Source organism: Diorhabda sublineata, chromosome 3, assembly GCF_026230105.1.
Source record: "Diorhabda sublineata isolate icDioSubl1.1 chromosome 3, icDioSubl1.1, whole genome shotgun sequence".
Classification (NCBI taxonomy): domain Eukaryota; kingdom Metazoa; phylum Arthropoda; class Insecta; order Coleoptera; family Chrysomelidae; genus Diorhabda; species Diorhabda sublineata.
Genome location: NC_079476.1, coordinates 37,155,594 through 37,291,355, shown reverse-complemented (window position 1 = coordinate 37,291,355; position 135,762 = coordinate 37,155,594). Strand labels below are relative to the sequence as shown.

Below are 135,762 nucleotides of genomic sequence, written 5' to 3'. Positions count from 1 at the left end.
ATTGTCTCTTGAACTCAATATATTTTTTAAAATTGACCACACTCAATATAGTTGACGGTTTTAATTTTTTACTTGGAATTAAAAGATCTACAGCTTTGATTTTCTAGTTTGTTTCGACTTTTACCAATTTCCAAAACGCAAAAATTCTTAACAGATCTATTTCGACAATTTTAAAGTAACTTATATTCAAAAGTTTAGAACTTCACACTAGAATTCGCATTCGAAAATCAATTATCTTGGACTGTGAACTATTTTTTATGATTATTTTTCTTTTTAATATTTCTGCTTGGCAATAATTGGTTTTCATATTATTATACCTCATGTGTAGTAGTATATTTCTCCGAAAGTTGTTATTTTAAAACTATCTTGCATGTTTTTGTCTGAGATTTAACCATGTGAAAAAATCTTCTTATGTTTGTCACGTTGAAATCCATCTAGCTACCGAAATTCAATATCGAAACAATTCTTCGGAAAACGATCAAAATCGGAGCTCTTATGAAATTCGAGATCATCTTAAAATTGCCAGAAAAATTATAACGCACTTCCAAATAATAATATCTTGCCAACGCGATGCCAAATGTTGCCAATTCAGTATCGAGTTACCTGCTGTTTGATTTAGACAGTGGCGTTTCTAATGAAAAATTCGTCGAAATATTTACTAAAACATTTATTAAAATACACCCGTGTTTTATACACACTTTTTATTGCGCAAAACTTTACGCACTAGTGTGTGAAGACACATACTTTGAGCAGTAGTGCGTAAAGAAAATTATTATTAATGTCTCCGTAGCGTTGTGGCTATAGTACGAAGCTCATATGCGGAAGGTGCCAGGTTCAAGTCACACTCATTATATTTTCATGTAGTTAAAATTATTTTTAGGTGGCAATCACGCATTCCGAAAAGAATTTAATAACTGCACCTTTAATAATAGTATTGTTAATAATTGACTCGGTGATCTCGGTGGCCAATTGTGATCACCTCTTCGAGAGATAACACGGTTCGGAAATTTTTCCCGTAAAAGATCGATGGCTTCGTTGCTTGTGTGGCACGTAGCGCTGTCTTGTTGAAAGTAAACGTTGTCCAAATCAATACCATCCAATTCCAGCCATAAAAAATCATTAATCATCTCTCGATACGCAATCCATTCACCATAACTGTTGCTCCAGCCTCATTTTCGAAAAAATAAGGTCCAATGACACCGCCAGACCATAAACGGCACCAAACAGTCATGCGTTGAGGATGGAGAGGATTTTCAACAATAACTCTTGGGTTTTCCGAGCCCTAGATTCCACAATTTTGTTTATTGACGTAACCACCAAGGTGGAAATGGGCCTCATCGGTTAAAATGATTTTTCGATGAAATTCCGGATCATTTTCATGCATTTCAAGGACCCAATCAGCAAAGACACGACGTTGTTGATGATCGGTTCTTGGGTTAACTGAACTTTATAAGCCTTAAGACCCAAGTCTTTATGCAAAATACGGCGAAATGACGTTTGTGGAATGGATAATTCCAAAGAACGACGAGGAATGGTCAAACCTGGGTTTTCTTCAACACATTGGGCTACAGCAGCAATATTCTCAGTTTTTCTTGAGCGACGTGCACGGGTTTTATTCTTCACATCACTAACTTGTCCCAACAGCTCAAATTTTTCCACCAATTTCTGTATTACGGTCCTAGAAGGTCGACCCAAAAATGTTTTAGTTTTACGAACCGTCTCTGCTAAACTTTATAGTGAATTTTAATAATTTCAATGCGTTGTTGAAGCGTGTATCGTTCCATTTTCATTAATGGCGTAGTTTCTACTTGTCAAATGTCAAAAAATGACAGCTTCAAAAGTGACATTTACTGAAATAGCGGGCTGTTCAAAATAACACCTCTTATTGGAAAATCCTGTATAACAAAATATCTTATAAATAAAATTATTCACAAAAAGAAGTTGGTAGTTTTATATCGTTGTTTTATTACTGATTCAGTTGTTTCTTCTTCTATCCTACCGAGAATTCCCTTCATGATTTGACAGCAGTATGTAATGAGAGAAGAATCATATATTTGTTAGGTTAGGTTAGACTTTGATAGATATATGATAGGTTTCTGAATGAGAAAAATGTTTGCAATTGATATTTACCGGGAAATATATTCTGTTTTTCTTATTGTGTGATATATTAGAAGTTGAATTATCTTATTTCTACGCTCCTGCCATTGACGTATAATTTGGTAACAAAAGAGAATCAGCAAAGGGCTGAATGTGCTCAGACAGGCGCGCCTGATATCAGAATACACTGTGGAAAACGAGCCGTCTGCTAATAAGGTGGCCGATTACAGACTAAATTTGATCTTCGATGCGAAATACCGTGTTGGTAATATCGATTTTATACACCGTTGCACGTCTGTTTCGCGTATCACAGCTTCTCAAATCTCAGTAGTTGCTCGTAATTTCTATTACAGGATTGTGGGTCAGTTGGTATACATGCACTATTCAAAATTATCACAATGATATTCACAATGTCGAAAATATTAGTTTTTAAAAATCCCTATTGTTTTGATCTAAAATATTCCATTTGTTATAATAAATATTTTCAATGGAACGTTGCCACAATTAACGGCTTAGTAACTAACAAAGTTTATATGAGAAAATTTTTTCACGTCATCTACTCAGTCTCGGAACACCCTGTATATTACAAAAGTCCAAGTAGATAACTTTAGAATAGATAATTTTAGACGTTTTTCTTCATATTATACTAGGTAAATTCAGCAAATATGATCAGTAGATCGTTGTTTGAAAATTTAGCAAAATCATAATTCTGAAAGAAGTTATTTTTCAAATATCCAATATCGATAGTTTGGTACGTTCTGCCTCCCTAATAAAAGCGTAAAAATCAAAACGAAATTCAACACTCTCTATCTAGTAAACTACACAAACCAGAGGATAATCCTTTGCAAGCACCCAAAAACGCATTAAAACATGCAAGCTTAAATTAACCACTTTTTAAAGCAATAGCTACACACGCAACTCCCCTCACGCATCCAAAAACTAAATCTGTAATCTCCTTGTATGACTAAACAATCAGGATACGAAATCAGCGGCGTATGATTTGTGAAACAAATAAGGATATCAAATAATTGATTGTTCAAGATGATCTGGGCCACTTTCAATCAAATTGGAAAATGTACCAAATTCAAAATTGAATTATAAATAACTGTTATCAACTTAGTAGTTCGAGGAGAATTTGGCGATTTCTTGAGATTGAGATCTTTGATTTCTTTCAGGACTTGTTCGCACAATATTTTTGTTAGTGGTAGTTCTAACTGATACGAGAATCCGATTTATTGTCTTAGTTCTTCTTGGTGACCATTTATTGTTGAAGAATTTGGTTGGAAGACCTTTTCCAGTGGTCAGCAAACGCATTAATTTTTGTTATGTCGTCTCTTCTCCAGTGGTCTTCCGAAGAGCGGAAGGGGTGGTTTATTTATTGCGAGCGGTCGAACTTTTTCGTTGCTTTCTGAAGAAAAAAAAAGAAACGAAGCTGGAAAATCAACATATTGGCAACTGATTGATAGCAGCATCGACAATAGCTCCCAAGAACAAGATGGTATAATAGAGATCATCGAAAATGTTTTTCAAGCCTTTGTGTATTGAAACCTCTGAAGGATTATAATGGTGGAGCTTGGAGCTGCTGGTAGTGCCCCATAAATGTACGTCGTAGTTCCATACAGGCTTTAGGATGATTTTGTGAAACATCATTATGATTTTTGGATTTACGATTAATAAGCCAATGAATTTCAAGTGGACGAATTTAATATCACTTTAATACACAATATTTTTGAGCCAAACTTGTGAATAGATATAGTGTCTGTCAAAGAGTACTCCCCTGGGGAGCCCCAGAGAGAGTGGTGCACTTAATATGATCTAAGCCACTAATAGTAGGAACGAGAATGAAACTTCTCTATTTTAACTTGTAAACCGCTGTGCCATACCTCATGAAAGGCTTGGAATGTTTAGAAACATTGTCATTTCGCTGGTTAATTTCTTTAGAAACTGAAATATATCAATTAAAACAAACTTATTTCGTATTATTTTAAGTGAAAAAATGTTGAGAGATGAGAAAACACAAAATGGAAGCTTGCAGCAATGGTAGATTTACTTGAAAGATGATTCTTCATATATTATACAGGGTGTCCCACGCCGAGTTAAAACTATCTGTATATGGCAAAATACTTATAGTAAAATCATGAAAATTTCTACGTTTGGGTTTTCGAATACGATCTTTATAACTAAAATATTCCGGTAGTCGACTGTAACTTTGTTATTTTAGATAAAACACCCTGTATATTAACACATTTTTGAAATCTACGTAAAATTTTAATATTTGTCTGAAAACTTTTTTCTAAAAATGCATACTTTTCGAGTTATTAATTTTTTTGTAAAAAATTTGACCCTTATAAATTATTTTTTTACGAGGATACCATTAAAGATATAAAAATGGTTTCTATTCGGTTACTTAAACCAAGGTCAGACGTATTTGAATCTATGTTGAAAAATTTTTCGTTTTATACAGGGTGTGTATAAAAAGTGTTCAAAATTTAACTTCATAAATATCAAATTTCTTTATTTTTTTAAATAGAACCTCCCAGTTTTTTATATTTTAATGCTTTCAGGGGTAGAAAATAAAGCAAATTCATATATACTTTTCTATATCTAAACCTTACCATTATCCAGATATTAAATGTTTTCTCTAAATTTTTAGAGATGCAGGTGTGGTCTAAATTTGATTTTGACCTGTTGATATAAGCACTAAGAAAATAAAACTACTAAAAGTTCGAATAAGACCTTGACAAGATAAAAAAAATTACTTTTGAATTTCTTAGTGGTTGTATCAACGGCTCAAAACAAAATTTAGACCACACCTGCATCTCTAAAAATTTAGAGAAAACATTTAATTTGATATTTATGAAGTTAAAGTTTGAACACTTTTTATATGCACTCTGTATAAAATGAAAAATTTTTCAACATATATTCAAATACGTGTAATCTTGATAAAAGCAATCGAACAGAAACTATTTTCATATCTATAAGGGTATCATGGTAAAAAAATAATTTATAAGGGTCTGCAACGATCAAATTTTTTACAAAAAAATTAATAACTCAAAAGTTATGCATTTTTTGAAAAAAGTTTTTAGACAAAAGTATACTGAAATTTTACGTAGATTACAAAGATGTATTAATATACAGAGTGTTACATGCAAAATAACAAAGTTACAGTCGATCATAGAAATTTTCGGGATTTTACTATAAGTATTTTGCCATATATACAAATAGTTTTAACTCGTCGTGGGACACCCTGTATAAAATCAGAACTGGAAAACTGATTTTAGAATTAAGACTAATATTCATTTCGTTAACTGTTTTTTCAATATATTTCTCAATGTGCCATTCCCAATGGACGCTACTGTTTCGCCCCTTCTATTCACTTAGTTTTTTCGAAATACAAATCTGACGAATAATAGGATTGCGTAGTGTATGTTTTGTTACAATTAGCGATGTAGCGGCAGATGTAAATAGAATACAACTAACAGGATTACTAATGTAATCCTTGCGTAGATATCGAAGCTATTCGCTTAGCTGAATGTGTAAAAATGTATGAAATGACATTCGTAAATTAATCGATGTCACTCAACAGTTTGAAAAACAAAATTAGTATAAGGGTGTAGCAAATGAAGACATTAAAAATTATAATTGATGAAATTTTTTTCCAAGAACGAGATGTTTGTCTTATTAAAGACAATATATATGTAGAGTGCGATTTGTGAGGATTGATGGAACGCCGAAGATCAATTGTAAGCTCTGGAAAATAGAATGGATCTATTCATAGGTCTACAAAAAAAGTTTTATTTGGTGCCGCTAATTCTATGTTATAATTTGGTTAATTAGTCCGCAAGACGTCGTGGTAAGCTGTCAAAACCGCGAAGCTACGTCCAGGTTTGTATCGATCGATCACAACCTAAAAAATGTATTTTATTATACTTAATATCATTGTAGTTAATTAATTTCTCTTTTTAAATGATAATATCGATATGCCGTCGTCGAGAAGGTGTTGTGTAAATAATCCGAATAAATTTTGTTAAATTTGTGCTGAATATGTAGTAAAAAAGTTTAGAAAACCTATAACAGATGCAGTGAAGAAGACATACGTTGATTACTTTAATATAGAGTTGAAAGCTCTGGATAAACCGTGAGTTCCAAACATTGTGTGCAAGTTGTATCCATCCACTGGAGAAAATCTAAAAAGAGGTGCTTCTAATCTGTAAAATTTAATGTATTTAAATGTTTTTGATTTATTTTTTTTGATTTATTTACCCTTGCGAAATATCGAAAACTACACGTAGCATTAAAAACGTACTTGAAATCTGTTTTCCTTTTAGCGGCACCAAAATCATTGTAGGAATGTGTTAGTATTGAACTTCTCCATATTATATTCTCTTCATACTAGTTTAGCCGTAAAATTCTCCATCGTTTTAACCAAGTTTTTCCTTTACAAAACTAAAGAAATTGTTTACATACAAACTTTTTGGTTTTCACCCTCATAATGAAGTGTAACGTTTTCAATGCTCACAGCTTGCGTTACTTTTATTGTTATAAACATTATACGATATAAACCTACCAACTTCTTTTTGTAAATAATATTTTTTATAAGATATTTTGTTATACAGGGTTTTCCAATAAGAGGTGTTATTTTGAACAGCCCGCTATTTCGGCAAATGTCATTTTTTGACATTTGACAAGTAAAAACTACGCCATTAATGAAAATGGGACGATACACTCTTCAACAACGCATTGAAATTATTAAATTTCACTATAAAAATGGTAAAAGTTTGGCAGAGACGGTTCGTAAAACTAAAACATTTTTGGGTCGACGTGAAGCACCTTCTCGGACCGCAATACAGAAATTGGTGGAAAAATTTGAGCTGTTGGGACAAGTTTGTGATGTGAAGAATAAAACCCGTGCACGTCGCTCAAGAACAACTGAGAATATTCCTGCTGTAGCCCAAAGGGTTGAAGAAAACCCAGGATTGTCCATTCCTCGTCGTTCTTTGGAATTAGCTATTCCACAAACGTCATTACACCTTATTTTGCATAAAGACTTGGGTCTTAAGGCATATAAAGTTCAAACTCAAGCCGGCCGATCATCAACAACGTCGTGTCTTTGCTGATTGGGTCCTTGAAATGCATGAAACTGACGAGGCCCATTTCCACCTTGGCGGTTACGGAGTGTTAGGAATGTGTTACTATTGAACTTCTCCATATTATATTCTCCTCATACTAGTTTTGCCGTAAAATTCTCCATCGTTTTAACCAAGTTTCCAAGTTATTTTAATGGAAATTGTTTAGTTCAGTACATACTTTTTTCCTTTACAATATATTATATTTTATACCTCTTTTGTAGTTTTGTATGTACTTGTTGGTGACATACTGGGTTCCTGGAATTTAAGTTTAATTTGTCCTTTTGTTGAACAATTTTTATATAAACAAATTGAATGTTTGGTTTATTTGCTTTTGAGGTTAAGTCTTGACCTAAAGGAGGCAAGCATTATTCGAACTATGCCAGACGTGGTTTAACTGGTTGCACAATTATGTTGCTTGTAAAAGTCAAGTTACTTGAGTCCGTTGAAAGGTTGTTTTGGCTAGATTGTCGTCATGACGTGTGACCCGATTTCGCCCAAGAAGTCTGCTGCTAACTTCATTCATATTTTACTTTTGACTGTCAACCGATGTGGAATTTAATTGACATCCAAGAAGAAGTAGATATAAGGAAGGGACCTAGTTTTGGCCTTTATTGGGGCTTAAAACTTAAACGACCTTAATTTGGATTTAACGTCAAACTTTGACTCGTGGAGCTACGTAGTCCGGGACGATTGACTGAATGAACTTCTTTGGTTCCTAACCGCATTCCACGGATGTGGTCCTGTTTGTATTCTCCAGACAAGTAGGGAGCCTCATGTGTTGCTAATTTATTTCATTATTTTCTATAAACCAAAGTTTTGCGGGTAATTTTTTTCAAACTGGTTTTTTATATAACTTCGAATTCCTAATATAGATCATTGTATTTCATTTTCAACAAGCAGCTTTCTAAAGATACCTCAACCTATACCTTTCTTAGTTTAGGTTAAAAAATTGAGTGGCGCCCAATTTGGAAATTGAAAGCATACAAAATTTTTGTACATATTAAACACAGAAAAATCCTGCAACGCACCCTGACAACATACATTAACATGATGAGTTCAGTCGGAGCTCAAAAATTGACCTTTCAGCTTACAAAAACTTCGTTTTAACTATTATCAGGGCCGGATTAAGCTAGTGGCTTTGGGGGGCTATAGCCCCGGGCCCCAGGTCCAAGAGGGCCCCATCATTTGGAAATTATTCTGTATTTTTTGATGTGTTGATACCACAAATCTAACGTATTGATATTATTTTGTGAATTTTTCCGAGTTTCCGAATTCCTTAAGGGGGCCCCGTCATTATTTTAGCCCCGGGCCTTATAAATCTTAATCCGGCCCTGACTATTATGAATAATTATTGTTGTTGTATGTAGGATGTGGTTACTGTTGTGAAAGCCTTTGATTAGTTTTTATAAATCACATATTTATTTGAACACTCTGTGGAGGCACAATTATGAACAAACAAGTAGGAAATGGGTCAAATATGATAAAACAGAGCACGGACTGTATGATATTTGTTTACAGCTGGTCTGTTAAACCCACTCCTTTTAGAATTTGACGTGGCTGTAGCTGTCAGAGATCTTCGTCTTCTATTTGATACGCTTCCAGGTGTAGTACTCTGGAGTTCCTTAATGGTTCACACTTCGGGAGAGTTTGGATAGAGGTTTCGTCTTCTGTTCAACAGAATATGCACGTGCCTATTTCCTCGATAGGTCTTCTGTTGGTATTCTTAGATTCTTGTCCCAATAATTGGTTTTGCCCCCTGTAATGGTACAACAGAAGGGTTTAGTTCCAATGAAGGGCTGGTCTACCTCGAATTTAGCAAGCTTATCAGCTGTTTCATTTCTTGTTTCTCCCGTGTGTTCCGGAATCCATTGTAGGGAACTTCATTTCTCTTGTCTAGCTCGTTTAATTTTTCTAGGCAACCAGAAGATTCTTTATTTAGATAAGACCTTACAACTCCTAGAGCAACCCTCTAACAAAGATTTTCCAATAGATTTAAACATGCTTTTTAGGTAAAATTGTACATTTTATTACCTTATTTTCTATACATTACGGAATTCGTTTGATTTTAAGTTTTTTTATAGGAAACGATTTATTTATATTTTTTCTTTTAAATAATTTCTAGGAAGATCAATTTACTATTTGTTTTGTATCTTTATGTTTTAGACGTTTGTAGAATTCTTTTGGGATATTCTTTATTCATATACGGAGTTTTGTAGCGCAATTTAGTTCAGTTTATAATAAGTAGTCGTAGTTAACAAAACGAATTAACAAAATAATCGAAGAATTTGAATAAAGTTAGTTAAGTGATAGTGAATTAAAAGTTAGTAAAGTGTATAGTGTTTAGATAAATTAAGAATGTGAGAGACAGTGTTTATTAATTAACCCCACGAATTGAAATCGCTATTGGTTCGAAAAAGGCTTCTATTGTGATAAACAATGCATCTTAAGATAGAAGGCGATTGAATTAATGTCTCGGTGGCTGAAAAAAGGCTGTATGTCAATAATGGCTCCTCCTGTTAATATATATGGTGTTTCAAAAAAGGTGACTTGTATCTAGGATAGAAAATTGTATACGAATATGTTATGGAAGTTGATACATCCCATGAATTATTTGTTTTTTCTATCTGACTCTCATAGAGTGCGCTAGTTACATAGATCCTACAAAGTAGTACCGAACATAACTTCTTTTAGGTTAGATTTATTCAAGCTCACGGGTATGAAGCCAGTTATAAACGAATTATTTAAATGGTTCATAATTGTTTATTTTCACTAACATTGCTAATGAAATTAAGTGTTATCACCATTGAGCTACGTTTTTGAAAATATTTTAAGCAAATAGAGCTATAAATATAGTAACATAACCAATATATTATTCTCATAAAACTGAAGGATGCATTGAAATTCAATGAAACCTTTTTTTTTTACAAATTCTGTCAAGTCCAAATAAATATATATATCTCATTACTCCATCCGCCACTGAAGACACAATATCGAACATATACACACACACATTCGTGTTCAAGATAGCAAATAATCGCCCTATACAAACTTAATATCCCGCATGGTAGACAGGAACATATATACAGGACAATAAAGCAATAAACGAAGCGTAGGAGTAGATTGTAGTTGGCTTGGCCTCCGGTGATTATATCGGCTGTCAAGTGTTGACAGTTGAAGCTCGGTTGGAGTCCCGGATTAAAGTCGAAGGACCATAAACGGTTCGAGTTTCATATCCATCAACACATATGCCCCTAATAGGGCTTTTAATGTTTAATGTTGGGGCATATATCTTTTTTTTTTAGAGTTTTAGTTTTAACAACATAATTATTAAGTAATAACTAAACCAGCGATTAAAGAATAGATTATGTATATCGATTTACTAGAACCTTGATCCTCGTAATAATAGTCCAGTGAATAACTTACGAGGTTTGTCCATAAAACAAGGTTACAAACGAATTTGATTAATGCAGAGACCTTCCTCTATTCGACATAATCGTCGTAGAAGTCTGTCGCCGCGCTGTGGAGGATAGCTGAAACAATCAGCTCTTTGTCAGTTGTCAAATGCTTCAATTCCAAAAAGGCCGCTTCCACACGTTGCCGTTTGTTGTCATTTGTCACCTTACACAAATTTTGGCTGGAATATCCTAAACGATATCTCAAAATGTTGTGAACCTGGGACTTGTTACTATCAGAGATCAGAGTGTAATTCGCACCTGGCGTGAGAATCAAATCAAGTCCCATCTTCCACGTCTACTAAGACAATAATGAAAGAGCCACGCTATACGCCAAATCCCGTCTAACAGCGTTTCTAGCGTCCACAGCTTCTGGAGAACCTTATTTTATGGACATACCTCGTACATAATAATGATACAGAAAATGTGGATAATATTATTGATGGGGAAGACGATAGAGAGCTAGAATAGACCTGATATTACTATTAACTATAATTTTATTATTGAAATTTAATTTTATTTATATCTGTATTTAGTTATTTTTAGTTTTTAGAAGCTTTTGTCTACAGATTGTAACTGCTCGCATGAAATGACAAAATTTTCCCATCCCATCTTTCTCCGAAATATCACCCTTAAAGGTGGTGACTAAAATTTAATTTTCATTTTTTTGTTGTCTGTTTCGATATTAGAACGTTTTCCTTGCACGCATTCTTAAGGGATTTTTGGTAATTTTCTGTTGTGGGTTGGTATCCCTGAATAACAGTTTTATTTGACCGTTGACTGGACGATGCGTTATTCGGTCATGTGCGAGGGTGGCGTAAGGTTTTTATACAAAGTAAATGTAGTCATATGAAATATAGACTAAACATACAAATCTACACTGAAGGAATTTCTTGAAAAGCCCTAACCTTAAAATGAATGACTTGAACAAACTTTTAAATTCAAATAATCTTTCCAAAGTCAACTGTCAAACATGAATCAGTGCTACCAACCGATCACCTACGTTATAGTGTAATTATCCTAATGTATATTTTCAAAAAATTTAACATTATCAAAAGACTTAATTAAAAATAATTGAAAAATATTAAAATTCCTTAAAATATGAAATAAAGTTTTTGTTGAAAAATGATATCTCAGAAAGAGTTGGACTGAGGAAATTTTGTTATAGGAAAGATCCATCGTAATGTTACGACCATGTTCGCGAAATGAATCCTTAAGCCGGTTCTGCTTGACTAGAATGGAATTTTAAATTTCGGCGAAGATGCATATTTTTTAAACATTACGGAATTCGTTTGATTCGTTTTTTTTTTATAGCAAACGGTTTATTTACATTGTTTCTTTTAAATAATTTCTAGGAAGATCGATTTACTCATTTGTTTTGTATCTTTTATGTTTTAGACGTTTGGAGAATTCTTTTGTGATATTCTTTATTCATATACAAAGAGTTTTGTAGCGCAATTTAGTTCAGTTTATAATAAATAGTCGTAGTTAACAAAACGAATTAACAAAATAATCGAAGAATTTAAATAAAGTTAGTTAAGTGATAGTGAATTATAAGTTAGTAAAGTGTATAGTGCTTAGATACATTAAGAATGTAAGAGACAGTGAATTTAGTCGCATGAACACTCTATATTATTATATTTATTGGAATTATTTCTATAGGTTTATACGTTTTTGTTGATAAATTGTCTTGATTGAAAATATCGTCAGTTTTTATCATTGTTTTTTCCGTTTTATTGTAAAACTCAATGCCGATATTTATTGTTTTCATAATATTGTAATATTTCCTTTCATTATCAAACATTTTTATAAGAAATCATCTACTTTTAAGTAAAAGAAAAAAAAACTGATCGCGCTATTACTGATTTATTTCAGTTGTACGTTCTGATGGTTGTGCCGGAATATAAAATTGCAAATGAAACAATATGAATAGTTGTCGATTATTTTTCACTCTGTTGGGTTTTGCTGGTTGCATAGTCAGAGTGTATTCGTGCAGAAAAAACACAATGGGGAAGGGTGGATGGTAATTGCTATTGTCCCATCTACATTCAAAGCGATTGACCCGAGCTTTGATACTTGACTGAAATTACATTATTATCAAATACATGTTTTACATTTTTGATCTTGTAGTTAGTTCAATGAGTGAGCGATAGGGAGAAAAGGAAAAAAACGATAAACGTTACTTACAAATTTATTAATTTATTCGGATGCTATTTTGAGAAAAATAAAGTGGAAAATTTAATGTTTCAATCATTATTCTGGAATTTTTTCACGCAATTGCTACGTCTCAAGGTCGTCAATTTTATTATTTATTAGAATTAAAACATATTTTTCAATTAATTCTAGTTTTAATTAGGAAAAACTAGTTTTCACGAGCCCCTTCCTTTACTAATCAAAAAGGGAGTTAATTAACCTGCACCTAGAATGGCCTGTTTATAATTTGGTCCAATTTCAAAATTGTTCACATTTATAAGTTCGAACGAGTTCAAATTTCGCGCGAATATTCGGTTACTGCCATAGACAAAACTGCAACATCAGTTCGATGCTAGGGAGCGTCCAATTTTGTAGTGTAGGTCGTGTTTATGAAATTAGCTCTAATAATTGTGACGGCAAATATATTGGACAGACAAAGAGATCCGTTAATGTCTGGTTTAAGGAGCACATAGCTCATTTAATATATGGACGGGCTTAAGAATCGGGTATAACCGGGCATGATGCAAGTCATAAACATAAAATAAATGTGTTAGAACATTTTTAATTGGATCATAAGTACAAACTATTCATTACAGCCCACTTTATAGTTTAGAAGTTAAATCTTCCGTCGAAGAGGTTCTCTCGCTGGAATTATTTTGACGGAATGTACTTAATTGGTGGTAGAATTTAAGTATAATATAAAATTGGTGGGTTTTAGCGTACCTTCAGTTTCTGAAAACGATAATTTGTTTATCTAAATGTGCACCAGACAGTGTAATTGTGAGTATTGATGTAGTTGCAGTCTAAACAGTATGGTTAGTAAAATAAAGTTCACTATTAATTTATTTAATTATTCTAAAGTCTCAACTTAAGCTAAACCGTCTTGGTGACCAAAGTTGCAATAGATTATTTCATGTGCGCATTTTGAAGATTTAAAATTAAAAATAAATTAATTTTTTGTTACATTTTCGTTTATTCACAACAAATAGATACATTAAATCATTCCAAAAGAGTGAAAGTTCAAACAATAAATGACAAAATTTCATATCAACCATAATATTTGACATTTGACAAACAACTATATGTAGATTGACGAAAAGTTTTGTCACAAATTAAATTTCTGAACGCAACCATAATATTTGACATTTGACAACCAACTATATGTAGATCGATAAATCTCAAGTTTTGTCACAAATGAAATTTCTGAACGCAACCATAATATTTGACATTTGACAACCAACTATATGTAGATCGATGAATCTCAAGTTTTGTCACAAATGAAATTTCTGAACGCAACCATAATATTTGACATTTGACAACCAACTATATGTAGATTGATGAATCGTAAGCTTTGTCACAAATGAAATTTCAGAACGCAACCATGATATTTGACATTTGACAACCAACTATATGTAGATTGATGAATCATAAGCTTTGTCATAAATGAAATTTCAGAACGCAACCATGATATTTGACATTTGACAACCAACTATATGTAGATTGATGAATCGTAAGCTTTGTCACAAATGAAATTTCTGAACGCAACTATAATATTTGACATTTGACAACCAACTATATGTAGATCGATGAATCTCAAGTTTTGTCACAAATGAAATTTCTGAACGCAACCATAATATTTGACATTTGACAACCAATTAATATGTGTATCTATCCTTATGTCGATCGATTTGTGACAGTGACATTTCAAGTTATGTGGTCTTTTTTTGTTGGTCTTTTGTGATGATGTTAAAGTGTTTTACCGTTCAAAATATCGGGAATTTTATTGAGAGTCACGAAAATATATTGCCCAACTACCCAACTAACATCTTTGGATTGACGTCGGGAACTTTTCAGACATCTCTCGTATACCTATAATGTAATGACGTCGAATGTCTCGTGATAATTTGTAGCCGCAACCACTTAAAAATTCCGACAATGAGAAAGAGCAAGCAATTAACGACCAACAAAAATCTCGTTGACTTCACTAAAAATAAACACGTCAAAACGGCTTTAATGAAGTCACGACGCCGACGTCGACAACCGACAGAAAAGAGGGGAACTGTGACAGAAGACACTTGTCTAGTGTTAGATGTTACTTCAACCTCCTCATGCATTCATCTTGTTTTCCAGAATCGGTTTCCAGGAAACTTTAAAAATATCTGAAAGACAATATTAAGTACTCAATATTTAATCCTGTATTTGTTTTTGTGGTATAAGTATTAATATCAGAAGTTGATGGAAATAATGTCTTTTTTATTATAGAATAAGAACCATGCATGATAAGTCGGAGGTTTGTAATAATACAAGGGCTGTTTGAAAAGATTGCGATCTAACAAAGAAGCAAGACTTTGTTTTCAATAATTATTTCTATTATTCACCATAGCCTCCTTTTAAGTCTACACAATCAATTTGAAGCACAATTGGTGAGTTTTAGCCATGGCAATCACCGAAGTGAGTTGTCCTACTGAAAAATCACTTTTTTATCTACAAATGCAGTCATTTCTTTGCAATTTATTCCTGTATCTTATCAAATAATGATTCGTAATACTCTCGTGCCATTTTTTTACCTTTTTGAAAAAAGTTGATGAAAACAATCTCTTTTATGGCCGATGGAATCGTCTTTGTCATTTTTGGAGCAGGTTCACCGTTTGAAATCCACTCTTGAGTTTTTTTTAATTCAGAAATGTAGTGGTGTTATGAATCTTCGCAGAAAATCTCAACCATTTTGCTTAAATTGCGTCAATAAGGTCTGAATTCAAATGTCTTTTGGTTCCAAAATGAGCAAACGTAGCACACAATTCATCAGTTAGTATATGGCGAATGATACACCGATAGTCTTCTGTCTCTTTAACCTTCCGCCAGGCGTTTAGGCTGTTGCAACACCACCAGGTGCTAGCCGTATTCTGGTCGGCAAATTTTGTTTAATTTCACTTCCTAATTCATTCTTAATGATGATTTGATTTGCTTTAAAAAAATAAACGCCTTCGTAAACACCTTCCATGGCATTCAAACAACATTCGCATATAATTTTGGAATTTTTCTTTACACAATTTTATAGTGTTTGATTTTCTCTATTCAGTCTTCAACTGCTCTTTTCTGATAATGAAGGCTTCACATCTATGGAAAGGTTTTTTATGTCTGATCTGGTCCTTTCATTAAATCTTTAGCCAGTTTGAAATCGATCAGGAGCTTCTACTGGTAATCCTGAATTGAACAATATCTGTTTTTTAATCCCAGCTACGTTCATTATATGATAAAAATTACCATATTCTTGTTACTCTTTTCGCCGAGTAACCGACGCATAATTTGTTGACAGTGTCAATTCCTTCGGTTGTATTTTAAGACATAATCATTTTTAGCTTCTTAGTGCCTGTCGATTTCATCATTATTATGCATATTCTAAAACAAAACTACACATTTAGTTTCCTTCATTGCGTATCAAACCATTTTGGAAGCCGACCTGGGAACTGGCAAAAATTCTTGATCAATAGCCGATGCATTTTTCCTCAGGGTGCCCAGGAAAGGAATTTTCTTTGCTAAAAGAATCTGAGCCGAGTCGACACTTGATTACCATTTGTCAGTAGGTACTTCAGACGGTATTTGACGACGGCGTAGCACCGGGCGATTGGTTAAGTTTGATTTTGACCACGCCATGTGCCGTCGAATTTGAAAATACATGATTCAGGTACTCTTCCATACACGACATTTTTAATCCTTCGACCGTTTCCCTCAGGGAACTTTGATTATCACGCTACCTCTTCGCTTTCCTCGCCATAGTGCCCATATCTGGTGACCCCGATGTTAGACGTATACGTCGGTATTTCTACCTCCTACGAACAACATATAATCCAGATCTGGTCACAACAAGACTTATTTTTCCAGGCATGCATAACGACAAAAAAACTGTAGTTTAGACGCTGAGCAAGACTAATTATGGGTGCTAGGACGGGGATAGTTTTTCGGGGGAATGGTTGATATTTTATATTTTTAAATGTATGGTCGCCATTCGTCCAGTACCATTTGGTGAATTTTTTCGTGGATATCGTTGTTGGCCGTTGCAAATTCTCTTCGCCAGTGATACGGCTACGTTTAGTTGCCAAAAATTTTACATAATATTGCTACAGTGTAGGCATATTGTCTTTAAAAAGTTACGATTTAATAACTGCTCGTCAAGCAGAAGCTAAGCGTCCACGCAGTTTGAGGTCGGAAACTTCTAAAGATACTTAACCCTCAGATTAGATGCATTATAAATATTGTGGATACTTGCATCGTGTGCAATTTTATGAATAAAACACAAAAACTTGATGGGAAGTAAAAACAATTATCATGATTTCTATAGTTAAAAAAGCTCCACATTTCCTAATACGGTTCTGTCCATATCTGATTTTTCAGTTAACATTGGCGCCACAACTTCGTCTATCTAAACAACACCGATAACATCCCTGTCCCAATCTTGTCAAAGATTTTCGTTGTTTTTTTTTTATTTGTTTAATATTTCCAGTTAAGACTATTAGATGAGATTAAAGGGACGTGGAGGTAGGGGGAGTGTTTACGATACTCAATTACCAACCTCTTTTTTTCGTTCCGAATTTTAAAATGTCAGTTTGTTTTTGAGAGTTTTACAAGTATTTATTGAAAAATACAATGAACTGGGCAATTGATCGCTTCTTTGAAAATCTATTTAATGATCATATAATTAGAGATATGTTTAGTTGAGGATTCCCCAATATTTTGAAGATCGTGAATGATGTCACGAGTAGACCAGTGCTGAAATATTTTGAAATGAAAACATGAAAATGAAAACAAATATAATAGCAGGATAGAACTCAATGGAGAAGTGTAACAAAAATGAAAGGAAAAATAATTTACGGGCGATCTGAAGTCGGAAAGAGGAAACAGTGTCTCTTGATGTGCAGTGGCAAAGTTGAAGGTAGTAAAAACTTCTGTAACTTTTGTTTGTTTTAAACCTCATGTGAAAAATTCAAATGACCCAGTTTTTGGTAAAAAAATTAGTCTCACTAAAATTCGGGAACGTCTGGACGATTTCGCTAATTTTGATCTTGAATTATTTGTGAAAGTCCAGAGAAAGTTTAAAAGGTGAATAAATATGAAAATGCTCGAAAATGAATAAAAACAATATTGTTTTTCTTTGAAGTTATGACACATATTAAATTTCTAAAAGCAACCATAATATTGGACATTTGACAACCAACTATATGTAGATCGATGAATCTCAAGTTTTGTCACAAATGAAATTTCTGAACGTAACTATAATATTTGACATTTGACAACCAACTATATGTAGATTGATGAATCGTAAACTTTGTCACAAATGAAATTTCTGAACGCAACTATAATATTTGACATTTGACAACCAACTATATGTAGATTGATGAATCGTAAACTTTGTCACAAATGAAATTTCCGAACGCAACTATAATATTTGACATTTGACAACCAACTATATGTAGATCGATGAATCTCAAGCTTTGTCACAAATAAAATTTCCGAACGCAACTATAATATTCGACATTTGACAATCAACTATATGTAAATCGATGAATCTCAAGTTTTGTCACATATGAAATTTCTGAACGCAACCATAACATTTGACATTTGACAACCAGCTATATGTAGATTGATGAATCTTGAGTTTTGTCGCAAATTAAATGTCTAATGCCTTGTATTTTTTTGCTTTTCTTTAAAATTAGCCTTTGCAGTCGTGTACTTTCTATAAGTAATAATTTGGATACCAAATTCATTACGTCCTTTTGGTTTGAAAGCTAGAAAATAACTAAAACGACGCTTAACCAATATGAACAGGATGATGACATCGCAAAAGCGTCGCCAATGTGAACGCCCACTAACACTTCCATGCTATGACCTTTGAATCTTTGCAAAACGATTGTTTTTATTCAAGACAATTTCTTAAATTTTTCTTCAATATATTAATTCGATTTACCCGATATATATTATTGGTTAATTCTTAGTGCTTGCTTATTTAAGTACATGTTATATTGTTTTGGAGGTTATTCGATATTTTGTATATAGAACTTGCGTTAAAAATTGAGGCATCATATAATTTGAAATAAACTTTATTATGAGTTACCCTATTGATTTTTTGTAAACCAACTTGTCAACTACTTACTTACATTAATAATTGTGTCAAAATACTACCAAAGAAAACACCCTGAATTTTCTAATTAATCAACCTCACTACATTCCCTTAATCTTGATAAAACTTCCTTATTAATAATTATGATATTAACAACGCCGCATCGATTTTAAGGTACAAGAAAAAAGTTAATTTACTTTTTTATCAATATAATGTCGAGGCGTATTTTCGCGACCACCTCCCGCCAGTAACAAATAATGAAGATATCGACCCAGAAACAAGACTTAAAAGGCGTATCTTGAAAGTTATCATGGTGACAGAGGTACGTAGAATAGACGACCACTTTAAGTATCACCTCTAGTTAGGTATATGGTACAAAAGGCTTTCAGTTATACGTCATGTATCAAACTGACACTGACTCCACCTTCCGATGCGCGTCAACCCCTCCACTCGGTAGCGTATTGGCGATCGCCCGGCCCAGTCTCCGTGGTAACAGCCTAACAGGGGCCAATAGCCGATGTAGGTCTGCACACAAACTCAGTCTGATTGTAACATCTATGCAAACAGTTTCTGAAGTCTTTTGTTGATGGTTACCTGAGTTTATTGTATGAACACGTTTTTTCGTTCCTATTCCGATAGTGATGATTAGTGTGTGAAGCTGGCAACCCATATGGCATTGGGGTTGAGTGCCGGGCTCAGCGGGCCTGGATCGGGAGGTCATTCAGAAACTTCTTCTTCTCCAGGTATTAGTGTTCCCATACCGGTTGTACCCGCTCCTATAATACCCAATCCGATGTTCGCTTTACCTACTTTAAATTTTACGGTATCTCAAGTAGCCGCCGTATGTGAAACTTTGGAAGAAAGTGGTGATATAGAAAGACTCGCGAGATTTTTGTGGTCGCTTCCAGTAGCCCACCCCAATATTAGTGAACTAAATAAAAACGAAGCTGTGTTACGGGCCAGAGCCATCGTGTCCTTTCACAGTGGAAATTTTCGAGAACTTTATACCATTTTAGAATCCCATAAATTTACCAAAGGCTCTCATATGAAACTACAAGCCATGTGGTTGGAGGCACATTACCAAGAAGCGGAAAAATTGCGTGGTAGAGCTTTAGGACCGGTTGATAAATATCGTGTGCGTAAAAAATTTCCGTTGCCGCGTACTATTTGGGACGGAGAACAAAAAACTCATTGTTTCAAAGAACGGACTAGAAGTTTGTTGCGCGAATGGTATTTACAGGATCCTTATCCTAATCCTACGAAAAAGAGAGAACTGGCTCAAGCTACCGGTCTCACACCCACTCAAGTTGGTAATTGGTTTAAAAATAGGAGACAAAGAGATAGAGCTGCAGCGGCTAAAAACAGGTCAGGAAAATTCTTCAAAAAAATATTTTTCCCAATAAAGCATGATAAATACTTTTATCTTTAGTCAATTATTTTATAAAAATTTCTGAAGTATAAAAATAGCTACAAGATAATGTCAGAATTGGAAATAATGAAAAAAATAACTTTAGAATTACTAGGTCATATGCAAAACTCTTTGGGTATATTTGCAACAATACTTTTTACATGAAAAATAAAGTTTTTCGCGTTTTGCGATTTTCTCCGTATTCGTACACATTCGTCATAGTTTCAACTTTTATGAACATTTTTTTCACCCACTAATTGACCCTAATTTTGTCAAAAGTAATGTTTAATTGACGATTTTGTTCTTGAAAAAACTGGTTTAACCTAATGGTGAATTTAAAAAACAGAACAAGTAGATTAAAATGGAAAGCGACGGATTTTAGTGGGAGCAAAAATCAAAAATTATTTTCAGTTTTATCTTTCTCTTACCAAATTTCCTTCTACTAAATAGTAATTACCTCCCAAGGTAGTAAGTTGAGGTATTACTACACTGTTTTCCGCGACTTTTATAGCATTTTATTTTTCAAACAAAGAGTTTTCAAACTCTAAATAACATAAAATGAAATGCGTATTTCAAGTTTCACCTTCTCAGCTTGGGGGGTCACGAATTAAAATAAATAAATAAAAAATAAAAGAAAAGAAAAAGTAAAACTGTGATCAGAATTTTCTATAAGCGACTTCTTAGTTGTGTTTCTTTAATTTCGTCATTAAACTCAAACTGCTCTGTGGTTTCCCAAAAATTTTTACTGAAAGTAAGACAATTTGTGGGGCCATGATCCCTTCGTGAAATCGCGCCTTGTTTGTCAAATGTAAAACATAATGTTTGTAATCCCTTGCTGGTGGTTGAGTTTGAAACTATTTTCTAGGTCTACATTCCATAGAAAAAATGTTCGTCGTGAAATGTTTACTTTCAAGAAATAGCTTGAACGAATAAAACTTCAACTTTGTGATCTGAATCTTTGATTTTTTTCCAATATTTCTGCTCTCTGTTTCCCATACAGCTTTAACTGATCCCTAGTGAAAAATCGGCTAAATAAATTTTATACGCCATCAGTTTTTTGTGATTTCGCTAATGCCTTCGATTGTGTTGATAATGAAATTCTGATTAAAAAACTAGATGTTCGAGGTGTTCCTTCAAAATGGTTTGTATCTTACCTTGAATGTAGGAAACGACAGGTACGAAATATTTCGAGTAATTTACCAATTAGCAGTGGTGTACCTCAGGGTTTAGTTTTAGGTCCGATTATTTTTTTGGTATTCATCAATTATATCACATATTTACGAATTAATGGTAAATTTACTTTTGGGGATGATGCCAGGGTAACTTGGAGAGGTCCAGATATACAATTTTTACACTCTACCATGGACAAAGATCTCATTGCTGTCAAGTCCTGGTCTGACGCGAACGAACTCTGTTTAAACTCTGAGTGTTTTCCTAAAAAGGAGTCTTAAAATCTCTAAAACTCAACAACAACGATCTTCAAATTCGATCAAATTTTTTGCTCTAGGTACATATTGACGGTGCTGCTCAATGGTCTGTAAATGTAGGGACTTTTTCGAAAAAATTATTCTTTGCTTGCTCTGCCATTAAAATTGTATCTAAACAACTTACTAGGTACTCGTTCGCGATGGTTTGGTTTGATCTAGTGGTCTTGTAGTTTGGACTTCTTTGAATCTATCTTCAAATTACAAATTCATTCTATTTAGGGTTTAAGTAGTAGGACGCATTCCGAATTCTGGTATGCCCTGGGCGAAATTTCTTTGGAGCTCCTTAACTGCTATCCAAATTTATACGGGAAAATGCAAAAGATATAATGAAGTGACACTTTTTTAAAATAATCAACTCTTCTATTCTTCTATTAAGTTATCAAAGTCGATGTTTTCAGCAATTTCAACAAAGTTGCCCAACGCGAGTTACATAATTTTATATTCCAAAAGAATCTTGTTTCAATTTCATTCAAATGGAAAAATGGAAATTTGCGATTCGGCATCTTTTAAGATTGATTTTTTCAATTCTAATTTACACGATAATTTTTTGTAATGTCCAATAACAATTTCGTTATAATACTGAAAATAAAAATTCATCGATTTTTTGAAACAATTTTGTGTTTATCTGTAGTCGTGGATTGACAAAGTTGTCCAACGCGAGTTACATAATTTTATATTCCAAAAGAATCTTGTTTCAATTTCATTCAAATGGAAAAATGGAAATTTGCGATTCGGCATCTTTTAAGATTGATTTTTTCAATTCTAATTTACACGATAATTTTTTGTAATGTCCAATAACATTTTCGGTATATCGAAAAAAAAAAAATTCATCGATTTTTTGAAACAATTTTGTGTTTATCTGTAGTCGTGGATTGACAAAGTTGTCCAACGCGAGTTACATAATTTTATATTCCAAAAGAATCTTGTTTCAATTTCATTCAAATGGAAAAATGGAAATTTGCGATTCGGCATCTTTTAAGATTGATTTTTACAGTTCTAATTTACACGATAATTTTTTGTAATGTCCAATAACATTTTCGGTATATCGAAGAAAACAAAAATTCATCGATTTTTTGAAACAATTTTGTGTTTATCTGTAGTCGTCGATTGACAAAGTTGCCCAACGCGAGTTACATAATTTTATATTCCAAAAGAATCTTGTTTCAATTTCATTCAAATGGAAAAATGGAAATTTGCGATTCGGCATCTTTTAAGATTGATTTTTACAGTTCTAATTTACACGATAATTTTTTGTAATGTCCAATAACATTTTCGGTATATCGAAGAAAACAAAAATTCATCGATTTTTTGAAACAATTTTGTGTTTATCTGTAGTCGTCGATTGACAAAGTTGTCCAACGCGAGTTACATAATTTTATATTCCAAAAGAATCTTGTTTCAATTTCATTCAAATGGAAAAATGGAAATTTGCGATTCGGCATCTTTTAAGATTGATTTTTACAGTTCTAATTTACACGATAATTTTTTGTAATATCCAACAACATTTTCGGTATATCGAAGAAAACAAAAATTCATCGATTTTTTGAAACAATTTTGTGTTTATCTGTAGTCGTCGATTGACAAAGTTGCCCAACGCGAGTTACATAATTTTATATTCCAAAAGAATCTTGTTTCAATTTCATTCAAATGGAAAAATGGAAATTTGCGATTCGGCATCTTTTAAGATTGATTTTTACAGTTCTAATTTACACGATAATTTTTTGTAATATCCAACAACATTTTCGGTATATCGAAGAAAACAAAAATTCATCGATTTTTTGAAACAATTTTGTGTTTATCTGTAGTCGTCGATTGACAAAGTTGCCCAACGCGAGTTACATAATTTTATATTCCAAAAGAATCTTGTTTCAATTTCATTCAAATGGAAAAATGGAAATTTGCGATTCGGCATCTTTTAAGATTGATTTTTACAGTTCTAATTTACACGATAATTTTTTGTAATGTCCAATAACATTTTCGGTATATCGAAGAAAACAAAAATTCATCGATTTTTTGAAACAATTTTGTGTTTTTCTGTAGTCGTCGATTGACAAAGTTGCCCAACGCGAGTTACATAATTTTATATTCCAAAAGAATCTTGTTTTAATTTCATTCAAATGGAAAAATGGAAATTTGCGATTCAGTATCTTTTAAGATTGATTTTTTCAATTCTAATTTACACGATAATTTTTTGTAATGTCCAATAACAATTTCGTTATAATACTGAAAACAAAAATTCATCGATTTTTTGAAACAATTTTGTGTTTATCTGTAGTCACGTTTAATTTCCAGATATATTCAAATTCACGTGAACTTTCTATTTTAATATCTATACAAAACGTTCTAAAATAGGGACCTTCTTTATAGTACTATCTAATCGAATGAATTTTATTCCAGTTAACGTTTTAGATGGAATTGTATTACTTTATCGCTTCAAAAATTTTCCCTTCATATTTGGAGACTTGGAAACTATACTCCGAATAGTACAGTTGAAATCAACATTTTCATTAAGAATTATAATTGAAAATACAATTCTTTGTATTATTAAAAGCTAGGTTATGATTTTCAAAAAACATCATAGTTCAATTTTTGGTTGAAATTTAGAAACAGGCCAAAAGCTTGGTAACAGCAACCGAAGAAACCATTTTTCCTTATGATTTGAGACAAACCTGGATGCGGTGTTTTTCCAGCACATCTAACTGTGTTTCGCAAACAAAAACATAGAATATCCTGTTAGTTTTAGGTAATTCTTCTTCATCTTGTCTTTTACCGATATATAACACAGTTATAAAAGTTAGACAGATGATCCATATAATTAAGTTCTTCTTTTTTACTTTATTTTGACTATTACCTTTATGAATACGCAACCATTCAATATTCTGAAAGTATCTATGTTGTATTACCTATTGAAGAAAATATTAAAGCAGTTAGTGAACTTGGCAGTGATTAGTCTCTATTTCTGAGAAGAAACAATTGAAACCCTGTATGTTTATACCGAATATTTTTTATATTCATTTGGAATATCTACCGGAAATAGGCCATTAATGAATAAATTATTTAAATATATTGATGGTATTAATGAATTTACTCCCAGAAGCAACATAAATTAAAAACCTATTAATCTACTCATTTCGATCCAATTATTCGAAAAATTTTGTCCATGAAGTGAAAAATTCATTATGTTTTAACCGAGAACGATTTTTTAATTGGATGTTGCATACTGAACACACCGTTCACAATTACACTGTCTGAAGCGCGTTTCGATAACCAAGCTATCGTCTTCAGAGTCTCAGATAAACTCAGTTTACCGCCAGACAGTGTACTTGTGAGCGTTGGTGTAGTGCTATAAATAAATAGTGTGTTCAGAATGAATGTCACCAACGATTACAGAAATACCCATTTAGTTTTATACTTAGAAAGAATAATATATAGATTTCGATTTTGTTATTTGTTCGACAACTAAATATAATACTCCTGTAGACGCCTAGGCATCGACAAATAGAATGTCTGCTAGTAGCACTTAGTAACTACGCTAGAATCTGTGCAGGGTGCAGCAACTTGAACAGTCTTCTTCCCATCCTCCACGTGTTCGACGAGAACCAAAGTTTTTGGAAGAAATTTCATTGTTCAATGTAAAATATATGGACCAGTGATTCTTTGGTATTTCGATTAGTATTTTTCATGTAGCCACGGTACAACCCGAATCCTAATGGCCAAGAAAACATTTTGATACGAACGTGACATCATTTGCGAGGCATGTCAAATTTGAGCCGAAGATTCAGCTCTATTATGAGATATTCTAATCAAGTATCTACTGATTTTATTTGTTTTATATATCTTTGGATCGATATGTATCTTATCAATAATTCCTGTAGACCAGTAGTCGATTTACCTGACACGAGATGTAGGTACGTACCTCTTCTGTCATTTCGACAACAAATATCAAGAACATTAATAACCCAAGGTTTGATATACGGTCCACGATCGAAACTACCGGGGTTTTCTTAATAATAGTTAACGCCTATAGTTGTTATTATATCTTGATAGTCAATTGATCAATGGTATAATTTTTGTACCGACTCGAGAAACTACTTGATTTAGTACCGTTGTTAGTATTAATTATATCTTTACCGTCGTGTTTACAGTTAGAAATACATAAGATCGCATATCTCGAAGTTGAGAAGATGAATGCTTGAAAATGATTGGGTTTTGTATCTTTAACGGGAACAATGATAGGAGAAACTATGTTTTACTGTCATTCACACAAAGCCTATCTTATTTTAAGAGGTTTGTTTATTATCTAAAACTGCCGTATACTACTTAGAAATTAAATAAATCATGTAAAACTTATACTGTCATTACCTAAGTTGATACTTCTTGTATAAAAAATCTGTAGACGAAATCACCTATTATTTTCATACATGATGGTAATATTAAGATACTTATGCACTTCTATTAATTTATAAATTAATTATTCAATTTTCAGCAGTTAATAGTATTGGGGGACTAGGAAGTAATGTCGTTTCTGCGCATGTATGTGTTTGATTGTCATTTGTCATCTCATTGTGTACTTCAAAGTCGTGTCAAAGACATTTTGAGGTTATCCACGTTTGAATATATAATTATTAGACATTTTTTTGAAATAGCTAACCAAATACCAGAAGAGCGTTAATTTTATCCAGATGCTTTAGACCAACAACATAAAGGTAGAAATGGAAGAAAATTCATGTCAGATAATCGAGTCCAGTCCAGATTAGACCCTCAACTAAGACAATTTGTAGCAGCTTAGTCAACCGATCCATCACATGAAACGTATTTGCTTCAACGCCACCATACAAAATCGTTTTCGATCGCTTGATCACTGGAGACGAAAAAAGGGTTCTACAAACAGCAATTACTCTTTCCATTCATTAATCAATCTTACCACAACTTCGAGCTATTCTCCTTAATGAATTAAACAGTCTTAGGGTTGTTTTCTACCCAAAAAACCTCATAAAGGCTGCAATATTTGATACGGGTAATTTTGGCGACCAATGCAAATCATTAAAACAAAAATTAAGCAACCAAAAAATGTTTCCTTCAGAAAATCGATTATGGTTTGAGGAATGTGCGCTGTTGCATCTTCTTGTTGTATCCATATGTTATCCAGTCTTCCGATGATTTCTTCGGCGTAATCAGCAAAGCACGTGATGACTTTGAGCGGTTTCCTCATTGAAAAATCATCCACCTTTTCGTTGAGATTCAGGATGGATTGAAGGTTGCTTGCAAACGTTGGGCGGTAAACAGCTTACAGCTGATGTACTGTTTTTACTTTGTGAGGTAATATCTCCAAATCTTCCACTAAAATGCTGCGTTAAGCTAATGCTCAATTGCGTGACACGTCGTCTGGTCAATAATGAGAGCTTATCTTCGATATTTTGTGCAATAGCAGCGATTTTCTCAGCCAAACGCCGCAGTGCTTCTCCAGTTGGTGTCGGAATTAGGTAAATTCGCGCTGATACAACCTTTAAAATTATTTCGCGTTCTTCTGAAGCAAAGTGACTTACGAATTGTTGAAATGTATTCTGCGTTTATTTACTTCACAAATGTCAAGACCGAATTGACATTTGAGGCCATCTTCAAGAGTGTAGGCCGTTTCATAAACTTGACTTTCCGTTTGCTGTTACACAAAATTAAAAACATTGAAATGCATAAGATCATTCGTAGTTGCCGTTTGCAGATCGGTCTACTATTGGTGACTTTCAATATAAACGAATTTTATCTTTGTCTCATCGTAGAAACTTTCGTAGCAATAGAAAAGAGCCAATCACATTTGCCGTTTGCTTTACCACGTGATTTTGACGTATGACGTTAGAACGTGATGTTGGAGATATTTCTCTTTCGGTTTGTTTGTCTATGGTGGTATTTTGGCTTTACTTGTTTTCTCTTATTTTTCGTAATATCGACCATAAATTCCGGATTATAAACAAAAATAACAAGTAAACAATAAACAGTATATAGGTAAAAAACAAAATTGTTAACGGCAGTTTATGCAGAGGGGGAGGAATTTGCTATGAACGTCAAACGGCAAACGTCACCCGCGAACGGCAACGGCAAACGGAAAGTCAAATTATGAATCGGCCTTTATAGAGTTTTCAAATTTGCCAGAATAGTTGATAGCTTTACATAAATGTTCCTTTTTCCGTTAGTTATCAGAATTAAAAGTTGAATTCTATTGAAGCAGAATGGAAATTTCCTATAATTAATTATAGACTTCTAGCCTAAGGTTTCGAATAAGAATTTTTTGTATAACCTCATGCACTGGGGTCGTGTAGATAATAAAATGTGTAAAAACGATTTTTTGAGGCAAAAATATTGATTTATGGGTGACTTTTATAATAATAAGAGAACCTATCGATATATGGAAATATCATTTACTATTTTATCGGTTAATAATTTATTTTTTTAATGTCTATTGAAAAGTATACTACGGAAAATTTAGACTATGACGGGCGATATTATAAGTAATAATTTAATGTAAACTACGATGACTTTAAAATTCAGATTGTTTTAACATTGGACGCAGCTAATCTATATATGGAAATATTTATTTTTAATAATAATAATGGAAATATAAATTTAATGACCAGTTATACGATATTCAATTTTGAGAATTTTCCTAAATGTGACAAACTATTAGAAGTTGAAACATTTTATCATTGGAAAAACGTCAAGAATAAAATGATCCTTTGAATTTTTTCGCGCATACGAATGTAAAAAGAATTCTATTATATTTTCTCTGGTTAATGTTGTTGATTTTTTTGCAGTGCACCCTTTGTTTTCTTTCTTCAGTAAATTGATATTTGTTGATGTGAAGATCTTGTTTTATTGCGAGAGTACTTTTGATTATCGGGAATGTAGACCCTAAAGTAGAACTTTTCCAATTTTGGATTTTTCTGAAAAATAAGCGAGTATTACATTTTCCGTTGAGTTTTTCGCCTTTTTCTGGTGACACCACTTCATAAAAAGCTGCACGAGATTTATCCGGCAACGAATTAAGAACGGCCACGTTGCTTTCTTCGGTGAGATCAGGTGGCGTGGATTCTTTCTCATCATCATTCATTGTTATTCATTTAGACAAAACTTCGGATGAAAAAAATAATTTCAGAAAATTTAAAATTTGAGGTTATGCAAAATCATCGAAGTGAAACTGTCAACTGTCAATGTTGAAGTGGCTAGAGTCACTCCAGAACGCCCCGGAAGTGTTTTGCAGTCACTTTCACTACATGGAACACTCAAAACGCAACTATCGGTATGTAAATGAATACAGAACGAACAACTTTTAGATGGCGCCGTATTAAAAAGAAGTTTACAGAGGACATGACATATACGAAGTGTAATAAAAATGTAATGAACCATTCTATAAAACATAAAATAGAAAAGTAACATAAAGTTTGTACAGTACTATACTTATCTCGACGTTTCATCTATAACTGGAAGCAAACTTCTTTCGGATGGATTCTGCTCTGTCGTGGCTTTCTCAATATCAAGAGTTGAAAGTCGCATGATGCTTATTCTGTTAACTCAGATCTGGATAGACATGAAAGCCATAAACTAAACGATTAAAAAGCATCTTGTGGCAAGGCCCGTCGTCATAATTAAGAATAAACCCGTTGCCTATTATTTTTGTGTATTTTTTCGAACATTGTTTTGGTCTACTTTTGGCACATTTTCATCTACTTTTGAAGTTCCTCGTACTTAATTTGTAAATTTGTGAACAAAATTTGATATCTATCTATTTATTATATTCAAAATCTGCCCCATGTCAATATTATGTAAATTATTGTAAGGAGTGAAAACAGCCCCTAATTGTCAAAATTCAATAAAACAAAAGTTAAAACATTTAGAAAGTTAAAAAAACATTTGTAGGATAAAAATGGAAACACGAGTACGATTTCTGGATTTGCCATTTTATAAATTGATCCAAAATTAATCGAAAATGAAGAATAAAATTTTTGGATATTTCGCTTCGTTTTCGAGATATCGATACTAGAAACTAGAAAAATTTGTTTTTATTTAATATTTGTTTATATCAATTCAATTTAACCTAACCTAACCTAACCTAACCTAACCTAACCTAATCCTAACCTAACCTAACTTAACCTAACCTAACTTAACCTAACCTGACCTAACCTAACCTAACCTAATCTTCTCGTGGTACACTTTGAGTGTAAAAACTTTAAAAATCGTGAATTTTTTACAGCCAAAACAACAAAAATTTTCTTCGCGTGAGGTTATTTTAGTTTAATTTTATTATAATTTTATTTTCTTATGGGGGGCTTCGCCCTTCGCCTTTCGCCCATCGCCCCCTTTTTTATTTTATAAATAATGAAAAACAAACGACAATTCTTTATGAAAAACATCAAATTATTCATGTATGTATTTATCGTATGTTAAGTTATATTCATCACAGAGTGATGAAAGTTATTAAAAATGGCTCATTTTGGAATATTAGGGTAAATAATATAAAAATTAAACAAAAAATCTTGTGTTTATTGATTTACCAGATTCATAGTGAATTTGAAGTGATAAAATATTCATTTGAAACGAAGTATTGAACGCCATCTGTTCAATAAAGCGAATTTTGAACTAACGTTTGATTATAACTTTAAGTATCGATATCTCCAAAACGAAGCGAGATATCAAAAAATTTCATTCCTCATTTTCTATTTATTTTGGCCTAATTAAGCCAAATCGCAGCGCCACGCAAACCGTACTCTCCCCAAAATAAAGATCTCATGTTGGTTAAAGATACTATTTATGTTTTCCAACCCCTAAGTTGCTAGTGCCATACCGGTATTCAGCTTCGCTTCGGAACGAAAATTCAACTTTCGTCCCTTGTAGTGTATACGATTATTTTTCATAGCCGGTTAATTTTATTTTATTTTTTTCAAGTTTAAATGTTGATAAGCATGTTTTTGATGCTTACTCCGACCTGCTATGAAGAAAAATCGTATACACTACAAGGGACGAAAGCTGAAATCTTCTTCCGACTCACAGAGTCCTTGCTACTAGGAATGAAAGTACGTAGTTTCGACTGAAGTATGAAGAAAATATATTTTGTCGACTGTTTTTTCCTGCATTTACTTTTATTACTTTCATAACTTAAACACAAAAAGTTATCGATATACAGCAGACGATTCTGAATCTCCTCCTGCATTGGTTAACAAGTAAAATTTTCTAAGTAAATCCGAACGAGCGAATCTGTTGTCTTTTAGTATACATATTTTAATACTTAATTTAATTCTTTTTTCGCAAATACGCGTTTGAATTCAAACAAATTTCTCAACAAAAACTTCAGTGCTAACCTACTTTTGTCTACTTCAATCATTGTCGCTCAAAAAAAGTTGCTTAGGTAGTTTATGGTAATTATAATATAATTATTTACTATTTTAATTGGTAAATTAAGGCATAAATAAATATAATTATCAATTATTGAAGGTATCTATATTATTTTGAAGCCAATTTAAACAATTAATATAATTAAACATGATACTGACGTGAATAAACTTTTTTTTATAAAAACATACGTATTTTGTGCTTAATGCTAAATATTTTTTTTTGGCTTTTGCACTATAACTTTATTGATATTTAAAAGGTGTATATGCCTAGCTGTTTCTCTTTCGAAAAACTAGAAATAGAAGACTGTAAAAAATCAACAAACTGCATCTTCAGTAGTCCGAACAAGCATTTTCAAATCCGAATTTCATAGTTATCGATAATCCGAACCTATACTTAACTATATTCAACTACCAATATCTTTTTTTCTGTTAAAGCAAGGGACTTTGAAAAAAATTTGAAATAAGAATCTACAGATACAAATTTTGAGAATTTTGTACAAGAAACATTCTATATTCTCAATCCGGCCAATTTAGACAGTCGAAGTTATACATAAATTCCCATCAAGCTAAAAATCAGTAAAATTGTTTAAAATACAATTGAACATGAATTTGCATGTTCCCCATCATTTCCGTGTATAGAAAAAATTTTATTCAAGGTCAAAGGTCAAAAAAATAATGAGCTTTTCGCAATTTCCAGCAAAACGGTGAGTTTTATCATAATAATACCTTAGACAAAAATTGTAGATCAGAAAATTATCTACCAAAAACGTACCAATATTTTTTTCTTACAAGCTACTAATTCTGAGATATAATGATTCAAAAAGTTGTATTAAATGGTTTCACCAATATATTTTCAGCAGTAAACTTTTCTTACAACATTGAAATGAACCGCGACTTGTTGCGAGTATTTGGAAGAAATTTCTGTTGACTGGTTGGAACTGTCACAAGTTCATCAAATAAATTATCAATTGACGAAGATGTTGCTAAAGTTCGACGATGTTATTTGGTATTTCTCGTACAATCATTGTAGCCATTAAATACGACAGTAAATCCTTTTACAACAACTTTTTGAATCGTTATATCTCAGAAACGGTAGCTCGTAGGAAAAAAGTATTCATACGTTTTTTGTAGATAATTTTATGATCTACAATTTTTGTTAAAAGTATTTTTATGATAAAACTTATGATTTTGAAGATAATCGCGAAAAACTCTTAAGAACTTTGAATAAAATTTTTTCCATACACGGAAATGATGGGGAACATTCAAATTTTATTTTCAATTGTATTTTAAACAATTTCACTGATTTTCAGCTTGATGATAATTGCATGTAGCTCCACTCTTATTTTTTGGTCTAATTTGACCGGACTATCTCTCGAGTTAGTTTTAAATTATACAAAGTTACTGAATCCGTGTTATGTTTAGTTGCTTTTGGGTTAAATTTGCTCTAGTCCGTATCTGTGTTAATAATGGTATTTACCTTTTATTTTACAAACTACTGAGTAGAAAATGTATTTAGAAGAGAGGATAAACAACGTAAAAATAACAATGCAAAAGTTACCTCCCACTATTGAAAGTCATTGCACCTAAGCACTTATTCTTGAAACTTGTCACCACGAAACCCATTCACATTAGGAACAATACAATCTAACCATAAGTCTTACCTTTTACTTTCCAAGCGGAAATAGAAAGTTGCGAAGAACTTTCAAAATATTTCCGAAACTATGAGATGGTGAAGGTGCTGTACATGACAAAAAATATTTTTACCAGTTGGTAATTCCTTCAGCAGATTTTAGAATTTTTTTTTTAAATTGTAGTTTGCTTCATATGGAACCGTCGCTTCCTTTTGTTATATACAGGAGTGAATAAAAACTTTTATACATTTTGTGGGGCAATAATTTCTTCATTTTCTTATATAGTATCGTTAGTTTCATACATATGTAAATTATTTTCCATGACATACGCTTAAGTAACAACTAAAAAAATCAAGAATCCACCGCAATATGGTTTTAAAAAGAGAGGTCAAAGTTGTAAATCATCTAACACAGTTAGAGACAACTGATATATTCACGGAACAGGCGCTAACTTCCTGGAAGAAGTTTGAATTTGAATTGGAAGAAGCTTTCAACCAGCAATACACTAATACAAATGCTACAGAGCTTTGTAAACTACTGAGACTAAATTTTGGGTCGATTCATTTGCAGAAAGGGAGAAAGATCCAGCAATCCAGGATTTTTTTCATAGTCTCTTTTGGTGGCGATTCAGTTTGCTGGTGTGAGATTTGTTTGAGGTATAGACCAGATTTGTTAGTGCATTGAATATGCGTTGATGCATTGAAGGTCGTGTAATTTGCTTATGAAGGAAAAGATTTCCTTATAAATGCAATGTATTGGTCAATATTTTAACCATAATCCAATTGAGCATGTTTGGGACTATTTAGATAGCTAAGAAGCAGAGAAAATTGTTGTAACCGATTATCTATAATATTATTTTGAACACGAGAAGATAATTGACCTTGGTCATAAAACCAAGTAGAGAACATACAAGATCCTGAACGGAATTAAATATATTACTGTGATTCATTGTTATTGCGTATTAAACATATTTTGTTTATCCAAGAAATCACGTTTTGATGCGCAAACTTTTTACATTGATTTCAATTTACACTGAAATCAAATAGTACTGTAATTGTTTCCAAATTTAAGATATCGCGATGAATGTAGAAAGGGAATGTTAAACAGATTAGATAAAATTATGAGTGTATATATACAGTTTGTCCACGTAAGTTAGCGGCAGATGGGAAACTTTTTTATTATTGATTTTACGAAAAAAAGTTATTCTTTATAAAAAATTCTGCATGGTCCAAAACCTTGAACTCAATCATCAGATGTTGAATTTTTTCAGTCGTATACGAGGTTTGTCAAAAAATGTGATTAGTACCTTTCTTTTTGACAATATCGAAAATTATTATAAAGAAAAGATGTTTAGAATTAAAAATAGCTTTCAAATATTCAACATTATTTATTTACATTGAAAAAATATTTTTTTCCACATTTTCTCTGCGATTACGTTGGAAATTTAAGTTTGCAACACTCGAAAAAACGTCAACAATCGTATTTCAAAAAGAACCACGGTATAAACACTTTTTTTGAGCAGTTTAACAGTGTTTTTCATAGTTTTTAAAGATCCGTATTGTACAGTTTCATGTTTGACAAACGTATTTGTTTATGACATGCCACACCAACATTAAGGAAATTGAGATAATAGTGGGTGCTAAGTATAAAAAATATTCACTGAAACTGAAAAACGCCAAAACATGGTAAAAATTAATGACGTTGCGTTGCAACTAAGCATCCTAAATATCCTTTGCGAAAAAGGACATCTTCATTGCTAATGGATATAAAAAAAAGTGCAGTTTCAAAGATTCTAAATAAATGCAAATATAACCCTTAGATACCTCAAAAAATTCATACTTTAAGACCAGCAAATAATGATAGACGATTTGAATTCTTTTTTTCGAAAAATTAATAATAAAAGAGTTTCCCATATGTCGCCAATATACGTGGACAAACTGTATACTTTCGTCTATCAATGATTCACTTTACAGAGTGTTCTAAATGAAAAATAACCAGCCAAAATGAACTATAAATTTGGTAGAATTTTTTTTCCATTCTCCTCATTTTCACTACGTGGTTGGTTGCATAGAACTGAATCAGTACTCATAGAAATATGTCTGAATACACCCGAGATAATCCTTAAGCTATATTTCAACGCATCAAATCATCAAACGAAACAATCGAAGATTTTGGCGAAAAAATTGAGAAATGATGATCTCCACTATCAAAACGATTAAACCAACGCTTTCTGCTTCGAACTTCATATTTATCGCACTCTACAGAGATAGAAAGGGAAAGCAATTCACATAATTAGAGACAAACGCCAACGATCGTGGTCGAAGTAACAAAAAACTGCGAGGGTCTTACTGACTATCCATAGTATGGACCTGGTCCAATGGTCAATTGGTTACTATACTGACTAAATCTCCCGGAGTTTGTTCGTGGAACGAACGTTGTGTTTTACTACAATAACGCGACTCCAAACACAATAACCAAAAAATATTGTAGGACTATTTTAACGTTTATGTCGACGACAACTAAAAGAGGGTGGAATGAGGTATGGGGCACTCAAAATTAAGTGGCATAACGAGACAGTGTTGTGCTACCAGCGTTAAAGTGTTTGAACAAACCTAAATGAATGTTGGCAAAACAAAAAGCTTTTTCTATAGATATTTAACAGCCCTTATAGTTTGGAGAGTTTTCATAATTTATTAAGTTGCATTTGGACGATCAAATAAACAGGGAATTGCTTCAAATTAGATTATGGAAAAAAGACATTTATATAATTTATAAGTTTGATTTTGTTCAACGATTTTTAACTGGGAAAAAAAACTTTATCGAATAAGATGAAACCGAAGCGTCGATCTACATAAGAAATATCTTTTTCATGATCGAGAGGTCGGTAAATACAAATATGGTTTCAGCGAAATATAATAAAAATTTGATCCGTTTCCGTTTCAAAAGTTTGAGAAAGTTGTTACTAGAAGAAAGAAGAAGACCATGAAAACGGTTTTCAGGAATCAGAGGAAAGAATATTGTTTTATTTTTAAGACAAATCGTGAGAAAAGTATTTTCAACATCAGAAACAATATCATCAACTAAATTAGCAAAGTTATAGAGATTGTATTGGAATGGGATGGAAATCAGAGTTACAATGAAAGAAAAATTGAACAAGAATAAGTTATCATACGATGAATTTATCGTGAAACTAGTAAATACAGATGGTTAGTTCAAAAATAGACAACTAGATACGAAGAGCAAATGAATTCAAACTTAAAAGTCCTAAGCAAAGAAAATAACTATATAATATTGTCTAGTTCGGTCTTAAACCAAAATATTGTTTGGCAAATGGAAATATTGGGTTGCAAAAAGAGTTTTCTCATGTTATTTTAGACATGAGAAACCAGTGCGCAAGATGGGTGACACGTTTGGTCGTGAAGATGTTTCCATCGAGTGCTTAGCAATGTTTCACTGAAATAAAACCAAATTTCGCGACGTTTCATAACCATGGTTGAAACGTGGGTCAATCTCTTCGTACCCTAAACAAAAGAACAATTAAAACAATGGACTGAAAAGGCAGAACCGGCTCCAAAGAAGGTAAAGACCGTTCCATCTGCAGGAAAAGTCATAGCGTCGTGGGATAATTTTCTTTGACTATTTTGAAACAGGGAAACCGGATCCAAAGGAGGCAAAGACTGTTCCGTATCAGGCAAGGTCATGGCGTCGGTTTTTTGAGATGCGCGTGGGATAATTTCTTGAAAAAGGAAAAAGGATGAAATCAAGTAAAACCGGCCGAATTTGGCTAGGGAGAAAGTGTTGTTTCATCAAGACAATGCACCAGCTCATACATTATTGAATTAAAGTTTGAGTTGCTACCCTATTCGCCAGATGCAGCCCCCTCAGATTATTTTCTGTTCCCAGATCCCTATTTCGAGGAGCTTAACGATTCTTATTATAAAAAAAGTATCGAAGTCATTGAACATCAATGGAAAGAGTGTTTGAGCAAATTTTTAAGTATTCTTTATTGAGCTAGGTACTTCTGGGACCATCCTCGTATATCATGTATTATTGAGTATAAAGAAAAATGCGATTAAAGAAAACAAATTTCGCACAAATATGTACGTGGTAAACATCGATAAGCAAACACAATTAATTTAATTAACGTTAGGCAATCTTTAAAGTATCGTTTTCAATATCAATTACACGTTCAATGAGTTCATGTTAACTTGTCGTTATAAATTACATCACTTCCTATCTTCGATGTAAAACAGGTTGAAAAATCAGAGATACGGGCTCAATTTCTTTGTTTTTCAAAAAAAAAAAAAAAATCACAGTTTTACTTGTTTTTCAGATTTTATTACTAAATTACTTGATTTAACTTAGTGTAAAAAACAAATCGTCATCATTTTATTGAGTTTTTAATATATGGAGTGATTAGATATCAGGTATGACAACCACGTAATAAAATATCAATATCAAGCAAACGATTATTGGTATCGTGTGAATGTGACTTGTCACTAGCGACTCAACAATATGAGCAAATTATGTAATGAAATATTAAAATCAAAGTTTCGTTTTGCACGGAGCAACATCAATTTGAATCCATCTAACAAACCCGATACAATTTGAAACGAAAGTTTTACAATACCTTCCTCAAGATCTACCCGACAAATTTTTTCGGGAGCCCAAGAAGAAATTGTCTTTTCCTTCCTTTGGTTGTTACGATAATGGCTGACCAAGATCCTAACCTTACCATGTCAGTTTCCCTATCGGTGACAGATAATCAATCACTTTACCTACCAATGGTGGATTTACCAGCAGGCTGAGTAGGTTCTAGTCCAGAGTGGTAGATTTTCATTTTTCACACGAAGAAGATAAGCTTTGATAAGAGTTAATGCTGATCTTTATAAATCCTGAAAAAAAGATTTTCAAGTACCTATGTCAAAGAAAAATTGAGCATGTAGAAAGAATATACTAGAGAAAAGGAAAAAAGACAAATAAAAAGAAAAAGTGAAGTCATACTTCAGTGTTGACACGTCTGCCGTTATCATAGACTTATACCCGATTTGTTACTATGAGTCCTAATGGCTATGGGCTAATTTAACCGTAATTATATAAAAATAGAGTCAGTATCCAAAGTATTTGTTCCTAACCTCAAAATTTTCACTTTAAAATGGGTTTACTCAGTCAAAAATATTTGGAATCGCGATTAACTCGAAAACTACGAGGAATTTCCGAACAAAAATGTACAGCACAAAATTCTCTACAGGTTAGTCTTGAAGTATTTTTTCTAACCTCAAAATTTTCAACGTAAAGTGGGCTCATGTAGTCAAAACCATTTTGAATTGTGAATAACTTGGAAACTATGAAGATTTCGATACAAACTGCTGGGACAAAAAATGTAGAACACAACATTGTTTACAATAAAGGTTTCAATTTTACCCTAACCTCAAAATTTTCATTATAAGATGGGTTTGAACGCTCAAAAATATTTGGAATCGCGATTAACTCGAAAACTACGAGGAATTCGGAAAAAACCTATCGAACAAAAATGTACAGCACAAAATTCTGTACAGGTTAGTCTTGAAGTATTTTTTCTAACCTCAAAATTTTCAACGTAAAGTGGGTTCATGTAGTCAAAACCATTTTGAATTGTGAATAACTTGGAAACTATGAAGATTTCGATAATAACTGCTGGGACAAAAAATGTGGACCAAAACATTCTGTACAAAAAAAGGTTTCAATTTTCCCCAACCTCAAAATTTACATTATAAAATGAGTTTGAACGCTCAAAAATATTTGGAATAGCGAATAACTCGAAAACTACGAGGAATTCGGAAAAAAGTACTCAAACAAAAATGTACAGCACAAAATTCTGTACAGGTTAGTCTTGAAGTATTTTTTCTAACCTCAAAATTTTCAACGTAAAGTGGGTTCATGATAGTCAAAACCATTTTGAATTGTGAATAACTTGGAAACTATGAAGATTTCGATACAAACTGCTGGGACAAAAAATGTAGAACACAACATTGTTTACAATAAAGGTTTCAATTTTACCCTAACCTCAAAATTTTCATTATAAAATGGGTTTGAACGCTCAAAAATATTTGGAATCGCGATTAACTCGAAAACTACGAGGAATTCGGAAAAAACCTCTCGAATAAAAATGTACAGCACAAAATTCTGTACAGGTTAGTCTTGAAGTATTTTTTCTAACCTCAAAATTTTCAACGTAAAGTGGGTTCATGTAGTCAAAACCATTTTGAATTGTGAATAACTTGGAAACTATGAAGATTTCGATAATAACTGCTGGGACAAAAAATGTGGAGCACAACATTCTGTACAAAAAAAAAGTTTCAATTTTACCCTAATCTCAAAATATTCATTATAAGGTGGGTTTGAACGCTCAAAAATAACTCACAAACTACGATAAATTCGAAAAGATGTGTCGGATCCAAAACTGTAGAGCACAATATGAGTACTCACATTTTTGTGAAAGAGAAACTATTAAGAAGTCTGTGAATTTGTAATAAGAACGAAGATAGTGTTCATGATCGCGTTTTTTAAAAGTTAGTTCATTTGAAACCAAGAAGTAGTTCATGTGTGTTATATACATGAAAATATTGATAATACTACGAATGACAAATCTCTAGTTGAATTTGCTTGTGTTTATATTGCAACTGATGAATTATATCCATTGAATCTTCAAGTGTTTATGTGGCCAATAAACCTCTTCATCTTGCAAGTCGAAAATTATGTAAGTTCAGCCGAGTAGAAGATAGGAATCTTAACCATTTTGATTTTTCGAAAACCAAGTAGTTTTCCAATAGTTAGAGCAGTTTCCATGTGCGTCTGGATCGTAAAGTGGCTTTCGGTGTTGAGGAAGATTTACTAAAAAATAGTGGTTCCAACGAAAAAATGACTAGAGATCTTTTTAGTAGAAAATTTCGTGCTCTACATTTTTTGACGGGTAGATTTTTTTGAATTCCTTTTATTTTTCGAGTTATTCACATTTCAAAATTGTTTTGTATATTTTACCTGTACTAATGAAAGAATTTCGAGAAAACCAAGTCCTACGTCATTAAAAAGTTTGTATTCGTTCTTACGAAAACATTTTTGGATAAAATTTATATACTGGGTACACCAGAGACAAATTATTCAATGAGAGAAGCTTTACTCGTTCGAAAAGAAAATAGACTTCAAGTCAAAAAAGGCTGAAAGATCTTTTATGTAAAGAGTTAGACCTAATGTCCAATTGTCTAATTTCATACGACAATATAATTAATTATTTTGTAAATTAAAAAGGCCTCCAAAATATATTGTAGCGTTTTTATAATTTAACTTGAATATCAACTGATAATTAATGAAAAATGTGCGATAAAAAAATATGTATGACGTGTTGATTAATGAATAACATAAATTACATTAATTTGAAAGTTCTAAATGAAATTTTCTTTTCTTAAAATAATGTCTATTAACAATTCTTTGCTGTGAAAATAACCTAGGATATATTACATAGAATCGTGGTTTTCAAATTAAGAAGTTGAAATTTTTTTTTGATAAAAAATGTAATTTAAATAATTGCTAAAGGTTTTGAATTTCATAGTTGAAAAGTGGCAAAAGATAAATAGCCTACAGATGGTAAATCTGTAAATCTGCCACTGTTAACTACAGATTTACCTAGTGGAAAAAAATACAATATCCAGAAATTTCAAAATTAAAAAATTTCGACACTGCGTAGCATATTTTCACAAATTATTTAAACGGACTTTCTGAAAATCAGGTTTGTTATTTATTATTATTTATTATATATTTAAACACATTGCCAATACCACGTGTGTTATTTACTTGAAAGAATGATCTAGAACACACAATGCTTTATGAATAAATTCAGGTAACTAAGGCATTAGTTAACAACTTGTAATTAAAATGATTCTTTTCAGTTGTGATGGTTTCCATTACCGTAAAAAAATGATATATTGCTTGTCTATGTTCATCCTTTGGAAAATCCCAACTATTCTTTTTATTTTCAATTTATAGCAATAGACAAAAAAATCTACCGCTATTTGCTCAATGATACACCTTTTTTATCTCTACAAACTAGATGATCGCGATAGCAAAATATTACTTAAGAAACCCACTTATATACTGCCTTAATGGCAGTTTTAACATCAGGATGTGACGTTGGGAGATATTATCTCGCTTTCCGGTCGTATAACCATTGGGCCACTGTGCTGTGCTACCTTTTACATTAATATTTATGGACTCGTGGATTTTTACGAGCTACATGCGTTTTTTATGGGTTTACACTTAATGCAATAGTTGGGAGATGTAATGAAGAAATTGGCTATTCTTGAACTGTTATGGCGAATTTTTTTGTTGTATAATTACTTCTTCGCCTTCTCCAAGTTTCCTATATTAGGAGAATCAGCTTGATTTTGATCCGATACAACACTAACAGAAAATCATAAAGAAGTTTTAACTTCTGTTACAACGTACCAACTCGTGATCGTGGTTGTTTTTAAGATTAGACAACTCGTGACGGAATATTATGCAGCTCGGGATTATAATTATGAAATGAAAAATAAAAATAAAATATATATTTACTAGGTGTTTCATTGAAAAATATTTTGGAATATAAACAAACAGCTAAACACAGAAAAAAATATTATATTTTATATCTGTTTTATAAATTCATATACTGTTATTTTATTTCACAAATTTAACATGATCTAACCTAACCTAATTGCAAGTGTGCATTATTATGTTATTTGGAATTTCACAAATTACGGTTTCCCCAAATTTGAAAAATTCAATTCTATACGTCCCACGAGGAGTTAAAACTATCAAAATACTTATAGTAAAATATTTTCGGTTCTATCGGAAGTCGACTGTAACAGTTATTTTGAATGGAACACCCTGTATATTAATTCATTTTTGAAATCTACGTAAAACTTTAGTAAACTTTTGTCTAAAAACTTTTTTCGAAAAATGCATACTTTTTGAATTATTATTTATTTTGTGAAAAATTTGACCTTAAAAATTATTTTTTTACGAAGAAACCCTTAAAAATATGAAAATGGTTTCCATTCGGTTGCTTTTAGCAAAGTCCGATATATTTGAATCTATGTTGAAAAATTTTCCATTTTATATAGGGTATGTATAAAAAATGTTCAAAGTTTAACTTCATAAATATCAAATTTCTTTAGTTTTTAAATAGAACCATTCGGTTTTTTCCATTTTAATGCATTCCCAATCTAACCTAACCTAACCTAACCCAACCTAATCTAACCATTCTTAAATTAAAAGGCTTTTTCGAGAAAAATTTTAAAAGATTTTGGAAATTCTTAGATGTTGCTGATGGTTTTTCGTTTTGTCTTGATGATAATAATTATTCAAAAGTTCGTGTGTTTGTTCATCTTCAGGACACACTTCGGTAGATCAAATTTTCTTGTACGATCTTTCTCCTTCTTGTTAACCATCTTCTTCTTATTTTTCTCAACATAGTATTTGGTTGTATAACAACAATAAAACTGAAGACTGGTGCTGGATTCACATAATTTGTAAAGTGCTGCATAAAATAAAATAAAAAATCAGTTACTTTATTACTTCCACCCATCCTATACTTTCAGGTGATGAAGAACTCTTCGAATTTCTGCCGAGGACATGTAAACATATAGTTAATCTTGAAATTGACGGGAGTCGATTCAAAAGAAAATCTATAACTTTGTACTATACGTATAAACATTGTCTGAGAAAAATAAGGTCGCAATACTGATGTTGACTTGTGTAATAAATTGAATTCTGTATAATATTCATAACAATTGAATAAACACTTAGCAGATATTCTTGAAGACTGATTAATTATTATTACTCGAATCATTATATAATCGTAACGAATACCGAATAATCGAAATTAATCTATTCGTATCCAGCGCTACGTCTACGTCGATTACGAATCAAGAAATAACTGTCATATTTCATATATGTCATCATCTGTCATTCATAAATCTACAGATAAGATTCAATTTGAAACAATTAAATAATATTTTTTGAGTTGAAAACCAATAAAAAAAACAAGAAAAATCTACGTAAATTCATCCTGAAAATACTACAGTCCATGGAATGATTTATAGGTGCGTCTCTATCATCTCATCAAGGAACGTACTCCCAAGAAAAAATTGGAAACTACCTGAACTGTGTGTATATAGTTAAATTCTGATGTATAAGATTTCATTCGCAGTAAAGTAAGTTTTTTATTAGAAAATCTACTTTTATAAAACCGCCTTTAGAAGTAACATTTATTTTGACAGTTCATTCAAAAATAACCATTGAAATATCGATTCATCGTCAATCACCATCTCTACAATAGTGAACTTCATCGAAAATCATTCATAATCTCTCATACGAGAAACAAAATATGCCCTAAAGGTTTATTGTATGTTAAGAGTCGAAATTGTATCAACCAAATGTGGATTTAGCCCCCGGCAGAACTTTCCCCGCTTTGTACAACCCTATAATATATACGATTATAAATGATCGAGTTAGAGGTTTGGGTTCCTATATGTTTCAACTATCTTATTCCGTTATTGCGTCAGAATGAATCGTTCAGATATACTTTCTATTATATCACAAAATATACAAAATATACCGAATATATTCCAGTCAATTTTGCTAAATTAATGACGCCTTATTTTACGAGATTGTCTAAATTCTGTTTATCGTTGAATTTTATTCATTTGAGTATAGCTAGCTGTTTGAACTAGTTTCGACGCTTTTGTTTCTCATCAGAACGGCGTAACAACCTCTCGTTATGAGTCTCTAATTCGAACTGAAGACAACACAAGTTAGTGCAGTCTCTTGGTTCGTGTAGTTTGTTCATTACGAACGATCAGTCAGGTAAATCGTAGTCGCCGATAATGTAGATTTCGAATTTATACAAGGTGTGCCCAATATATCAAAATATACAGAGCAGAGGCATATAGGGTAGTCCAAATTATGGCGATCGAGATTTGAATATTGGTTTATTCATGATAGAGCACCATCTCAATGCAGTCTCAATACAATAGACTTTCTAAACCGCCAATATCCAAATACGTGGATTGAACGAGAAATAATTGTCCTTAAGATTAACCTCACGGCTCAAAAAACTTCAATAAATATAATTATTTCCTTTGGGGAACGTTTAGGAGTCTTCCCGAGTTGACAAAAATTGTGGAAAGGAGTTACAGACAAATGAGTTCATCTCGCACATTCATTTGAACGAGATGTTCTAGATTAACAATATAAAACTTTCCTGTTTCTCCAGCCCATGTTTTAACATTAGAAAATGTTTCTCTATGAAGGAACACGTGATTAGAGAACCTTCTTCAATATTCTCCCACGCTACTTCTACGGTTTTTTTCACAAAAACCTATCGCCAATAACATATCCACTTGTTCGCTAAATATGTTTGGTTTTTCGACTTTTCCATGGAAATGACAAAGTTTAAAGTTAATTCACCCCTATTTAACTCCTCATATTGGTTCAATCGCTTTCTACTCAACATTACCTTACGCCCTTAATAGTCTACTAAATTTGGTATCTTTAGACTAAAGAATTCTAAAGAAATTAACTTCTTAGACATATTTTGGGTTCTCCTTTATGTTCTGTATTCTTATGCGAGACACCCTGTATATGCTTCTATTGTTCACCTCTGAAAAAAAAACATTTTTTTATCTAAAAACTAATAAATGAAATTTATTTGTATCAAATATTGTATTCGAAATCAGTTTTATTTCTACATCCACTTTACTATATCTTTTGATCAAAAATTAAAGCAAAATTCGAAATGAACATCGTACGAACTCATTGAAAGGATAATAGGACCTCTTGTTTATACAGGACACCCTCATTTGTTTTGAAAATCGCCCTGCAACCTCATAACAAAGGATTATAAAGGACAGCCAGGTTTATATGCCACGCTAGAATTTCAAGCTAATACTACTCAATGTATTTAATGTCTTATGAAAATATTTGATTAAGCTTGAATGCTCTTTTGATAAGATATGTCAGGTGAGAGAGTGTGAGGTTACTTTTTTTATTGAAATTATTTTGAAAACAATAAGGAATTTATCAATAAATCGATTATTTTGATTGTATGAATGACTATTTTATATTAAACCTCTTCATTGTTAGAAAGTATTTGACCACCGACGATTTTTTTAAGTATGGGAATAGAAAATAATCCGAAGAGGTTAAATCTGGCGGATAGGGTGCATTCAAACTTAAATTCATTAATTTTGGCCATTGCAATAACGGATATGTGAGCTAGTGCATTATCTTGATGAAACAACACTTTTTTCTTATCCAAATGCTGCCGTTTTTGCTCAAACGTTGCAATAAGTTTTCAAGATAGCCAATGAAAATTATCCTATGCGCATCCCAAAAAATCGACGCCATGAACTTGGCTGCAGATGGAACGCTAGCTCGCGCACTTTAAGTCGACGCTTTGTTGATTTTCTTCTCATTTCTGGAGTCGTCACCTCATTTGGTGGAAAACTGTGATGCTGGTCTTCCAAGGTCGCACGGCATCGTTTAAACTCTGTTAGCCAATATTTTACTGTCCTTGCTTACGAAGAAGCAGTCTCACTCAAAGTAGAATATAGTTCAGCTTTTATATTGGTTGAGATAAGTCCTTTCAGATAATTTATTCCATATTTATCAAACTTTCTAATACAGTGGTATTAGAAAGTACCATCTCGAGGTCAGGCCAGGTACTTATTACTCTATAATTTTGGGAGATTATAAAAAACATAAATGTGGACAAAACTGCGATAAAAGGAGTCAAAGGACCGTGTATAAGAATGCAACAAATCCTATAAGAACCAGAAACGAAATATCAATAAGCATGAAAGTACAAGGTGGGATATTGGAACATGGAAGAAGTCAAAGTATTGGAAACAGTTTATTCAAATGATTTATTACTGATTACTAAAGACCAAAGAACTATGATTAAAAACTTAAAAATTCAAGCTTTAAAAATAACAACCAGAAGATTATTAAGATGAAAAAGTATACAATAAATAATGAGGAAAACTCTTTATACAAAAAATATCATCCTTGCAAGAAGGAGATACCCAAAAAAAATCAAAACACAAATTTTTAAAAGCTTAAACATTCCTATATTCATTTCGAAGCAGACATCCAATGGAATGAGTGATTTGATGGGATGCAAGGTGTCGTTGATGTTTTATCATGACAATTCTGGTCACTAGACTTAAATCCTACCGGATATGTACGAAATGTAACAATAAGAAAATTGTCCAAGAAGCTGGATGTACACCCAGTAGACTAGACTTAAATCCTAACGAATAAATGGGTGCCATGATGGAGAAGAAATTGTCCAATTTTCATAATCCTTCATAGACTCAATTATTCCACTATAAAAGTTGTATTGAACGATATGCCTCAAGCAGACGTCGATCGTTTTTTTTTGTAGATGTCTAAACTACAGTATTCAACAACCGGCTTCAGACTACCAAAACAGAGTACAGTATATACAGGAGAGACACACGCCATTCTACAAGCGGTTTTGTACAATGATAGGCAAGGTCTAACTAAAACCTTGATTCTTAGTGACTCTTTGAGCGCAATCAACAGTCTACGATCGATATATTTAGATAATCCACTCAGTATAATTCTAAAAGAAAAAATACATCGACCAAGACAGGAGGACCGATTGCTGAAACTATTGGGGATACCTTCACACATTGGAAGACCGGGTAATGAAAGCGCTGACAAGATAGCTCGAGAGGCCCTCAATAACCAAAATTCAGAAAGCAGTCCATGAAAATAGGCAAACTGTTTGGTGACGGAGCAGATCCAAATTAGCAGAGGTTAAGATGTCAGTTACTCCTTGGAAGAACAACCCGAAACAACGGAGAGACCAGGTGATCCGAATGGGACATACCAAGTATACCCATGAAAACTTTTTGACAGGACAGGAAATCGGTAAAACATGTGCTAGTGGAGTGTCCTAAGTTCGCAGAAAAAAGACGGTAACATGGTCTATGTCAGTTTTTTGTACAATCACACCGTTACGTTGCTAATAACCCTACGTGGTTGATATAACTATAATCTGAAATAAAAAAAAACTACCGGGTAGTTAAAAACGTTAATCATTTCTTTCTGAATATATATGTTAATGAAATTTCTTGCAAAAAACAGTTGTCACTGAATGTCGTAATACACCCCATCATTAATAAAAAAAGGTTTGTAAGAGTTGACGGTATCTTTTTGATATGTATTAACATCTCAAGAATATTATTAAAGTTAGTTATAATCGTCAAGACTAATATTAAATTAAAATTTGAATGTATTGACCCTCTATAACTATGTTATAACACTTTTTGTACACATTAAGACACAATTAAAGTTTGATTCATTATGTCTCTAAGCATTATGAAGCGGACGCATCTGTTTGTCAGAAAACTACCGCGTTTTGAGACTTTTGTTTGTGTCACCTTGATTCTATCCATCGCCTTTTGTTTTCAGCAGATGTTTTGACCGCTACGGCGGGGTGTTAGTTGTTTGCTCAACGTCAGCGCTTCCTTTTCTATTATTTCGTGTTTGCTAGGCTGTTGTCGATTGTTTCCTGGATTTTCACATTTCCGGATTTCCTCGACAAGTGGATTTTCCCCTCAAGTACTTCTCCAAGATAAGAGATGCGTTTAATAATATTTTAGCGATGATAACGGGCTCTTTATATAAATATATAGACATAATTTAACATGTAATATTTAAGTAGTTTGATATTTCTGAAATAGATCGAAACTTTTTCTTCTTTGAAATCCCCGTTCTTTATATTTAACTAAAGTAGTAACTAGTACTATTTCTAACAATTCTGTTGAAAAAAAAAACACTTTATTCGGTTTCTGTAAGTACTTCGTGTCACTCCGTCTTAAATCAGTTTATTGTTAGAAATATTTTCTCATGATACTCCTAAGTAATTAAACCCCTTGACTTTTGGGTAATATAACAAACCTTCGTCCTTTCTAAAAGTTCTTCCCACCGATTTTCGACGTGCCTATACAAAATGTTCAACAGTTGCTGTTGTTAATATCAAAAAACAAAAGCTGTCAAGTCGAAATCAAGAAGGGCCACTTATTTAAAATATCCTTTATTGTATTTATGAAGGACCTCTCAGACTATATCGTGTAAACGTATTGAAGTGAGCTTGGTTAGGTTAGGAAACGGTTAAATCCATGCGAATGTTACTGTGAAGAGTTTCATTTGATTTTTACACGACGGCCTTAGAGAATGTTACCCAACAAATCTGAATAAAGTTATAAAAAAGAATCTGAAGAATGTTTGAACATTATAATACGAGGGGGTACCCAAAAATAACCGGAATTATTTTTAAAATGCTATATATTTACGTATATTTAGACAACAACTTTATCCCCTTCAAAATACTATCCATTACAAGTAATACATTTGTCCCAGCGGTGCTTCCACTGTTCGAAACATTGTTTGAACTCATCTTTAGAGATGGCTGCAAGCTTCTATCTCGTTCTTTTCTTGATGTCTTCTACGTTTTCAAATCCCCGTCCTTTCATGCCCCTTTTCATACGTGGAAACAAGAAAAAGTCGCACGGAGCCAGGTCAGGCGAGTAAGGTGCGTGGGGCATTGAAACCTTGTTATTTTAAACCATAAACTGGCTAACAGTGATGGCTGAGTGTGCAGGTGCGTTGTCATGGTGGAAGAAACAGTCACAGAGCTCCAAGATATTCCACTGATTTCAGACAGTTGATCAATTGTCTGTCGACGGTCTTTGCGCACAAGCTCTCGAATTCTTTCAATATTTTCATCGACTCGGGCAGTTGATGGACATCCAGAGCGAGGTTTGTCATCAATCGACATATCGCCTTTTTAAATCGAGAAAACCACTCATATACTTGAATTTTCCCCATAGCATCATCTTTGTAAGCAGTTTTCTACATTAAAACAGTTTCAGCAGCGTTTTTACCGAGTAGAAAACAAAATTTCACGGCGGCAAGTTGTTTACTTAAATTTGCCATCATAAAAAAAAACGAAGCAGCAGTGAAACACCACTAGCAAAAACGGTCACTAGTGACGAACAGAACGTGGCAGGTCAACGGTCCGCGCGGCACTGAACTGGCGACGAGTTGCGCTAGACAGACCCTAGCGGCAGAAATCAGTACCATCTATGGCAATGCTATTCCGATTACTTTTGAGTACCGCCTCGTACATATTCTTTTTTCTATATCTTTAATATATATAACAATTTCTTCTGTAACTTGTTCAAATCTGTAAACAAATGCTGACAATGATACGATACTCAAATCAACAGCTACTTATACAGTCAGCCATTTGCATTCGACTCGTTTTGTTAAGATGAAGTATTGAGTAAACAATCATCACTTTTCATAAAACCATTTATGTCTTCAAATGGACTTGAGAGAGAAAACCCAAACATTGATTTTGGAAAAAATAATTTCGATTTAATGAATAACTTATGAATTTCTTCCTACTGATTCAAAGTACGATCGTTTAAATTCAATATACTGTTGATGAAAATCAAATGAATCATCTGAGGAAACGAGAACATAGAAGAAGAACGAGTAGGTAGAACAGATATGAATAAAAAGTAGCTTATGCTCTAATATGGAAATTATTAGGTATATAAAAAATGAGCAAAGTTAAAAAGATATAAGAAAATTTATCAGCGATTATAAATGTCTGGCATACCTGTATATGATGAGGGCTAAAATTTCTCGATCATGGCGGAAACTTTTTTTTATTTTATTTATTTTTATGTAAATTTCAAAAATATCTTGGTATGCGCGCTCAAAAACTGCCGGAAAAATCCCGCATACCATCTTGAAGTGCATAAACTAGATTAGCATCTACTCCAAAATGTACGATGTTTGATAAATTTATTTTGGAGTAAATGCTTTTTGTCGAATTACCGTTATTACAAAATTCTAGTAACCAACAAGTTTAAACCTTTTTATAATTAAATATTTGAGGCAATCCCAAATAAAACGCATTTGTGTTTCCCAGAAGATGAATTGGAAGTCGAGGTTTTACCAAATGGCCCCCGCGATTTCCCGACATGAATCCTTTAGACTATTTCCTGTGGGGTCACTTAAAAAACATCGTTTATAAAACAAAACCTGCTAAAATTCATAGAGATAAGAAGAATTGAGCAAAATGTATTGCATAGTTTTAAAAATCGCATGGTTTGTTGTATCGAAGTTAATTGAAAATATTTTGAGCATCTGCTGTAAACTGTACGATGTTTGATAAATTTATTTTGGAGTAAATGCTTTTTGTCGAATTACCGTTATTACAAAATTCTAGTAACCAACAAGTTTAAACCTTTTTATAATTAAATATTTGAGGCAATCCCAAATAAAACGCATTTGTGTTTCCCAGAAGATGAATTGGAAGTCGAGGTTTTACCAAATGGCCCCCGCGATTTCCCGACATGAATCCTTTAGACTATTTCCTGTGGGGTCACTTAAAAAACATCGTTTATAAAACAAAACCTGCTAAAATTCATAGAGATAAGAAGAATTGAGCAAAATGTATTGCATAGTTTTAAAAATCGCATGGTTTGTTGTATCGAAGTTAATTGAAAATATTTTGAGCATCTGCTGTAAACTGTACGATGTTTGATAAATTTATTTTGGAGTAAATGCTTTTTGTCGAATTACCGTTATTACAAAATTCTAGTAACCAACAAGTTTAAACCTTTTTATAATTAAATATTTGAGGCAATCCCAAATAAAACGCATTTGTGTTTCCCAGAAGATGAATTGGAAGTCGAGGTTTTACCAAATGGCCCCCGCGATTTCCCGACATGAATCCTTTAGACTATTTCCTGTGGGGTCACTTAAAAAACATCGTTTATAAAACAAAACCTGCTAAAATTCATAGAGATAAGAAGAATTGAGCAAAATGTATTGCATAGTTTTAAAAATCGCATGGTTTGTTGTATCGAAGTTAATTGAAAATATTTTGAGCATCTGCTGTAAACTGTACGATGTTTGATAAATTTATTTTGGAGTAAATGCTTTTTGTCGAATTACCGTTGTTACAAAATTCTAGTAACTAACAAGTTTAAACCTTTTTATAATTAAATATTTGAAGCAATCCCAAATAAAACGCATTTGTGTTTCCCAGAAGATGAATTGGAAGTCGAGGTTTTACCAAATGGCCCCCGCGATTTCCCGACATGAATCCTTTAGACTATTTCCTGTGGGGTCACTTAAAAAACATCGTTTATAAAACAAAACCTGCTAAAATTCATAGAGATAAGAAGAATTGAGCAAAATGTATTGCATAGTTTTAAAAATCGCATGGTTTGTTGTATCGAAGTTAATTGAAAATATTTTGAGCATCTGCTGTAAACTGTACGATGTTTGATAAATTTATTTTGGAGTAAATGCTTTTTGTCGAATTACCGTTATTACAAAATTCTAGTAACCAACAAGTTTAAACCTTTTTATAATTAAATATTTGAGGCAATCCCAATCAAAACGCTTTTGTGTTTCCCAGAAGATGAATTGGAAGTCGAGGTTTTACCAAATGGCCCCCGCGATTTCCCGACATGAATCCTTTAGACTATTTCCTGTGAGGTCAATTAAAAAACATCGTTTATAAAACAAAACCTGCTAAAATTCATAAAGATAAGAAGAATTGAGCAAAATGTATTGCATAGTTTTAAAAATCGCATGGTTTGTTGTATCGAAGTTGATTGAAAATATTTTGAGCATCTGCTGTAAACTGTACGATGTTTGATAAATTTATTTTGGAGTAAATGCTTTTTGTCGAATTACCGTTGTTACAAAATTCTAGTAACTAACAAGTTTAAACCTTTTTATAATTAAATATTTGAAGCAATCCCAATCAAAACGCTTTTGTGTTTCCCAGAAGATGGATTGGAAGTCGAGGTTTTACCCAATGGCCCCCGCGATCTCCCGACATGAATCCTTTAGACTATTTCCTGTGAGGTCAATTAAAAAACATCGTTTATAAAACAAAACCTGCTAAAATTCATAGAGATAAGAAGAATTGAGCAAAATGTATTGCATAGTTTTAAAAATCGCATGGTTTGTTGTATCGAAGTTAATTGAAAATATTTTGAGCATCTGCTGTAAACTGTACGATGTTTGATAAATTTATTTTGGAGTAAATGCTTTTTGTCGAATTACCGTTGTTACAAAATTCTAGTAACTAACAAGTTTAAACCTTTTTATAATTAAATATTTGAAGCAATCCCAATCAAAACGCTTTTGTGTTTCCCAGAAAATGGATTGGAAGTCGTGGTTTTACCCAATGGCCCCCGCGATCTCCCGACATGAATCCTTTAGACTATTTCCTGTGAGGTCAATTAAAAAACATCGTTTATAAAACAAAACCTGCTAAAATTCATAGAGATAAGAAGAATTGAGTTTAAACCTTTTTATAATTAAATATTTGGAGCAATCCCAATCAATAAGCTTTTATGAATCTTAATGCACTTTACGATAATTAATAATTGAGAATATGTATTCCGTTGGTGTATAAAGAGCAGTATTTTCCATACATATAACAAAAATTACAAAATTCTTTCCCGAATCGCTGTGAAACTCGTTAAATTCTACTTCAAACCCCGTTAATCCGCATCTAAAAAATTCATACCCCGGCTTGATTATTTTCGGAACGCCGCTATCCAGTACAAAGGGGCGTTCATTAAAAAAGTGACACGCCAGATCTGACAACTTAAACCAATTGTTAAACGATACAAAATGTAAACCAACATCGGGACGCGACAATAAAACTGCAACTTTGAATTTGGGAGAGTTGAGTTCGTTGTTTAAATCGAATTAAAAATTTATGCTGTGCCGTCGACGCACACTTTGACATTCGTTGGGATCCTTTGTAGTCCTTGCTAAGGATTTGCTTGGGATTTTTGCAGCTCTGGGGTTGATTGCTTTTGTAAATAAACGCTCTTTGCTTTGAAGATATCAGCATTTGGATTCCTTAGAGAATTCGATCTAGAATAACTATTTTTTTTTTATTATCACTATGTACAGTCTCGACAAAAGAATGATACTGCTACCCCTGTTTAATCACTATTCTAGCTGCATCAAATTAAGTCAACAGGAAGAGATAAAGAATTCCATTTAAACTGAAAACAAATCTTTAGATGTTTCTTGTTAGAACACGATTCACACTTGAGTACTAGACAGAGAGCTTGATATTTTGCAAACATTCGTAATCAAAAGTTTACGTGATAATAAATTCTATCCATACAAAGTAACGTTAGCTCAAGACTTTGCAGATTTAGTGATTAAACCACTTGTATTAATGGAGATTTAAATCAGAATAATTGTAGATACTGGTCACGTAACAATCCTCGTTGGGTGCGTGAATCCCATACCTAATATCTCGTAAAACTAAATGTATGGGCTGGAATAATAGGCGACATTGAAGTAACAAAGGTAACTTAAATGGTCTGGCGTATTTAGATTTATTGGAAAATAGGTGAGTTGGCTCGGATACTTCCAGATCCAAGAAAGTATTTTCAATTACATTTAAAATAAAACCTTTCGAACAATATCCCAAACGACAATATTTGGCTACAACAAGATGGTGCCTGGCTCACTTCACTAAGCGTGGATGATGAGGCAATATTTAAATAATGTGTTTCCCAGAAGATGGATTGGAAGTCGTGGTTTTACCGAATGGCCCCCGCGATCTCCCGACATGAATCCTTTAGACTATTTCCTGTGGGGTCACTTAAAAAACATCGTTTATAAAACAAAACCTGCCAATATTCATTGAGGTAAGAAGAATTGAGCAAAATGTATTGCATAGTTTTAAAAATCGTATGGTTTGTTGTAATGAAGTAAGTTGAAAATATTTTGAGCATATGCTGTAATCGCCTCAATTGTATGTTTTCTAAACTTCGTAATTTTTCTACTTCACAAATGTGGATCTACTTCTAACATGACACAAACATTTAAAGTTTTGTCTGAAAATTGGATTTCCCGAAAAAACCAAACGAATGTGATTTAGAGCAAACAACCAAAACTTCTTTAATTCCATCTATAAATTTGTTGTAGGACTGTGGCAACCTTATTCCAAACTTCCAAATATCTATGAATCCATCATCAGGTACTGAAATTATGGTAAAAATATAAACATAGTATAAAATATATTAAATTAAATTATATTAAAAAATTGTAAATTACTCACAATAATCATTCGGGAATTGCGGTGTAATAAATTTTCCATGGAAGATTATTTGGTTCAATAAACAAATTTCAACAAACAATAGACATAAACAATGAGTATGTTAATTTTGGTTGAGTGAAAAAGACTTTTCGGACGTGTTGGTGTGAAGAAACCAGCAGACTAGAATTCGTAAAAAACGTCAACACTGGAAGATTGAACATTGGAAGGAAGTGCTTTACCAAAATTGCAAATAAAGGTAGAACATACGTTCAAGATACGATTCAAAAGTAACATTATGCTTTTTTGTAAAGCCAAATCTTCAACATAGAGATACCATAACCTTACTAATTATAGATTTATCATATTCATTGTAATGCTACCTTATACTCGCCAAATTATGGAATGATGGTGGGTGTTTCAACAGCTCAATGGTCCAAAACATAGATTGAAGCTTCTTTAGCAGGGTTTTAGTAAAAAAATTCGAGCTTTAGAGTGACCTGGTCAATTTCTAGATCTAAATCCGTTAGAACTTTTATGGCAAGAGTTAAAAGGCAAGAGTAGGAATTAATAGGTTAACCAGCCTAGCTATTTTGGAAAAAAATGGTTTATAATGATACTTTATTCAATTTACTTTCTTTGTTTGTTAAATAAGCAAAAAATTTATCTCTCGTCGCGTCAGTGTACACACAACTGCAGTATTATCAATGAAAATGTTATGCCTGTCATTTTGAGCCAATCAAATGTCTTAACTTTGAGATATGGCTATAACAAAAACCTTAATTTATCGAAAATTTTCGTGGTTAGGTCGTGGGACCTAACTGCAAACTCAATTAGTTATAATTGCCCTGTCTTGGCAGCTTGAAAAAGGTACTTTGGAAAAAGTATCTTTTCCAAAACGTCACATTTTCTTCTCACAAATAAAAATATGCTTTTGAATCTTGTCGAGAAAGCGTCAAAAGAAAAGATCATGTCATAGCCGCCGTAATTTATTAAGTCTAAAATATTAAACCAAAGCTCGGAAAATTTTCAAAAAATTCGCACAAACATTGGCAAGTTTAGCTTGGATTCTTATTGCTAATATATTTCCTGGTCAAAATAATCCTGTTAAGCTTCTCCATGTAGCAACAATATTTATTATTTTTTTGCTACCTCTGCGTCGGTCAATTTTCATAAAATCACGAAGCAACATCCAAATTTTGATTAAAACTGACATCCAATCAAGATACAACGAAAATATCTCGAATTACGCATTTTCGAAAACTGAACAAAAATCAGCGAAAAATAAAATGACCCATATCTACAAATCTAACCTCGATACCACGAGATACCGAAGCCCACCTGGGTTTCTTTGTAATCGATCTTTCGAGTTTGAAAAAAGAATGGTTCAAATTTGTGTAAAGGTCCGTGTAATTAGTGGAACGAGTGTAATTCGATAACGAACGAGTTTTGTTACATTGTTCAAGAACAGTATCGGCCTAGAAATATTTAACATTCAAATGTTTTGAAAATAGTAAAACCTCAATCATCTGGTTTAGGAAACGAAGTTCTTAAAGATATTTTACTAATAATTCATATCACTCACGGAACACTAAGATTGATTTGATCAAACTTCTTACTAAATTAATGTACCTTCTGGTATATTTTTTTCATGTAGTGTTATGGTGTAAATATTTCTTAAAAAGAACCTGAATTCTCTAAATTTCATTATAAAATTATTTAAATTGATGATCTTGAAATAATAAGAATGTTTTTTTTTTATATTTGTAAGTCAAATGTCAAATTAACATAACCTAAAAACAGGAATTGGTCTTTTCCTACATAACCTAACCTAACCAGCTGTCAGAATTTTAATAGATTTTGTTGTAAAAAAAGTTTATAATTTCAAAGAATATAATTTTAAACAAGAGAGGGCTCCCCTAGTTCATGACGAATCAATCTTTCAATACATAAATAAAACTACCTTCAAGCTCAGGATTTTCGAATAACCTAACCTAACTAAAGATATTAGTAACCAATAGGATAGTAGATCCAGGATAATAGATTCTATGTAAGTGTCAAACTTTGTTGACTCTGTGTCATTGTATGAAGAAATTGATATACCAAAATTACATTCGGCGTATGCTTTAAATGGTAGAATTTAGGACCTCCAACATGTTTCAGGAAAAGCATAAAAGGAAAAAAACTGTACTATAAATATATGATGTATTATACTATAACTAATATCGAGAAATCGTTTTTGGGGAAAGTTAGTCTCTGTGTTCTACTGTCGGTAATATCCTTCTGCATCATTACCGATTGTTCTCTTCTTCTTTCCAAGCCCACCAACCTTAAAATTCGCTCTCGGTATCGATAACTACTAGCTAATTATCGAGTATCTACTTACTACCGTTTAATAAAGGACTGAGGCGGCCGTGTAACAGGTCGTCTGAGACTAAGGAGGTTAAATTATAGGTAATGGTGTGTCATATTTTACAGTCGATAATGTAGGAAGCTACTATTTATGGTGATTTGTTCAACTAATACAAGGTATTTTAATTGAATAATGATTATTTTTATGTTGCAATAGTAAAATTTATACAATGAGTGACGTATTGTTTTATTGTATTGTATTAATTCAAATAATCTTTACACTGGCAAACAAAAATAATCTATATAAATACGAAAATAGTTTTTTTGTGATATTGGGAAAGTCTTGTGAAAAAATATGAATTAAAACGAAAAAACTGTTTGAATTAGTCATTTATTATAAAATTTGAGCAACAAAAGATATTATTCATTTTTAATCAAATTATAAGTTAGAATTTTTCTAAAAAAATTGATAATATTGTTACGAAATAATAAAAAAACCCGTGAAAAAGTAAGTTTTCTGTCTCTTTAAAAATGAGTACTTCTACTATTTTCTTTTCACCTCAAACCTTCGTCTAAGGTCACTTCTCACTAAATTAATGCACTTTTTGATATGTATTTTCCAACCTAGTGTTATGACTTGATATTTTTGTCGTTAAAAAATTGTTTTCCAATCACACAGAACCGTTCACTTCAAAACTCGAAAGTAAACTAAATAAGAGAATAAACAAGACACTGTATAACAATCTGATGTTTCGATATAAGGGCCAAATTAATAACCTTTCATAAAATTTACTATCTGGGAACAAAAAAAGAAATCTACAGAACATATTGAAAAGTAGTATGTAGGGAAAGCTCATGAATATTTTTTATTGTTTGAAAAATAATTGTCAGTACTGCGTTATGTGAAATTAAAAGTCAAATATACTTGTGCAAATAATCTAGTAAAACATTTTTGAGACCAACATAATGAATATACTAATTAATATAAAGAGGAACAGTTGAACCAAATAAGAAATGTCTGCTAGAATAACAAATTGTTGGTTAAAACGCACAATTTAAAAGAGAGTAAATCATCATCCCCTGTGGATTTAATTCTCGCCCCTTTGATCAGTTTCGATCGCCTTAAAACACCCTGCAAATTCTCAAGTACAAAGTTCGATACAAGAAACGAACATCTGTATTTGATCTCAAAGAGTGTCTTTCTTTCTGTGTCGCTAGATTCATTTTAAAATAAAGCAAAGTTAATGTGCAATTTTGTTTAGTGACTGATAAATGTAGGGGTAAATTGACTAGATTTGAAGGAGTAATATCGAATGTCTGGAGAATGTATTATTTTCTATAACACCATGATACTTTTATTCATTCAAAATTGATATTTGTGGACTTAGACTCCGATTTGTTGGTATTTGGAATATTAAAAACATGTGTTACCGACTAAAGGTTGTTATAGTTGCTCAATTTTCGAGATATTTGCTGAAATAAATATATTTTTGTATATGATAAAGCTGGTTGTACAATAAATAAAATAAAAAACGATTTTATTATTTAAGAGAGATTTTATTATTCAATATAATCCCCCGAACATCAAAACACTTATGAAATCCCGTTTTTGTTCAAAAAATATTGAGCAAGAATAAAATGGAGTGACTTTGGCCTAAACTTTTCACTCACGGTATAACATAAGGACTAATGAATACACTGTCCACACCTCCACTACACCAACACTCACAATTACACTGCCTGACGCGCGTTTCGACGAAACTGAAGACTGTTTACACCTCCACTACACCAACACTCACAATTACACTGCCTGACGCGCGTTTCGACGAAACTGAAGACTGTTTACACCTCCTCTACACCAACACTCACAATTACACTGTCTGACGCGCGTTTCAACGAAACTGAAGACTGTTTACACCTCCACTACACCAACACTCACAATTACGATGTCTGACGCGCGTTTCGACGAAACTGAAGACTGTTTACACCTCCTCTACACCAACACTCACAATTACACTGTCTGACGCGCGTTTCAACGAAACTGAAGACTGTTTACACCTCCACTACACCAACACTCACAATTACGATGTCTGACGCGCGTTTCGACGAAACTGAAGACTGTTTACACCTCCTCTACACCAACACTCACAATTACACTGTCTGACGCGCGTTTCAACGAAACTGAAGACTGTTTACACCTCCACTACACCAACACTCACAATTACGATGTCTGACGCGCGTTTCGACGAAACTGAAGACTGTTTACACCTCCTCTACACCAACACTCACAATTACACTGTCTGACGCGCGTTTCAACGAAACTGAAGACTGTTTACACCTCCACTACACCAACACTCACAATTACGATGTCTGACGCGCGTTTCGACGAAACTGAAGACTGTTTACACCTCCACTACACCAACACTCACAATTACACTGTCTGACGCGCGTTTCGACGAAACTGAAGACTGTTTACACCTCCACTACACCAACACTCACAATTACACTGCCTGACGCGCGTTTCGACGAAACTGAAGACTGTTTACACCTCCTCTACACCAACACTCACAATTACACTGTCTGACGCGCGTTTCAACGAAACTGAAGACTGTTTACACCTCCACTACACCAACACTCACAATTACACTGCCTGACGCGCGTTTCGACGAAACTGAAGACTGTTTACACCTCCTCTACACCAACACTCACAATTACACTGTCTGATGCGCGTTTCAACGAAACTGAAGACTGTTTACACCTCCACTACACCAACACTCACAATTACGATGTCTGACGCGCGTTTCGACGAAACTGAAGACTGTTTACACCTCCTCTACACCAACACTCACAATTACACTGTCTGACGCGCGTTTCAACGAAACTGAAGACTGTTTACACCTCCACTACACCAACACTCACAATTACGATGTCTGACGCGCGTTTCGACGAAACTGAAGACTGTTTACACCTCCTCTACACCAACACTCACAATTACACTGTCTGACGCGCGTTTCAACGAAACTGAAGACTGTTTACACCTCCACTACACCAACACTCACAATTACGATGTCTGACGCGCGTTTCGACGAAACTGAAGACTGTTTACACCTCCTCTACACCAACACTCACAATTACACTGTCTGACGCGCGACTAGTCTCTGAAGACGATAAAGACTGATGTTATTATATACGATACTCGTATCCTGTATGGCAATTCAGAGTCTAAAGAACAATTGAAGCAATGGATGCATACATTTTTGCCTGACAAACTATTAAAATCAAACAGCATTTGAAAATTTATTTGGGAAAACAATCGGTAGGATGTTGTTGGTCGAAAAATATAAGCTTTTTGTTTATTGTGGAACATTGAAGAATAATAACAAAGAAAACATATTATGAAGACTATGGATAACAACAAACGAAGTTGCTATTATCTGGCCTTGTTTTTATACATTATAATATACGACCGCATAGTGCTAATGTGACAAAGAACGTTTCCGAAAGTTCAAATCAGAAGTCTTTACCACCCACCTTACAATCCCGATCCAGCACCTAGTGAATTTTTGAGACATTCAAGTGTGGTGGTGTATGGTTATGTTGAAGGATAACGCTGTATGTGTTATGCAGACTCTGGTGACAAAAAACTTTCGGAACAATCGGAAATACAGGGTGGAAAATGAACGACGTGTTTATAATATCACTAAATAACTATATTAATAACTTCTATCTACATTACTTCTAAATACATTTATATTTTTATATGGATAATAACTATCTTTATATATTTTCTTTCATGGCTTCTGTTTTTATGTATTTAAGATTAGTAGTTAACAATTCGAGCTTTGTTCAATTATAGACCTTGTTTGTTTAGTAAATTCTTGAATATGCCACAAATAACTTTTAAATTTTGAACTACTTTATAAACATAATTTTGTTTTCCATCAACCTTGTCCTGGCGAGAGTTCAACTCACTTCATATTGGGCTTTTTGATCTTCGGGGTTAATAACTACTACATCTTCGTTATTAACGAAGAACTTTAAGATGCCGAGTTTACTAGGGGCAGATTTCTTTGTAGAGTGTAAAGTAAAGCTGATGTATCTTTATTACCAATGCCATAGCGAATTTTCAGAAAAATAATTGTAAATTGAGGCTACTATGTAAGGATTCACAAGCATTTTATTACTCGTTGATTATTAGGTATCAATTATTGTATACAAATCATCCAGAAAACATAATCTGCTTTGTCTAAGTAAAAATAGTATTCTTCAAGTCCAATTTCGACTCTATACTCTTGAGTCAGCTCTAAGCCATGAAAACGTCAGCCAACTATTTCTAATTCGGGCTACACACTTGAAATTATGTTATTAAAATAATGAGTCGTCAGTCTGAAGACGGTCTACTATGTATTCAATTGGTTATTAGTCGAAATATTAAAAATTAAAGACATGTAATGACTATTGTTTAGTTTATGGATAGTAAATCTTTGCACTTTAGTCATTAGCTCCAGCAATATGTCGTATTCGACTCTTAATGTCATCATTGGCTTTCTGTTTTAATCCATTTTGACATTTCTGTAATACTTACATACATAAAAATTGAGATTGTGCAAGTATTTATCATTACGTGTAACTGTTATAATTTTTAACTTCTTTTCATGGGTACTCAACATAAATTCCATCATGTCTACACGAACATTGTCTTCAGCATCATGTGCAAAGTGGAGAAAGCTATTGATTAGATGTGCCTTTTTCTTCCTTATTCGTGTGCTTATTGGAGAAACGCCCAACTATACCTTCCATAAGGAAAAGTGGCCGAGACTGTGGGTTGTAACGAAATTAAAAATAGTTTTACAACTCCCAATATCAACGAAAGCCGATATACAAGAATGGAACTTTTGTATCCAAAAATTAGTTAAAAAAAGTCAATATCTGCCAATTTAAATCATTAAAATCTCTGATATACAAACTGCTGTAGCTTGCATCGTCATCGAAAAAGCATATCGAGAATTTATTTGTTAAGAAAATTACCTGGAAACTACTTTCAACCGCGATATAATTACATGGTGCCATTTAAATCGTCCTAGTATATTCATTTCAGGTTTGTAATTCGATATGTGCAAAGGGGCTTATTTATCCGGTAGATTTGATCAGCTTTTCTTCAATTTTCAGTACAACAAGGGTCGGATTACGCTCCTCTTTCAAATGACATGCGATACTCTTCACATGTGCAAGATATTCTACTCGAAAAATTTTGCTTTAATTTTTTTTGCGGTGGTCGCGTGGACATGGGCGGTGCTGGGGATGAGTTTATATAATTAATTACAAAATTTCAAATGTTACTACTACCACATGATTCTATAATCCCAATCGGGATACAGTTTTGCTTATATTCGTCTGTTAGGTTACATCATTTGAATATCCGTTCGACAATCTCAGTTATTTATTATTATAACTCACTTTTTATGAAACGTTTTTCAAAAATAAAATATATGCAGGATAAACAACATATAAAAGGCACATTCATTGTTTTGAAATTGTATAGTTTTCTGGATTTAAAGTGATAGGATAAATTTGTTGGTTTTCATACTAGATCTCATTGTTCTACTTCTATGATACGTAGACACCTTCTAGGAGGCTATTTTCTGGGGTTTCTGTGTCCAATTCCCCAAGTTGCTAGTACTGCACCCTCCAATAAATTGGGCAAATGCTCAGCTGTCTCTATGGCTTGTTTGCAGCATCTGCAATTGTTTTCTGTTACACCTATCGTCTTAAATATTTGACGGATCAGTGACTTGTCAATCTAAGTTCCTAAGATTTATAAGTGTTTCCCAGTAATACTCCATTCGATTATCTAGCTGTCCATTCAGTTTTTTTTATTGATATGGCATCTTATGAGGCCACATTAGATCTTTGATCCCAAATAGGAAGTCGTTGCTTATTTTTTAGCTTCCTCATTACCTGGTATACCCTGGTAACCACATTAGGGTTACTGCGTTTCTGTTAGTTAGTATTTTTAGAGTTTGCAGTCTCGTGATCCCCAGGATGTACACCCAATATCTTGCAGGACGCTTTGTTATCGGGTAGAATGTAAATGTGCTTTCTAGAGAGGTGAGTTTCTAAACAAAAAGACCTGATCATATATTTTGACTGTTCTAAGATTGAATTACTAAATTTTAAGTATCCCATTTGGTCATTCCACTTTCAATTCTTTTAAATAATCATACTTTCTTCGGACTTTTTAGAGAATACTTGATATTTTCTAGCCTTTTAGATAAAGCTTAACCTCCTTAACAGCCTTCAAGAAAATGGTCATAATACTTCCAACCTTTCAATGGACTTTACAGCCTTTCAGAGAATTATGACACTTTCTACCTTATAGAGAATTATAATGGTACTTTCTACCACTTATAGATAATAATTCGACTTTCTAGCATTCTATAAATCTTAATTCTACTTCTATAATTTTGGAAAACTCTGATATTTCTAATAAAATCATCATGCTACTTATCTAATAAAATTAAATTAAAATACTAATAATACTTTCTAGCCTTTTGAAGAAGCATAGTACTACTTTCTATCGATTTTTAGAACATAATTTACTTTCTAGAGTTTTAGAAAACCGCGATGTTACATTCTAGCTTTTTGGATAATCATAATTCACTTTTCTAACTTTTTATAGGATACTAAAAATACTTTCTAGTCTTTTAGAGAAGCATAGTACCACTTTCTATCGATTTATAGAACATAATTCACTTTCTAGAGTTTTAGAAAACCGCGATATTACATTATAGCTTTTTGGATAATCATAATTCACTTTTCTAACTTTTTATAGGATACTAAAAATACTTTCTAGTCTTTTAGAGAAGCATAGTACCACTTTCTATCGATTTAAAGAGCATAATTCACTTTCTAGAGTTTTAGAAAACCGCGATATTACATTATAGCTTTTTGGATAATCATAATTCACTTTTCCAACTTTTTATAGAATACTAAAAATACTTTCTAGCTTTTAAGAGAAGCATACTACTACTTTCTATCGATTTATAGAGCATAATTTACTTTCTAGAGTTTTAGAAAACCGCGATATTACATTATAGCTTTTTGGATAATCATAATTCACTTTTCTAACTTTTCATAGAATACTAAAAATACTTTCTAGCCTTTTAGAGAAGCATAGTACCACTTTCTATCGATTTATAGAACATAATTCACTTTCTAGAGTTTTAGAAAACCGTGATGTTACATTCTAGCTTTTTGGATAATCATAATTCACTTTTCTAACTTTTTATAGGATACTAAAAATACTTTCTAGTCTTTTAGAGAAGCATAGTACCACTTTCTATCGATTTATAGAACATATTTCACTTTCTAGAGTTTTAGAAAACCGTGATGTTACATTCTAGCTTTTTGGATAATCATAATTCACTTTTCTAACTTTTTATAGGATACTAAAAATACTTTCTAGTCTTTTAGATAAGTCTAGTGGTACCTTCTATCCATTTATAGAGCATGATTCATATTTTTACAGTTCCTTCAGTACTGTACAATCTACTAGTGACTAAATTTTAGACGATTTATGCATCTGTAATGAAAGAATGGCGCATTTGAATCACTTCATATAGAATAGCAAGGGTACTTGCATTTTTTTATATACCATAAAAATCAGAAATTATCAATTTTACTTGGATGCTATAAATTCTACGTACGCCATTGGTCGTAGAAAATTTGTCTCACTTTTTCGCGTGCATCTATTATTTATGGTATGATGGTTGCTTAACAAATTGCCGGAAAAAACCAGTCTGATATCAAATTTAAGAGTTTGATGAAGATAAAAGAAACCACAACCGATAGATATTGACATTTTAATTGAGGCATGTTGTGATTTCATACTGCATTATTTTTAATGGTAATGAAATTGAAATAGATGGAATACAACTGTAACAAGTGAAAAGTTTCAAATATGTATGCGTGGACATGCTGAGCGATGAAATCGAGAAGCTGAGGTGAATGAAAGCATCAAACTTAATGCGTTGAACAGAAATTTTCTGGAAAGAACTGAAGTAACATAAAACACCAAAATGGACGTATATAAGTCAATATTTCGACCTGTCCTTATACAAACTCACTCAAAATCAAAATTCAAGCAACTGAATTGAAGTAGTTTCGCAGAGTCAAAGGTGTCTTCAGAAAAGATCAGTAAGAAACGCAACGATAAGAGAGGACTAGAATGTAGAACCTTTGATTGAAAATGGTTTGGAGAACAGTAGACCGACAAATTTGGAAACTAGAGAAATGGAAAAAAATATTGAAACAAGAATAAAAAAGCAACACACCCGACACTCAGAAAGGGGGATTATATATACGAGGACTGTCTATTAAATGACGAGACGTCTAGAGAAAAACGATTAGTGCGTTGGGTATCTAGATATTTTGTCTATGCATGTCCCAAAATAGTAGAGGTTTGAAACGAACTTGTTTTTTCGTGCCTATAACCACGTGTGATGAAAAACAGGAGCAACGTATCAATCTCAAATTTCTCGTTGAATTAAAAAAAACTCCGGCTGAGTGTTATAAATTGTTGCAAGTGGCGTATGGGGACAATTCTCTATCTCGTGCGTGTGTTTTTGACTGGTGTAAGCGCTTTAGTGAGGGCTGAGAGTGCATTGAAGATAACCAGCGCCCAGGTCACCCTGTAACTGTTTCAACTCAGGAAACAGTGACCAAAATCAACCAAATTGTGCGTGCAGATCGTCGAATGAGCATCCGGATGATGAAAAAAATATTACACGAGGAATTACACATGACAAAAGTCTGTACGAGGTTGGTGCCAAAAAATCAAACTCCTGACCAAAAGCTCTTGGGTCAACAGGTCTGCCCAGATTTCCTTGAAAGGTTAGAAAGACTAAAAGATCTGCTTTGAAAGGGACCCGAATTGAGTCGATGGAAGCGGTAAAGCAAAAAACGGCAGAGCTCCCAAAGACACTCACCAAAGAAGACTTCCAGCACTGCTTCGATCATTGGAAAAAACGTGTGGAAAGATGTGTAGCGAGGGAAGGGGAGTATATTAAAGAGGAGCACCCTTTTTCCTAACCAGTCTCGTTATTTAATAGCCTGACCTCGTATATTATTTTCATTCTCTTTGATGCCCGGATTAAACGGAGTTAAGGGTTGATGAAAATACATAAATTTTTTCAACCAAATTCAGTAATATACGTTACAACATAGTTAAAAACTTTAATTCATGAAAAAATTATTTATAGTAGATGCACCTGATGAAAAATATTTACTGGTAAAGGTATGTTTATATAGAAAATTGCATTTTTGGTTCAAATTCTAGGATGCCATTGACTTTACAAGGGCACAAAATTATGATAAAATGTGAGATTTTAGTTCGGCTGTTTCAGTAAAATTAACCGTTACCAAACAAAGTTTCTAGAAACTTAGAGTTGAAAATATACAAAACTTCTCGTAAGTTTACAAGAGACATGCTTTTTTAAATAATAAAATGGTAAATATACCAAACAGAACATGGGAACAAATAAATTTTGTATCATGGTAATTTAACAAAAATCATCTGCGGCTATTTTGGAAACATCAAAAGTCTTTTAGAATCGATTCTTTCGTCTTCAACTTCGTCCACGGCCAGTACTTCGAAAGTGTTAAAACGAATCGACTTTCCAGGAATGAATATATTATTTTCACTAAGAAAAAACACATTTTCAAACCTCAAATTGTTTTTGCTAACCTTCATTACATACTTGTTTTGAAGAAATGAGTAATTACATAATTTATTTTTGCTTCCGATTGTTGTCAACCAATCGAAATCATCCGTATCATTCAACACAATGAAAATCGATTCGATGAAAATGCGCGAAAACGCTTCGGTATCGGATAGAGTCGTGAAAATTATGTGGGAGAGTGGAACAGTAATTTCCATGAATTCAAAGTAGAAGATTAAATTTTAGTCCATTTATAGGCGGTTACGCGGATATATGTTGGTTTTGACATGTCCACCTTTCAGACGGTCTCGCCACAATGAATGGCAAACTTGACGGATTTGTTTGGATAGAAGCCCTAATCGAACGTGACGTTTATAACTGGGCAAAATACGTTGGGGGATTTTTCAATAGGTGTTGAACGACAGGAAAAATATGTTTTTACTCAGCACGAATGAAATTTTTAGCAAAAAATGTAATGAAAATGTTTCGTTGTGACGAATGTCTCTCCAAACAACTATTGTTTAGAAATAACTAGTGAAAGGGGAAGGTGAAAAGATTCCCGATTAAAATAAAATGATTAAATTGCGTTCGTATCCAATTATTTCTATTACATTTCTTTTAAACATGTTCCTAATGCGAACGAAACCTTTGAAATAATAATAAACAGTACAGTTCGCAATTTGAGAGAATTTTTGTATGGCCACGATGACTAATGATTACAGGAAGGACCTGGCAAGCACTTACCTACAAAATAAAAACGAAAATTCAGGAAAAAATTATTCGATTCATCTTTCAATTAAATTTTTTACTTCGATAAATTTGACCAATCGATCGTCTAGCTTCTTTAACTCATCTGAGGATACCCGAGGTTGCAAAGTAGGACTTTGTGGCGACGTTGGCCTCCTCACATGTCTACCCGGTGAGTTTGAACAAAGATGTTGGACGAGGCATAATCTGCACAGTAACAATTCCAAGCGCAACCTCACTAATTTGACGGCGACGAAGGTGGAGATGTGAACCGGTGGGTTCTTGGTAGAATGCCTAATTATTAGGCATAGTGATCGGTTTACCCTTCTCTACTTACTAGTTACTAGTTACTTCGTATGAATCCCAGAAAACAAACGGCCAGAACCTTTCTGTCATCTTTGCCGACCAAAGTCTATTATTTCGATTGTTTACTAACTTCTGGTGGGTACCAGTGGATCCATATTTTGTTAACTGTCACAAAACGAAGCAGGAACTCCTTCGGATTGCGCGTCAAACTCTGCTCTAAAGCAGTATCGCGGAACCTATTGTGCCGAAATATTTCTCATGCCCTAAATTTCAAACAGGTTATAACCAACGCAATCTTTCGAAATGTTTACTGGTTTGTCGAGAATATTTATCTCTTTATTCGCTGTGGTGTCTGTTTTCGGGGCACCTGGACATGGTTCATCAAAACCGACGTGCAATCAAGTTGAAACTCATTAAATCAATTTTGACGTTTGCTATCGATAGAGAAGAGTCACATTATACAGCATCCAAACATTTTCTAGTTTTTTTGCGAGATTTCTCTTCCAGAAACAACAATCAAATAATAGGAATTTTTTCCATTCCGCGCGAGCTTTGAAAACAACTACGAGTCCAATTCGGTTGAAATTTCGACTGTAGTCATCTGGAATATCTTTTGGACTTCCCTCGTATATCTTATACAGAATAGGAAATTTCTATGTTTATGCAAAAACAACTTTAACAACAACACTATTAGCTGACATGTCAGTTTATTTTCATTAAGTTGGAGTTTTTAGATATTTATACTGAAAACACTATTTATTTAATTCAATATCGATCAATTACATTGCCTGGTACATGTTTCGATATACAAGTTACCGTCTTCAAAGACCGGTGATAAACTGTTTATCTTCGATGCACCAGATACTGATAATGGTTCGAATCTAAGTATATCCAAAAAAATCGTAATGCATTATGCATTAAAATTCATTGCTTAGCTGATGAGTCGTTGAATAAATTTTGGAAATAGACTTTGTTTCATCTAATATTTGATTGTAAATTGTAGCTTTCAATAGAAAAATTTTTTCAGTTAATTTTTGAAAATATAACGGTCATTTTGACGTCAAGTATACAAATCTGGATGTCGTAGTTTTTTAGGAACAGAAATTATAAATTCACGCAATGAAAATATCTATTCTATGGTTTTTATCCCCTTTTTTTTAAGCCGAAAGTTTCTTTGAGGAAATATAACATTTCTGTACTGCGATGTACAGATTTTAGATTTCGTATATTCAATAAATGAACTGATACTAAAATCGGTCTGAATACTGAATAAATACTATTTATTCCCCTCTTACCATTTGCTCATGTTGATTGGCAGCTCGGCTTCGAAGCTTAACAGCGGTACTAAACAACAAAAGGAAAAATCTACTTATTATACTATTATACTATATACACAAGTGATGCTGTTTACATCGGACAAACATCTGAAGATTTGGATAATAGATAAAAATATCATCAAGGCTTGAGAAAATCGTAAAATTTGAAAATTCTTTACAAAAGGAAAACAAAAACAATCAAAGTTTGGGTTTTTACAACAACCGATGAATCTATAAAAACTTTTAAAACTTACAACTAGATATAAGTATATATCGTTTTGTTATGATCTATTTATCTAATTGTGTCTTTCGAGAACATTTTGGGAGCCGCTGTTTTCAATAAAGCTCCCTACCGAGGGTGGGCGCGAGCTTTTAGCAAACAGTTTCGACTTTGCGAACACCTTCCCTCCACTTCTAAGCTCTTCACCTTTACACCGACTTTATCGACTTATACTTTTGTGATAATATTGTGTTTGTAAATGCAGAAGGCAATGAAGTTCGCTAGTTTTTTGTCGCTGGTTCTCGCCGTTTTTGTTTACACTTTATACCAAGACTGCTAAACCTATTGAACATGCAAGATTCTACGGGCTTTTCACGGTTCCTACTTAGTTATATCGAAACATTTGAAATGAAAAATCCTCAATTTTGATATTAGATTGTTATTTAATGCAATTTAAACAATATTATCAAGTAGGTAATTTATAAAAATTATGTGATATCTGGTAATTTTTTTGCTATAGTAAAACTCGCGGACAAAGCTTCAGCATCTTACTTTATACTGTCAAATTAGAAAATACTACATTGTAAAATACTACTTGTACAATTGTCCGAAAAATTCCTTTTTCCGAATTTAGTTTAGACAAAAAATGGATTTTGTGAATTTAATTTTGTCATAAAATAATTTCCTAAATTTGGACTAAAAAGAAAATGGATTTTTATTCTTGATGACAATTCTAGTTTTGAAAATGCTGCACAATATGGATACAAGAAACACATTTACTATTCAATAAGTTGTTGATAAATGTAATTTTTGGTGTTTGATAATTTCGATCTGTTCTATGAATATAACATGTAATAATATCAAATTTAATAATTTCCACATTGCAAAATTGAAAGATTGCTGTACGTAAGTGGATAAAAATTATAGATATTAATTTAATCATCCTGTAATATATGCTATTACATTAAAAAATTTAATTCACTTACGTAACAAGTACTCATTATAAACGTACTACTGATAATAAAACTTCTGTTTAATGTACAAGCAGCACTGGATCCACGTATTCGTGTATTATCAAAATATATTTTGATAAAGATCGAAATTGGTAGAAACGTCAATAGCTTTATTTGTTTTTTAATTGAAACACCCCCAAGAACGAGACCCATGGCTAAAATTACAATTGCAAAGTATTTCAGACTTAATCATAGTTATAATTTTTCAACTCTGTTCAGTTCGTCTTCTAATCTCTTTCTTCTCGAATCTTTATATTTCTTTTTTGACTTGCCTCTTCTCCTTCTTATTCCCTCTCCTTCTATTTGTGCTTTCTTGGCCATTATGTTCGCATTTATTCTGTATACATGTCCCAGAAGTTCATTTTCTTCATGATCCATTTTGTTTACGTTCCTCCCTAAATCACACTTGATATTCACCGACTTGTTGGTTATGAATCAGTTCTTGTTTGTCTTTTATTCCCATAACCACATAGTTTGCTTCAAATTGATCCTCCACGTATTCTCTGCTTTAGCCTGTCTCCTAGCTTCTTCATATTGTGGTGGTTATTAACCACGAAGGTTATAACAAGCCAATATGAACCTAGTTGAACCGACGTGATGACAAGGTTCATAGAAATCAAAATTTCGTTCATAATATTGATAAACATTTAGAGGTTAGTTTAGGAATTGGGAAAACAACACTACAATATTTTCTTTTGTTGCTATCTGTATTTTGGTTCATTAGTTTAAGCCTTTTCTTCTCTAGTATCGGTTTACATATTTCGTCGAAACAATCCTTTCTCTTGCGTTTTTGCTCCTGCTCTAAACATTCTTGCGTAGTTTCCATGAGTGCTGATTCTATTTTTTATCATTTTTTATTATCCTCTATTTTCGGCTTTTCCCAACACTTGAAAATATATGTTTCAAAAACTAACAACTTGGAAGAATGAACGCAAAAGAATGGGGATCCAAATCGACAATGACACTTGGTTACACACCTTTCACTTAGCAGATGATAAGGTAATACGTGCAAAAGATGACTACATGGCAAGCGAAATAAAGAAAAAATACAGAGAATGGAGACTGCAGATGAACGTAGAAAATATCTAGGAGTTAGTTTTTATGTAGAAGGAATAGAAGATACAGAAATAATATATAGAATAAACAAAATAAGAATAAGAAAAACATTGAAAAGTGAGAATCTACAATGCAATGATTACGTCGGTATATGAAACAACTAAAGAAAAAAGAGGAGCCACGAAAATAGATGCTTCAAGAAGAGCAAATAGAGCTTTGAGGTTAGATCAGGTCAGAAATGACTCAATAAACGATCAAATTTGACTAAAAGAAGCAATTATAGAACATATTGAGGAAAAGCACTTAATTTGGTACTGACACGTGTGAAGGATCGGGAAAGAGAGATTGCCAAGAAAATAATGAAGGGGATCCCACAGGAGAACACAAAAAGAGGAAGATCAATATTATCATGGATGTATGAAATAAGAAAACGATGAGGTACGAAATCTGAACGATAAGAACTACAGTTCTATATCAGAACTACAACGGAAAACAACTTGTCAAATTGATAAGTAAACATAAAATCAACAGGCAGTTGATGCAAAAAATCTGGGAGTGAAAATAATGCTGTGAAACATGTAGTAATAAGCATTTATATATTCAAGAATACCTGTTAATCTCAACTTTTGAAAAACTTAGTTATGAATGGTATGCTTCCGAAGTAGCAATCAAAATAGGAACAGTAGAATAATGACTGTTGCGAAGGCGTTTGGAACGGTTTAATTGGTTATATGTGATCGTATTCTTATTATCATTAAGCTCGATATTTTTTCAACCGCCCTCGTAATTATTCTATAATTATAGACTACCTACCTTCACGTATTATTTCTAAAGAATACTTTATATCAATTTACACTGCTGTGTTAGTAATTTGAAGTGTAAATGCTACGCTCAAAGACTGAAAACGGCCACAACGCTTTTGCCAGAAAACGATTCAAAAATTGTTGAAACGGAATCTAATACACGAAAATGGGAATTTTTAGAAATGCTTCACATTCATAAGAACGAAAAAGCTATAAACGATAAAAAAGATCTAAATATATAAGTAAAATTTATATCTCTATTTTGTAAATTCTCATAAATTTAATATATTTGAGATGTAGAAACGAAGGGAAAATTAATTTTTCTTATTGGAACAAAGTTCTAAGTTGATTTTATGCTTATTTTGATATTCATGATGAAGGTGATCTATAGATCAATATAAAAAATTGTCGACGCACAACTGGAGTTTAAGTTCAATAGTCTAACCAGACGCAAAAAGAGTTTATTCAACTTAAAAAAGATTGATACTGTATAAAAGGGTAAATTTGTTAATTAATGAAAATAATATACATATATAAATATATATTTATTCAATTTATTCATTTCATATACATTTATTATAACTAATCGACGAAATATTTTACATTAAACTTTTTCCGATAGTCAATAATCTCGATAATTCATATTGGGTTGATTATCTAATTTTATGTGTTGTTTTCAAATGTATATTTATATGAACTACATCGATAATTATTAAAATATTTAATAAATACAAATTGCACATGCTCATACATATAATACATGAATTATAACGTACCTTACAACCACGTGTTTGTTAGATGTTCCGGCAATATCATCTACACCTCTTTCTGCCATAGTTATTTGAAAATACTTTCAGTTCACTTTAGCGGAACACAATGATAAAAATGAAAACTTCACAATAACAATATTAATTATTGATATTTATAATAAAAACAGCAATATAAGTATGTCGACACCGACAAATTAGAAAGTTGCGCATCATAGGGTGTGCACCAAAAACGTAACGAGTTCATTCATCGATAGATTTTACTCCTCACATTTTTCTCATACCGGGCACCTTATATATGCAAATCGATTCTTAAGGAGTAAACTCCAATAAACAAATTATCAGTGTCAATATCATATTTTGATTTAAAGAAAAGTCGAAACGTCAAAATTTGTCTTTCTTTTAAAAATTATCAAAAAAAAAAACTAATTTCAAAACAGAGGAGACCTAAAATCAAGAACATTTAGATGCATTAATATATCAAAAGGTCTAAGAAATAAGAAATTGAAGTAATTTAAACCGTAATTTTTATATAATTTCCATGGTACGATGAACAATTCTCATATTAAAATAAAAACGCACACACGTTGTTTGTGCTTTGTCAAAGATAATTTCCTAATTCTTTTATAAGGACTGAGATGGTTAGATAAACAAAACACTCTTGATTTCATATTAGACGAGAAAAGAGGACATACACACTACTGTTTGTTTTGGTACTAGAAAGAAATTACTTCCCGAAACAAACTTGTCGTTAAGATATTTCTGGAAACAATGGTCTATTCGGGAAATTCAATAAAACGTTTGTTTGATTTAGACGCTTAGATTCTGAAGGATACAGAGATGTACTCAACATTACAACTAGACAATCTTTTGTTTTCTTGAAGAAATTTATCATCAATTCTTAAAACTGAATATAATACACGAAAAAGAAAATTTTTAGAAATGGTTCACTCAACTACGAACAATTTGGTAGATGACATACATATTTTTGAAGTGAATAACTGACAATAACGATATCTGCAACTGCTTTTGGAGCCTGATGGACAAGTTGGTTGTTACGCGAAAAGCTACTAGACTTCACCCTAGAATGGCAACTTGCACGCAATGAAAATGGCACCAAATCAATAATGTTGCAAGGGTATGAAACATAACTTCATTTGCACATGTTTTTGAGCAAGAAATATTGCGTCTTGCAATGCATTACACGTTTTATTGCATCATGTCAAGCGGCTTTAAGCACCGAAAGTAATCAGAACGTCAAATTTTTATCTTTATTGAAAACAAAAAACTAATTTTAAATCAGAAGAGACCTAAAATCAATATAGAAACATAAATATTTATTTTTAGTCAACTACAAGTATACAGAGTAGCTCTATCTTTTCACAAAATTCCCATCTACGTTCATGATAATTCTCATACCAGCGTTTCTTTACAAGGAGGAAACTTTTTCGTATCAATAATGTTATAGACGAATTTCAAACATAATGTTGTTTTTCAAGTGGACGCATTGCAAATCTTTGCATAACGTCGAAGACTTTCTCACCATTAGTGTCTTGATTTCAAATATAGGTCGGCCGATTTTAGAGCGATTTTTAGTTAAACGCCCTTCTGCAGAAAGTCTCTAAACTTACTTACTACTCAGCTCTACAGTTAATGAAGAACTTTGACCTCTTTTATTGAACAGCTCCACTTCCTTTGACTTTATTTCTGATTTTTAACTTTCATTCTTTTTAGATCCTATTCCTGATCCTTTTTTTAATGCCTCCAATTCCTCTTTTGCTCTACTCTTCTTTTATAGAACTTCTTTATTTACCTTTCTTCATGCATTTGCTCCAGATGACCGATACACTGATCCAAATATCTTCATCTTTTATTGGTCCACATATTTTTCTTTGATTTTGATTTTGAGTGATAGCAAGTCTCTAAAGAATAGCAATGATTGCCAGCATATATCATAGCTTTTATCTCCGCATCTAATTTATTTCTTACAATAATGATTGAGTCCAGATACGTAAATTTCTTTATTCTTTCGAAACCATATTTAGTATTTAATGCAGCTGGGACTATACTGTTTCTTTTGCCCATGATATTATATTGAATTTTTCGTTGTTAATAGAGTCCCACACACATCTTCTATCATCCAAACATTAGTTTTAATAATTTCATCGTAAGTTCTATTACAATCATCGTATACTTGTTCTTGTTTTATTATGGATGCCAAAATCTTCGATATTGTATATTTTTGGATATGCCATATTCATTTTAAATAAGCATTTTTATAAAAATTAATCAGTACGCTTTCCAAAACTACTTATAGGTCTATATCAATATATCAAAAATACTTCTGATAATTTTCGAGAGTAAAGTTGACTAAATCCATTCCATATTCAACGCTCGAAGCTTTCCTTGGAAATATCTCTCTATTCGACCCGAATGATTTAGAAACTCTCACATACAGTTTCCACAGGCTTAGAATAATCCCGGCTTCAAGTCTGGCGCTTGTTAGTGGGATACCCGTCCATTAGGATATGATAACAGTTCCTGGAATTTTCCATCTAAAAGTGACACAAGGGTGTATTTATTCGAGATTCGAAACAAGGTTGTAACTAACGGTTGGTTGAAGGACAATAAGCTCCGAAATCAATTTATTTATCAACAGTTTTTGATATACCTACACTGAAATGTAGAGAGATTAATCTAAACTTGCCTCCCCATTTATTAAAGTTAAAATTTCAATATTTCTGGTTTTGGAGAGGTTTTGAAATAGTTTTCTTGAGTTTAAACTTATTTTAGGACATTTTCCTCCATTTTTTAATGTAAAACGGCTTCATCTGATCACCAAGCAGGTTATTTTTGATGTACGGGACAAAAAATAAATAATTGGCTTCTAAATCAATTATTTGACCAACAATGTGAGATCTGAAACTGATCTGATGAAGTATGATACGTCTCTTTGACTTCATCCGAATTTCTCCAATGACTTTTGTAAACAAATGTATCCAGAATTGACTACCTCTAATAACATTGATGCCAGATGACTAATAATATCAAGGAAACTACTGACACGTTTCCTTTGATTTGCTTTTACCTCCTCCAATATTTCATATTCCAATTCACCAATCAGTCAGATGTCTTGGTATGTCACATGAACATCATTTGTGAACAGTTCGATATTTTCAGTTCTTTGATGCACTTTGTCCTGATAAGGATATTCAAGACAGTCTGGAGACTGTACTTTTCGATTAGATGTGTACATCATACTCAAATGACAAAATGTGGTTGAGGTTATGTTCACATTAAATGTATCCATCGTATACGCAATAACAATTTTCTAGAAGTTTTGAATTTGTTTATTAAAACCATTGTCTTAAAATAACACCAGCATCTATGCAGACCAAATTAAAAGAAATATGAAACCAGATTTTGATTTGTACGACATGATGAAAAAGTTGGTGAGATAATTAATACAGTGTGTTGACAAAATGCAATGCCTTTCGTAATTTAACAAATATTCAGAATGCGTCGATTGGTCTTTTCTAAAATCGCTGGAAACGGTTGTGATTTTTTCCAATTGATTTTCCTATATAGTCGAGGGTAGTATCTTTAATCAGATTGTAGGGATTTTGCAAAGAATTAACTGTCAATCTTGATCTGTGTTCTTACTTGGGAAAAATAACAAGGGATTGTTGTATTACCTACAGTATCCGTTCGGTTTGGTATACAAACGACGGGAAAATGTACACGTGGTGTATGTTAATTTTTGAAAGAGTTAAGCTTTAGAAATAACGTTTATTTTCCGCAGTTATCTTGTGTGCTCGTTCCAAAAATGTTATAAATCGAGAAAATAATTTAGAACAACTGAAAAACTAGATTTTCCAAGACAAATGGTAAAGACACGCTAGAGGATTCCATATGATTCAGGTTGGTAGCATTGTTAACTAAGTTCACTGCATCACTAGTAGCGTGTGCTCTCTTTTATTTTGAAGTTGTTGGTTGGTAATTGAACTTTATATCAGATTATTTGAACAATACGGAAAATTGTAGGTCTCCTTTATTTTATTTCTCAAATTTACTACATCAAAAATCAATATTCTCATTACTTTATTTTTGTTTTAGGGGAAGACCTTACACAGGGTAAGTTATTATAATATCAAAGATACAAATAACTTGAAATTTTCATTAAATAAACAGTAACGAAAACTTTAAGGGTATTGAGTCATGTGATTTGATAGCATCACTTGAAGAATCAAATCTTCCGAACGTTTACAGGAAATTCAATTCATATTTCCTGATAAATTCCAAGAGGAGTCCAACGCATTTACATTCAAAAATCAATTATTACTTTAAAGTAACCATAACAAAATATTTCTACGAGATCTCTTTGTAAAACTGCCCATTCTTGTTTCAACTCCGATCGATGTCGATTCTAATTAGTAGTCATCAAAGATCGGAATGGAAATACCGTGGAACTGGGACGTTTGTCATAGTTTATCGCGACGATCGATTGCAATTTACACTGTTGAATTAGAAGTGATTTGCTTATAACGAAATTACACCATGATATTTTTCCAATACTGTATATTTCATTAGTCAAAATATTATTTTGCATGGATAGGAAAGTCGACCTATTCTCACTTGGAGAATCAAGACGCTTCCAGAGGCACGTTTCATTTGGCAAAAATTCAATTTCTTATTTTTGTAGTCTGAATAATTCGATACTTTTCACAGTATTGTAAGTAGAAACAAAATTATAACATAGCAATATATAATATTAATATCGAACACATTTATTGTAAAAAACCCCGTCATCATAATTTATTTGGTTCACTCGTTTGGTGAATTTAACGATTTCTTCTTTTATTTCTCATGAATATGCAATTTTTAAATCAGGAAAAGGCCAAGAACCTGCTGACAAGTGCAAATATCGTCTCAACTCTTCATTACCATTTCACTTATACGTATACGTTATCTATTGATTCAATAATTCATGTGCGTTCATTATTTCAGCTCTTGTTGAGACGATCACACGTTTTTATGTACTCAGTACAGACAAAAAAATTATTATCGCTATCACATTTCCTAGTTATCGACATGTAAACAGCTTTAAATCATTTTATAAAGTCTGATTAATACTGGAGGTTAGACAACGTTTGATTTAATTAACTATATTTGTTTACTTGGATAGATGATGATCTGTCTAGTCACTCTGTCGGTTCATACATAGTCGGCAAGCTTTTTTTTAAATAAGCCCATTAACTTAAATTGGAGAGAAATTACATAGGATATCGACCAAAAAATAACAAATGAAAGTGAAAATAATCAACTTTAATCAAAATTCGCTGCTCAAGTTTTGAGATATGGCAACACTGATGTGAATAACGTGTTATCACACTTCGCCACAGGATAAAAATCGGCTTGTGCCAGAAAATATCGATGCTGTTCGAAAACTAGTATCGCCAAGATGACATACGAAACTAAGTGATGTAATTATACTAATTCAAATCCAGAATTGCTTGGTAGAATAATTAAAATCATTTTCAAATGAATGTTTTGGATAAAACAGCATTTAATCACTGTTAAGTTAGTTTTTGCTGTCAATGCAAATAGTCTTCATACTTCAGCTAGATACCTCGGTAGGCGTTAATAACAAAGCAGACTGATAATTATTATACAGAATGCGTAATTAAGTTGTATGTAATTGCCTGATATTTTAGTTTGAGTAGAATATTAATTCCTTGAACAGTAATTGTGTTTGTGGCAGAATTATTCTGTTTAATGATACAGAGTCGTCAATAAATTTTCGAACAATGTAAAAGGTAAATTTAATTTATTTAACTGGCGCATTGAAATAAATGTGTGTTTAAACAATTCAATGTTTTATGGTGTTATATATAATGTTGTTTCTAATAGTAATTTTTAATTTTATGGTTATTTTTGTTGCCTCGCCACTATTTTCTTCCTAAATTCTCCATTATTTTGTTTGAAATAGCTACTAGAATAAAACAATATGTTTATTTGCCATCCCTATATTTATGTGCTAATTAATTAATTACTCGGAAAACGTGTGATTTAAATATACACGGAATGTATAATGTAGGTAAAAGATAAGCAAATAATAGTGGATCATTTATAACTAAAATAGATTTTGGGAATGCACGTGCGGATTTGTATTGTTGATTAATATCTTAAGCTAATTCAACTATTATATAATTATTATTATAACAAGAATACATTGAACTGAAGGCTTTAAAGAATAGTTCGCAGACGAAGTAAAAACATACATCATATATATAAGAATAATAGAGGAATACGAAAAATATGAAGTGACTATAAACAAAGTGAATGATGCCATAAAAGAACTAAAGAAGACATACTGAGAAAGTTTCTGTTCCAATATGAAACATGACCTATATAAACCAAAAGGATAAGGTTAAAACAAAGAAGAACTTTTAGAAGAAGCTAACAAGAAAAGGGACTAGCTCTGAACAAATCGTTAACGAAATGATTAAGCACGGAGGAATACAAACAACTATTCAAAAATTTATCTCGACCTAAAATGTACCTACTGATGGTCAAAACAGCATCATCAAATTCTTGCTTAATTTTATTATGGATAAAATAATTAATAGCGTGGAAGAAGTTTCTGTAGGAGACAAGCTGGGACATAGATCAATAAAGATAATGCAATCTTGATAGTCAATAATGAGGATGACCTGCAGTTTTTGCTATATCGGCTCCAAACAACAGCCGAAAATCTTAATATGCAGATATCTGTAAAAAAACGTCAATGGTAATAGCAGAATACCTTACAAGACGTAAACTATCTGTGAACAACAACCCCAAAAATTCGAGTGAGCTAGAAAAAAAAAGAAGAACATGTTGAGGGAAGCAAAAATGAATACATTGAGAACTATCCAAGGAGTGAGCCTAAGACATCAAATAGGAAGCGAAGCTGTAAGAGAAGATCTAAAAATTCAGGATATAGTACGAGATCGAGGCGACGATATTGGAGAGAGCACGTAGATAGAATGATGAAAGATGGATGGGCTGAATGGGTAAAGGATGAAAAACCAACTTCAAGGAGACCTCCCGGCCGACCTCTCAAGTGATAGCACGAAAGCTTGACATCTACTTCTCAAGAAATGGAAATAAGACTTGAGAAAAGAGAAAGAAGGAGAAGAGGAATAAGAAGAAGTAGTAGTAGAAGAAGAAGGGTTCAAAAGATCAGAAGAAAATGATTAAATTAAGTAAATACTAACTAATAAGTCTTCATGTTATTCCAGAATTATTCTTTAAGGAATTTGTTACAAGTCTAAATTTGATGACTTTAGTTCATTAGTATCCTAGACATTTTGTTTATATTCGCTCTGCTCTTTCTTGTCCTTCTCAATGCTAAAAATGATGTAAAATTTTTTTTCGACAATTTTTCATTTCTGTGAAGGGCCAAAAGTCGCATTGTGCTAAATCTGGTGAGCTAGGTGAATGTGAAAACACAGATAAAGACTTTTAGGATTTTTCTATTTGAACAAGAAAGTCCGTCCGCTTTTGTACATTCTCATCTGCTTTTGAGGTTAAGGGACATCCTGACTAGTCTGCGTCTTCAACTTTTGAATCACCCATACCAGCTGTAAACAGTTATTAAACCATCACCATAGAAAGATCTTGATATTTTTTGAGTTTATGTTACACTTTTTTTAATTAAAAACAAAACTTAGATAATGTGTTTGCTAAAGCGCAATTGATAAAAAAGTTGGTAAAGAGGGTCTCTTGTCAATACAGTCCCTACGAGGAAAGATGGAAAAACCTGGCATGAGATACACATTGATGAGTCTTCTCCGTTTAAACGCGAAATACTGATGACTCTTAATCGGACATGGTCATCCAAGACGCCATCTTCCTGCTATGGACATCACGAAATGTTTTTGGTGTCCATGTAAACTCACAGTTCATGCATACAAACGATCACTGCATTTTCTGCTATCTTGCATCCATTTTTATCTATTTTTTTTTTTGGAAAATAATCATACTCATCACTGCAATAGTCGGATTTTCGGTTTTATACAAATTATGAATAATGACACACTATTATTAGTTTGAATTAAAACAATGAGATAGAAATAAGACAGAGGTTGATTCCCTAGTCAAAATGGGATCAGCAAAATCACCAGAAAGTCTAGATCTGTGTAGCTGTGAAGTCACCTGGCAAGACAGTCCCTACGAAGATAGATGGAAACACCTGGTATGACACGAGGTAATCAACTGCTCCATTTAAACACTTGCTAAATACAACTGGTGACTTTTAATTGAACAAAGTTATCTAAGATGTCATATTAATGATATGGGGGCATCATGGAATTTCTTTGGTGCGTAGAAGGTTCCAAAACAAGAACTAGACTCATAGTTTACCCATTGATCTCAGGACCTTCAAGCCTAAGTGTTAATTATCACTATGTCTGAACAGAAATTTTTTTGTCTATTATGTATGTAACCTCATTTTTTGTCTGCTCCAATTTTTGTTAATTGTCTAAATTTTGTAAGAGTAGCAAGTTGTTTTTGATATCATTTCCTTTTCCATCACTAGTGTCCATAAACTGGAATTCAATTAAGCCCTTTATGTTTGTAGAAATAATATTTTTATCTTTTTTGAATTTAATGAAACGTTCCATATTCTGATTATTTTCCCCAAAGGAGATCACTATCTCACTTGACAGTTGTATTTATCAATTAATATACTATCGAAAAATGAGAATATTGTTTCAGGAAACCTAATCCAATTCGAAATATCATCAAGTTACGTTACTTTATGAACACACTGTCTATATGAAGTCAGTAGGAAGTAATCAGCCGATAACTTCCAGTCATGAGTTAAATATGGCAACTCTGAAAGAGATACATTTTTCAGTTGTTCTATTTCATCGTATTTTTTTATAACAACTGGTATGTTGTCAGAATTTTATATTGACACGAAGCTTTATCGTAATCTATTACTTAGTTTGTTGGATGATGCTACAATAAGCAACCAGACCTTTCAGTAGTTTTCTGAAATGGTATCTAGAAGTCATGATGAATAGATAAATTTTTGTGAATTGCTTACTCAAAACTAAACGCATATAGATTTGAATCAATTTTTTTTGATCGAATACTTGTACTAATTGATTCGTAAATACCCAAATAGCAACTGTGTACACAATTCCAGCCGATATTTTGACGTGTATAGGTCAAGTATTACATTACAAAAGATTTAACATTCTCCTAAAATATTTGCACAAAATCAAACCCCTTAAACTTTCTCAAAGCCATTCAAAAACATTTTAAGTGTATGTTTATTTAAATAATAGAAAAGAACACAGTTTTGTGTATTCGGTAACCCAATACCGGGGTAGTTTTATTTTACCTACGATACAGTGACATTTCACATATGTTGGTAGCTCTGCAGCGAAGGAAGTATGGCGCCAGCGATCTAAGTTTGTTTTTCTCAAAACCCGGACTAGAGGCAGACTTGCATTGTCATCATGTCAGTTTATTGGAAGATGATAATGTCTATTTTAATCCGGAACACGAAGGCCACATTTTCAGAACTTTATTGCAAGTCATAACCGATTGAGAGAATTCCATGTTGATTTTAATAGCTATGTAGAGCGTGCTTGTAGCAGGCTGTCTCTTATTAGTTCATGAGATACAGGTTGATAAAAGAAAAAGGAGAAAAGAACACATATTTTATTACAAGATGGGGATACAAACTGGATATATCGCAATCAGCCTCTTCAAGTAGGAATAAATTACCCTCAAATTTGAAATATGCACAATGATTACAATAACTTTGTTATTTTAAATGGATCACCCTGTATATCGAAATCCATATTATGTTTCCTATACCTAAATGCCATAATTTCAGAGTTATAGCTACATTTGAGTTATATATAATACATTTAGGTGGATATGAATAACAAATTTGACATTTCAATAAATTATTATTGTTAAAGTTTCTTGGAACTCACAATGGTTTATCTGGAAAAGAACGAATTTTAATGATATTAGGATATGGTGATAGACGTAGAAGTCAACAAGAAACGTCTAATATCAATAATAATTTATATCTTAACCGAAATCACATAACAAGATCTACTGTCAGTAAATTAGTGAAAAAATTTAAGGAAACTAGTTCAGTAAAATATTTATCCTTTTTTTTTACTAACTTACTGACACTAGACCTTGTTACGATATTTGTATTAGCACATAAATTATTAAAGAATATTCAAATTGTACGAGTTTATTCAATCGTAGCCATCTAAATGTACAGCATTTATTGTAACTTTGGTGGAGATACTGTAAATGTAGTTATAAGTCCCGAAGTTGCCTTGTCACTTCTTCTTGTACATTTTTGTATATCTGTATTATATCCATGTTATTTATAAGCAATTGATTATATTATTTTACGTGTCACGATGCTCCTCAACCAAAACTAAATGAATATACAATTCAACTGGTTTGAAAATTATTTTTTTGAAAATTTCTTTTTGTTTTTAATTTACCTTTTCCATGTTACTAACTCTCATACACGACAATAGTTATTTGTATGCATGCCAAGGACTGAAAGTGCTACTTTGTTTTGTTGTACAAAGTAGTATTTAATAATTAATCAGATCCAAAACTTTTTCAATTATACTGAGGAAAGAAATTAAATAATAGACAATTATAAACATTTTATTTATTGAACAATATAATGTACTTAATGATATATATCATCATTCATTGTTATTCATTAATTTAGACAAAACTTCGGGCAAAACAAATGATTTCAGAAAATTAAAAATTCAAGGTTATGAAAAATCATCGAGGTGAAACTGTCAATATTGAAGTGATTAGAGTCACACACGGAACTGTCACTTTAACTACATAGAACAGTCAAAACGCAATATACAGAACGAACAACTTTCAGATGGCGTCGCCTAAAAACTATTTGCCAAAATACAAAATTTGAAATTCGATACAAACGGAGGCGGTAGATTTTTGAGAGTAAAGTGCGTCTAGCCAGTATTCAGATAATATTTATATAACATAACATAACATAACCGTTATGAATTCAATAAAAGAAACGGTATTATTTGTTTCCTGCTAAAAATATTATTCCAATGACTCAATTTTGATATATACAGCAGTTAATTTCTTTCTTTATACCATTGGTATATTTTTTACTATATTAGCTGATCCATCAAACATCCTCATAAAATATCTCATTCGTCCTAAAAATAAGGGGTACTACATCACATTATCTAGAACCAGTATCACTTTTCTAGGGCGTGGTAGATAAAAAACGCGAACAAAAGCTGCCATGTTTCATAATGGATGTGTTTCCATATCCCATACCGCTGCACAAAGAGTATCGCCATCTATAGAGGGCAATTAGGGCGGGGGACCAGTCATGTGATACCATCTCTTAATTTGAATACTAAATGCAGCCAAGGGCTAGTCTATGACTTAATATATACTCTTGATTATGCCATTTTATAACTATTTTTCTATTGAATTTCGTATAAATTTTTTAAAAACGAATGTTTGACTTTTTCGATCACTTCCTAAACTCCGTTACTTTTTCTTCATAACTTCATAACTTGTTTTGAAAGACAATGTAAACCTATCGACATGAGAGAGCGATCTATAAAAGTTGTTAATATCAATGTATTTGTTTCCATCCATCAAAACTGAAATTTAACGGTGAATTTATAAAAATGTACGAAATTAACCATCGTATATAACTTTTACTGGTGTGAGTTAGTTTGCGACAATTAACTATTGGATAGTAGAATTCAAACAAAATCCCTAAGTAGCGGCCAAGTTCAACATCACAGTGATGGATAAAATAAGGTGTCAACGCCAGGAATAATGAAGAAAATCTTCAATGTAGTATTGGAAGAAATAGAAGGTATTCTAAAAAATGTAGTACGTCATATACTTTCTGAAAATTTGGACATAGGATCCGTGCTCTTACACTCAATCAAAATCATGTCTCATTTGAATGTTTAGCGAAGCTGCACCGCTGCGAATAAAAAATTTCATTCCGTTTCAATAGCATGAGTGGCAATAGACTTATAAGACTACAAAGAAGGCGAATCCTTTGAGAGTCATTTAATTCACAATGTTCAGAACGTATCCTTCTTCCTCTTCTACTGCCTTGTACATACAGTGGCGACGGTGGCCAGTCCAGTGTTTTATACTGCGTAGCCACGACATTTGTTTTTGGCCCACTCCTCTTTTTCCTTCGATCTTTCCTTGTACGATCAATTGGAGTATTGCATATCTTTCTCCTCTAAGAACGTGACCCAAGTATCCAACCTTTCGCACCTTGATGAAGTTGAACAACTCTTTCAGTCGCCGCTCGTTCCTCACTCTATTTATCCATGGTATACGCAACATTCATCGAAGGGTGGTCCACATTTCGGAGGCTTCTAATTTATCAAAGGTCAAAGGAGATATTACGGTTACACAACATCGGTTTAAATGATTGCCTGGAGAACTGTATCCACTGTAAATATTTTTACGAACGTCCAAGGGAAGATAATGAAGAAAAATCTTAGGTAACTGATTAATCAGTAAGCGTTATAACATTAATACAATGCACCAGGTCAACATTTTGTAATCTCAAAGAGCAAAATTAATGATCTGAAGTTTGAAATGTTTCCTCATCCGCTCTATGTACCAAATTTGAACCATTAGAATTATAATATGTTCCCAAATTAAAAAAAAAATCAGATTTAATGAAGTTATGTCGGCTGTTGTGGAGAACAAGAACTTCACCTGGTAACTTCAATAATTGCTAATGTTAACTTAAACAGTTTCTTCTTTATACTCAACAAAATTACCAACTACCTATCAATTTGGTATTTAAAAGAAACAAATACACAAATGATGCTAAATTCTCCCTACTAAATAATGTTTACTCTAGCCTAAACAGCCATCACTCCACTGCAATAACTTTTTCTAAAGCTTTCGATTGTGTTAATCATAAAATTTCAATGAACAAATTGTGGTACTACAGTTTCAGGGGAACAGCTCTCGCGAGGTTTAAGTCATACCTTACCAACAGAAGTCAGCTTGTAAGAGCTGATACAACGATGTCTTCTTGCAAGTCAATAGAATGTGGAGTGCCTCAAGGCTCAGTACTAGACCCTATTTTGTTTCGTTTGTTTATAAACGACATCGTCTATCTAGACATCAGTGGTAAAATATGTCTTTTTGCAGACGATACTAGTTTCTCTTGGAGCAACTCTGATCTCACGGCATTTCATAGGACCATATCTAGTGACCTAATCACCCTTAAATCATGGTGGGATTCTAGTCTTCTCTGTCCCAACGTGTCTAAAAACAAAGTTTTATCATATAAAAAAAATTCATTGCAGTCTTTAAAAAATTAAGTTCCCCCTGTTTTGCTTTGAGATCAGTTTCCAAAGAACTTGGACTTATCCATCGCCTTAACAGTTTTTATGCCCTTACTGAGTCGCATCTCCGATATGCCTTTCACCACGCTCAGAATTAGTTAAGGACTCAATATTTTACAATGCAAAAAAATGCACAATCACTTGCCAATTGAAATCAAATCGATATCATCTTTTCCCGCAATAATTTGAAGGCATATTTACTGGAAAGTGCCTTCTACTCTGTAAATAATGATAATATTTACTTGATGCATACTGGTTTAATTTTTGCTATGGAATACTAATTATTACCTAGAATTTTATCACTCATTGTGGTTTTCTTCTGTATATTGAAATTTTACTTTATTTGTATCTTTATTTAGTTATTTTTATGTATTTTAGTTGTTACAAGTTTTTGTATACAAATTGTATACAATAAACTCTCTTATTGAAGAATTTATTTCGAAATACTAATAGAGATCAAAATCGGATACATTCTAAGCCAAATTATAATTTTTTTCTACCGAATCTCAAGTGAGAAATTAACGTGACGTATCATTTCCACTCGGCATCTTTTTTCTTTGCTAAAAATACCAGGAAACGATATTATTTCATATGAGAACAAACGATTAGGGTGCGGCGAAATTAGAAAAAGAAACAAAAACGTCCTGTGGAGCGACACATATAGGTGGTGTGGATATGACAAATGAATGACTGACCTACGCGGCAGGATCTCGAGTTCCAGTTAATGAACCAACTTGATTACCACAATCATATTCGTACTAGAGTTGGAGAGTTAAAATAACTATTTTTTGTTTTTAAATATTCTTCATTTTAGGTCTCTTTTGTTTCAAAATTATGAATCAATGATTACCTTCATCGTGAATTCTAATGAAACTACAAATAATTTAATTGATTACTGCTATATATTTGAGATGTAAGGACTAAGGAAAAATCAATTTTTCTTATTAGAACAAAGTTCTAGTTTGATTATCAAAAAAATCTAGTTTTGAAACAGAAGAGATCTTAAATTAAGAACATTTAGACACATAAGCATATCAAAAGGTCCAAGAAATAAGAAATTAAAGAAATAACTACACACACCTCCAAAAGTCTTGGCCCCCCCTTGTTTATTTGTCACATGTTCATTTAGATTTCAGCATTTTTCGTTTACAAGTACCTTCTTATCTTATACAAATAAAAGCAATTAAGAAGCAAAAACTTGGGTAATTATACACTTTCACGGTCACCTGGTTTTTTGGCTCTAGAAAATCGAAAAATGGATGGATTTTAATGATCTTGGTCTCAAAATGTTCCATTTTACGGCGGATTTATAAAAAAAATTAGTAGAAATAGCTGGAATGAAAATTTCTCATAGTTTTGCTGTTTTAAATTGTGAAAAAAACGGTTTTGCAAAATAATATTTTACAAAAAATTATGGTAATTATACACTTTTCGGTCACCTGGTTTTTTGGCTCTAGAAAATCGAAAAATGGATGGATTTTAATGATCTTGGTCTCAAAATGTTCTATTTTATCGCGGATTTATAAAAAAAATTAGTAGAAATAGCTGGAATGAAAATTTCTCATAGTTTTACTGTTTTAAATCGTAAAAAAAACGGTTTTGCAAAATAATCCTTTACAAAAAATTATCTCATTATCAGATAAAGTTCTTATATTTTTTTTTGTATTCTACATAAATTAATAAACAATTTAAAAAAAAATCCAAAAAGAATGGTTTTTTCAGTTTTTATAGCTTAAAATGAAATCGATGAAAAACAATCAATTTTCGTGAGTAGTTTCGTACTATATTCTTGAATGTTAATAGTTTTTGGACCATTAAAAATCGAAAAATAGATAAATTCTATAATTTTGGTCTCAAAATGTTCTATTTTACGACGAATTTATGGAAAACACAGGGGTAGTGGCTGAATTTGCGGTTTTTAATAGTTTTAAACCTAAAATAGTAGAAAAACTTTTTTTTTCAGAATATTCATTTTTTTATGTAAATTGCGAAAAAAAATATACGAACTTGATTCCACGACGTCAGAAACAGTTACGAAGGATTATATGTAGAAAGTCATTTTTTTTGGCATTTAAAGTCATGAAACTGTAAAAAATATTTATTTTTTTTAATTTTCGTATTTTTTTTATACATCCGCCGTAAAATGGAACATTTTGAGACCAAGATCATTAAAATCCATGCATTTTTCGATTTTCTAGAGCTAAAAAACCAGGAGACCGTGAAAGTGTATAATTACCAAAACTTGTTTTCGTATGAAAATATTCAGAATTTTGTAAAAGAAGTCAGTTTTGAATTGTAGTGTGCATAGAAAGTATTCGTTGAAGTTTGTCTAAGATGCCAGGAAATCCGATTTCTCAATTTGATCGAACAAGAATTGTGGCCATATACCAAGAGGGTTTCTCAAATCATGAGATTGCTAGGCGTTTAAATAAGTGGCCCTTTTTCAAGAAACTGGTGGCGTTGCACGAAGGCCGGTGTCTGGTCGACCTAGAGCGACTTCAGAAAGGGAAGATCAGTATATGGCTAATTTCACTCGAAGAAACCGAATAATAGCGGTAACAACCCTTCGAAGTCATTTTTGGCATACCTACCGAAGAGTAACTTCGAGAAGTACCAGGAGGTTACATTCCTTAAATCTCAGGGCAAAAAGACCTTTAAGGGTACCTAGACTTCTACTTCGACATAGAGCTGAACGTCGCCAATGGACCGAAGAGCATCGGATTTGGCTTTTACCCCAATGGCGCAACGTCTTATTTTCTGACGAGTCACTCAATTTTCGCAAGAGGCATTGTCCCTTATCAAGGTGGATTATTTATGTTTTGGGGGCGGTATAATGTATGGTCGCCGCACTCCACTTATTCTTATTGAGCGAACAATGACCGGTACCATAAACGCTCAAAACATTATCCAAGCAATCGTGCAACTTTTGCGCAACGAATATGGAGCAAATTTCATTTTCTAAGATGATAATGCCAGACCACATCGTGTACCAAGAGTACAGAATATGCTACAGCAAACTAGCCAGACATGAATCCCATCGAACATGTATGGGATTATCTTGGCAGAGCAATATCCAATCGAGAAAACCCCCCTTTAACTCTCCGGGACCTAAGTGCTGCTGTTCAAGAAGAGTGGAACAACAATATTGCCAATAATGTTATTGATGAGCTAATTCGTGGTATGCCAAGACGCGTTGGAGAATTAATTACAAGAAGAGGTGGAAACACAAGTTATTAAGTTATGTTATTTTCAGTATTCACATTTTTTTCTTAAAAAAATATTTTATTATACAAAATTTTGCTATTTTTACACGAATGCAAGTTTTTGTTTTGTAATTGTTTTCATTTGTATGATACGATAAACAAGTATTTGCAAACAAAAAATCCTCAAATTAATATAAACTTGCGAAAAATTACCAAGGGGGGCAAGACTTTTGGAGATGTGTTTATTTTTTGATAATAGAATAAAAAGTGATATTTGTTTGGTTAGTATTATTAGTAGAAATTTGTTTGCCTCATAATTCCTCATTTTTTCAACAAATAATTGATTGTAATAATATTATATTATTCACTAGTGGCCATTACTCATGAAGAAGATTTTTACACCACGAAAAAAGCGAAAAAACAGCGAAAAACGCAATATTTATTTCTAATTTACGTCAACAACAATATTAGAATTAATTAATATATTCCTACAGGTGGATATACTTTACCTGTAATATGTTATGATTCACATTCACATTCTTTCCGATAGCCAAGCAGCCTTGAAAGCACTGAAGGTAAAGAGTGCACGTCCAAGTTAGCGTGGGAGTACAAAAACACTCTAAAAGAACTAAATAACAAAAAGAAAGTAACCTTAATATGGTTATAAGACCACCAGAGTATACCAGAAAATGAAGAAACAAATAGCCTTGTCAAACAATGGACCAAATTTGACAGCCTTTTGTTGGGTTGCTAATCCTTTAGTCACACATTGATTATTATCTTATGTAGAGGTTCTTCAAAGAGACAAAGTGCCTCAAGAGCCCACTCAAAATTGTTCACAAGATCACCAACTAAACGATAATTGGGCAACATTATGCTGATTTTCTAATACTTTCTATGACATTCGCTATATTCACCTGATCTATTTAAACCCTGATTATCTCTGTTCCCAAGCATTCTAAAATATCTATTGATATCAAATCTGAAGATATTTCTAGATCCGCCACTGAAAGAGATTAATAAAGATCATTACAGAATTGTAATTCTCGCAGAGAGAAACGCCGTGCGCGTCGGAGCACACACCGTTTTCGCTAATGATGGTCGTTGCTTACGTGCTAACTCTGATTGCGGGTACTCTTATAAGTAATTAGGGTCACAGTAGAAGAATAGCGCCTCTATTTTTCATCTTTGGAAATCGTATTGATGGAGAAAGCACGGAATGATATTGTTAATAATATATAGAATGTAGAATGACGATGTGGCATTGTTAGTAGATTGGTTGAAGTGATCGACTACAATGCGAATCATTTGTTACTTTCTATAGTCTTTGTTCTTGATGTATTAACTTTAATATAATATCGTTTATTCGCCATAGAATACAAATTACGCCATTAATGACCATAAGCTTCCTAATACCGTCGTTCGATCAATATTCGAAAATTCTTGGCCGTAAATAACGCATCACCCTTTATATCAATATCAAAACCTAAAATGTTAATCTTCTGGGATTATTTCTTTTCTATCACAAAAGTATTTTAAATGTTAGCGATAAAATTTAGCAAAATTTCTTATCAGCAAATAACTGATTTTGTGGTTTTTGAAAATTTTGATTTTATGCATTTTTTTTTTCATTCTATTGTTGTACCAACTTGTGGACAGCAGTAATTTAAGTCAATCAAGGTGTGTTAAAGTCGAGACAAGTTAAACAAAAAATGAACAGAGTTAGGCAGTTAAGTCAACGTGAAACTGAAAGAATAGCCGAGTTAGTTGGACAGGGATAAAGTTATCGTGAAGTTGCAAATCTGTTTGGCGTACACCACACAACCATTGGCAGATTGATGCAAAGATTTCGAGATACCGGTTCACATTCTAGAAGGACGTCCTTCAGTTTTAACTCCTCGAGATGGCCGTTTTTTGCAATTAAATTCATTAAGAAATCGGTCAGTGACAAGTGTCGAGCTCAACAGCCTTTTACAAGAATTCCGAAATGTAAATATCTCTGATAGATCAATAAGACGACATCTTCAGAATGCTGGTCTACCCAAGGAGCATCGTGTTACTAGACTAAGATTCGCAAGGCAACAGTTAGATTGGAATTTAGAAAATTGGTGTTTTATTTATTGATTGATGAGACAATAATCAATTTAATAGGTTCAGATAGACGTGATCAAATTCGTAGACGGCGAGGAGATTTGCGCAGTCTTGTATCATTCCCAGGGGAGGAATTTGTTTTGATACCCGCTCAGAATTAGTGTCTTTTCCTAGAACCACCCTTAACGCAGCAAGATACATAACTGACATTCTTGAAAATCACGTTTGGGTCATCTATTGGTGATAATTTTCGATCAATGCATGATAATGCTGGACCACATGTTGAGGCAGATGTTCTGAATTACCTAAACGGAGTAGGAATTCATACACTGGACTGGATACCAAGGTATGAATCCTATCGTGCATGTCTGGGACATTTTAAAACGCCGCATTCGTCGTCGAAATCCATCTCCTCAAAATTTAAATTAGCTTGAGCAAGCGGCATTAGAGCAGTGAGAGAACATACTTCAAAAAGTGATACAACATCTAATTGAAACCATACCCAGGAGAATATTAGCATAAATTACATCCAGAAGCGGAAATACATGCTACTAGCGTTTTAAAAAAAGGAACAGAAATCGTGGTGGTGCGTTATTTTTGACAACGAGTGTATATTTAAGCAGTTCACAATTGATAATTTATTGTAATATGTATCGTCAAAAATGATTTGACTATTTTTTTAATAGCTTCTCTATTGATAGTAGATCAAATTGATCATTACTTCAACTCACCAACAATCAACATGGGTAAACACATTAGATGTCGAGTATACTAGTTATTTTGAACAATTAAATGCGTTTTTTTGAGTGAGAAGTTAAAAACAAATCATAAATTCTATGCAAATCTATTTGATACAGACATTGAAAAGCTTCTATTTTATTGCTGAGATATCAGTACAAAGTAATTATGATCTTTTTTCAAAAAAAATTGTGTAATGTGTATTATGAATTAATATACAAGGACAAAGTTTCTTATATTTCAATAATAGTTATCGTGTTTTTTCTCAGCGTGTCGCTGGAGTTAAATCTAGTTTGAGAGGTGTGTTATCCTGATGGAAACCCACTTTTTTATCTCCAAATGTGGTCACATTTTTCAAATTTCTCTTTCTACGTATATTTTGCAACATATATTGATAAGTGCTAACATCCTCACGTTAAGGCTGGAAACTTTCCAGACAATCCTCGTATTTCTCTTTATTAGTCACAGGAAAACCATCTTTTCTATAATATTGTGAACTTAAAGCTTATTGGTTCCTACCGTGGACGAATATTAACGAGGGTAATAAATTCAGTAAAATATTCCTTTCCGAAACGAGTTTTGATTTTAATCACAAGGCATGGATAAATATGAATATCCCATACTGAAACCACATTTTAAAACAAAATAATTGTGGCTATATAGTACCAGCAGTATACAGTGGGTTCATAACATAACTTTTACTATTTTCACATGATTTAGGCTATCACCATCCTGTAATTATTTGCATATTCTCTATATCTATTGAATTCTAACTTTATTCAGTCTATATAAAATTACTAAATTGTATTTCTTAGTCTCTAGGTTTTGTTACGTACACGACGTATCTTGGTTATCTCCAGAAAAAATAGTCCAAGAGCAATGAATCAGGAGATTTGGCTGGTCACTATATTGTACTCTTTTTTACCAATCTATCTGTGAACAAGTTCATTTAAGTAATTTCCAACAGCAAAATTAAAGTGATGGTACATTTCTTATTGCAGGAATTAATTGATTTACAACAAATCTTATTACAATATGCTCCAAAATATACTAAATTGGAAATACAGAGATATAACTTTATATATTTTTTTCGTGATGATTTGTCATCATATCAGGTCTCGTTTCTATGAAAATCAGTTTAAAATAGCATGTAAAATTTGGATCTTTATCAAAATATATTTTTACATGTTATGTTAAACTGATTTTCATAGGAAAAAGACCCAAAATCAAAACAAATTATTATGTAAAACTTTATATTAATATTATTATCAAACTTATTCGGTTACTGCATATTTCTGAAAATCTAGAGATTTTTTCTCGTAAATCTCACCCCATAGATAAGTATTTGGTAGTTTAAGATCAAGGTAGTGTGACAAGATAGTTGGAATAATGTGTTTTCAAAAGGTTTCTAGTAAATAGCAACACCAGGTATGTCATTATAATATCCGGACCAATCACAGTATGTTGACATTGGACATTAGATCATTACACTTTCACAGTGGTTTTTGGATGATGATATACGGCTTCTTCAAACCAAAGAAGCCAATTTTTTGTTAATGTAATCTTACTACTGCACCTGACTTTTGTCTGAGAATCATACATTATTCAAGAGATCTAATTTCTCGTACAGCATAGCAAAAAATTGTCCTAGAATTCATATTTTAGTTTGTCCATCGTTGTAAATTTAAATTCACGTCTATGTGAAAGTTTTGAATCAATGTATAGTTGATATTCGCCAAAAACTTCGGTTCGTTGATTGCAAAGCCTGATTGACGATACTTCCATGATTCTAATTCATTCTTACAGTTACTCTCTACCACGAGTTCAGTTTCATCGGCAGAATGATGAAATTGAATAGCTGCTTAGTACATTCTTAACTAAAACTGAACCAGCAAATTGTATTGTATATCATAACGGCGCATACCGTACCCATTGCCTACTGCAAAGAGTTATTCGACAGCACTGGTTCCCATTATGTTTGCCCCAACATCAACTTCCAAAGGTCAGTATCTCTCTAGTTTTTACAATTGTAGAGATTAACTAAACCTTGGATTGACCAGAAATAAAATGAGGGTCTGTCGCATTATTTGAGAATTTCTAAACTATTCAAACGAACATTAAAAAACTAGACCTTCATTTAGATGAATGACTAACATAGTTAGAATACCGATCTCGTTTAAAAATGTCGAAAGATTAGTTGATCGTTGGTTAGATTTCCTTAAGAAGCGAGTTAAGTAATTATGTTTAGCTAAAGATACTAGTTACCGATACTATAGAATAGAGCTTATCCTGTCAAACCGCCCAAATCAGATAAAGAACCAGTACATAATTATCGGCCCTGAAATAGATCCTACTCAAATTACAAACAAAATTACTACCCCCCATCGGCACCAAATACCACTTTAAGATCTCAATATACCACTATTATAATGTTCCATATGACAACGTTGAAAAGACCACTGAAAACTATAGATGCGTGTTCCTGTTTTGAAACTGATCCCCTTTCAGATTTTTTACTAGGTATTGTTTGGTATATACAAATGATTGTTGGGAACGAGAAAAAAGACCGCTATCAGTTTCATCTAAAAGTGAGCGGATTATAAAGTATACAAGGGTGGATGAAAACAAAAAAGTTCGATATGACATTCAAATGAAAGTATTCACTATAGTAGACAGAAGTAATTATCTGCTTAAGAAGTCCGAATTTAAATTATGTACTTGAAGAATACGAAACTCGTGGTATTATTTCATAGAAAAAGCGGCAATTGCCAAATTGAAAGAATCACTTAATTATTAAAAAACTCTGTTCAGTCTCTGAAGAAGATATTTGTTTTTCATCCGGAGTAGAAAGTAATTCACATCAATGACCTTACGAGAAAGATCGATGTGTAGGGGGTGTACTACACTTGTACGACCCACTAAAACCCTTCCTCTTTAAGCTAAACCTCGTTGAGGTTCCCATATTTTTTCACGTCGTCATCGAGCAAATTGTCGCATGAAATTGTTTCTTCATCATCATCTGCAACGTTCCAGTTCCCTTCTTTTTGATCATAATTCCTGTGATATTCTCGTTTGAACAGGTAGGATCGGAAGTACCCGTGACAGTAGTTGGGTCAAGTAATTTCCGTTACATCTCTCTATCTAGCCATTGTGAGTCGTGCGCAGTCCAACTACCTCGTCGATAGCTTTGTCGTTGATTTCATTGGCCTTTTTCTCCAAGTTAGTCGCTACAACCAAGTCAATGCTGTGGAATTATAACCAAAATGTCTTGGTACAGTCACCAAATGCAAATTATATAGTTCAACCTGTAGAAAACAGTCAACTAATCAGAGTTGTTGAACTACGATTGGCAACAATTAATGCTTGAACTACCGTAATCTAATTCTCCAATTAGAACAGATGAAATGCTGTTTGGAGACTAGCTATATGAAGAAAGGCAACTGGTTAACCAAGGCGTACAATTGTCGCAGCCGCCTAATAGTTTGAAGACTGGTGATTAAGATCAACGTGCTGGTTCAAAGATATAATGAATAGCAATATAATGAAGAATGGAATGTTTTGCTGGAGAAATGGTTTGAGTAACTTTTCTTTACGATAGTCAATCAACACTTGGTTTATCTGTACGGGGATCCATAAAACAACACGTCCGCTTATTGTATATCATTTTTTGTCGGTTACAAGATATAATTGTTATATAATAGATATTGAAGAGGATACTGTCTTATTTGTACTACCCACTGCACACTCTGGTGTAGTTAATCTACAATAACATAACTTCGAACGAAGTGCTACAAGTAGACATTTCTTGATGTACAAAATAATCGAGGTGTATCAGTAATCAATGTTGTTATCAATCTAGAAACTTCTTTAGTTTTTATTCGGATTCAAAATTACCTTATATATAAAAATTGGGGTACGAAATAAAACAATTTTATTTTCCCTTAACAAAGTACCTATCAGTGCAAAAAATAAAACAGTCGAGGGGTCGAACAACTGACGTAATAAAGATTTCATCACGGAACCAACTCATGTGTTCACAGTAATATCATCGAGAGAGGAAAACAAGAAAACAAGGTCTAACATTGTCTTTGGTGCGGAATAATAGCAATCTACCTTGGGTAGTGTAGTCTTTGATGCCGGGAAAGTCGAATGATGTTAACAGACTATTCTGTAAACAAACTCGATTATCATTAGGTTGGTTTCGTGTCTTGCCTTCGAGGCCTTATTTCAATATTTAATCAACTTAATTCGGGTGTATGGATTTTGATAGAGATGCGCTCGTACAAAAGATGCGGTAGAAAATTTGAATTAGACGAGAATTAAAAGCCGCACGATCAACGTTTCGTATTTTTTATTATCTTAATTTAAACCTTGAAGAAAGTAGCTTGGAACAGATATTTATCTGGAAAAGTAATAAATACGTTAAGTACTGCATATGTTTACAATATCATTATTTCACTCAATCCTGTACTGTTTTCTGTTATTTGAACTCGAAGCCTTATCTTTTGAACCATTGTGATAAGTAACAGTATCAATTATAGGCGCAGACTTTAAGGGCATTGATTTTTCTAGAAATATTTTTTTGTATTTTTCATAATTCACCTCATTATTGTAATCTCTCTATTTGGTATAAGGCGGGTCATGAAATAGCGAAAATCTTATTTAATTTTTAGTTTCAGTGAATCATTCAAAAGTATAGATAAACAACAACATTATACAAAAAATTAACCCCTTGGAATTCCTTAATAAAACCATTTAATAAATCGAATAATATCGAAAAAATAATGAACCTAAATAGGGTTTTATATATAATTTGAAATATTTTTTTAAATAATCATCAGGTAGATTCTCTTAGTAGGATTCACAATCAATGGATGTTGTGAACTATGCAAATATGCAATAAAACTAAAATTAAATTATTGAGCTAAAACAATTCTAACAGTGACATGCCTCGTATAAAATCCGTGATGAATTATGCAAACAAGATATATTTCATTTCAAATTAAAGCCAACTACGATTCGAGGCCAGTGATTATCATGATAGAGTTATAACAATGTTAAAACACGCCAAAGGGGTGAATGGAAATTCTTGTATGTAATATAGACCCCACGTTGAGATATGGGCAAATTGGATAGTAGCTCGACTACAACCATTATTTTTGTGTTGTTAGGAGTTTGAGGGAAGTTTCTCAAGATGAATGTTGCCAGAGTTTTGTATTTCGGACTCTATTATGCAGGGTGTCTTACGACGAGTTAAAACTATCTGTGTATGGCAAAATACGTATAGTAAAATCATGAAAATGTGTACGTTTGGGTTTTCGGATACGAACTTTTTAACTAAAATATTTTCAAAGATGGCTTACTTCCGGTTCTACCGGAAGTCAACTTTAACTTTGTTATTTCGAATGGAATACCCTGTATATTAATACATTTTTGAAATCTACGTAAAATTTTAGTATACTTTTGTTCGGAAACTTTTTGGGTTATTAAGTTTTTGTAAAAAATTTGATCCTTGCAGACCCAGAATTGTTTTGAATCTTTGTTGAAAAATTTTTCATTTTATACAGGGTGTGTAAAAAGTGTTCCAAGTTTAACTTCATAAATATGAAATTTCTTTATTTTTTTAAAAAGAACCACCCGGTTTTTCCTATTTTAATGCAATCAGGGGTAAAAAATAAAGAAAATTCATGTATACTTTTTGAGTTAAAACGTTTTTTGTAAAAAATTTGACCGTTGCACACCCTTTGTCACATTTACCATGTAATAATAGCAAATTTACATATATGTACATATCTTTAAGGGTATCCCCGTTAAAAAATAGTTTGCAACAAGGTTTTCAACAGTCAAATTTTTCACAATTGATAACTCATAAAGTATACATGAATTTGCCTTATTTTTTTACCCCTGAATGAATTAAAAGAGAAAAAACCGGGTGGTTCTATTTATACAAATTAAAAAAATTTGATATTTATGAAGTGAAACTTTGAACACTTTTTATACGCACTCTGTATAAAATGAAAAATTTTTCAACATATATTCAAATACGTCTGATCTTGCTAAAAGCAACCGAACAGAAACCATTTCCATCTATTTAAGGGTATTCTCGTTAAAAAACAATTTATAAGGGTCTGCATCGGTCAAATTTTTTACAAAACTATTAATACCTCAAAAAGTATGAATTTTTCGACAAAGTTTTCAAACAAAAGTATACGTAGATTCCAAAAATGTATTAATATACAGGATGTTTTACTTAAAATAGCAAAGTTACAGTTCATGATTTTACTATAAGATAATTTAAACTCATCGTGGGACATCCTGTATACAAATGCAGATTCAATTAGAGAATTTCACGCAATCAGCGTTGAGATAAATACATTGCTAGACGATAGTAGTAATGTGTTTCGCTTTGGAGACGGTATTTCAAATTTTTTTTGGGAAACAAAACGAGACGTTCAAAAAGTCTCTGAAACTGAAATTTTCTTGGTTTTTAATTGTCGGTTGTCTGGAGCGACCAAAAAAAAAGTTTTTTCAGGTTTCTACAAAAACCTTTAATTTGAAATATATGAATTTACTTACGGAGTCCTCTTAATTTAAAGCGTAGAAAGGGGAGGCATTTGAAAAAATTAAGTTTTCGATGTTTTTAGATAGCGAAATTCAGCACCATTTTCTGAACACCCTATATAAATTTTTGTCAAGGTTTTCACAGATTTTGAAAGCTGTAAGTGTTATTTGTCCAACTCCCAAAAACATTACACCTGACTCACTTAAACTTAGAAATATAATTTTTTTAGTGAAGGGCTGCATGTGTCCAAAAATTTCGAAAATGTAAAATAATTAAAAAATGGTAGACTTTGGGCATACGATGCCTTATATAAAGTTATATTGAAATTTTGAGTAGATTCCAAAAATTTAATAAAAACCAGAGCATTCGGTTTAAAATAACGAAGTTTGGGTCCAACTAAAATTATTTTAGCTGAAACGAGCATTTCGGAAAATCCATGCAAGTAAATTTTCAGAATACTAGTCGCAGTACTTTCTCATATAAATATCGATTCAGCTCGTCGTGAAGGACCCTGTATATATAATCACTTTTCGTTTTTTTTTCTATTTATATTATTAAATTACTATGTTCTAGTTTATAAAATTGAGAATGTGAACTGATTATATTTGCTTATTTTGTATTATCGCGCTTTTATTGGGAGACGAAAAGATATTTTTCAAAATCTCGTCTCTTCTCGCTTCGTAGGCAACACAAGTTGTATGTTATTTCAAATTTTGTCACCTTTTTACTTTATTTCAAAAAAATAATTCATCTCATTTATTTACCACACCTCGTACGCTATTCTCGGACATTTTTCGTGATATTTATAGTCTTCAACTCCGCCTACTGAACTTAATAAATCGAAAATCAATATAAAAGTACAACCCAGAAGTATATAATTTCCTTCAATCATATATATTATGCATAACTCCACTATTATAGATGATTTTTTTTGTTAAGTTAATTGAGCAGCTACTTTTTCCTTTTATATTGACGTATTTTACGTATTTACATGTAGTTTCTTGATACATTTGTGTAATTTTAGAATTTTCCAATTATTCACATGAACCAACTCTATCGAGTACGAAAGAAGAAGAATGTGCCTTTGTAATTCAACTAATAGTTCGAGAAATAGCGAGTAAAGTATCTGGTCTTATCTATAGATGGCGGTAGTACCACTGTATTAGAAAATACACAGTCGATACAGCAAATGTTCCGAGTTTGAAGACACCACATTGTTTAGTATTTGTTTGGCAGCCACCAATAGTGAATTTGTAAACATGGAAAAAATATTTAATATAAAAATATTAACCGAAAATTTGGACATGAAAAAGCAACCATGGATGAAACGTGGGTCCATCACTTCACACTCAAAATAGAAGAGCAATCAAAACAATGGACTAGAAAGGGAGAACCGGCTCCAAAGAAGGCAAAGACCGTTCCATCTGCAGCCAAGTTCATGGCGTCGATTTTTTGGTATGCGCATGGGATAATTTTGATTATATTGCAAAGTTTGAACAAAAACAGCCGCATTTGGATAAGAAGAAAGTGTTGTTTCATCAAGACAATGCACCAGCTCTAATATTCGTTATTGCAATAGCAAAAAATAATGAATTAAACTTTGAATTGCTACCTTATGCATTCTATTTACCAGATTTAGCCCCCTCGGATTATTTTCTATTCTCAAACTTGTAAAAATGGCTCGGTGGTCAAAGAGTTTCCAAGCCATTAATGTCTATTTTGACGATTCTTATTATAAAAAGTGTATCGAACTTATTGAAACATCGCTGGGAAAATTGTATTGAGTTTTCTTTGTTGAACCATGTACTTCTGGGACCATCTTCGTATTAACAGAATTTCTATAAGTTCCTAAAGTATTTAGCACGAATTGAAGAAATAAAATGAAAGATGTGTGTTGGGAATCAGTGACTTTCAGATGCGTGCGGTTCAAAACAAAAAAAATCGAATTTCATATTTCATACTCTAGCATGTCCGCAGGTATACATTTTTCAAAAATTTAAATAAACACGGTATATTTTCCATTTTGACACAAACTTAATGTATAAGTGAACCTCGGCGCTCTCGATGACTTCCTTCAGCGTATCCGTTCGTTTTTCATGCTGACGTTCCTCATATTTGAGCTGATCACAGACATATCCATTCCGTAAGATTCACAGAGAAACACTCAATCAACCCTTTCATCAAGTTAGAGGTCTCGCAGCTGCTAAAAATCAAAAACTTAATACTAAAGTCATGAACCATGGCGTGAACTCAAACTTTGCTGAACATAAGAGAGAAGATGACGCAATTTTCCGAAATAAAAATCGAATCGAACCGAAACTTAGAGGTAATGGAAAATGTCTTGAGCTATGAAGGAGAATTTGTAAAGTAGGACCTAAAAAAGTCCGTTTGAGGTAACATAAAATAGTATGGAATCTTGTAATCGAGGAGAAGGAGATTATTTAGAAATAGAATTCAAAACATTAATTAATTTATTACCCAAAAAGCATTAAAAGCTGATTACAGCCATGATGGAACGAGAGCACGATTGGAATTGTGTGCCTATTGTTAAGATAGAATCTTGAGTAGAATTTGAAACGTACGGTTTGACACAACAGGTTTTTGAATATTTTTTATCGAGGAAAGTAGGATGATTTTATGAACTAAAATAACTGTCTATCATGGGGATAAAAACGCAGGCCTGCAACATGTCGAAGTTACGAGCGGTTTCTTATTGGGAACGTGGCAATGCAACACCAAAGTGGACTAACTTTAATATATTTTTCAAGCTTTCGATTATTAATGTATTCAGTTCCAGATGATGGGTACATAATAAGCTATAAATGAAGTTACTTCAATAGCATAGAAAATGTTATAAAATATGTTCTAATGAATAGGTTTCTTGAAACAGCCGTTAATCATGTTGACGATTCTTTTAATGCAATATTCTGAATCATTATTAAACTACAAATAACTATAATCACCTTTGATATACAAAAATGTACTTTCCTATAGTTTGAGCCCAAAGTAAATGAAAAATAAACAGTTTTTTAATATTTGAATAACGGCTGACACTTATGTTATTGTGTGTCAAATAGCTCCAAATAAATTTAAAAACAGTTGACACTTTATGAATGGGAAATTATTAGATTTTAAGCTTTGTAAAAATTGTCTAAAATTATTTATTTTCCATAAGCTCTACAAATACTACGTGAAAATATATTTTGAATTCAATTAGTACTAATGTATATCAAAATGAATAAATGGTGAGTATCGAAATTCCCATTGGTTTTTATCCAACGAGATTTACTTAAAAAAATTCAGTTTCATCATTCACAATAGACAGACACATTGAGATCGGTAAGCTTTATCTGCTATAGCTGGTGTTAACAAACATAACATACCGAGTCGTCATCACTCTGACATGACAACTTGTAGAATAAAAGAACTGAAAATGTAAGCAACAGGGAGGGACTAAGGTCACGAACCGATCATATTTTCGGTTGGATACCAAACATTCATAATCAGACTCGTTTTTAACTTATATATAAATTAATATTCAGTTTAACAACCATAATTTCAAGTATGATTATTTATTGCAATGGAAAAGTTACTTTTTACATTATTTTGTACAACCTAGTCACAAGATGTTGATAAATTCTACTTTTGTTTTTGGGTCAAGTTAACATTTAACAACAAAATGATTTTATGGCATAAAAATCTATTTTAATTTGTCTTTTATCTCATTATGGCTATCAATAATAAAGACAAAATAAAAATAGTAGCATTTTTAAATAAAAATTATGGAATTACAACAAACTCACCTTTATAAACTTTCATATTGATCAAGGGTTCGACCCTGTTAAACATCAAGAAGTAATGTTAAAACTTGATGTTGAGGGGCATTAAAATCCTAGAATTCTAGAGCCCTAAGTAGTCAGCTTATTATCGGGGTGTTTAGAAGATATCCCGCTGGGAGGGGTGGTCTATTTGTGCACCCTAACCAGCCAACAAATTATAGCTAAATACCATTGTAAATGTTAAGACATCAACCTCAAAATGCAACATAATCCCTTGACGGAAATGTAAATGTCAAAACGATTCGTTATACGTTTAGATTATTCTGGTATAAAATTTAAAAATGGGAAATGTAGAAAAAATTACTGTATTTTTTCAAATTACAAGCAAAAAAGTTACTAAACTGATGGTTTCTTCACATCTTTTACAAATATGTCGGTAGTTCGAATTGAAAGCATTCTGAATATTGAGAAGTCATAATTTCTTATAAGAAATTATTTGATTGTTATATTAGTACCATTTGTATTTTTACTTATTTGTTTATCTTGATCTACTTCATTTAAAATTAGAGTTGGTGGGAGAGAAAAAGTAGGATTTAAGTATAAATTCAAAGATTCCACTCAAAGGTGAAAATTAAAAGAATACAACTTCTTCTGAGCTACTACTCTCTCAAAGCAGCCCGCAATTACGAAGTTCATCTGTTTTTTTGTCTATATCTCCTTTCCCTCCTGTGTATTTCATAAAACGGTTTGAGATTGATTTATGCTAGAAATGGTATTTGAATATAGAGTGTTGCAATATAAAAATATTTACTTCTAATCTATAGTACGTCGCGATTAATTATATGGAACTGTTTCCCTGAATTTCCATTGGACTCCGTGAGTCCACTGATTCTTCGAATTGATATCGATCAGTATCAAAACAAGTACGAGGATGTGTTTATCAAAAAAACTACTATATATTGACCTCATTTTCAACAGCACGACAGCCTAGTGCTAGACAAGAATTTTCTCTGAAGAGATCTCTGGAAAATCTCTTTCAACTCCATTTACTTATCGAGATTTTGGTCGTCGTCGCTGTCCATGAAGTTTTGATAGAACAAACTTTTTATTTGGGATTTAGGATGTAAATTTGTTAAATATATACGACTTACTTTAATCTATCAATATTAATAAACCAAATGAAATCAAGATATTTATAAAATCATTTGTATGGTACTTCTAGAATAGTTTTTTCGAGACCATGTCAGCTACGACTCGATGACGTGAGAGCTTAGTACTTTTAAAGCATCTATGTCATGGAAGTAGATCATTCCATTGTTTATTCATTCGCTTATCCTCTCCATAAACATTCCATTAGACTACGATGAGCTAAATATTGGTAGAAGTATCAACAAACTTAAATCTTTATATAAACTGTTGCGAGAAGAAATTTGTTATTGGTCCCTTCTGTGGTATCAGCCTCATAACAAAACAGAAAACATTGGAAAAAAGGTAAATAGGGGTAACTCTAATTACTGAACCAATTATAGACACAATTTAAAGGCAAAACTTTCCTAGAAAACTGTAACCAGAGACGATCTGCTAGGCCTATAAGGTGCGATTACCAACAGAAGTCCTATCGGATTTACGGACAAAATGCTATGAGTGATTCAATAATTAGAAGTTGGGACAGACACTTCAAGGAAAGATCAAGATCAAGTACTCGATGTGGACGCCCGTTTTTGGTTACTGATTGGAACTGTTTTACGCAATTGAAGAGAAGCTTAAGCAAAATCGTAGGTTTTCAATTAGTGCTCTTGCTATGGAATTTACGCAAATCTGAAATTTCGGAAACTTTACTCACGTCACGGAGGATCTTACGACACTCCAGAAATTCAACAGCAATCAATGGAATGGAGGCACACTTTGTCCCTAACAAAAGTTAAGCCTAAGAAAATCACCCTCGACACATCGAAAAATTTTGTGCACCGTTTTTTGGAACAGTTAGGCACCTTTCACACAAAACGAATCCGAATCAATCTGGATCACTCCGAATCAAGTTGAATCTGATCCGTCATCTCCACTCTTTCACACCAGCTGAATCAACCTGAATTATTCTTACCTGGAATGTTTAATTCTTCGCCAATTTTCCTCCACACAGAAGATATGAGATTTCTGTTGCTGAGATTTTTATCACTGGCGTCATAAATCGCACTATTTTCTTTAACTTTAAAAATTAATAACGCCACGTCCATCTCGTATGGTTGTTGATTCAAGACTGACCGGACGAGGAATCTGACAGGTTGAATCAAGTGCGACCTCGAATCAAACCTGATTGAGCCAGATTCGTCCGGTCTGAAGGCGGAAAAAGAGTCCCTTCACATTTAAACGGAGCGCTCGAAGCCGGATCTTGGTTAATCAGATTCAACTTGATTCGGAGTGATTCTGATTGATTCGGATTCGTTTGGTGTGAAAGGGCCCTTACAGCATTTTCCTGATAAATTGACATCACGAGGTCAAACAAGCAATGCAAGGTTGATGTCTAGCTGAAAGAACAAGTTACCACATGATTGAAAACACGGGTGGCAACTTTCTATGAAAAAGACATACAAAAACCTGTCCCATGATGTGTCATGAATTTTCATAAGCTGTCGAAATATGTACGAGTAGTACAGTTGTAGATTTTAGTACAAAAATTTTTCTTCTGAATCTGTATCTGTATGTTTTTTTATATAACTAAAAGGAAGTTATTTTGTAAATATACCTCGTATTTATCAGATAAAATTTTATAGTCTTTAGAGCGAAGATTGGAAATATAAACAAAATTCAGTTTTATCAGTTTTTTTTCTTAATACCAAATCATGAACTTGTTATGAAAAATATTAAAAACGATTTCATTTGTTTCAGAATGCAACAGCAACAACTGGCAGCCCAATTAGCCCAACATGGTAACAGCGGCCGTCAACCACCACTCAGTCCCACTCCATCGGATAGTGACTCGGACATATCTCTCGGTGCTCATTCACCCCCAATAAGTTCTCCGGGTCCGATTAAATTCGGCAGATCCTCACCGAATCCGATCACCTCTTTTAGATTCGGCGCTCATTCGCCTGGTCCCATGCCACCGCAATTTCGTTTTGGAGGTACACATACACCTCCGGCATTCTCACCAAACTTCAGAATCGAAAGACCTAAAGGCAGTAGTTCCACTTCTCCCATAAATGTAGATAGTTCCAGTTATACAGCGGTTAATTTGAGATTAACTTCCAATGAAAGTCCCATAGACGTCGATAGTACTGATAAGGAGTTAAAAAGTAATTCGCCTCCACAAACGACTCTTCAACATTCACCGCCTATGAATTTACGTATCGCTGATAATCTTAGGATGCACAGTAACGATGGTAAAATCGAAACACCGTTGCCGTTGAGGCTGAACCACCACCAGCAACCTTTGAGGATTCAGGTATCTTCTCCGGGACAAATAGGTGTACCGTCGCCTCTAACTAATATTCATGGTGGGTATACTCATGGAGGGATTGTAAGGATCGCGCCTTCGAGTCCAAATAACAATAATAATAGTAATGGGCATGTCTTACACAGGCCCTTTTCGCCTCCTAGGCTAACGTGATACTCGCATTTTGAATGGAAAGTTTGTGAATAGGTTTATTTTTACCTCTGATATCTTAATACAGCAATGATCCATTATGTTTGTAGATTTTATGTTCGTGACATCGGATTAGATTTTGAATACGTATCTGGGCTGTACAGATAAAATTTGGAGAAATACGAAATTAAATTATTGCTCTAGTCAAAATTAATATTTATCTCGTTAAAAGCTAAAAGCTTGGGATTTTATGGTTTCAGTGCAAAGTTGTAATAAAGAAAATAATAATTCTCATCAATCATAAAATAAAACCAACAAAAAACCCTGTCTCCTCCCTCTTCTTTTTTACAATCTCAACATAAAAAAAGTAGGTATTTTATTAATGTACGTAAGTACTGTAGTTAAAAATATTTGTTGAAGTTTAGTCGTTCCGATTCCGATTGAGGTTAGGTCTAGACGCTAGACGCTACGTAGTCGACAATCGCGCGCAATTGTTGCGCGGTAAAATTCAAATTTTTGATGCGTTCATTCCCAAACGTTTGCCATCATACGAAATTATTATCAATTATTAATATATTAAATTAATTAAATATTGAAGGTATGTAGTTAGATAAAATCTGTATGGTGACAAAATATATAAATAAAATCATTATTATCAATTAGTGGTCCATCTAAGTCCTGGAACCAGCTCAGGAGGGGAGGTTCATGAAATGTCTTGAAATTTGACAGATTTATTGAGAGTCCTACTGCTTTTGCGAGGAGATTTTTCCTGATACTCTGAAATGGATAAATTTTGATTAAATTCCTCACTTGTGCTTTTGACATTACTAGTTTCTTTATGACTCTCGTTTCTGAAGCTTTTGCGTTGAAATTTGTTCAGTTAATGCTTTAAATCAAGATTATTTCTTCGCACAATTCAACCGTTGTCTTTTTCTATTCGATAGGAGCATCCTCATCTTTGGCTATGATTCTAGCCAGACTCCATATTTTTTCCCTTCCTTATTAGCGGTTGTCCTATTATCTGGTAACTTTGTCTCGAGTTTTGTTTGTACCATTGAGGTGTTCCTTCTAAAAGTGCTGCCTAAATCATCGCACTTCCTCAACATATTCTTTAACGTTTGAACTGCCGTTTCTACTAGCCTGATATAAAAAAAAAAGATTTTTTCACATTCCCAGCTTAGATAAACAAAATGACCTCGAAAAATTTTTACTCTTAATAAAAAATTTTCTAGCTCTGACCAATTAATAAGACCAACTGACTTTTCATGACCAATTTCTGACCTATCAGATAGTATAATTGGTCAATCTAAATTCCACACATGGGGCGCTAAGATCGCGGAGCCCCAGATATTTCTCACAACCTACGAGATAAAATATTAGGAGAATATAACTATATTTTTCCAGTTTTAGGACGCTGTATCTCATCAATTAAGCATTTGAAGGTTCCTACCCCAAATTTCATCAGTAAGTAGTCCAGATTGAGCAATGTGCTACCTTGTTCGACTCTTTCGAAAGTTGTGAATATTTCTGGGTATTATCATCTAGTTTTTTTTTCATAATGGCGTTTTTGCCCAATAAATCGAAAGACTACGTTCTCTATCCATAAGTTTCTATAGCTCTGAATAAACAATACTCTTGCTTCATTCAACTTTTTCAATTGTTGTAAATATTCCTTAGATTGCTTTTTTGTTCTTTTCCAATTTCCACACTCTGTTTTCTGCTTAATGAATCGAATGTAAAGAAAATTGCAAGATTGTCCAGTTCTTTGTAATTGTTTCTTTTCCTTTTTCTTTTCAATTCAAAAAGATCCGTCCAATTCAACGGTGCTGCCATTGTCATCCTCCACGTAAATTTCCGTGTCTCTTAGAAACACGAAATTTTTTATATTATCTCTAAGTCTTACCGCGTGATCAGAAATAACCATCATCCACGGATTTTTCCATGGCTATCATTTTAACCTTATAGACCCGGAATTTTCTATAGAAACGGATTAGAATGAAGTTTTTTTCCGTGTCTCTAAATCTTACCATATGATCCAAAATAACAACCATCCACGGAAAAAACCGTGGTCTAATTTTAATCTTAGATACACGGAAATTTCAAAACTAAACTAACCTAACCTAACTCAACCTAACATAATCCAACCTAACCTAACTTAGATTGCTTTTTGTTCTTTTCAAATTTCCACACTCTGTTTTCTGCTTAATGAATCGAATGTAAAGAAAATTGCCAGATTGTCCATTTCTTTGTTTGTAATTATTTCTTTTCCTTTTTCTTTTCAATCCAAAAAGATCCGTCCAATTCAACGGTGCTGCCAAAGTCTTTCCTCGTGATCAGAAATCGCCAACCTCTACAGAAAAATCCGTGGCCATTATTTTAAGCTTACAGACCCGGAAATTTTTATAACAACTGATCAAAATTAAGCTTTTTTCCGTGATTCTACATCTAATTTTAATCTTAGAAACACGGAAATTTTAAAATTAACTAACCTAACCTTTTTTTTGGTGTGGGGGAAAAATCTTCAAAAGACGCCTGGGAAGATGTCCCAGGTGGATTCGTTCGCTAACCGGACGCCTGCCAGCTAAAAACCCACCCTCTTCTCCACCCACGCATGTGGAACCGTTCTTAGCGAACATCGCGTCATATAACCTAACCTAACCTAACCCAAAATAACCTAACCTAAACTAACATAACCTAACCTAACCTAACACTATCAGCAAGCTTAGAATAAGAGTCAGAGAATAAATTACGAGATATACATAGCACTAGCATCAATTCATTATTAATAAGGTTATTATTTGTTAATAAAAATGAATGAAATAAATATATTGGGATTAGAAATGGCGTATATGTCAGATTTAGGGGGTATTTACCCGTGGATGGTATTCATCCGTGGACAGTATTCATCCGTGAGTTAAAGCTTATTATTGTAACAGTTACAGCTGAAATTACAGACACAGATAAAGCTTCATTCCGTGTCTCTATGGTTGAAATTAGAGTCACGGATTTTTCCGTGGAGGGCGCCAATTTAATTATCTTTATAAATAATTAGATTTGATTTTGCTTTTATCGTTACTTTAGCTGTGATTGTCTTTATTTTTCACTTTATTAGTAACTGCATCAAGTTTATCTATGCTCAGTGACACTCAGTTTACACTTTATTTTTACCGCAACAGCTTGGATAATAAATTGTAATGAAAGTAATAATTTTCTCAAGTAATCAACTTTGATATCGTAGAATTTAAAGTGTACTTTTATTTTTAGCGAGTCTAAAATTTTTTAAATCATATATCTCAAAAAATATAAGGCAAAAATATATTGTATTGTACATAAGACAAAATTCGTAAACTAAAATTTTATTTTCAAAAATTTGCAGAATAAAATACGAATTGAATATAACAGCAGCATAAATAATGCTTTAAACTATCATCAAAAAATAAATTGATAAATTTTTAAATATTTTCAGGGTTTCATAATTTTCTTGATACAAATGTTTGACTTTCTGTATATTTTATTTGCTCCGTTCTAACTAGTTCTCAATTTTCTTTTTGTTGCCAATACATACTTATATTATTTTCATTTGTGAATATAAATGACTTGATCACTATTTTCAGTCGAATTTTTCAAGGAAAAATTAGACTATTACGGTAGCCATGACTAGAAGAAAAATGGGGGGCACATCATTTTTCCCATGTTTCGAGACCTCCTGAACACGATTATGATGGTTTTTCGAATGTATGTAGTTTATATATATATATATATATATATATATATATATATATATATATATATATATATATATATATATATATATATATATCTGTTTAAGCTACAATTCTTATTTTCGTCTTTCGAGCAATTGCTATGGGTCCGATTTGGTTCAAAATTAGCATACATGGCTTTTTTGGCGGCGGATTGATGTTATTAGAGTTTAGTTGAAAAAAAATATTTCGAGGGGTCTCAGTGCAAAAAAGTGGTTTTTGACCTCTGCTCACCTCTGCAGGTCAAACGAAAAGTGACTGAAAAATGAAATTTCACATGTAGGTTCAATTAGTTGCTAGATGATTTCCTGTCTAAGGTCGAAACTTTCCATCTCCACCCCTCTCCATTTTATGGCCATTTTTGTTATATTTTCTTATTTTTTGGCCAGAAAAAGTTTAACTAGAGGGTTCGAACTTCGCATGCAAGTAGGAGTGATGTCGAAGAATTGTCTTTCTCAAGTTCAAAGTTTTTTTCTTCAGTTCTTCTAGCACAAAACGCCCGAAATCATTTTGATCGTTGTAATTGTTGAACTGGACCGCCTCCTATTTAATGAATAATACGAGTATGATCGTTGTCATTATGACAATTTTTTCTTTGTTGTCAATTGGAATGGAACAAGAGTGTTAGAGACCACCGGGTCTATTCAAATTATGAATTTTCATTCGAGAGAGAGAGTTAACTTGTGAAATGAAAAGTTATTGAAGAATAGCAAATTTTCCATATAAAGAAATAAGATTGAGAATTGATATTATTTCCAATAAATTCATTTTATGGAGAGATTTGTTTGTGTATTAGTTAAATTCTTCATTCGACGATAAATTCGACTTTCGTGATACAACTCTGCTGCTCACGGCTTTTATTTGCTATGAAGACTTCATAATTGTACGTAATTTCCAAGTATGCTACATTCTTCCTCAAATTTTCATCTGGCCTATTTTGATTGAGGACTAAGCAGTTACTATACCTTTAAATAAACATATCATACTGAAGACATTGTTTATACTATCACTACACAAGCAACAACAACAATTAAACAGCCCGACAAGCTTTTCCATGACCAAAGATAGATAGTTTACATTTGGTTTCTGATTATAGCTTGGATACATAAACCCAACGGTTCCAGAAAGTTCATCTTGAGCATTATCATTTTATAGAAGGTATACACAAAAAAATTATTTTAAAATAGCGTCTATGTAGAATTAGTTTTCTATTATAAATTCATTAACTAACGTAGACCTGACGATTGTCTTCCTATTCAATTTGAAGAAATGTGTATTCAAGTATTCTAAATCTTTTTATATTGATTAGGAAACGTATATTAAGATGTCAGAGATAAATTAACAGTTGCAATGTTATTGTATATTTATTCGCTTGTACAGAAGAGTAAGCAATGGAACTTACTTTAAATGTTCAGTGGCAATTTTGTCGATATTGTCGATATTAGAGATTTAAATAATTGGGTTAGAGTCCGATTTATACTAAATGACATAAAAAACAGAACATTAAATATTATTCAATATATCACAATTGCCCTTTGAATACTTAAGGGAAATAAGCTAAAATTTTATAACAATCCAACCGCAGAAAAACATCTCCTGCCACGCTGCCACGTATCTCATGTCAAAGTACTCCAAGAATGTGTAGAAGGATAGAGTTATTTGACTAATTTTTTTCCTATAATATCTGAGGTATAATTTATGGAGACTATAAATAATTTATAGCTAAATGTGGCGCATTATCTCGTTGAGAAAGTGGACTGGTGAATAAAAAGAATATGTCTTTCCACTTCCTTCTGAACGGTCTAGTTTCTAAGTCCTTCTTGATTCCATAGTAGATAATCCACTAGGACTAATCAATGTCTATCATGAAGGACACAATATGAATTATGAATCTGCCAAAGTTTTGACAAAAACGTTTATTTTTAGAAACAACATATATTGCCAAAAATGATCAATGCATTAATAAGAAAACTGCCAATCCAACGCCATTAGCAACCAACTAACCTCACGTAACCTATAAATTTAAACTTTATATATAACGACTTAACCTATAAAATTTATTGTCATTTATATTCAACTACATTCATAACGACCTAACCGATTGAAATTTAAGGTTATCCATAAATTTACCAATCAATATTGAACATCATTCACCAAAACTTATCCTTATCTAACCTATAAAAATTCAACGTCATTCATAATCTAACCAATCAAACATTAAAGAAAATTCTTAGTATCCAGAATCAATATTTCAGTTAATCAATATTTCTATCAATGTCAATTTGAATATTGAATTTCTATGAGTTTGATAATTTATAAAAACATTAATACTATCAAAAATCATCGGAAATCTTAATTAATTATTCTAAGTAAAATTTTATTGTTGTTATATATTATATTTGACCATATTTTTAGTCCCGGACGATGTATTCGAAAGCTCGGAAAATATATTGAAGTTAGTCCACTTTGGTGTTTCATTGCCACGTTCCCAATAAGAAACTGCTCATAATATAGTTGGCAAAGACTTTTCGTGAGTCTTTCTCTAAGCGTTAACTATTCATCCCTTTTCTAACTCGTTGGGCTGTACAACTTTTTATTTATTTCATAAAAAATGTATATGTCACTAGATATATTCTGTTTTCATGTCACTTAGTATGAAAACAGTTTTTGTTTTCATTTCATAACTTTCATAACATTACTTCAGAATCGATTAAAACGAAATATATTTTGAAAAATAAGTAACTTACATACTTTTTTATGTACATATTTCAATGTTTCGATATCGGACTCTAATCTATCAACGCATATTTTATATAGAGAAGCATTTTAGTCAATTAAAAAATGCACACAATGATTTTCATTAGAAAAATTTTATTTCGAAATATATATAATTGGAAATGTCTATTCAATTTTTATTTGTTTCCGTTTTTATTTGTGATTGGTGCAGTTTAATACAGGCTGATTCATTTGAATGCTAGATACATTGAGATTCGCTCAATAAATTGTAATGGTAAAAATAATACCTCAAATAACAACAGGACGAAATGAAGGACGGTTTAATTGAAACTCGATAATATTTCAGATTTTATAGAAGAATAAATTTACTCGTTTCTCTAGAATTAATTGCCATACTTGGAACATTCTATGAGGATATGCTTCATTGTTATAATTATAGTTTTTCCAATATCAATTGCAGATTATAAAAACCCTTACCGACAATTTTTGTTTGATCTACCATAGGCGTAGATATCTCTAAAAATATTAACTTGCTACAACTGAATATCAAATTATAAAACGTAAATAGACGAGTAAAATGTACCTATCTGTAAGGGAGTTTGGTTTAAACGTGAACTGAGCTCTTTTTGTATCCCATTCGTTTTTTTCTGAGAAACGAAATTTCAAAGCGGAAACCATGAAGGAAAATAATTTTTTGCAAATAAAACAAAATTCAATTCCAAAGTATCTTGATAAATAATAATGGTAGTCAGAATGGTCTGAACTAGAGTCATCAATTGATTGAATTATGACGGGTTGTAAAGAGGGTGATACCACATACTCATTTTTTTCTTTGATAACATGTTCAATACAATTTTTCCAAAGCTCTTTGCTTGGTTTGCTGGTAGAAGTTTCTTTACGAGTTCTATAACCTCTTTACTTAGTTTTGGAGACTGATTAAATTTTCGTAATTCTTATTTTACGTATGCCCATGTTAACTTTAAGGGGTTGAATATGCAATAGTAAGGAGGTAGTCTGAGACCTTTAGACTTTAGACCTTTAATAACAGTAAGCAATTCTTTTGTTGGGCCTTTTTCACGATCTCTGACAGAAATAGAAATATTTTTTTCAAACATAAATGCTAAAATTTAAGCTTTGCCACTACTACTGGTGGAATGTTAGGTAAAAGCTGTTCATTGAGCCACTTTTCAAATAATTCTGCTATCATATCTTCATGATAATCAGGTGCAAAGTTTTTAATGCTTTTAGCAGATATTAATAAAGTATTTGCTTCCAGAGTGTACTATTACAATGCCTTTCCCTTTAGAACATGGCGTATTCAATCGGCAATTTTTACTATTTTTATAACCCAACCGAAATTTACTACATCGTGACTGTCAAACCATGTTTCATCGATATAAATAATCTTGTCGCCAGTTTTATGTTTACGATTCGATGTTTTCATTAGTAAACAGTGAAGATGATGAATTTTGACACACATTCATAAAGTCCACGTGGACTGACGGTTTGTTAGATGCTTACCGAATTTTATACGGGGATTTTTCATTTCTTAATTTGGTATGAGTGCCGTGCGTATTTACGAAATATTGATTGTTCTTCGCATAAATATCTTTTGCAATTGATATTGGAAGAATTGTACACTTCTGTTTATTGAAATATATAAACAAGTCTGTTTCAACGGTTTCCCACAGCTCTTTTTGATTTCAGTTCAAAATGTAAACTTTTTGTGATAAGCACGTCTGTTGATGCAACGTCAGTGTACTAAAAAGAAACGTTTTAGAGAACAATTATGTCAATGAAAGCAAAATCATTAGTATAAAGTGGACAAATAACAATTCTAATCGTAATCATTCCGCTCTGTTTATCTTGATGGGAAATTACTATGTTTATTTGCTTATCGGACTGTTAGTTCGAAATTTTCTCAATCAAACAATTCAGTAATAACCAAAACAATAGTTTTGGTATTATAATTGATATATCTAGCAATACAAATGGATCGTACTGTATAAAACCAATTAGATGTTCGCGTATAATCTATTTGTAGATGAAAATCATATGTTATTGATTTATTATAAAATGATTATATATTTATAATGATTGTGAATTGTACATAAAGGAAAGCATATTACACATTAATATTATAAGATTTTGTTTCAATTATTCACCAAATTCCTTTGAAAATTTAACGTATTCAATATTTTGATTAATTAGAATGAACATTTTGAAATCAGGAATCGAGTAAACGAAAACTAGTGACGTGAAACTGGAAGTAAGTGCATAGTGGAAAATCAATTTGGTTAGGTATTCTATTTTAGGATAGTTTCTTTAATATTTTGCTCAATATGCGAGATTCTTCATGAAAAAATGTAATTGAAATTAGCACGTTATCTTTTTTCGACCAAGAAAGTCCTTTCCAAGTTCCTTTCTTTGTAATGTGACTCTGATTTATCGCAGATAGAAGTTTGAGTATTTTGAATTTATAGATAAAAATAATGTTATTGATTATTATTACTATTACTTACCAAATTTCCATCGGTTTAACATATTAATCGGAAGCGTTTTGAGCTTCGATATCATGTTCTAAATCGGCAGTAAATAATTCCAGAAAGTAGTCTTAGCTTCAGGAACAGTAAGGGGATCCGATGAGCAATTTGTCATTGTTTTTCATTCTCCATTTTCCATTCTTAGCCATTTACCCTTACTCGCTTATTAATCTTTTTATTCCTTCCTTCGAAAACTCACTACTTCTCACAATAAAAACTAACGCACGGTCTGTTAACTCGCGCAGAATCTCTAATGTGGTATAAAAAGCCAATTTTGCTAAGTATCATGCCAAAAGAAGTTGATGATCGACCTATAACATTCGTAGAATATAATAGTCTGACCAATATCATTCTTATAGACTTTTTTCGATTGCGTTGGACGCTTATGAATATCAAAAATTTGATTTTACTTGTTGACATACCAATTTATCCAGAAATAAGCTGCTTACTTTCAACTCTAACGTCAATATAGTTTTGAGATAGAAAAAATATCGATTTCATTTCAATTGGCTAAGGATCGTACATTTTTTTGTATTGTAAAATATTGAGCCCTTAACTAATTCTGATCGTGGAGTAGGTAGGTAAAGGTCGTGTTCCGCGTTCCTAAGTGGATACAACGACCTTCTGGAAATCGCCCAAGTGAAATTCATAGATTGCCTCTTACGCTTCGTTTACATATAAGTGTTGGTTGATTCTTTACTGAATCAGCGGACTCAAATTTGTTTACTATTCTGCAAACAGTTACAAAAATGATTTCTCAAAACAGCCTGAACAAACAGTAACAACAACAAGTCAGTTATCAAGTGTCAAAATTCTGTCTCTATTGGAAGATCTTGCACAATAACCGGTGATTAGATTTTACCACGAGATTTTATATAAAATGCACAATTAATTGGGATGCTTTACAATTAGTCACTTGACAATGATTGATTACTTTCTGTCTTTTCTCAGATTTTTATATGAGTTTTCAAATAATTACAATTTAAAGAACAATATACTATTAAGCATCCGTGAATTTATCGTGTATGTATTAAAAAATATTTCAATAAAAAGAGTACCGGCTTTAATTAGGAAGTCAGCCAAGCATTTTGGTAATGGTTTCTCAGACGTTTAATGAATTATTCTAAAACCAAGCGGCCAAGATAATTCCAAGAACAGTTTATATTATACTAATCATTGTAGTACTTAATAATTTCAATTGGACATTCGATAATCGCTGCATGAAAAATTGTCGGAATTGTTAACACTGTGGGGTAATGGTCGAATCATTTGATATATGAATACGTATTCAAAACTACTCATCCAATTGAGGAAGATACAGCATAAACCGTTACGTTTGAAACTCGATAATATTTAAAAAGGATTGCGTGGAACGTTATTTCTTCATGGAGTTTTTTCTCTCAAGAGTAATGAAATACGTCGAAGTTACTGTCAATAATAGTGAGCTCGTTTGTCTTAATTTGACTCCAAAAATAACTGTTGAACAACATTCATTCTAAAAGAAATATATTTTTTCAGTTCAATGGGATTTATTTCGTCACATAACCGGGATGGAAATTAATACCCTCTAAATTTAGCCAATTCTGTAGAACTTTTGTTAACCGCTTGGTTGTGGACAAGTCTTGAGTTATAACTTGCATTATCCATTACTATTATAAAATTCTAAAGAAAAAGATCTATTATTTCCCCAAATAATTGTTTAAAGATATTAACAATCATGTTTCTTAACAGTTACCGGTACGAGTAGATTCAAAAGTCAATAAACAACTTTTAACAAAACCATTTGAACTGTCGATGTACATTATTCGATCCTCCTTGTTGGTTGATTCAAACCAGCACTTGAATTATTTGAAAGAGCCCATCTCTATCATCTTGACAAAACTGCCTTCAATCCCATGTAGGAGCCTCCAGACTTGAACGACGGAGCTTAGCTTGGGCCAACGCTGGTAAACCCGGCTTTGGCAGACAAATAATGGCCCAAGCCTTGTTGAAGTCTGGGTAACCTCGGCTATCTTATAGTCAACCAGGCTTGGCAGAACTCTGAATAACATTAAAAGTAATAATTTTTTATGGATAAAATTCTGCATTAATAGAAATTTGTTGGCTCAGGGTTGCAGACTTGGTGTCTTGGATTTATCTAGACAACCAGGCCCAGTCCAGGCTTGCACACCAAGCAGGGGACATTGTTATCATCCCAGAGTCCCACCAAGTTTGGGCCAATAACAGCTCCCAAGCTAGTGCCACAGTTGTACATACTGGGCCCAAGTCTGAGCCTTTACTAGGCCCATCTTAATATCCTATATGGGTCTAAATAAAATATATGTCTTGCCAGGTTTCTCATTTCTTTAATAGTTCTTGGATAATTTTTATATTGTACGCCCTCAGTAATTTTGGTTAGGTCTATATATGCAAATTCTTTCCAAATTAAGGTATTGAAGGTTTCTGATTTGTTAAATTTGTACAGTGGACATAATGATCAACAACTATAGAGTTTTAATGTTGTTGGATATGGGCTTGGACGTTCGATTTGGAGTTTTGCCTCCTACACAAAATGGCATGTTTGTTTTGGTCTTTGTCGAATATGGAGTTAGTATGCTGGAGTAGTTAAGCTGGTCACATTGCAGATTCTCCATTGGGCTAGAGGGGATTGTTCTTGCTGTCGCTATTCTTAGTGCCGTGTTTTGAATGGTTTTTAGATGATATAAGGTAGTATTGAAGGTTATTAACTCCGAAGATCATATACCAATATGAACTAAGCTGAACCTACGCAAAAGACAAGGTTAATAGAAATCAAAATTACGTTCATAATATTGTTAAACATGTGAAAGGTAGTTATTGTATACTTGGGAATTTATGTGGAAATGTATAAATATAAAACATAATCCGTAATCAGATAAAGACCATGAAAGAAAATATATTTATTTGATTTATTAAGTCATAAAAGATATAATATATGGTTATACAGAAATGTATATATTACTATGTATAATTTTAAGTATATAGAAGTTATATTTAGTCTAATTATAAACCCAGTGAGCAAGAAGTTGTGGTTCATTTTCTACGCTGAATTCCCGATTGGGGTAAGTCTTTATTTATATTAATCACCATAGTTGGCATAATATATTGAACGAAAAAACGCGTTCGACTTTGTTGAAAAAACCAACAGTTCCCAGGATTCGCTATTACTTGATTTCAATTAAGAAGTCAGAGACGAAGAAATTTTTTAACCATGACTTTGTATATATTCATTGAAACTGTGAAATTTTTGGCCGTCTTTTATAGAAACTGTAAATGGCGATTCTTTTTTATTATAAAAGTTATTCCAGCAATTATTTTATTTTGCATCATTATGTCTACACGTCTTGAGTTTTCCGTATCTTAACACACAGTGGTAATTTCGATGCAAAAAAATTAAGCTACTGACCAACGTTATTATAGGTTATATAAACGTCAACAATCATTTATCAAGAATCGCGTGTACGGAATCTGACATCAACAAGTGAATCAACATGATTTTAAAATCACTTTTTACACCAACATTCTATCAGCTCTATAATTTTAAATTCATTCGTTGATTAAACAATTCTAAAAAGAAGAATAAACCAATTCACGCAATATCTATTATCAGTATTATCAAAGGGATAGAAATAACTTTGTCTTGTTCAACATACAATTTTTTTGACCTCATTTCTTATAATCAGGATTTCTATGAAATCCAAATTCAGACCAAAAATTCCTTATCAATCAACAGCAACTACAATATGGTCAGTGCTACAGAGAAATCGTAGAGATGAAGTTTTTCTAACCCTTCTCCGTCTAGGCCATATGCGACTGCTACTTAGAGGGCATCCTATTAACCTTGTCCTTTGCGTAGGTTCAACTTAGTTCATATTGGCATATGACCTTCGGGGTTAATAACCACCACAGTAAGTATATAAAGCACTTATTCACAAGAAAACTACCTTAAATCATCTAAAAACCATTCAAAACAAAGCACTAAGAATAGCAGCAGCAGCAATCCCCTCTAGCCCAATGGAGAATTTGTAATGTGACCCTCTACAATTCCCCAGGAAATAACTTTCTTCATATGCATTATCCATCAGCAGAAATCATTAGAATCCAGTCTACTTGGACTTCATATTCGACAAAGACCAAAACAAGCCTGCCATTTAGTGTAGGAGGCAAAACTCCAAATCGAACGTCCAACAACATCAAAACTTTATGGTTGTTGATCATTATGTTCACTGTACAAATTTAACAAATCAGAAACCTCCAATACCTTAATTAGGTAAGAATTTGCATATACAGATGCATCCAAAATTACTGACGGCTTAGGCGTGAACAATATAGAAATTATCCAAGGACTATTGAAGAAACCAAACAAGAAATATGTTTTATTTAGATGAAGGAACTTTTGATAAGATAAGAGAGACGGGCTCTTTTAAATAATTCAACTACTGGTTTAAACCAACAGCAAAGATGGAATAATACACATCGACTGTTCAAATTACTTACACGAGGCGATTTTAGACATTGTTTTTTCGATGTTTTCCGTGTGGTAATTCACAGAAAAAAGTGCAGTGAGTATTCTAGTAACTCTCCTTGGTTCTTTTGTACACAAGACTTCTAAGGTCCATTCAGTAAAATCAGAAAGAAATCTCTTCGATTGTGTTAGACCTAAGATCTTCTTTTTTTTATTGCAATTCATTAATGAATCTTTGCGATAATATTTTTCATTATTTGTGTATTCCTTGCGGCGTGTAGGCCTGTTCATCGTCTGATAATTCCTAACAAAGGCATTTTCCTTTTTCCAATCCCTCAAGTGTCATATCTAAGATATCTGGGCACGCTCGTCAACCAGCAATGCGCCCTAAAATCAGATCAAGAATTGAGCAAGCGCGGAAGACTCTGAACATCATGAGGACACTGGCAAACCGCAACCTCAGCCTGGAACTCCAGACCAGAGTGCTTCGCTGTTACATCTTTCCTGCTCTTCTATATGAGACAAACATAGAGGTCTTAAAGCAAATGGGTAAACTTCTCACGACAATCCAGGAGCGAAATGAGATTCTCCGCCTGATAATAGAAGGGAAGATCGAAGGAAAACGGTCGTTCAAATGATCGTTTCTTATAAAATATTGCAGTTGCAACTTTTTCGCTTTAGTACAATTTTTATTGCATGTAAGTTGAAATTCTTTGGCTTAACATCAAACCAAATGTCAGTCTGTTGATTGAAGCAGTTTAAAAACTAACTCTTTCGTGTTTTTGATGGTTCATGTTTATTTTCGTCGTTGTTTCCATCGTTTATTATTTTGGCGGCTATATAAAAAAGGAAAGAGATAATTTTCTTCAATGACAGCCATAATGTTAAACGAAATGCAAGATTCAATAGTTAAGGATCCGAGCCGTCATCAACATCTGCGAAAAACTTATATATCTTTCTACAATTAATATAGTTCTCTTAGAATATCACAATTTATGCCTTTTGTGCTAGCATCAATAACTTAATTAACAAGTTCTTTGACGAATCTGCTATTTTCTTGAAAAATCTTCGTAATCTTGGATGACAATTGTCGTAATATGCCTCAATTTACTGATCCGTTTAGCTTGGTTTGTTTCTTTGGACATCCCTTGTATTTAACAGGATTTTTCATTGGCAGTTTCTTTGGTCTGAGGTACTCAATGGATCAGTGTAATATTACTTAACTGATGATGCTGAAAAAAATATCTACCACGAATATTTCTAATATAAAACCCCTGATCTGTTCATCTCAAACTCAATTGGGTTCTAGCCAAATTCGAAGCATCAGTAATTACTATTGATCCTTCAAATTATTGAATAGAAGCATATACTGCGAAAAATATCAAAGCCAAATTCAGACTCACAGATTTAATTGATTTCTTAACTGTCATAAAGGCGTTGGAATAAATATTTAATACCTATCCGACTCTTATACAAAAAAATCTAAAGTTTCTTCAACAAAAAAGTTTCTATAATCAGTTTCTTTTGGTATAGCCTCATTTAGGCAACGAGATTATAGATAAACTGGACCAAAAACATTAATATATCATTGACAGCGCCGCTAGAATGCATCAAACTAGAGAAGAAGTTCTTGCTTATAGATCGGAGTATATTAAGAATGAAATCAATTAATACATTTATTATGTAGAATGTAATAACCCCGCGTGGTGGTAGTTTGAAATAATGAGACTTTAGTACTTCTCTTGGAATGATTTGTTACTTTATTTCTGAATTTTTTAAATCTCAAAATAACCAATATAAGTTGTGTAAACGAGTGTATATTTACTTGATGCTTATATTACGCCATATTAAGTTATAACGTCTTATTTAGCAAATAGACGTTCAATTTTCATAATTAAAAATAACGAGGCACTATTTGAAGTGTATAATTTTTGCAATTATCGAGTTATTGAACATCTTTGACAGTTGACAAGTGATAATTAATAAAAGTACAGGGTTAAACAGGATATATAATTTTTCCTCTACCTAGATTATTATATAGTACAGGAAATTGAAATATAACCTCATCGAATTAGAAAAAATTGTTACTTCAGTTGACCTTATGTGTAAGTAATAGGAAAAACATTTCTCAAAAAACACTTATTTCTTTTTAAAATGTGATAATTGTTGTTTTGAATTGCAGGCCTTTAAGGCTCATGGGTTGAAAATGAGTGAAGTCCTGAATTCTTCTCTCTCCCTTTACCACTGCCTACCATCTTGGTCTTCCTTGTTCTTGTTGTATGTCCATTCCATCATTTCTTGTTGCTTTTAAATCTGCCATTCCATTCTTTTGGATCTTATTATTTTGCATATTTCTGCTTCGTTTATTAAAATTCTTAATTTGTTATATGCACTTCTCAGCAATAATTCTCCCTCCTTTTCACCTTCTAGTATCCTCTTTGGTGTTTTCCTTTCCCATATATCTAGTCGTCGTCCTTGATAATCACCCTTAAGGGTCTACTTAGCTTTGAATTTGTTCCACCTCAAGATCTACATAGCTTTGAATTTGTTCTACCCTAAGATCTACTTAGCTTTGTATTTGTTCCACCTCAAGATCTACATAGCTTTGAATTTGTTCTACCCTAAGATCTACTTAGCTTTGTATTTGTTCCATCTCAAGAATCTACTTAGCTTTGTATTTGTTCCACCCAAAGTCTACTTTGCTTTGTATTTGTTCCACCCAAGGTTTACTTAGCTTTGTATTTGTTCTATCCTAAGATCTACTTAGCTTTGTATTTGTTCCATCTCAAGAATCTACTTAGCTTTGTATTTGTTCCACCCAAAGTCTACTTTGCTTTGTATTTGTTCCAACCAAGGTTTACTTAACTTTGTATTTGTTCAACCCTAAGATCTACTTAGCTTTGTATTTGTTCCACCTCAAGATCTACATAGCTTTGAATTTGTTCTATCCTGAGATCTACTTAGCTTTGTATTTGTTCCATCTCAAGAATCTACTTAGCTTTGAATTTGTTCCACCCAAAGTCTACTTTGCTTTGTATTTGTTCCACCCAAGGTTTACTTAGCTTTGTATTTGTTCTATCCTAAGATCTACTTAGCTTTGTATTTGTTCCACCCAAAGTCTGCTTTGTATTTGTTCTATCCTAAGATCTACTTAGCTTTGTATTTGTTCCATCTCAAGAATCTACTTAGCTTTGTATTTGTTCCACCCAAAGTCTGCTTTGTATTTGTTCCACCCAAGGTTTACTTAGCTTTGTATTTGTTCTACCCTAAGATCTACTTAGCTTTGTATTTGTTCCACCTCAAGATCTACTTAGCATTTGCAGATCATATTCATACCCCTTTCTTTGCATTTGCAAGATAGATAGTTAATGCTGCAAAAAGTACTGTGGAAAAATTAACAAGAATTGATGAAATGTCTTAATACCTTCGAAATAATGATCTGCTGAAGAGTTATTTATGTCGACAGAGTTTCTAATCGAGTTGTTCTGCTAAGAAGAGAAGTATATTAAGAAGCAGAATTGAAATAACTGGAAAACTTGAGAATATTAAGAAATCAATTTAAGTGATAATATCAGCCATGAAGGGTAGGCTGCATGCTTAGGTCAAAATTATCTAGATTGTTGACACTTACTGATTAGGTTACTTATATCAAAATGTCTAATAAATCGCGGAACAAAAGGCAGCGAATTAATAAGGATACGAACAGTTTGAGGAATGAACAGTTTTAAGCTGCAGATGTCAAAATGAGTAATTTTGGTGACGTACATCAAAGTCTTTGTTATCTTCGATAGATCGTTCCAAGGGGAAATGATATGCAAAAAAGATATTGCCCATTATAGCAATGCACTGTGCTTCAAGTCGCTCATTTTTGACAGCTAAAAGTTTGTCCATTTCGTGAATTTGTAGATCTTCTTTTTGCCATTTTCTTCCCTTATTTGACTTGACTATGAGAAGATTATTTCAGTCGGTAGGTTCTTTTAAAAGTTCAAATGTATCACGCAACGTGCTGAGCTTGTTAAGCAGCCTGTAATTTACGTAATAAGTTATATTTACATTTCGTATTCAGATTGTTTATGAAAAAAGTTGTATCTTAATTATTCGAGGTGGCATATTTTTTTCTGATTTGTGTCATGAGCTTTACCGTTTTTGCAGCATGTACAGTGGAAGATGGAAAATAAACTCTTATAATAATTAGACGTATCTGATGAAAATATTAGATAAAATGGGAAGTATTATTAGTGGGAAAAATAAATTTAAAAAGGTCAAAATACCAAACATATTTTATCAAAGAGGTATTTAAAAAATAGATAAGAAGAGAATATCCAAAGATACTGAGCTAGATTTTCACGTTTTATTAAATAAATGTGATTACAAGATACGAAAGTGCCATTAACGTCTATATTAAAAGAATGTCAACTTTTTCAATGTTCATTTTTTCTTCAACTAGTATCCTACAGATATCTCAAAGTTCCATCAATTATTTAGTAATAAGTATATCAAAGTAGCGGAGGGTTACCAAAACCGGTTGTAAGTTCATTCAAATGAACTAGTTGCAGATCTAACTCTTGAGTCAATGACTGAATGCACCTACCACACAGAAGTTAGTGTGGTGCTAATGCAAAAGTAATAATCAGTAATATCGTTAATATTTAGTGTATACCTCTTCTTTATGTCATTTGTCATAAGTCATTGTTTTAAAAAAGACAGTTTCCACAGATTTGTTAACAAAATATTTGAATTGTTCTTTCACGGAAGAAAAATTTGATATGGGATAGAATAACGAACAGAATATTATATAAAGGGTTTTCCAATTAGAGGTGTTATTTTGAACAGCCCGCTATTTCGGTAAATGTCACTTTTGAAGCTGTCATTTTTTGACATTTGACAAGTAGAAACTACGCCATTAATGAAAATGGAACGATACACGCTTCAACAACGCATTGAAATTATTAAAATTCACTATGAAAATGGTGAAAGTTTGGCAGAGACGATTCGTAAAACTAAAACATTTTTTGGTCGACGTGAAGCACCTTCTCGGACCGCAATACAGAAATTGGTGGAAAAAATTTGAGCTGTTGGGACAAGTTAGTGATGTGAAGAATAAAATCCGCGCACGTCGCTCAAAAACAACTGAGAATATTGCTGCTGTAGCCCAAAGTGTTGAAGAAAACCCATCATCTTAACTGATGAGGCCCATTTTCACCTTGGTGGTTACGTCAATAAACAAAATTGTCGAATCCGGGGCTCGGAAAACCCAAGAGTTATTGTTGAAAATCGGTTTATGGTCTGGCGGTGTCATTGGACCTTACTTTTTCGAAAATGAGGCTGGAGCAACAGTTACGGTGAATTGATTGCGCTATCGAGAGATGATTAATGATTTTTTATGGCCAGAATTGGATGGTATTGATTTGGACAACGTTTACTTTCAACAAGACGGCGCTACGGGCCAAACAAGCAAAGAAACCATCAATCTTTTACGGTTCCGGACCGTGTTATCTCTCGAAGAGGTGATCACAATTGGCCACCGGGATCTTGTGATTTAACACCTTGCGACTTTTTCCTTTGGGGTCACGTGAAAGATAAGGTCTACAACAGTTCAGCATCGATTCAAGACCTCAAAGATGGAATTCGAGAGGCTATCGAGGACATAGGGCAACCGCTTTGCAATTTGGTTACGGAAATACTTCATACATACCTTCCTCTTTATAATGAAATAAACATCCGATCATTTATCTCAAAAAATGACATTTTTCTTTGAATATCAAAATAACACCTCTTATTGGAAAACCCTTTAGATACATCATAACCTCCTGGTAAACTATTTAAATAACTCGATTAATAATAATTCCAACAACTTTGAAATGTAATCACTGTGATAGATCATTAAATATTAAATCCAGATGTTTATGGCGCTGTTTGAAGTAAACATAAAGCAATTTTTGCTTAATTTATGGATTTGTGTACGTAATAACTAAAAAATATGTTCGTTGGAGTCTTAATAATTTTATATGACGCCTGTCGCGTCCGTTTATATATTTTTGCACGACTATTTGGCAAACTTACGATTAGCAGTATTATATCGTGAATATTGTAGGGCGTACGTCTATTACACAGGGCGTTCATAATTTAATTACAAGTTGATTGAACAATTCAATGAAACGTATATTATAAGATTTGAAGTGTAATTTGAATTTGTTCAATATCTGCTTCTACTTTGTTTCATGTCGTAGGAAATAACGTGTAGAAAAATCAACAAATAAATGGATTTATAAAAGAAATCTACAAGGTAACTTGAAACAACTTTAGATATAAGAATATCTAATTAATAATAAAGCAGGCATCTAAAATATGACATTTGACGGGTTTTGATCAATTCTGTCAATAAAAAGGCACCGAGGATGGAAATCCTCAACAGTCGCCGAGAAATTCCATTTTTGAAAAAATGTTTTAACAGATTTCGAAAAATAAAAAAGTTAAATCAAGATCCAGACGTGTTAGTTTCTATAAATGATGAAGATGTATAAACCCATACACGTACTCTTAATAATTTGATTATGATGGTCTTCCTCAATATTCAAGTAGGATTTTATTGACCTTATTATGTTGTGATCCGTAATTTTCACAAGCTCTTATTGTATCTACTCGATCTATTAGAATAATTAGTAATTTTCTTCCTTGGTACTCAAGCCAATCACCTCGACCGACGATTTTGTCAAATTATGGTGATGATTAGAAATAACTTCAAACTTTAATTATTTTTTTATAAAAAAACTCCATGAAGAAAAAACGTTCCACACCTTTTTAAATATTATCTAGTTTCAAAAGCAATGGTTTATTTTTCTTCCAATGGGCATATTTCAATGCCAGTAATCATTTTCGAATATCAAGTGACGATTTATTCTTAGGAATAATCTAGGCCCCTTTTAAACATACATTTTTTAAATACTCTGGCAGGGCAAAGGTTGCTGTCGTCGTTTTATATGAAAAATTTGCTTTTAGACACTTGGAAAAGTCCTGCTAAATACAGGGTTATATTTAACTCGCTTTGTTGCAGAACCATCGTTGTTTGATTCGATACCAAAAAGTCAGTCAAGCAAGCAGCAGCTTCTTCACGTCGCAAAGCTAATCCTACCTCGGTTATGTGATAGAAATTCCGTAGCAGCCCTTCAGGGATATTTTCATTCCATAAATTTATCATTTTTACTCTATATCTTTTTACAGAAATCTGATTGCAGCTCGTATGGGACCGCGCTTATTGAAATACAACACTTTTGAATCGGTCAATAATAACTCATTTCCTTATAATATTTTCCTTATAACAGCTTACTTATTACGTCCCACATTGCTTTGACCGTTTCTTTAAACTCTTTACCATCTTGTCTTCTCATCTTCACATCCTTTAAAGACAATTGTTCCATCTAGTTGATACTTTCTATTATTGCAAAAGTCCAAAGTTTGATTCTATAATTTCATTAATATCTTGTCAGTATTATAACCAAATCGCAACATTTTGAAATATTCCAATTTGATGATATATTTGTCCTTGAACTGTAAAATTTGGTGAAAACTATGACATTCTTATATCTTTATCCACTCCAAAGAATGTCATTTGAAAGTAAGAGTTGTATCTTTTGATTTTACTCAAAAATCGCTTTGACTCATCGGTACCACTCGACTGTTCTTCTGGTTCACCAAACAATGGAAGTGAAACTTTACCACTGGAACAGCACATTCCAGGAGTTTCATCTTTCCATTTGAGTGTATTGTAATATTGGCATTTTTTATTCATTGAGCCAATAACACTTAGAGGATGATTGTGATATTCCATTGTAGGGTCATACTGAAATCCAGTATCATTAAATACGGACCACTCCTTACACATGAAATTCGACGACGCGTGGTATCTAGTTCTACTCGAACAATTCTCCTGGTCTGTGATTGTTGGGTCTGCAGAGGTGTTTCAGCAGCTCTCAAATCACTTTGTTGTCTTTTCAGCTCTGCATGAACTGAATATTCTTGATTTCGTGCAACTTTTGCTGCACGGGCTCGTAATAAATTTTTAGATTTACGCTTCCGAGACATTTTTCAGACATACAATTTGAGTGACAGTTGAAAATAACAATGGTACTTAACCTCAAAAATTCCAAACTATAGTCAATTGAATTGGATGTATAGATTAAATAGATATTGACTTGAACGTCGGTAATATCGTACGTGTCATTACTGTATGTTAGATGGCGCTGAAGTAGCAAAATGTGTACTATGTGTACAAAGTTTCATGATGATTCGTCAAATAATTTTTGCGTGAAAGCGTAACAAACATCCACGCTTTCACATTATAATATTAGTAAGGATTTGAAACGTCAAAATCATAATAAATTTTGATTTGTATCCATGGCAACGTGAAAAAGTGAAATCATTGATTTCATTGGAGATATTCGATAGAATAAACGTGTGAAAAATCAATTCAAGAGGTATATCACTCCAAGAAAGAAGAGAAGAATTTATCTGGCATGTTGCATTTTCTTTCAATATTTGTATTAACTTTATACAACGTTTTTTAGACGACGCATAAGATCCAAAACTTTTTCAATTACACTGAGGAAAGAAAATAAATAATAGAGAATTTATTGGATTGGATGCAGATGGATTGTTTGTGGTTTCGATAGAATTTGTTGATTGATTCGTATTTGTGGTGGAAGAAAGTATTCTGTTAGCAATTTCAATCTTGTTTGTTATCTATATAAGCTTTAAGGTTATGCAAAAACATCGAAGTAAAACTGTCAACTGTCAACATTGAAGTGGCTAGAGTCACAGGGAGTTAAAATTGTCTACACCAGAGCGTTCCGAAAGTGTTTTGCAGTACGGAACTGTCACTTTCACTACATGGAACACTCAAAACGCAACTTTCGGTATGTGAATAAATACAGAACGAACAATTTTCAGATGGCGTCGTCTAATAAAATTTAATCTATTTCTTGTCTCGTTTGCTAACTTGGTGTTCAATGATCAATGATTATAGACAGTTTTTTGTCTTTATTACATAAATAATTTGTTAAGGGATACAAACATCCAGATTTTATCCCATTATCTTCAGATGATAAAAACAAAATAAACGGTATGGATTTTTCCAAATTATAATGAACAGGTGACGTTTTATTAAATTTAGAAATCTCCCCTGTATATGAGAAGCGTTTCGCCTTTTTGATTGGACCTATAAAGTAAGTATCAGACCCTCTTACGTTTAAAATACCGATTTTAGAATTTCCTTTATACTACGAAACTGAAAATATCTCACCCGTTACGTAACAATGAGTTTTTTTTTTTCTAGACGACACTAGTGGATTCAAGAAGCGTGTTGAAAATATTTTTGACCGACAAATCTTTTTGAGGGTTACAATTTTGGTTACGCTCTATCGAACTTCTATAAGATTTCAACTCAGTCGATACATGTGCTCTTGAAGAATCGATATTCGTTTTTAACATACTTTTCACAAGGAATAGCTTCATATTTTAATGTAGAGTATTTATACAAGGCGATGGAATGAAAACATGACTATATAATAACCAAGGTTATAATTTACTTTCTCAAAATTGTCTAGAATCCAAATTTCGTCGAGTCGGATGTAAGTTGTTAGAAAATTGATATCTGGAATAAAGCAACGATTATAAAAACTCCTTTTATTATGTAGTCTTTCCCAAAGTGGGCGATAACGTCTCCTTGTGGGCGCTGCATCCCTATATGAGGGTAAAAGAAAATTGGATAAAATGTTTATAATGCAAAATGTAGGTCCGTTTCAAACGTTTAGTCATTTACATTAATTGCAATTCAAATGAAGACTAATTCGATATTGCTACCTGTATATAAATATCTTTTCATTTTTTTACAATATAAGTGTATTAAAAAATGTTGGAATCGAAAGTATTTTAGTTTGCTAAAGGTTTATAAAATAATTATAAGTGTAAACAATTTACTACAAGTTCCTGCCAAAGTTATATTATTTTTAAAATTCCTAATTAGTTATTATAGTTGTTCATAATTGCAAAAAGACTGTTTCAAATGATCTTTTTTGTATATAACGTTTTCAAATAATACAAAAATTATCAATCATTTCCGATTTTATCTATTAATTTAACATAATGTTGTGCCCCGAAGACAACTAGCTCCAAATCAGAAATAAGTTATTTTTTTGCTTAAATTTTCCATTGTGAAAAAATTTAAGTTTTAATTAAATTTTGATAACATGTTTTAAGTGTTGAATAAACATACTAACTATAGAAGTTGTTGGGATTATGGATAAGGTAACGATGTGTTTTGAAAAAAAAAACTAAATACGTTATCAATTATTTTATTTCACTTAGAGCTCCGACACTTACAACGTTAAGGGTCGGAGAGAACTAAACTACCTACTTCCTAGCCTTGATACATTTTTGGATTTTATTATCAATTTTATACGTAAACCTGTGGTTTTATGACATGTAGCTCTAAAACTTTTTTCTTTTCAAACACACCATGTCAAATATTAAAATGTGTTTAACAGGTGTTTTAAAGTAGAAAATCATATTAAAATCAATATTATAAAAGTTCAATATCTTAAAAGAGAAGGATTTTTGTATGCAATATTCCCACAGAAGTATTCAAATGTATAAATTGTTTGATGGCTATTGTCATTTTGACAATTATCTAAAAACTGGGCAATTTAATACCTTCGCGATCCCCTGGTTTTTAGCTCTAGAGAATCGAAAAATCATCTGATTTCGATGAATTTTTTTTAAATCTTCGGATTTACGGAAAAAATTGTGGGAATAAAAAAAATGAAAACTTATATTGGTTTCAGGGCTTTAAATATTCAAGAAAATGCCCTCATTTACATATAATTGTTGATAACTTTTTTTGACAATTATATAAAAACTGGGTAATTTTAAAATTTCGCGATCCCCTCGTTTTTTAGCTCTAGAGAATCGAAAAATCATCTGATTTCGATGAATTTTTTTTTAAAATCTTCGGATTTACGGAAAAAATTGTGGGAATAAAAAAAATGAAAACTTATATTGGTTTCAGGGCTTTAAATATTCAAGAAAATGCCCTCATTTACATATAATTGTTGATAACTTTTTTTGACAATTATATAAAAACTGGGTAATTTTAAAATTTCGCGATCCCCTCGTTTTTTAGCTCTAGAGAATCGAAAAATCATCTGATTTCGATGAATTTTTTTTAAATCTTCGGATTTACGGAAAAAATTGTGGGAATAAAAAAAATGAAAACTTATATTGGTTTCAGGGCTTTAAATATTCAAGAAAATGCCCTCATTTACATATAATTGTTGATAACTTTTTTTGACAATTATATAAAAACTGGGTAATTTTAAAATTTCGCGATCCCCTCGTTTTTTAGCTCTAGAGAATCGAAAAATCATCTGATTTCGATGAATTTTTTTTTAAAATCTTCGGATTTACGGAAAAAATTGTGGGAATAAAAAAAAAGAAAACTTATATTGGTTTCAGGGCTTTAAATGTCCTCTTTCACATATAATTGTCAATAACTTTTTTCCAAATAATCGAATGAAGTTGTTATATTCTTTTCCATAATCTACACAAAAAAAACGAACAAATTGACCTTTTTTATTAACTAGTCATCAATAAAACTATTCCTAAAATCACTTAATGTAATCAAGAGTAAAATATTAAAAGTTAATTTGGAAAAATTGAAAATTTTCACTATTAAAAAAATAGTATCTAACTAAGGTTGATTTTAGAGATAAAAAATTCCAACATGTTCGTTTTCTTGTGTAAATTAACAAAAAAATAACTGTGTTTGATGCTTTGTAAAAAAGGTATTAACGATTATATGTGAAGACATGCGTTTATGATCACATAAAACTATATGAAACCTTCAGGTGAGAAATTTCCCATATTTTTGGAGTTTACTCCTTAAGAATCGATTTGCATATATAAGGGGCCCGTTATGAGAAAAATGTGAGGAGTAAAATCTATCGATGAATGACCTCGTTACGTTTTTGGTGCGCACCCTATGATGCGCAACTTTCTAATTTGTCAGTGTCAACATACTTATATTGCTGTCATTGTGAAGTTTTATTATTATTGTGTTCCGCTAAAGAGAATTGAAAGTATTTTCAAATAACTATGGCAGAAAGAGGTGTAGTTGATATTGCCGGAACATCTAACAAACACGTGGTTGCAAGGAACGTTATAATTCATGTATTATATGTATGAGCATGTGCAATTTGTATTTATTAAATATTTTAATAATTATCGATGTAGTTCATATAAATATATATTTGAAATCAACACATAAAATTAGATAATCAACCCAATATGAATTATCGAGCGCATCCACATAAAATAGAAAATTTCTAACCTAACCAAAAATTAATTTTTTTGTCGATGTCTATAAATTCTTCCACGTTATTATGATTTATTTTATAAATAATTTTTAAATATTAACAACTGTAGTCAATAATTCGATAATATTATCAGAAAAATCGACAATATTTTTTCATTATAATAATGTTTTTATATAATTTTCTTTCGAAAAGTTATTTTTTAGCTTATTTAAATAATTTTCATGTACTATTTATTATTGTATGTAAAAGATTTAGTGACATAATTATCTTTAATATATTAATATTATATTTTAAATAAAAAATTAATTATAATTGAAAAAAAATGTGCATAAAAACCTTTTTTTATCAATTTTCTTAAAGTCGGTTAAAATTTTTATAATTATGCATTTATAAATTTTCTAATTTTTTTTTATATTTATTGACTAGGAAAAAATCTAAACCTCCAAAAACTCCAGCCGAGAGACAGCGAGCTTACAGATTAAAAAAAAAATTAATGAAGGAAGCCCAAAATATTCTGGCAATCAACCAATCTTTTTTAAGTTAAATAAACTCTTTTTCCGTCTGGTTATAATATCGAACTTAAGGAGTAAACTCCAGTCGTGCGTCGGAGCTGACACACACAATTTTTTCCTATAAACAAATGCACGAAATCGTGAAAATTTACTGATGATACCAATGTCCCACAATGGTCGCTCGGAAATGTTCACTCAGAGAATTGAAGGTAATAAGCTATTCATTCGTATGTTCTTTGATACTTACTTCTGAGAGAAGTTAAATAAACTCTTTTTTCGTCTGGTTAGACTATCGAACTTAAGGAGTAAACTCCAGTCGTACGTCGGAGCTGACACACATATACAATTTTTTTCATAAATCCGTCTAAAAACGAAGATTTTAAACAAAAATTTATCGAAATCGGATGAGTTTTCAATTTTCTAGAGCCAAAAAACGAGGAACCGCGAAAATAAAATTATCAAAAATTGTGCCCCTTGCACACAAAGGGAGGAGTGGGAATACAGCATTTTATTATGCTTTATAATGTTTTATAGAAATTTACCCTGGTGCATCAAAAGTAAGTTGGTTAAAGTGTTTGTTTACATTGAAATTCCGACATTCTCTGATTTTTTACCACCACCGTTACGTAGATAAGAAGCAGTATGACCGTTTATGTCCTTGCAAGTCCTTTTTTGTACCCCTATCATAATTATTTTCAGAATGCCGTTATAATCTTAATTATTGTTCGATAATATTGATGAAAAGATAAGTTTTGCTATAGTTTTGTTGGTATATCTCGTAGATGGACCGATTGATTTTTCGAAAAGTTTGTTGGTAATATCTTCTATTGAAAATCTGTGACTGGATAATACCGAGAACCCTATTATATCAACATAAATGCCAAGCTATACATAGTTCCGATGTAAATACCTTTTTGTCGACCAGCTGATAGGAGGCATTAAATAAAGCCGGGACTTTATCACCTCTGTATCCCGTTTATCGACGTATCGGAGCTTAGGTAAACACTGTTTGTGCGAAAGTAATGTACTGAATATAATCCTCCTAATACCATTGCCGGCCGGATTTTCGCACCTCGGAACGTCCTCATTTCAACGATGAATAGACCTCTCTAACAATAGTTACCGGAAGAGATATTCCTATGGTAATATTCGGTTTTTGTGCTGTTACTTGATTTGTCATTATTCTATACAAAATGTTTTTACGTATGTATAAAATCAAAAAACTTATTCGAAAGAATATTAGACTAAAATTAATCGATTAACTGTATGTATTTAATAAAAGAAATATTAAATATCAAAAATTACGTGAAACTATACAGAAAAATTTATCATAAGATAATAAAAGCTGCCAAACTTGGTCCATTTTGAATGATCTACGAAATAAGGCTTCTTCATAGAGCATAATCTCTACTTTACCTGATTACACTGTGAACGAAGCAAAATATTTATCAAATTGTATATCTCGGACTAAATTCCTTGCGTGAGTTATATTATAGCATCCACAACGCGTATGGTATTGGTTCAGCCGAAGTTGAAGCGGATCTTTCCGCCTTTAGGTCTTTCTTTTCAACAGAGAAACTTCTACAGCTCGACGCGATCAGAGAAGCAAACACCCTCTAAAAGGCTGAACGAACGAATGCTCGGCCTGCTTCTTATTTATCATGAAACAATAAAATTTGCCAAGGATATTTATCATAATAGGAGATTCGCTAATTCTCGTCCGTTGTGAATGATCTATACTTATCGATTCTGCCCGATTGCACACTATATCACCTTACCACTTTAAATAACACTTCACTAGCTTTTACCCGCGGCTTCGCTCGTATCGAATCCATTGAATAAGATCAGAAATCATTATAATAGAAAAGAACGAACTCTGTAGCTATATTAGAACCTGCGATATAGATCTTTGAATGTAGAAAAATTGCCAAAAACCTACAAAAATCCATAGCTCCGCATTGAATGTCCGCGCCTAGCTCCTCTCCAATTCCACCGATTTGAGTGTTCAAAAACTCAAAAGAAAGAAGGTGTTTCAGCGAGTGTTCTTAACCCAAAACTAACTCTGTAGCTGTATTAGAACTTGAGATATAGATCTTTGAATGTAGAAAAATTGCCAAAAACCTACAAAAATCCATAACTCCACATTGAATGTCCGCGCCTAGTTCCTCTCCAACTCAACCGATTTAAGGGTTCAAAACTCAAAAGAAAGAAGGTGTTTCAGCGAGTGTTCTTAACCCAAAACTAACTCTGTAGCTATATTAGAACTTGAGATATAGATCTTTGAATGTAGAAAAATTGCCAAAAACCTACAAAAATCCATAACTCCACATTGAGTGTCCGCGCCTAGCTCCTCTGCAACTCAACCGATTTAAGTGTTCAAAAACTCAAAGAAAGAAGGTATTTCAGCGAGTATTCTGGAACCAAAACGAACTCTGTAACTATATTAGAACCTGAGATATAGATCTTTGAATGTAGAAAAATTGCCAAAAACCTACAAAAATCCATAACTCCACATTGAATGTCCGCGCCTAGTTCCTCTCCAACTCAACCGATTTAAGGGTTCAAAAACTCAAAAGAAAGAAGGTGTTTCAGCGAGTGTTCTTAACCCAAAACTAACTCTGTAACTATATTAGAACCTGAGATATAGATCTTTGAATGTAGAAAAATTGCCAAAAACCTACAAAAATCCATAACTTCACATTGAATGTCCGCGCCTAGCTCCTCTCCAATTCCACCGATTTGAGTGTTCAAAAACTCAAAAGAAAGAAGGTGTTTCAGCGAGTGTTCTTAACCCAAAACTAACTCTGTAGCTATATTAGAACCTGCGATATAGATCTTTGAATGTAGAAAAATTGCCAAAAACCTACAAAAATCCATAACTCCACATTGAATGTCCGCGCCTAGTTCCTCTCCAACTCAACCGATTTAAGGGTTCAAAACTCAAAAGAAAGAAGGTGTTTCAGCGAGTGTTCTTAACCCAAAACTAACTCTGTAGCTATATTAGAACTTGAGATATAGATCTTTGAATGTAGAAAAATTGCCAAAACCTACAAAAATCCATAACTCCACATTGAATGTCCGCGCCTAGTTCCTCTCCAACTCAACCGATTTAAGGGTTCAAAACTCAAAAGAAAGAAGGTGTTTCAGCGAGTGTTCTTAACCCAAAACTAACTCTGTAGCTGTATTAGAACTTGAGATATAGATCTTTGAATGTAGAAAAATTGACAAAAACCTACAAAAATCCATAGCTCCGCATTGAATGTCCGCGCCTAGCTCCTCTCCAATTCCACCGATTTGAGTGTTCAAAAACTCAAAAGAAAGAAGGTGTTTCAGCGAGTGTTCTCAAACGAGAACGAAGTCTTTATCTTGAATAGAATCTGAGATATTGAGGATAGAAAGTGTGTATATGAAAAACTCCCATAAGTAATGTACAGGGGAAGTCGCATTTGAGATTAACTTGAGAATGTTGAAAATTAGATGAAATCCGATGGTTAATGGCTGATCTGTGCATCAATACCTTTCATTGAAAAAAAAATTAAGCAAATCGGTTGGGTAGAACGCCAGG

At 32.6% G+C, this 135,762-nt stretch overlaps 1 protein-coding gene across 2 annotated transcripts; it reads left to right on the top strand.

Annotated features, from left to right (window-relative positions):
* Positions 1-19,525: 19,525 nt before the first annotated feature.
* LOC130441330 (homeobox protein SIX3) lies at positions 19,526-109,552 on the top strand. 2 transcript variants are annotated; one of them, XM_056774953.1, is made up of 3 exons: positions 19,526-20,351; positions 76,519-76,536; positions 105,098-109,552. In XM_056774953.1, the coding sequence occupies exons 1-3, from the start codon at positions 19,657-19,659 to the stop codon at positions 105,816-105,818; spliced, it is 1,434 nt and encodes a 477-aa protein (XP_056630931.1). In that variant the 5' UTR covers positions 19,526-19,656; the 3' UTR covers positions 105,819-109,552. The 2 variants fall into 2 exon arrangements, with proteins under 2 accessions (XP_056630931.1, XP_056630932.1); XM_056774954.1 differs by lacking the exon at positions 76,519-76,536.
* The last annotated feature ends 26,210 nt before the right edge of the window (positions 109,553-135,762 follow it).

Bases quoted from the DNA above. Each gene is read 5' to 3' on its own strand.
- LOC130441330 (XM_056774953.1), top strand. From the start codon at position 19,657: ATGGCATTGGGGTTGAGTGCCGGGCTCAGCGGGCCTGGATCGGGAGGT.